At 47.5% G+C, this 144,179-nt stretch overlaps 2 protein-coding genes across 3 annotated transcripts; one reads left to right on the forward strand and one right to left on the reverse strand.

Annotated features, from left to right (window-relative positions):
- Positions 1-41,907: 41,907 nt before the first annotated feature.
- Positions 41,908-84,178, forward strand: LOC134990569 (gastrula zinc finger protein XlCGF26.1-like). Its single transcript, XM_063950698.1, has 2 exons — positions 41,908-42,255; positions 80,196-84,178. The coding sequence occupies exons 1-2, from the start codon at positions 42,018-42,020 to the stop codon at positions 81,524-81,526; spliced, it is 1,569 nt and encodes a 522-aa protein (XP_063806768.1). The 5' UTR covers positions 41,908-42,017; the 3' UTR covers positions 81,527-84,178.
- Positions 84,179-108,616: 24,438 nt separating this feature from the next.
- On the reverse strand, positions 108,617-136,268 carry LOC134990568 (oocyte zinc finger protein XlCOF6.1-like). 2 transcript variants are annotated; one of them, XM_063950697.1, is made up of 2 exons: positions 136,123-136,268; positions 108,617-111,743 (listed from the first exon to the last, which is right to left on the reverse strand). In XM_063950697.1, exon 2 carries the CDS (start codon positions 111,507-111,509, stop codon positions 110,181-110,183), a length of 1,329 nt encoding a protein of 442 aa, XP_063806767.1. In that variant the 5' UTR covers positions 111,510-111,743; positions 136,123-136,268; the 3' UTR covers positions 108,617-110,180. The 2 variants fall into 2 exon arrangements, with proteins under 2 accessions (XP_063806767.1, XP_063806766.1); XM_063950696.1 differs by having other exon boundaries at positions 108,617-111,746.
- Positions 136,269-144,179: the final 7,911 nt, after the last annotated feature.

A 144,179-nucleotide genomic window follows, 5' to 3' on the forward strand; every position in this document is an offset into this window, starting at 1 on the left:
TCTTCCTAACCAACACCGGAATGTTTCTAATAAAATACTCTGCAGATTGATACTAAACACCATCGTTCAACCTTTGTCTGACCCTTCGTATCATGCAAAGAGGAATCCCCATGTCCACGAACCATTTACACTATACATACTCGCAGACATTATTTAGGGGAATATTATCTACAAAACACATTATATTGGTTAAATATGTAGCGATCGAGTCGCTCGCTAGACGCTCACAAACTCCACCGTAAATACACATCTCAATGTGCAGGAGACGTAGGAGCGTCCCCTACGCAACCTGAGGGGATGCGTACGCACGGGGGAGTGGGTGCACGAGCAGCGGGCATGTGCATTGGGGTTAGTACAAGGCATTGTGAATCACAATATTTTTCGACTTTGACAAGAAATAGATTTACCGGTAGGTTTAAAATCTTATTTTCTCTTACATCCTAGAGGGACTCTGTAAGGACCATGGGGATTATACCAAAGCATCCAATCGGGCGTGAGTGCGTATGACTCTGCAGCACCGACTGAGCAAACGCTAGGTCCTCCTCAGCCAGGGTATCAAACTTGTAGAATTTAGCAAAAGTGTTTGACCCCGACCAAGTCGCCGCTCGGCAAAGTTGTAATGCCGAGACGCCTCGGGCAGCCGCCCAAGAAGAGCCCACCTTCCTAGTGGAATGGGCCTTAACCGAATTTGGTACCGGCAATCCAGCCGTAGAATGAGCCTGCTGAATCGTGTCACAAATCCAGCGAGCAATAGTCTGCTTCGAAGCAGGTGTGCCAATCTTATTGGCCACATACAGGACAAACAGGGCCTCTGTTTTCCTAATACTAACCGCCCTGGCTACATAAATCTTTAAGGCCCTGACTACGTCCAGGGATCTGGAATCCTCCAGGTCACTTGTAGCCACAGGCACCACAATAGGTTGATTCACATGGAATGAAAAAACCACCTTAGGCAAAAATTGCGGTCGTGTCCTCAATTCAGCTCGATCCACATGAAAAATCAAGTAGGGGCTTTAGTGTGACAAAGCCGCCAATTCTGATACTCGCCTTGCTGATGCCAAGGCCAACAACATGACCACCTTCCAAGTAAGAAATTTCAACTCAACCTTGTTTAGCGGTTCAAACCAGTGTGATTTTAGGAACTGCAACACTACGTTGAGGTCCCATGGTGGAGGCACAAAAGGGGGCTGGATGTGCAGCACTCCCTTTACAAACATCTGGACTTCTGGAAGAGAAGCCAATTCCTTCTGAAAGAAAATCGAGAGGGCCGAAATCTGAACCTTAACAGAGCCTAATTTCCGGCCCATATCCACTCCTGTTTGTAGAATGTGGAGAAAATGACCCAGATGAAAATCTTCCGTAGGTGCATTCTTGGTCTCACACCAAGACACATACTTTCGCCAGATACGGTGATAATGTTTTACCGTCACCTCCTTCCTAGCCTTTATTAAAGTATGGATGACCTCTTCCGGAATCCCCTTTTTTGCTAGGATTCGGCGTTCAACCGCCATGCCGTCAAACGTAACCGTGGTGAGTCTTGAAATAGACAGGGCCCCTGTTGCAACAGGTCTTCCCTCAGCAGAAGAGGCCAGGGATCTCCTGTGAGCATCTCTTGTAGATCTGAGTACCAGGCCATTCGTGGCCAGTCTGGGACAACGAGTATCGTCTGTACTCTTCTTTGTCTTATGATCCTCAACACTTTTGTGATGAGAGGAAGAGGAGGAAACACGTAGACCAATTTGAACACCCACGGTGTTAACAGAGCGTCTACTGCTACTGCCTGAGGGTCCCGAGACCTGGCACAATACCTCCGAAGTTTTTTGTTGAGGCGTGACGCCATCATGTCTAATTGAGGAGTTCCCCAAAGATGTATTATGTCTGCAGAGACTTCTTGATGAAGTCCCCACTCTCCTGGATGGAGATCGTGTCTGCTGAGGAAATCTGCTTCCCAGTTGTCCACTCCCGGAATGAAGACAGCCGACAGAGCGCTCACGTGATTTTCCGCCCAGCGAAGAATCCTGGTGGCTTCCGCCATCGCGACTCTGCTTCTTGTCCCGCCTTGGCAGTTCACATGAGCCACTGTGGTGGGATTGTCTGACGGAATCATAACCGGTAGGTTTTGAAGAAGACTCTCCGCTTGTCGAAGGCCGTTGTATATGGCCCTGAGTTCCAACACATTGATGTGTAGACATGACTCCTGATCTGACCAAAGTCCCTGAAAATTTCTTCCTTGTGTGACTGCTCCCCATCCTCGGAGGCTCGCGTCCGTGGTAACCAGGATCCAATCCTGAATTTCGAATCTGCGAACCTCCAGTAGATGAGCACTTTGCAACCACCACAGGAGAGACACCCTGGCCCATGGTGACAGAATCATTTTTCGATGTAAGTGTAGATGAGACCCGGACCACTTGTCCAGAAGGTCCCATTGAAAAGTCCTTGCATGGAACCTTCCGAATGGAATGGCCTTGTTGGCCGCCACCATTTTTCCCAGAACTCGAGTGCACTGGTGAACAGATACCCTTTTCGGTTTCAGCAGGTCTCTGACCATGTTCTGGATGTCCTGGGCTTTCTCCATTGGAAGCTAGACCTTCATTTGTTCCGTATCCAGTATCACACCTAGGAACGGTAGTCGAGTTGTCGGAATCAACTGTGACTTCGGTAGATTTAGAATCCAACCGTGTTGCTGGGAGAACTCTCAGAGAGAGCGCCACACTGCTCAGCAATTTGTCCCTTGATCTCGCTTTTATCAGGAGATCGTCCAAGTATGGGATAATTGTGACTCCATGCTTGCGCAGGACCACCATCATTTCCGCCATTATCTTGGTGAAAATCCTCGGGCCGTGGAAGTCCAAACGGCAACGTCTGAAACTGATAATGACAATCCTGTACAGCAAATCTCAGGAATTCTTGATGGGGGGCATATATGGGGACATGAAGGTACGCATCCTTTATGTCCAGAGACACCATAAACTCCCCCTCCTCCATGTTGGCTATTATCGCACTGAGCGATTCCATTTTGAATTTTAATCTTTTTATGTACAGGTTTAGGGATTTCAGATTGAATATAGGTCTGACCGAACCTTCTGGTTTCGAGACCACAAAGAGGGTTGAGTAGTAACCTCTTCCCTGCTGGTTCATGGGAACCCTGATTATCACTTGCTGTATACACAGCGTTTGAATTGCAGCTAACACTACATCCCGTTCCGACGTGGAAACTGGTAGAACCGACTTGAAAAATCGGCGCGGGGGCACCTCTTTGAATTCCAGTTTGTAACTCTGGGAAACTATTTCTAACACCCAGGGATTCAGGCCTGAGCTGACCCAGACCTGGCTGAAAAGTTGAAGACATGCGCCCACCGGCGCGGACTCCCTCAGGGGAGTCCCGGCGTCATGCTGTGGGTTTTGGAGTAGCCGGGGAGGACTTTTGTTCCTGGGCCCCTGCCGAAGCAGGTGCTCTTTTGCCTCTGCCCTTACCTCTGGCAAGGAAGGAGGATCCCCGACCTCTTCTGGACTTGTGCGACCGAAAGGACTGCATCTGATAGGGTGGCATTTTCTTTTGCTGTTGGGGAATATATGGTAAAAAATTTGATTTACCTGCTGTAGCTGTGGAAACCAGGTCCGTCAGCCCATCCCCAAACAATATATCACCCTTATAGGGTAGTACTTCCATATGCTTTTTGGAATCCGCATCACCCGTCCATTGGCGTAAGGATCGTCTCGCTGAGATCGACATGGCATTGGCCTTAGAAGCCAGCAATCCAATGTCTCTTTGAGCATCCCTCATAAATAAGACTGCGTCTTTAATATGGGCTAGAGTTAAGAATATAGTATCCTTATCCATATTTTCAAAATTATCTGTCAGCTCATCTGTCCAAGCTGCAATTGCGCTACACACCCATGCCGACGCAATCGTCGGTCGTAGTACAGCACCCATATGAGAATAAATACACTTTAAAGGTAGTTTCTTGCCTGCGATCTGCAGGGTCCTTAAGGGCAGCTGTGTCAGGAGACGGTAGCGCCACCTTCTTGGACAAGCACGCCAGGGACTTGTCCACAGTGGGAGGTGATTCCCAAATCTCCCTGTCCTGTTTAGGGAAGGGGTATGCCATATAAATTCTTTTGGGGATCTGCAGCCACTTCTACGGAGTCTCCCAAGCTTTTATAAAGAATTCATGTAATTCATGAGATGTGGGAAAATGAATAATCTGTTTCTTTTCCTTAAACATGTGTACCCTTGTGTCGGGGACCGAGGGTTCATCCTCAATATGCAAGACATCCCTAATAGCCACAATCATACACTGAATGGTTTTAGTCACCCTAGGGTGCAATTTTACTTAGTCATAGTCGACACTGGAATCAGAGCCCGTGTCGGTAGTAGTGTCGTGTTAAGGGACGTTTTTGAGACCCCGACAGGCCCTGTGAATCGGTCCAATCCGAGGATTGACCCCCTGATGTTCCCCTTAATTCAGCCTTATCAAGCCTTTCATGTAAAGATGTCACACTTGCATTTAACCTATGCCACATGCTCATCCAATCCTGAGTCGGCACCAGCGATGGGGACACACCACTCATTTGCTCCACCTCCTCCTTGGAGAAGCCTACCGCTTCAGACATGTCGACACACTTACCGACACCCCACACACACAGGGGGTTACCTATAAGGGGATAAATCCCCAACCAGGCCCTTAGGGGAGACAGAGAGAGAGAATGCCAGCACACACCCAGCGCCCAAACACTGGAATATATGACCAGACAGCGCTTTTATATATTTATAAGGTTAATCTCCACTCACTGCGTCGCCAATGTGCCCCCTCCTCTTTTTTCCAGTCTGTGAAGCTCAGCAGGGGAGAGAACAGGGAGCCAGCGTTTTCTCATGCAGCCTCTGCGGAGAAAATGGCGCTGATTAGTGCCGGCGGCGGGCTTTGGTCCCCTCATGATATTGTAAGAAAATGGAAGGGGTCTGTGGATTTACTGTCCCACAGCCTAATCCAACATATTTATGCCCAAATTGAGGTTTATTGCTGCCCAGGGCGCGCCCCCCCCCCCCCCCCTGCACCCTACAGTGCATCTTGTGTGTGTGTGTGTGTGACTGGGAGCAATGGCGCGCAGCTTACCGCTGCGCGCTTACCTCATGAAGATCTGATGTCTTCTGTCGCCTAAAGTATTTTCCTCAATACTCACCCGGCTTCTATCTTCGGCATCTGTGAGGAGGACGGCGGGGCGGCTCCGGGACGAACCCCAGGTGAGACCTGTGTTCCGACTCCCTCTGGAGCTAATGGTGTCCAGTAGCCTTAGAAGCAGTGCCCAAATCTTCAAAGCCCTGACCACACCTAGTAACTCGGAATCCTCCAAGTCACGAGTAGCCACAGGCACCACAATAGGTTGGTTTATATGGAAAGATGACACCACTTTTGGCAGAAATTGTGGACGGGTCCGCAATTCTGCCCTGTCCATATGGAAAACCAGATAGGGGCTTTTATGACAAGGCCGCTAATTCTGACACACGCCTAGCTGAAGCTAAGGCTAATAGCATGACCACCTTCCACGTGAGAAATTTTTACTCCACGGTTTTAAGTGGCTCAAACCAGTGTGACTTCAGGAAACTCAACACCACGTTAAGATCACAAGGTGCCAATGGAGGCACAAAAGGGGGCTGAATATGCAGCACTCCCTTTACAAACGTCTGAACTTCAGGCAGAGAAGCCAGTTCTTTTTGAAAGAAAATAGAGACAGGGCCAAAATCTGGACCTTAATGGAACCCAATTTTAGTCCCTCCTGTAGGAAGTGAAGGAAACGGCCCAGCTGGAATTCCTCCATGGGGGCATTCCTGGCCTCACACCAAGCAACATATTTTCGCCATATACGGTGATAATGTTTAGCCGTCACGTCCTTCCTAGCCTTTATCAGCGTAGGAATGACCTCATCCGGAATGCCTTTTTCTGCTAGGATCCAGCGTTCAACCGCCATGCCGTCAAACGCAGCCGCGGTAAGTCTGGGAACAGACAGGGCCCCTGTTGCAACAAGTCCTGTCTTAGAGGCAGAGGCCATGGGTCCTCTGAGAGCATTTCTTGCAGGTCTGGATACCAAGTCCATCTTGGCCAATCCGGAACAATGAGTATTGTTCTCACTCCTCTTTTTCTTATGATTCTCAGCACCTTGGGTATGAGAGGAAGAGGAGGGAATACATAAACCAACTGGAACACCCACGGTGTCACTAGTGCATCTACAGCTATTGCCTGAGGGTCTCTTGACCTGGTGCAATACCTTTGTAGCTTTTTGTTGAGGCGGAATGCCATCATGTCCACCTGTGGCAGTTCCCACCGACTTGCAATCTGCGTGAAGACTTCTTGATGAAGTCCCCACTCTCCCGGGGTGGAGGTCGTGCCTGCTGAGGAAGTCTGCTTTCCAGTTGTCCACCCCCGGAATGAACACTGCTGACAGTGCTCTTACGTGATTCTCTGCCCAGCGAAGAATTCTGGTGGCTTCCGCCATTGCCACCCTGCGCCTTGTGCCACCTTGGCGGTTTACATGAGCCACTGCGGTGATGTTGTCCGACTGAATCAGCACGATTGGTCGCGAAGCAGAGTCTCCGCTTGACGTAGGGCGTTGTATATGGCCCTTAGTTCCAGGATATTGATGTGAAGGCAAGTCTCCTGACTTGACCACAGACCTTGGAAATTTCTTCCCTGTGTGACTGGCCCCCACCCTCGGAGGCTTGCATCGGTGGTCACCAGGACCCAGTCCTGAATGCCGAATCTGCGGCCCTCGAGAATGTGAGCACTCTGCAGCCACCACAGGAGAGACACCCTGGCCCTGGGGGATAGGGTGATCAGCCGATGCATCTGTAGATGTGATCCGGACCACTTGTCCAACAGATCTCATTGAAAGGTCCTCGCATGGAACCTGCCAAAGGGAATGGCCTCATATGATGCCACCATCTTTCCCAGGACTCGCGTGCAGTGATGCACAGACACCTGTTTTGGTTTTAATAGGTCTCTGACCAGTGTCATGAGCTCCTGAGCCTTCTCCATCGGGAGATAAACCCTCTTCTGGTCTGTGTCCAGAATCATGCCCAGGAAGGGCAGACGAGTCGTAGGAATCAACTGCGACTTTGGAATATTTAGAATCCAGCCGTGCTGTTGTAACACTTCCCGAGAGCATGCTACGCTGATCAGCAACTGCTCTCTGGACCTCGCCTTTATAAGGAGATCGTCCAAGTATGGGATACTTGTGACCCCTTGCTTTCGCAGGAGCACCACCATTTCCGCCATCACCTTGGTAAATATTCTCGGTGCCGTGGAGAGACCAAACGGCAACGTCTGGAATTGGTAATGACAATCCTGTACCCAAAATCTGAGGTACGCCTGATGAGGTGGATAAATGGGGACATGAAGGTATGCATCCTTTATGTCCAGAGACACCATAAAATCCCCCCCTTCCAGGCTTGCGATGACCGCTCTGAGCGATTCCATTTTGAACTTGAACCTTTTCAGGTATATGTTCAGGGATTTTAAATTCAATATGGGTCTGACCGAACCGTCCGGTTTCGGTACCACAAACATGGTCGAATAATAACCCTTCCCTTGTTGAAGGAGGGGAAGCTTGACCACCACCTGCTGAAGATACAATTTGTGAATTGCAGCTAGCACTATTTCCCTCTTTAAGGGGGAAGCTGGCAGGGCCGATTTGAGGTATCGATGAGGGGGCCTCTCTTCGAATTCCAGCTTGTATCCCTGAGACACAATCTCTATTGCCCATGGATCCACCTGGGAGTAAACCCACTTGTGGCTGAAATTTCGGAGATGCACCCCCACCGGGCCTAGCTCCGCCTGTGGAGCCCCAGCGTCATGCGGTGGATTTAGTGGAAGCCGGGGAGGACTTCTGTTCCTGGGAACTAGCTGTGTTGTGCAGCTTCTTTCCTCTGCCCTTGCCTCTGGCAAGAAAGGATGCACCTCGGACTTTCTTGTGTTTTTGCGATCGAAAGGACTGCATTTGGTAATACGGTGCTTTCTTAGGTTGTGAGGGAACATATGGCAAAAAGTTTGACTTTCCAGCAGTAGCTGTGGAGACCAGGTCTGAGAGACCCTCCCCAAACAACTCATCACCCTTGTAAGGTAAAACCTCCATGTGCCTTTTTGAGTCAGCATCGCCTGTCCATTGCCGAGTCCACAGGACCCTTCTGGCAGAAATCGACATTGCATTTATTCTAGAGCCCAGAAGGCTAATGTCTCTTTGAGCATCTCTCGTATATAGGACAGCGTCTTTTATATGCCCCAGGGTCATTAATATAGTATCCTTGTCCAAGGTATCAAGTTCCTCAGATAAGGTATCCGTCCATGCTGCTACAGCACTCTTCTACCGTGAATCTGCAGGGGAGAGCCTGGGGAGCTTCCTCTCAGCGGAGCTGTGGAGAGAAAATGGCGCTGGTGAGTGCTGAGGAAGAAGCCCCGCCCCCTCAGCGGCGGGCTTCTGTCACGCGTTTCTGTACACAATTATGGCGGGGGCTCATGCATATACACAGTGCCCAACTGTATATATGCCCAACTTTTGCCAAGAGGTCCTAATTGCTGCCCAGGGCGCCCCCCCCCTGCACCCTACAGTGACCGGAGTATGTGGGTGTAGTGTGGGAGCAATGGCGCACAGCTGCAGTGCTGTGCGCTACCTCAGTTTGAAGACTGGAGTCTTCTGCCGCCGATTTTGAAGTCTTCTTGCTTCTTTCAGCCGGCTTCTGTCTTCCGGCTCTGCGAAGGGGACGTCGGCGCGGCTCCGGGATCGGACGACAAAGGGTGAGATCCTGTGTACGATCCCTCTGGAGCTAATGGTGTCCAGTAGCCTAAGAAGCAAGACCTATCTGCAGAGAGTAGGGCTGCTTCTCTCCTCTCAGTCCCACGATGCAGAGAGTCTGTTGCCAGCAGATCTCCCTGAAAATACAAAAAACCTAACAAAATACTTTCTTATAGCAAGCTCAGGAGAGCTCACTAAACAGCACCCAGCTCGTCTGGGCACAGATTCAAACTGAGGTCTGGAGGAGGGACATAGAGGGAGGAGCCAGAGCACACTAGTATCCAAATTCTTTCTTAAAGTGCCCTGTCTTCTTTACGGAGTCCCCTGCATCCACTAGGACGTTAGAGAAATACGGGGGACCTACGTCTTTTGTCCCCCATATTTTTGGCACCAGGACTAACCCATTCCCACAGAAAAACATGCTCAGATCTCTCCATAATATTTTAGTCAGTTTAAAAACTAAAAATATTTTAAAAAATATATTAAATAATACTTGTGGCTCCTAAATAGACAAACCAAGTAGATAATCCCTTCTAATATAAATAGATATGCTATTACCAATAAAAAAAAAACACCAAAAAAAAAAACGTTTTTAAAATTTGAATATACTTTTGTCGAAAAGCCGCAATTTAACCATTGCAGACATGTCGAATTTGACAAATGTCGAATTGCAAAAAGTCGAATCTGAAACGGACGTTTTTTTGTCGAAAAGTACTGTATTGCAATGTTGAATCAGATTTGTCGAAAATGCCCCGTTTTTCGACATTTGCGGCAATTCGACCGCAATTGCATATGGCCCTATATCTATCTCACTGGGGCTCTGCACTCACTATAATAACTAACAATAATAAACAGGGGAGATTTAGTTCACCTACTGACCAATGCATTTAAGCCTGCAGCCCCCGACAAGGGACCCCACTATACTGCAGGCTCTGCTCTATTGCTCAAAATAATTACCAGAAAAACATCTATCACATTAGTGTTACACTTTAGGTATGCTGCTACCTGGTCTAAAGCTCACAGCAACTTACCTTATATAGGTGAGACCGTTCCCTACACACCTAATGTAAAGCACCCAGGAGAACAGCAGACACAATCTATACTTACCTTATATAGGTGAGACCGTTACCTACACACCTAATGTAAAGCACCCAGGAGAACAGCGGACACAATCTATACTTAACTTAAATCAGAGTGCATGAGAGAAGGTGACCACAAAAAGATTAATGAAAAACTAATCTAATAAACAAAAAGAATATATATATATATATATATATATATATATATATATATATATATATATATATATATATATATATTCATTCTCCTATGTAACCTGTAGATCTGCACACACCAGGAGATAGACATTTATGTATGTGGTAAGACTACTGGGAGACCTTGAATTGAGCAATATTGGATCTGGCCATTACATTCTCTAAAGTCATAACCTCAGATCTGCACAGAGCAGTAACTATTATTCACAAGTAATTAGGAATGTGTTCATCAGGAACAAGTCCACAATTACCGTCTGAAGGTTACACAATCATTTCAAGTCTACACAATTGATATTTGAAGATAACAAGACTTATGGTCGACTTACCAGGGTTAACTCTTTTTCTTTGAGAAAAAAGGTACTACCACCTATACGCGCTATCCAATACAGGCCCTCATTCCGAGTTGATCGCTCTGTAAATTTCTTCGCATCGCAGCGTTTTTCTGCTTAGTACGCATGCGCAATGTTCGCACTGCGACTGCGCCAAGTAATTTTGCTATGAAGATAGGATTTTTACTCACGGCTTTTTCATCGCTCCGGCGATCGTAGTGTGATTGACAGGAAATGGGTGTTACTGGGCGGAAACACAGCGTTTTATGGGCGTGTGGATAAAAACGCTACCGTTTCCGGAAAAAACGCAGGAGTGGCCGGAGAAATGGGGGAGTGTCTGGGCGAACGCTGGGTGTGTTTGTGACGTCAAACCAGGAACGACAAGCACTGAACTGATCGCAGATGCCGAGTAAGTGTGGAGCTACTCAGAAACTGCTAAGTAGTTTGAAATCGCAATATTGCGAATACTTCGTTCGCAATTTTAAGAAGCTAAGATACACTCCCAGTAGGCGGCGGCTTAGCGTGAGCAACTCTGCTAAATTCGCCTTGCGAGCGATCAACTCGGAATGAGGGCCACAATACATAAATGATACAGTGAATGATGTACAAACAATGTAATATCAATGATGGATATCCCAAATGATGTGAAAATATATATAGAAGGACATCTTTTTCTTTGAGGTCCACAGGATCCACAGTCCTTGTATTGGGGTGTAGGTGGTAGGAGTTAACCGAGGACCACACAGTTAAGATTTTAGCTCCCATGATGCACCGGACCTCCTTCTCATATACCCCGCCTCCGGCCTAGGGAAGCTAGTTTTGTTAACAAGTCAAAAGGCAGGAGCTGGATTTCAGGAGAAAAGGAAGACTTGAACATACAAGACACACTATCCTGCAGAGTAGAAAAAATCAAAGGGGGGAAAAAATTGGAATTTAATTAACTGCCGGTAAATCCTTTTCTCGTAGTCCGTAGAGGATACTTGGGTCCACATTAGTTCCATAGGGTATAGACGGGTCCACTAGGAGCCATGGGCACTTTAAGAAATTAATAATGTGGGCTGGCTCCTCCCTCTATGCTCAGTCTACCAGACTCAGTCTAGAAACTGTGCCCGAGTGGACGGACATACTTCAAGAGAAGGATTTAACTGAACAGTAGTGAGATTCGAACCAGCACACACAACCAAGAGGAAAGCCATGCTAACCAAACTTGAAAACGAACAGGAATGGCTGAACCAACTATAAAAATACTTAACCAAGTAACAGTGCAGAAAAATGAAGCACCGGGCGGGTGCCCAGCATCCTCTACGCACTACGAGAAAAGGATTTACTGGTAGGTAATTAAAATCCTATTTTCTCTTACATCATAGAGGATACTGGGGTCCATTTAGTACCATGGGGATGCACCAAAGCTCCCAAAACGGGTGGGAGAGTGCGGAGGTTCCTGCAGAACTGATTGATCAAACTGAAGGTCCTCAGCGGCCAAAGTATCGAACTTGTAGAACTTAGCAAACGTGTTCGACCCTGACCAAGTAGCCGCTCGTCAAAGCTGTAAAGCCGAGACACCCCGGGCAGCTGCCCAGGAAGAAACCACTAACCGAGTAGAGTGGGCCTGAACCGATTTTGGAACCGGCAAGCCTGCCGTAGAATAAGCATGCTGGATAGTAAGCCAGATCCAGCGAGCAATAGACTGCTTTGAAGTCGGGCACCCAATTTTATTGGGATCATAGAAAACAAACAGCGAGTCAGATTTTCTGTGACAAGCCGTCCGCTTCACATACATTTTCAATGCCCTCACAACATCTGAGGACTTTGAAGAAGCAGAGGTGTCGGTAATCACCGGAACCACAATAGGTTGGTTGATGTGAAATGCAGACACCGCCTTAGGAAGAAACTGCTGACGAGTTCTGAGCTCAGCGTGATCCTCATGAAAAATCAAGTAGGGGCCCTTGTGAGACAATGCCCCCCCAGTTCCGACACGCGCCTGGCTGATGCCAGGGCCAACAGTGTAACTGTCTGCCACATAAGAAACTTTACGTCCACTGCCTGTAAATGCTCAAACCAATCCGATTGGAAGAACTGCAACACCACGTTGAGATCCCAAGGTGCCATAGGAGGCCCAAAGGGCAGTTGGATGTGCAGAACACCCTTCAAAAAAGTATGAACCTCAGGAAGAAACACCAATTGCTTCTGGAGGAAAATGGACAAGGCCGAAATCTGGACTTTCAAGGAGCCCAAACGGAGGCCCACATCCACTCCTGCCTGCAGAAAAAGGAGAAACTGTCCCAGCTTAAATTCCGTCGCAGAAATTTTCCTGTTCTCACACTAAGAGACTTATTGCTTCCAAATACGGCGGTAATGTTTAGACGTTACCCCCTTTCTGGCTTGGATCAAGGTTGGAATAACCTTATCCGGAATCCCTTTCTGGGCTAGAATTTGACGCTCAACCTCCATGCCGTCAAACTTAGCCGCGGTAAGTCTTGATAGACGAACGGCCCCTGTTGCAGAAGATCCTCTCGAAGAGGAAGAGGCCACAGGTCCTCCAGGAGCAACTCCAGTAGATCAGCGTATCAGGCCCTTCTTAGCCAGTCCAGAGCAATGAGAAATGCTTGAACCTTTTCCCTTTTTATTCTTCTGAGAATCCTTGGGATTAGCGGAAGTGGTGAAAACACGTAGACCATCTGGTAGACCCACGGAGTCACCAGAGAGTCCGCCTCCACTGCTTGCGGGTCTCTCGACCTGGAACAATATGGCTTGAGCTTCTTGTTGAGACGAGAGGCCCTCATGTCGATTTGGGGAAGTCCTGACGTGCCAGGGACTCAAACACCTGCGGGTGAAGGTCCCACTCTCCTGGATGGACGTCGTGTCTGCCGAGGGAGTTCGCTTCCCAGTTGTCCACTACCGGAATGAAGATTGCCAACAACGCCACCGCATGTCTTTATGCCCAGAGGAGAATCCTTTTTACCTCCAAAATTGCCGCTCTGCTTTTCGTTCCGCCTTGTCGGGTTATGTACGCTACTGCCGTCACATTGTCCGACTGAACTTGTATGGCCTGGTCTTGAAGAAGATGGGATGCCTGTAGAAGGGCGTTGTATATGGCTCTGAGTTCCAGAATGTTGATCGGAAGAATAGATTCTTGACTTGACCATTTTCCTTGGAACTGTTCCCCTTGGGTGACTGCTACCCAACTGAGGCTTGCGTCTGTGGGTAGCAGAATCCAATTTTGAATCCCGAACCTTCGGCCTTCGGTTAGGTGAGAAGTCTGAAGCCACCACAGAAGAGAAATCCTGGCTCTTGGCGACAGACGTATCCTCTGGTGCATGTGGAGATGCGATCCGGACCATTTGTCCAACAGATCCAGCTGGAAGTGCCTTGCATGAAACATTCCATATTGCAGAGATCAGTAAGAGGCCACCATTTTCCCCAAGAGGCGAATGCACAGGTGCACCAAAATTCGGGTCGGCTTTAGAACATCCCGTACCATCAACTGGATCACCAATGCCTTTTCCATTGGGAGGAATACACTCCGCACCTCCGTATCCAGTATCATTCCCAGGAACGAAAGCCTCCGTGTTGGTTCCAGGTGAGATTTAGGCAGGCTTAGAATCCACCCGTGATCCTGGAGTAACATCGTTGAGAGGGCAATGCTGTGTAACAACTTCTCCCTGGACGGTGCTTTGATTAGTAGGTCATCAAGGTACGGTATTATGTTCACTCCCCGCAAGCGGAGGAGCAACATCAACTCTGCTATTACCTTGGTTAACACCCGTGGAGAGTCCAAATGGCAGTGCCTGGAACTGGTAATGGCATTCCTGTAACGCAAACCTGAGATAAGCCTGATGAGGCGGCCAAGTCGGGACATGAAGGTACGCATCCTTGATGTCCAGAGACATCCGGAAATCCCCATCCTCCAGACCTGAGATCACCGCTCTTAGAGACTCCATCTTCAATTTAAACACCTTTAAATATGGGTTCAGAGACTTGAGGTTTAAAATAGGTCATACCAAACCGTCCGGTTTCGGCACTACAAACAGTTTGGAATCATAACCCTTATTTTGTAGGTGAGGTGGAACTGGAACAATGGCCTGAGCCTGTACCAGTTGTTGAATTGCTGCCTGTAAAGTCAAGGTTGCTTCTGCAGAAGCTGGTAAACCGGATTTGAAGAATCTGGGAGGTGGGAGTTCTTGAAATTCCAGTCTTTATCCCTGTGCGATAAGATATTTCACCTAGGTATCTAGGCATGACGTTGCCCAGATGTGAATGAAATAACGTATCCGGGCTCCCACCTGCCTCTCTTCTAGGCAGTGTGGTCCACTGTGATGCTGAAGGCTTTGAGGAAGCAGAACCAGAGGTCTGTTCCTGAGAACCTGCAGCTACGGCTATTCTGGGTTTACCTTTACCGCCTCTGAATGCTATAGAAGAATCCTTGGACTTGTTTTTAAATTTAGCTGTCCGAAAGGACTGCAAAGTCAGAGCAGAGGGTCGCTGCAGAAGGAAGGTATGTAGACTTACACGCAGTGACCTTAGATATCCAAGTATCTAGTTAATCTCCAAACAGAGCCGCGCCCGTGAATGGTAGTCTCTCCACGCCTTTTCTGGAATCTGCATCCGCAGTCCACTAGTGTAGCCACAAGCCCCTGCGTGCTGACACTACCATGGCAGTGGTGCATGCGTTGAGTAAACCAATTTCTTTTATGGCCTCCACCATAAAGTTAGCAGCATCTTGGAGGTGCTGTAGGAGTTAATGTCATCCCTGGTTAGTGAATCTAAATCTTCAATTAGATTATCAGACAATCTTGCAATTGCCCTAGTGATCCATGCACAAGCAATATTGGGTCTCTGGGCTAGCCCAGCCGACAAGTACATAGATTTGAGAGTGGTCTCACTCTTACAGTCAGCCGCGTCCTTTAAGGACACCGCCCCGGGAACCGGTAAGACTATCTTACGTGACATCCTGGACACAGATGCGTCCACTATCGGCGGGTTTTCCCATTTTTTACTATCCTCCAAAGTAAAGGGGAAGGAAGAAATTAACCTTTTTGGGATCTGACATTTTTGGTCAGGGTTCACCCAAGCTTCTTCAAAGAGGACATTTAACTCATTTGAAGCCGGAAAAGTAGCTGAGGATTTCTTTTTTGTATTAAAGTAAGATTCCTCAATTACTTCCTCTGCCCTGACAGGAATATGTAAGACAGTTCTAACCGCCTCTATGAGGGCCTGAATACCCTGTGCCAGGACAGCACACCCCCCCACTGGCATCCATATCATCCGGATACGGATCAGTGTCACCCTGCATAAGTTGGCCAGAGTACGCTTTTGTGGGCAAATGGCGAGGGATTGAGACACACGTATGGGAGCTGAATCTTTGTTGATCAGGTCATCCATAGACTGCCTTAAGAATTGTGTCTCCTTTTCATTATGAGATAGCTTAGTGCAAATATTAGAAATCATCCCTTTAATGGAAGCCAACCACGGGGGTTCAGCCCCACTAGCTGGAGAGGGAGCACAATCGTGGGTGCAGGGTAGTGAGTCCTCAGGGGATGAGAGACATTCTGCAGTACAAGAGACACAGTCCATGGACATGATTGTGAAAGGGACACACACACACACACACACACACACACACACACACACACACACACACACACACACGTGAAACACAGTATATGTAGGCAGGGTCCTCAGAAATCAGAACCAGACACATAGCGCCCCTTTAGCAAAGTTAAACTGAGCTGGGTCACAAGAACAGGCACTTTAGTAGAGCTTTATAAATTTACCCCCCCCCCCCTTTCACTAAGACCCCCTGGTACCGCTGAGGGGACCTGGAGTCCTTGTGGAGGAGCAGCGCTTCCCTGTGAATGCTTCCTGTATGAGCTGCAGAGGGAAAATGGTGCTGGAGAGCTGTAGGATCCGCTCTGAGTGAAGCCCCGCCCCCTGTAATGGCGACAGCTTCCCGCATTTTTTATACTGGCCTAAGGAACTAAATGTCTAACTAAGTGATTAAAATCCCTGTTAGCACAGTGTGACCATTATAGGAGTCTCAGTGCGGCCCTCGCCGCAGCGTGTGTCCTTCTGAGCCTGAGACACAATATTATCCAATTCTGCACCAAACAGAATGTTTCCAGCGAAAGGCAGAACTTCCAACGCCCTTTTAGACTCTGAATCCGCCATCCAGGAGTGTAGCCAGAGTACACAGCGAGCTACCACTGAAGTAGTCGAGGCCCTGGAAGCCAACAGACTCGTATCCCAGGATGCCTCTTCTATATATCGGGCTGATTTCTTGAGGTTAGCAATAAGAGACAGCTTGTCTATGGAACCATCTAACTTCAGACTGTCCTCTAGTGCCTCAGCCCAATTAATGTGGAGGAGTGCACCAGGCGTGCCACGTGAACATCCACACGAGGGGGAATTTCCCATTTAGCACACTCTCCTTGTGGTAAAGGGTAACGAGATGCTCTTAGGCACCAGGACCTTCTTACTAGGAGCATTCCAAGCTTCCTGAAGGAGTTCAGCATGACACTCAGTGAGGGAACTCAGCCTTAACCACCTTCTGACGCTTAAAGATGATCCTCCTCACCCGACAAAGAGCCAGAGAGAGAGAGGTGTCCAACTCTTCCTCTGAGGACTCCAGAGTCTAACCACTGTGTAGACTGTAAGGATAACAGAGAGAGAGAGAGAGAGAGAGAGAGAGATGTGTCCAACTCTTCCTCTGAGGACTCCAGAGTCTGACCACTGTCTAGACTGTAAGGATAACAGAGAGAGAGAGGTGTCCAACTCTTCCTCTGAGGACTCCAGAGTCTGACCACTGTCTAGACTGTAAGGATAACAGAGAGCGCTTATGTGCCATACTCATCTGAGGACGGTCTGCTGCAGCAACTGCTGAGAGGTGGCCGACGTGTGGTCTGAGTAGGTCAATAAGTTCATCCATGGAGAATACCCCGGGGAATGCAATGCATGGGGCAATTGCTGCAGAAACCCCACATTAGGCAGCAAAGCAGGAGGCACCAATCGCTCCCCCCAGGGTGGAGCCTGCACAGGGCCTGGTTGGAGCAGCCGTTGTAGGTTTGGCACATAGCATTTATCACAAATGTTCCTGCAAAAGGTCCTGTGAAGATAATGCTGCCGCACAGGCCTTACATGGAACCAGCACAGGTGCATTATCCTCTTTCTTACACTTTGGAAGACCAGAAGCTAAGCACACACAATGTCCAGCTCTAGCAACTGCAGATGTGACGGCCTTCACAAATCACACAGTCATTGTGAGGAACCACAGCCCGGAACACCTGTACTCACATGTAAGGGATAGATACAATGCAGTCACACAGCCCGGAACACCTGCACTCACATGTAAGGGATAGATACAATGCAGTCACACAGCCCGGAACCCCTGCACTCACATGTAAGGGATAGATACAATGCAGTCACACAGCCCGGAACACCCGCACTCACATGTAAGGGACAGATACAATGCAGTCACACACCCCGGAACACCTGTACTCACATGTAAGGGATAGATACAATGCAGTCACACAGCCCGGAACACCTGTACTCACATGTAAGGGATAGATACAATGCAGTACCACAACCCGGAACACCCGTACTCACATGTAAGGGATAGATACAATGCAGTCACACAGCCCGGAACACCTGTACTCACATGTAAGGGATAGATATAATGCAGTCACACAGCCCGGAACACCTGTACTCACATGTAAGGGATAGATACAATGCAGTCACACAGCCCGGAACACCTGCACTCACATGTAAGGGAAGATACAATGCAGTCACACAGCCCGGAACACCTGCACTCACATGTAAGGGATAGATACAATGCAGTCACACAGCCCGGAACACCTGCACTAACATGTAAGGGATAGATACAATGCCGTCACACAGCCCGGAACACCTGCACTCACATGTAAGGGATGATACAATGCAGTCACACAGCCCGGAACACCTGCACTCACATGTAAGGGATAGATACAATGCAGTCACACAGCCCGGAACACCTGTACTCACATGTAAGGGACAGATACAATGCAGTATACAATGCAGTCACACAGCCCGGAACACCTGCACTCACATGTAAGGGATAGATACAATGCAGTCACACAGCCCGGAACACCTGCACTCACATGTAAGGGATAGATATAATGCAGTCACACAGCCCGGAACATCTGTACTCACATGTAAGGGATAGATATAATGCAGTCACACAGCCCGGAACATCTGTACTCACATGTAAGGGATAGATACAATGCAGTCACACAGCCCGGAACACCTGTACTCACATGTAAGGGACAGATACAATGCAGTCACACAGCCCGGAACACCTGCACTCACATGTAAGGGATAGATACAATGCAGTCACACAGCCCGGAACATCTGTACTCACATGTAAGGGATAGGTACAATGCAGTCACACAGCCCGGAACACCTGTACTCACATGTAAGGGATAGATACAATGCAGTCACACAGCCCGGAACACCTGCACTCACATGTAAGGGATATATACAATGCAGTCACACAGACCGGAACACCTGCACTCACCTGTAAGGGACAGATACAATGCAGTCACACAGCCCGGAACACCTGCACTCACATGTAAGGGATAGATACAATGCAGTCACACAGCCCGGAACACCTGTACACACATGTAAGGGATAGATACAATGCAGTCACACAGCCCGGAACACCTGTACTCACATGTAAGGGATAGATACAATGCAGTCACACAGCCCGGAACACCTGTACTCACATGTAAGGGACAGATACAATGCAGTCACACAGCCCGGAACACCTGTACTCACATGTAAGGGATAGATATAATGCAGTCACACAGCCCGGAACATCTGTACTCACATGTAAGGGATAGATACAATGCAGTCACACAGCCCGGCACACCTGCACTCACATGTAAGGGATAGATACAATGCAGTCACACAGCCCGGAACGTCTGTACTCACATGTAAGGGATAGATACAATGCAGTCACACAGCCCGGAACACCTGCACTCACATGTAAGAGACAGATACAATGCAGTCACACAGCCCGGAAAACCTGCACTCACATGTAAGGGATAGATACAATGCAGTCACACAGCCCGGAACACCTGCACTCACATGTAAGGGACAGATACAATGCAGTCACACAGCCCGGAACACCTGCACTCACATGTAAGGGATAGATACAATGCAGTCACACAGCCCGGAACACCTGTACTCACATGTAAGGGATAGATACAATGCAGTCACACAGCCCGGAACACCTGCACTCACATGTAGGGGATAGATACAATGCAGTCACACAGCCCGGAACACCTGCACTCACATGTAAGGGATAGATACAATGCAGTCACACAGCCCGGAACACCTGTACTCACATGTAAGGGACAGATACAATGTAGTCACACAGCCCGGAACACCTGCACTCACATGTAAGGGATAGATACAATGCAGTCACACAGCCCGGAACACCTGTACTCACATGTAAGGGATAGATACAATGCAGTCACACAGCCCGGAACACCTGTACTCACATGTAAGGGATAGATACAATGCAGTCACACAGCCCGGAACACCTGCACTCACATGTAAGGGATAGATACAATGCAGTCACACAGCCCGGAACACCTGCACTCACATGTAAGGGACAGATACAATGCAGTCACACAGCCCGGAACACCTGTACTCACATGTAAGGGATAGATATAATGCAGTCACACAGCCCGGAACATCTGTACTCACATGTAAGGGATAGATACAATGCAGTCACACAGCCCGGCACACCTGCACTCACATGTAAGGGATAGATACAATGCAGTCACACAGCCCGGAACGTCTGTACTCACATGTAAGGGATAGATACAATGCAGTCACACAGCCCGGAACACCTGCACTCACATGTAAGAGACAGATACAATGCAGTCACACAGCCCGGAAAACCTGCACTCACATGTAAGGGATAGATACAATGCAGTCACACAGCCCGGAACACCTGCACTCACATGTAAGGGACAGATACAATGCAGTCACACAGCCCGGAACACCTGCACTCACATGTAAGGGATAGATACAATGCAGTCACACAGCCCGGAACACCTGTACTCACATGTAAGGGATAGATACAATGCAGTCACACAGCCCGGAACACCTGCACTCACATGTAAGGGACAGATACAATGTAGTCACACAGCCCGGAACACCTGCACTCACATGTAAGGGATAGATACAATGCAGTCACACAGCCCGGAACACCTGTACTCACATGTAAGGGATAGATACAATGCAGTCACACAGCCCGGAACACCTGTACTCACATGTAAGGGATAGATACAATGCAGTCACACAGCCCGGAACACCTGCACTCACATGTAAGGGATAGATACAATGCAGTCACACAGCCCGGAACACCTGCACTCACATGTAAGGGATAGATACAATGCAGTCACACAGCCCGGAACACCTGTACTCACATGTAAGGGATAGATACAATGCAGTCACACAGCCCGGAACACCTGCACTCACATGTAAGGGATAGATACAATGCAGTCACACAGCCCGGAACACCTGCACTCACATGTAAGGGATAGATACAATGCAGTCACACAGTCCGGAACACCTGTACTCACATGTAAGGGATAGATACAATGCAGTCACACAGCCCGGAACACCTGTACTCACATGTAAGGGATAGATACAATGCAGTCACACAGCCCGGAACACCTGCACTCACATGTAAGGGATAGATACAATGCAGTCACACAGCAGAGCTAGCACCAGTCACACACAATGCAAGGAAATAACAATTACAATGGGCACTGACGTCATCTCCTCACACCAAATGGTAGGTAGGACTAGTGCATGTATAACCTGGCCACTTCTGGAGACAGAACCCAGCATTCCCAGAGCCTGGCATCACACTCATTCTCATTGGAATGTCACTCAGAGACTCTTATAAGGGAAGCATGTGGGGAAGGGGCAGCCAAGAGGGAATCCCAGCTGTGGAATCTGGCTCTGGGAGAGGACCTACCTCCCCTGGCTGACATCACCCACCAGGCACCCTGGCCTCCATTATCCTATATATGTATTATATGCATGCCCTGGTGGTCTAGTGTAACCCGTAGCAGCAGCCAGGGATCACATTAGAGCCTGCAGAAGCATGGACTACATGTATTGTGGGTCCCACGTGCCAGAGAATGCCTTACCTGTCCTCCGGCTGCAGTCCTGGGTCCTGGATACTGTATTAGCGTGGCGATCAGGAAGTAACCACGCCGGAATCATCAGTCTCTTAGCCTCACTGACGTTGCGGCACCAGCGGGGGATTGTGGGAGCAGCAGCGGCACTCAGAGAGACTCCCAGCGCTGCTCATTCATTCCTCTCCGCTGTGTGACCGGTGCTCCGGCTTCTGCCAGCACCAACACTAAAACTGCCCACTGGCCAGGGGCGGGGTACATGGGGAGGAGGTCCGGAGCATCCTGGGAAATAAAAGCTTAACTGTGTGATGCCCGGTCGACTCCTACCACCTACACCCCGATGTAAGGACTGTGGATCACTATGGACCCTAAAGAAGAAAACGCCCTTAACAGAAAACACCCGATACAAATGTTGCTGCTGACGGGCGCAATATTAGCATTTCAGATCACCACCCCCGGGGGACGTGAGCTGAAATGCGCAAAACTTTTTGTGATTGCGCCCATGATGTTAGTTGGGTTAAGTAGCTTTACAAAGCTAATCCATACTGCTATGGGCGCGATATGACCAAAAATGGGGGACAATTGAATATTGCCCCGCAAACTCCTGTCACTGTAGACAGGAGATCGGGCGCGATATTACAATTGAATATCGCCCCTTGTGTTATAAACACCCAACTAAGAACAGGGCTGATGGTCCTAGACTACATCACTGGGCAGATACATTTCCATCATTAGTCTGTAATAAGAGAGGAGGGTGTAGGATAAGAGATTGCTGTAGTGACTGAGCAATGAGAATATGTGACTTCTATAATAAGTGTTTATTACTCACCTGTGCTGATATCTGTAGGGATCTCCTCCTCCTTACACTGCTGATCTCCCCTCACATACGTCTCTTCTTCTCCCTCTAGATCTTCTGCCTTTATATCAGTCACATACGTCTCTTCTTCTCCCTCTATATCTTCTGCCTTTATATCAGTCACATACGTCTCTTCTTCTCCCTCTATATCTTCTGCCTTTATATCAGTCACATACGTCTCTTCTTCTCCCTCTATATCTTCTGCCTTTATATCAGTCACATACGTCTCTTCTTCTCCCTCTGTATCTTCTGCCTTTATATCAGTCACATATGTCTCTTCTTCTCCCTCTATATCTTCTACCTTCATATCAGTCACATACGTCTCTTCTTCTCCCTCTGCATCTTCTGCCTTTATATCAGTCAGACAGTCATCCTAAATAGCCCACAAAACAATATACATTAATAATAAGAATCTACTTACCGATAATTCTATTTCTCGTAGTCCGTAGTGGATGCTGGGGACTCCGTCAGGACCATGGGGAATAGCGGCTCCGCAGGAGACAGGGCACAAAAAAGTAAGCTTTTAGGATCACATGGTGTGTACTGGCTCCTCCCCCTATGACCCTCCTCCAAGCCTCAGTTAGGTACTGTGCCCGGACGAGCATACATAATAAGGAAGGATCTTGAATCCCGGGTAAGACTCATACCAGCCACACCAATCACACCGTACAACTTGTGATTTGAACCCAGTTAACAGTATGATAACAACGAAGTAGCCTCTAAAAAGATGGCTCACAACAATAATAACCCGATTTTTGTAACAATAACTATGTACAAGTATTGCAGACCATCCGCACTTGGGATGGGCGCCCAGCATCCACTACGGACTACGAGAAATAGAATTATCGGTAAGTAAATTCTTATTTTCTCTAACGTCCTAGTGGATGCTGGGGACTCCGTCAGGACCATGGGGATTATACCAAAGCTCCCAAACGGGCGGGAGAGTGCGGATGACTCTGCAGCACCGAATGAGAAAACTCCAGGTCCTCTTTAGCCAGAGTATCAAATTTGTAAAATTTTACAAACGTGTTCTCCCCTGACCACGTAGCTGCTCGGCAAAGTTGTAATGCCGAGACCCCTCGGGCAGCCGCCCAAGATGAGCCCACCTTCCTTGTGGAGTGGGCATTTACAGATTTAGGCTGTGGCAGGCCTGCCACAGAATGTGCAAGTTGGATTGTGCTACAGATCAAACGAGCAATCGTCTGCTTAGACGCAGGAGCACCCATCTTATTGGGTGCATACAGGATAAACAACGAGTCAGATTTTCTGACTCCAGCCGTCCTGGAAACATATATTTTCAGGGCCCTGACAACATCCAGCAACTTGGAATCCTCCAAGTCGCTAGTAGCCGCAGGCACCACAATAGGTTGGTTCAAGTGAAAAGCCGAAACCACCTTAGGGAGAAAATAGGACGTGTGCGCAGTTCTGCCCTGTCCCAATGGAAAATCAGATATGGGCTTTTGTACGATAAAGCCGCCAATTCTGATACTCTCCTGGCTGAAGCCAGGGCCAGTAGCATGGTTACTTTCCATGTAAGATACTTCAAATCTACCGATTTGAGAGGCTCAAACCAATGGGATTTGAGAAAATCCAAAACTACGTTTAGATCCCACGGTGCCACTGGAGGCACAATCGGGGGCTGTATATGTAGTACACCTTTGACAAAAGTTTGTACTTCAGGCACTGAAGCCAATTCTTTCTGGAAGAAAATCGATAAGGCCGAAATTTGAACCTTAATAGACCCCAATTTGAGGCCCATAGACAATCCTGCCTGCAGGAAATGTAGGAATCGACCCAATTGAAATTCTTCCGTTGGGGCCTTCTTGGCCTCACACCACGCAACATATTTTCTCCAAATGCGGTGATAATGTTGTGCGGTCACTTCCTTCCTGGCTTTAATCAAGGTAGGAATAACTTCCTCTGGAATGCCCTTTTCTTTTAGAATCCGGCGTTCAACCGCCATGCCGTCAAACGCAGTCGCGGTAAGTCTTGGAACATACAAGGTCCCTGCTGAAGCAGATCCCTTCTTAAAGGTAGAGGCCACGGCTCTTCCGTGAGCATCTCTTGAAGTTCCGGGTACCAAGTCCTCCTTGGCCAATCCGGAGCCACGAGTTTTGTTCTTACTCCCCGTAGCCGTATAATTCTCAGTACCTTTGGTATGAGTAGCAGAGGAGGAAACACATACACGGACTGGTACACCCACGGTGTTACCAGAGCGTCCACAGCTATTGCCTGAGGGTCTCTTGACCTGGCGCAATATCTGTCCAGTTTCTTGTTGAGGCGAGATGCCATCATGTCCACCTTTGGTTTTTCCCAACGGTTCACAATCATGTGGAAGACTTCTGGATGAAGTCCCCACTCTCCCGGGTGAAGATCGTGTCTGCTGAGGAAGTCTGCTTCCCAGTTGTCCACTCCCGGAATGAACACTGCTGACAGTGCTATGACATGATTTTCCGCCCAGCGAAGAATCCTTGCAGCTTCTGTCATTGCTCTTCTGCTTCTCGTGCCGCCTTGTCTGTTTACGTGGGCGACTGCCGTGATGTTGTCCGACTGGATCAACACCGGCTGACCCTGAAGCAGCGGTTTTGCCAGGCTTAGAGCATTGTAGATCGCTCTTAGCTCCAGTATATTTATGTGAAGAGACGTCTCCAGGTTTGACCACACGCCCTGGAAGTTTCTTCCCTGTGTGACTGCTCCCCAGCCTCGTAGGCTGGCATCCGTAGTCACCAGGACCCAGTCCTGTATGCCGAATCTGCGGCCCTCTAACAGATGGGCACTCTGCAACCACCACAGAAGAGACACCCTTGTTCTTGGTGACAGTGTTATCCGCTGATGCATGTGCAGATGCGATCCGGACCATTTGTCCAGCAGATCCCACTGAAAATAGTCGTGCGTGGAATCTGCCGAATGGAATTGCTTCGTAAGAAGCCACCATCTTTCCCAGGACTCTTGTGCATTGATGTACTGACACATTTCCTGGTTTTAGAAGGTTCCTGACTAGTTCAGATAATTCCCTTGCTTTCTCCTCCGGGAGAAACACCTTTTTCTGAACAGTGTCCAGAATCATTCCCAGGAACAGCAGACGTGTCGTCGGGGTCAATTGAGATTTTGGAAGATTCAGAATCCACCCGTGTTGTTGAAGCACTACTTGAGTTAGTGCTACTCCGACTTCCAGCTGTTCTCTGGACCTTGCCCTTATCAGGAGATCGTCCAAGTAAGGGATAATTAATACGCCTTTTCTTCGTAGAAGAACCATCATTTCGGCCATTACCTTGGTAAAGACCCGAGGTGCCGTGGACAAACCAAACGGCAGCGTTTGAAACTGATAATGACAGTTTTGTATCACGAACCTGAGATACCCTTGGTGTGAAGGGTAAATTGGGACATGCAGATAAGCATCTTTTATGTCCAGGGACACCATGAAGTCCCCTTCTTCCAGATTCGCTATCACTGCTCTGAGTGACTCCATCTTGAACTTGAATTTCTGTATGTACAGGTTCAAGGATTTCAGATTTAGAATAGGTCTTACCGAACCGTCCGGCTTCGGTACCACAAATAGTGTGGAATAATACCCCTCTCCCTGTTGTAGGAGGGGTACCTTGACTATCACCTGCTGAGAATACAGCTTGTAAATGGCTTCCAATACCGTCGCCCTTTCTGAGGGAGACTTTGGTAAAGCAGACTTTAGGAACCGGCGAGGGGGAGACTTTTCGAATTCCAACTTGTAACCCTGAGATACTACTTGTAGGATCCAAGGGTCCACCTGTGAGCGAGCCCACTGTGTGCTGAAAGTCTTTAGTCGACCCCCCACCGCCCCTGAGTCCGCTTGTACAGCCCCAGCGTCATGCTGAGGGCTTTGCAGAAACTGGGGAGGGCTTCTGTTCCTGGGAAGGAGCTGCTTGCTGCCCTCTCTTACCCTTTCCTCTGCCTCGGGGCAGATATGACTGTCCTTTTGCCCGCTTGTTCTTATAGGACCGAAAGGACTGCGGCTGAAAAGACGGTGTCTTTTTCTGTTGGGAGGGGGTCTGAGGTAAAAAGGTGGATTTCCCGGCAGTTGCCGTGGCCACCAGATCTGATAGACCGACGCCAAACAATTCCTCCCCTTTATACGGCAATACTTCCATATGCCGTTTGGAATCCGCATCACCTGACCACTGTCGCGTCCATAAACTTCTTCTGGCAGATATGGACATCGCACTTACTCTCGATGCCAGAGTGCAAATATCCCTCTGAGCATCTCGCATATAAAGAAAAGCATCCTTTAATTGCTCTAAAGTCAATAAAATACTGTCCCTATCCAGGGTATCAATATTTTCAGTCAGGGAATCCGACCACACCACCCCAGCACTGCACATCCAGGCTGAGGCTATTGCTGGTCGCAGTATAACACCAGTATGTGTGTATATACTCTTCAGGGTAGTTTCCAGCCTCCTATCAGCTGGATCCTTGAGGGCGGCCGTATCAGGTGACGGCAACGCCACTTGTTTTGATAAGCGTGTGAGCGCCTTATCCACCCTAGGGGGTGTTTCCCAGCGCGCCCTAACCTCTAGTGGGAAGGGGTATAGTGCCAATAACTTCTTAGAAATTAGCAGTTTTCTATCTGGGTTAACCCACGCTTCATCACACACGTCATTCAATTCCTCTGATTCTGGAAAAACTACAGGTAGTTTTTTTCACACCCCACATAATACCCCTTTTTGAGGTACCTGCAGTATCAGAGATATGCAAGGCCTCTTTCATTGCCGTGATCATATAACGTGTGGCCCTATTGGAAAATACGTTTGTTTCTTCACCGTCGACACTAGATTCATCTGTGTCGGTACCTGTGTCGACTGACTGAGGTAAGGGACGTTTTACAGCCCCTGACGGTGTCTGAGACGCCTGAGCCGGTACTAACTGGTTTTCCGGCCGTCTCATGTCGTCAACTGACTTTTGCAGCGTGCTAACATTATCACGTAATTCCATAATTAAAGCCATCCATTCCGGTGTCGACTCCCTAGGGGGTGACATCACCATTACCGGCAATTGCTCCGCCTCCACACCAACATCGTCCTCATACATGTCGACACACACGTACCGACACACAGCAGACACACAGGGAATGCTCTTATCGAAGACAGGACCCCACTAGCCCTTTGGGGAGACATAGGGAGAGTTTGCCAGCACACACCCAAGCGCTATAATATATATGGTAACAACCTTATATAAGTGTTGTTCCTTATAGCAGCTTAAATATATCAAAATATCGCCAAAAGGTGCCCCCCCTCTCTGTTTTACCCTGTTTCTGTAGTGCAGTGCAGGGGAGAGTCCTGGGAGCCTTCCTCACAGCGGAGCTGAGCAGGAAAATGGCGCCGTGTGCTGAGGAGAATAAGCCCCGCCCCCTTTTCGGCAGGCTTTTCTCCCGGAGTTTTAGATCTCTGGCATGGGTTAAATACATACATATAGCCTCAATGGCTATATGTGATGTATTCTTTTGCCCTAAAGGTATTAAATATTGCTGCCCAGGGCGCCCCCAGCAGCGCCCTGCACCCTCCGTGACCGTTTGGTGTGAAGTGTGTGACAACAATGGCGCACAGCTGCAGTGCTGTGCGCTACCTTCATGAAGACTGAAGAGCCTTCTGCCGCCTGTTTCCGGACCTTCAATCTTCAGCATCTGTAAGGGGGGTCGGCGGCGCGGCTCCGGGACGAACCCCAGGGTGAGACCTGTGTTCCGACTCCCTCTGGAGCTATGTGTCCAGTAGCCTAAGACTCCAATCCATCCTGCACGCAGGTGAGTTGACTTCTCTCCCCTAAGTCCCTCGATGCAGTGAGCCTGTTGCCAGCAGGACTCACTGAAAATAAAAAACCTAAAAACTTTTTCTAAGCAGCTCTTTAGGAGAGCCACCTAGATTGCACCCTGCTCGGACGGGCACAAAAACCTAACTGAGGCTTGGAGGAGGGTCATAGGGGGAGGAGCCAGTACACACCATGTGATCCTAAAAGCTTACTTTTTTGTGCCCTGTCTCCTGCGGAGCCGCTATTCCCCATGGTCCTGACGGAGTCCCCAGCATCCACTAGGACGTTAGAGAAAATATCTTATTTCAGATAGTGTAATATCAGTGTATAAAACACACAGCTTCTCTACAGATCATATCGTGACAGTCACTTTGGTATATGGGTGAGACCCTAGATCCCACCTACCTGATCCTCCTGTGGGGTCCTGTGATTCTCCTCTGTACAATCCTGGGAATACAGAGGATGGGGACATCTCTCTGGGGTATCTCTGTTACTGGGCCCATCTGTAGGAAACACACAGTGACTGAGTACAGTGTATATATGTGATTATCAGGTGATGTGTGTATATAGGGGGCCTCATACCTGCTCTCCCCTGTACAATACATGACAGTCTCCTCTTACCCAGTGATGTGAGGGGCCGGTGATTCTCCATCATCACGTCCTTGTACAGACCCCTGTGTTCCTCTATATACTCCCCCTCCTGCATGGAGACATAGACAGTGACATCCTGACACCTTATAGGAACCTGACACACACAATGATACAGTCATCATCCAGACACATCCCCTGGTGTTACTGTATAATGTACCATTCCCAGCAGTCACCTCTCCAGTCATCACCCAGACACATCCCCTGGTGTTACTGTATAATGCCCCATTCCCAGCAGTCACCTCTCCAGTCATCACCCAGACACATCCCCTGGTGTTACTGTATAATGTCCCATTCCCAGCAGTCACCTCTCCAGTCATCACCCAGACACGTTCCCCGGTGTTACTGTATAATATCCCATTCCCAGCAGTCACCTCTCCAGTCATCACCCAGACACATCCCCTAGTGTTACTGTATAATGCCCCATTCCCAGCAGTCACCTCTCCAGTGATCACCCAGACACATCCCCCGGTGTTACTGTATAATGTCCCATTCCCAGCAGTCACCTCTCCAGTCATCACCCAGACACATCCCCTGGTGTTACTGTATAATGCCCCATTCCCAGCAGTTACCTCTCCAGTCATCACCCAGACACATCCCCTGGTGTTACTGTATAATGCCCCATTCCCAGCAGCCACCTCTCCAGTCATCACCCAGACACATCCCCTGGTGTTACTGTATAATGCCCCATTCCCAGCAGCCACCTCTCCAGTCATCACCCAGACACATCCCCTGGTGTTACTGTATAATGTCCCATTCCCAGCAGTCACCTCTCCAGTCATCACCCAGACACATTCCCTGGTGTTACTGTATAATGCCCCATTCCCAGCACTCACCTCTCCAGTCATCACCCAGACACATCCCCTGGTGTTACTGTATAATGCCCCATTCCCAGCAGTCACCTCTTTAGTCATCACCCAGACACGTCCCCTGGTGTTACTGTATAATGCCCCATTCCCAGCAGTCACCTCTCCAGTCAGCAGCTGAATGATCTTGTTGGTGAGTTCCAGGATCTTCTGATCATTGTGTCTCTCATGTGTCAGTGACTGAGATGGAGGCACCGTGATGGGGCTCTGGGTCCTGCTCAGTACTACACACAATGTGATGGCTGCTGGGTGTCTCACACTCACTGGAAGTCTTCTTCACTACTGTGTTAACCTGCAAAATGGAGGAGACATGAATATTAATGTGAATGCTCCGAGATCCCTTACCTCTCCAGTCATGTCCCTGTAATATTACTATAGATATAAGTGATGTCACTGTGTCGCTCCCAGATCCCCTCACCTCCCCAGTCATGTCCCTGTATTATTACTATAGAGATAAGTGATGTCATAGGGACACTCCCAGGAGTGTGATATACATTTGCTTCATACTGCCCCAATTATCATCTGTTACACAAGCCAGGGATATTATGGTCTCTGCTTTAATATAATCTAGAATTTTAGCAATATTTTCAATCCCTACAATTACATAATAAATTAATAATAATAATGACACTAATGGCTGCACCCAGTATACAAATAATAACGTGTCTTTAAAAGCAGGACACCTCAGACCATTCCTCCTGTATTGTAGGACATCACCACCACTCCCAATGTATAATAATAATACCAGGACACCACAAGCCGCTGTCCCTGTACAATAACCGTACACAAAAACCTGCTCCCCCTGTATAACACTAATAACAACACACCCCATTCTGCTCTCCTTTATAGTAATAATAAAATGACATTACAGGATGCTCCCCCTGTATAATAATAACAACAGGACACTACAGGCCGCTCCCTCTGTATAATAATAATAATAATAATAATAATAACAGGACACTACTGGCTGCTCCCCGTGTATAATAACAGGACACTACAGGCCGCTCCCTCTGTATAATAATAATAATAATAATAATAATAATAATAACAGGACACTACTGGCTGCTCCCTGTGTATAATAATATTAACAGGACACCACAGGTTGCTTCTCCTGAATAATAACAACAACAAGACACCACAGGCCGCTCCCTTTGTATAATAACACGATATTTAAGGCTGCTCTTCCTGTATAATAATTACAGGACACCACAGTCTGCTCACACTGTATAATAATAGTAACGGGACACCACAGGCTGCTCCCCCTGTATAATAATAATAATAACAATAACAGAACACTACAGGCTGCTCCCCCTGTATAATAATAATAATAATAACAGGACACCACAGGCTGCTCCCCCTGTATAATAATAATAATAACAGGACACTACAGGCTGCTCCCCCTGTATAATAATAATAATAACAGGACACCACAGGCTGCTCCCCCTGTATAATAATAATAATAATAATAATAACAGGACACTACAGGCTGCTCCTCCTGACGCCATTACCTGATGGTAGATGCTAGAACCGCGATTTAGAACCAACCATCACGTGATCTTCCTGTGTGTGGAACGGAATGCAATGACCGGAAGTAAGGTGGAACGCACAGGCCGGAAGTAGGGAATGATTGGCACAGGCTGCTTCCTAGCGTCTGGCCCCTCCCATCCCATGCCCCGCCCTCAACTCCGCCTTCTGTAATCACTATTACCGTACATGTCCTCAGTACAGGAGGCCGGCGGCCATTTTCTTGTAGACCAGTCCGGCATCAGCTGCAGCAGCAGCAATAGGTTCCCTGGCCGTGTTGTGACGTCAGGAGCGGCGGCCATTTTCCCCTGGTCTGAGCTCCGCCTTCCTTCTATCATTCCCACAAGGCAGCAGGAGCAGAGAGCAGCCATTGCTGTGTCTGGCAGCAGGTAATGATATTATTATTATTATTCTATAGGCTGAGCAGCTCTGGTGTCAGGTTCTGTACTACAGGGGGAGCAGCCTCTGGTGCCTTGTTATAGTGCAGCTGGAGCAGCCTCTGGTGCTGCATTATCCCTGTACAGGTGGCTGACACTCTAGTGTCCTATTACTGTAATACAGGTAGCGCAGACCCCGCCGTTACCGTAATACAGGTGGCGCAGACCCCGCCGTTACCGTAATACAAGTAGCGCGGACCCCACCGTTACCGTAATACAGGTGGCGCAGACCCCGCCGTTACCGTAATACAGGTGACGCAGACCCCGCCGTTACCGTAATACAGGTGACGCAGACCCCGCCGTTACCGTAATACAGGGGACGCAGACCCCGCCGTTACCGTAATACAGGTGGCGTAGACCCCTCCGTTACCGTAATACAGGTTGTGCCGACCCCACCGTTACCGTAATACAGGGGACGCAGACCCCGCCGTTACCGTAATACAGGTGGCGTAGACCCCTCCGTTACCGTAATACAGGTGGTGCCGACCCCACCGTTACCGTAATACAGGTGGCGTAGACCCCACCGTTACCGTAATACAGGTGGCGCAGGCCCCGCCGTTACCGTAATACAGGTGGCGCAGACACCAATGTTCCCGTAATACAGGTAGCGCAGACCCCAGTGTTACCGTAATACAGGTAGCGCAGACCCCGCCGTTACCATAATACAGGTGGCGCAGACCCCACCGTTACCGTAATACAGGTGGCGCAGGCCCCGCCGTTACCGTAATACAGGTGGCACAGACCCCGCCGTTACCGTAATACAGGAGGCGCAGAGCCCGCCATTACTGTAATACAGGTGGCGCAGACCCCGTCGTTACTGTAATACAGGTGGCGCGGACCCCGCCGTTACCGTAATACAGGTGGCGCAGACCCCGCCGTTACTGTAATACAGGTGGCGCAGACCCCGCCGTTACCGTTATACATGTGGCGCAGACCCCGCCGTTACCGTTATACATGTGGCGCAGACCCCGCCGTTGCCGTAATACAGGTGGCGCAGACCCCGCCGTTACCATAATACAGGGGGAGCAGACCCCGCCGTTACCGTAATACAGGTGGCGCAGACCCCGCTGTTACTGTAATACAGGTGGCGCAGACCCCTCTCTTACCGTAATACAGGCAGCGGAAACCCCGCTGTTACCGTAATAAAGGCGGCGCAGACCCACCGTTACCGTAATACAGGTGACGCAGACCCCACCGTTGCCGTAATACAGGTGGTGCAGACCCCGCTGTTACCGTAACGCAGGTGGTGCAGACCCCGCTGTTACCGTAATACAGGTGGCGCAGACCCCGCCGATACCGTAATACAGGTGAAGCAGACCCCGCCGTTACCATGATACAGGTGGCGCAGACCACGCCATTACCGTAATACAGGGGGAGCAGACCCCGCCGTTACTGTAATACAGGTGGTGCAGACCCCGCTGTTACCATAATACAGGTGGCGCAGACCCCGTCGTTACTGTAATACAGGTGGCGCAGACCCCGCCGTTACCGTAATACAGGTGAAGCAGACCCCGCCGTTACCATGATACAGGTGGCGCAGACCACGCCATTACCGTAATACAGGGGGAGCAGACCCCGCCGTTACTGTAATACAGGTGGTGCAGACCCCGCTGTTACCATAATACAGGTGGCGCAGACCCCGTCGTTACTGTAATACAGGTGGCGCAGACCCCGGTGTTACCGTAATACAAGGGTAGCATCCTGTGCTATTATAGTATACAGGAGGAACAGCCTGTGTTGTCATAATATACAGTTGTAGCATCCTGTGCTGTCATGGTATACAGGAGGAGCGGCCTGTTTTGTTATAATATACAGGGGTAGAATCTTGTGCTGTCATAGTGTACAGGTGGGGCGGCCTGTGTTGTCATAATATACAGTTGTAGCATCCTGTGCTGTCATAATATACAGAGGGAGCAGCCTGTGGTGTCCTGTTATTATTATTATTATTATTATTATTATTATTATTATACAGAGGGAGCAGCCTGTGGTATCCTGTTATTATTATTATTATTATACAGGGTGATCAGCCTGAGGTGTGCTGTTATTATTATACAGGGGGAGCAGCCTGTGGTGTCCTGTTGTTGTTATTATTATTATTATTATTATACAGGAGGAGCAGCCTGTGGAATCCTATTATTATTATTATACAGGAGGAGCAGCCTGTGGTGTCCTGTTATTATTTTTATACAAGAGGAGCAGCCTGTGGCATCCAGTTATTTTTATTATACAGGGGGAGCGACTTGTGGTGTCCAATTATTATTCTACAGGAGGAGCAGCCTGTGGTGTCCAGTTATTATTATTATTATTATTTTTATTGTACAGGAGAAGTAGCCTGTGGTGTCCTGTTGTTATTTTTATACAGGGGGAGCGGCCTGTAGTGTCATGTTGTTATTATACAGATGGAGCGGCCTGTGGTGTCCTGTTATTATTATTATACAGGAGGAGCAGCCTGTGGTGTCCTGTTATTATTATTATTATTATTATACAGGGGGAGCAGCCTGTGGTGTCCTGTTATTATTATTATACATGGGGAGCAGCCTGTGGTGTACTATTATTATTGTTTCTCTAGCATCCATAAGGGATATTGGGGTAATCTAGTATGATGGGGTATAGATGGGATCCAAAGGAGCCAGTGCAATTTAAATCTCTTCCACTGGGTGCACTGGCTCCTCCCCTCTATGCCCCTCCCACAGGCAGTGTAGAAAATGTGCCCTCAGGAGAGGATGCCACTCTGGGGATCCAGAGAGTTTTCTTTAGTTTCTTTTCAATCTTTGTTATTTTCTGTATACTGTATACCGGAGATGGGTAACAGTATACCTGAACCGTGGGCGTTAGGAGGGGGGGAGTGGTCACCGGCCTTGCGAGGTGTCAGAGCCGCTTCCCCGCTGCAGGATCACCATCCTGAGAGGTTGTTGTACAGGAGGCACTGTGCCTTAGCGGTCACAATCGCCGCATCACATCATAATAACTGCCTACAGGGGCGCTGTGTGGCTGGCTCCTTATACTCTGTGACTCTCTGAAGGTACTCTGGGGGAAACTGTGTCTGACATTTTCCTGTCTCTGTGTGTAAATATGTATATCTCACATAATCATATCTAGGGACTCTGAGTCTTGTGCTGCAGAGTGTGTATCTTCTACCAGGGAGTCTATACTATCCTCAAAACTGTACTGATCAGGCTTCTGGGGCAGAACCCCCAGGGGTGGCCTCAGCAAGGTGTACTATACCGTATTTTTATACAAATATATCCCATACTGGGAAGGAGCCACAGCTGTGCCTCTCACCCCAACTCTGTACCCTAGAAAGCGTGGTCTTGCCCAAATAATGCATATGAGGGGTGTAACATATGATTGAGGCTATTAGGGATGAGGAATCTTATTAAAAATAATTTGACTGTCGAATTGTCAAATGTTAAAACGGATCCAACGTTTTTTTGTTGAAAACGTGTTGAATTGTCGAATCCAATTCGACATTGTTTTTTCGTCGAAAGAGCCCCGGTTTCGACAATACGAAGGATTTGACACCAATTGAATACACCCGTATTTCACATCCCTAAAGAGTGTCTAAATTGTCAAAGAGGGTTGTGTTACCTATCCATAAGGTACAACCTCCATAAGGGATTGGGCTGATCGCAGATTGAGACTACTCTCTAATACTGTACATACAGGTGTAACTCAGTAACTTGGTCAGGCTCCTTACTTGATGATTTAGGTTCTAGGTATGACTGTGACATTTCCTTGTTTCTATGTCACATACAGGATTCTACAGACTTCTCGGCTGGTGGCCGTGACGGAGTTTGGCCTGCATTACGCAGGGTCTTCTGTCCTGGCGGCCTAGACATGCAGGGGACGGTGGCGACACCAATGGACTGCGGATACAGAGTAAGGTATGGCGAGTCTGTCCTTCACATGTGAGACCCTGGTGGGGATGTGCTGGATACCTAACTATCCCAGCCGACTGCGGGTAAGTCGACATGTCTTCCTTCAGTACTAACCAGAATATTGTATCCTCTGCATACACTGCACTACATTCGAACCACAAGGGTTACACATAAATCCAAGGGTTCCTCCACTTCCTTTAGAGGACATTGGGGAAAATCCAGAAAACCTGCACCGCCAGGTTCCCAGGGACAGATTCGGGTTCTGCCTTCTCAAAGCCTTCGGTTTGATGGTGGACCTCGCTGCCTGGGGATCAGGCAGGTGGGGGAAATGGTTTCACTCAAACATCACGGTGATATCATGCCTAGGCCGCTAGAATGAGTTAGGTTGCCAAGGGAGTGGACTAGAGTTTCTAGTTTTCCCGCCTCACGGATTCTTCGGGATTACTAGCTTCTCAGGCGAAGGGTACGATACTGCTGGTAGATATTCAAACATTTTACAAACAAATGTCGTTATCCGGTTCCACCTCATGTCCTGTACTGGCTCAACTAGGACTCTAAACTTCAGCAAAGCCAACTTTGACATGATGAAGGAAGCATTAAGGGACATTGAATGGGAAATTCTGTTTCAAGGAAAAAATAGGATTTTAATACCTACCGGTAAATCCTTTTCTCTTAGTCCGTAGAGGATGCTGGGGACATTCAAAGAACCATAGCACCATGGGGTATAGACGGGATCCGCAGGAGACATGGACACTTTAAGACTTTTAAGGGGCGTGAACTGGCTCCTCCCTCTATATCCCTCCTCCAGACCTCAGTTATAGGAACTGTGCCCAGGGTGGCTGCAGACCTCTCACCTACTAGAGGGCCGCAGGTTCGGGATTCAGAATTGGATCCTCCTAACCACGGATGCAAGTCTCAGAGGTTGGGTGAGCAGTCACCCAAGGGGAAAACTTCCAAGGAAAGTGGTCAAGTTCGGAATCCATCCTCCCAATAAACATTCGGGAACTAAGGGCTGTGTACAACGGTCTTCTACAAGCGGCACATCTTCTGAAAGATCAGGCCATTCAGGTTCAGTTGGACAATGTAACGACTGTGGCCTACATAAACCAACAAGGCGGAATGAAGAGCAGAGCTGCAATGTCAGAGGTAACAAGAATCATCCTCTGTGCGGAAAAGCACGAAGTGGCGCTGTCAGCGATCTTCATCCAGGAGAGTGGGGCCTCCACCCAGAGGTGTTCGCAGAGGTGACAAGTCTTTGGGGCATACCTCAAATAGACAAAATGGCCTCCCGCCTCAATAAGAAGCTTGGGAGGTACTGTTCCGGGTCGAGAGACCCACAAGCAGTGGCAGTGGACGCCCTAGTAACTCCGTGGGTGTTCCAGTCAGTGTATGTGTTCCCTCCACTTCCACTCAACCAAAGGATTCTCAAACTAATCAAAAGAACAAGAGTTCAGGCGATCCTCTTGGCTCTGGACTGGCCAAGAAGGGCTTGGTACGTGGATCTTCAGGAGTTACTGCTGGAAGATCCAAGGCCTCTTCCTCTTTGAGAGGACCTTCTGCAACAGAGGCGGTTCGCTTATCAAGACTTACCATGGCTACGTTTGACGGCATATAAATTGAACGCCAGATCTTAGCTCGGAAGGGCATTCCGAACAAGGTTATTCCTACCCTGAAACATGCTAGGAAAAGAGTAACATCTAAACATTACCATCGAATTTGCAAAAAGTACATGTCTTGGTGTGAATCCAAGTAGTTTCCTACGGTGGAGTTTCAACTAGGGCGTTTTCTCCTCTTTCTGCAAGCAGGTGTGGATGTGGGCCTGCGTTTGGGCTACATTAAAGTCCAGATTTCGGCTTTGTCCATTTTCTTCCAGAAACAATTGGCTGTCTTCCCTGAGGTTCAGACTTTCTTGAAAGGGGTTCTGCTCACCCAGCCTCCCTTTGTGCCTCCTACGGCACCTTGGGATCTTAATGTGGTGTTGCAGTTCCTCCAGTCGGATTGGTTCGAACCTTTACAGGAGGTTGGAGTCAAATTTCTCACTTGGAAGGCAGTCACACTTTTGGCATCTGCTAGACGTGTGTTGGGGGCATTGTCCTGCAAGAGCACCTACTTAATTTTTCAGGAAGATAGAGCTGAGCTCAGGATGCGTCAGCAATTTCTGCCGAAGGTTGTGTCTGCTTTTCATATCAACCAACCTATTGTGGTGCCAGTGGCTACTGACTCCTCAATTACTTCAAAATCCTTGGATGTTGTGAGGGCTTTGAAGATTTATGTGAAGAGAACTTCTCGTCACAGAAAGTCGGACGCTCTGTTTGTCCTGTATGATCCCAACAAGATTGAGTGTCCTGCTTCTAAGCAGACGATTTCTCGCTGGATCAGGTTTACTATCCAGTATGCTTATTCTATGGCAGGCTTACAGTGTCCAAAATCTGTTAAGTCCCACTCTACTCGTAAAGTGGGTTCTTCCTGGGCGGCTGCCCGGGGTGTCTCGGCTTAACAACTTTGCAGAGCAGCTACTTGTTCTGGTTCGAACACGTTTACTAAGTTCTACAGTTTCGAATCTTTGGCCTCTGGGGAACTAAAGTTTGGTCAAGCGGTTCTGGAGGAACCTCAGCCCTCTCCCTCCCGTACTGGGAGCTTTGGTACATCCCCATGGTACTAATGTGGACCCCAGCATCTTCTAGGACGTAAGAGAAAATAGGATTTTAATTACCTACCGGTAAATCCTTTTCTCGTAGTCTGTAGAGGATCCTGTGCTTCGTATTGGTTCAGTATTGTTGGTTCAGCCATTGCTGACTTGTTTTAAGATGGTTAACTTGGTTTTTCTGTTGTGATGTGTGAGCTGGTGTGAATCTCACCACTGTCACCACTATATATATTTCCTTCTCTCAAAGTATGTCCGTCTCCTCGGGCACAGTTTCTAGACTGGGTCTGGTAGGAGGGGCCTAGAGGAAGGAGCCAGCCCACACCAATAAACTCTTAAAGTGTCCATGGCTCCCAAGGGACCCGTCTATACCCCATGGTACTAATGTGGACCCCAGCATCCTCTACGGACTAAGAGAAAAGGATTTACCGGTAGGTAATTAAAATCCCATTATTACTATTATTAATTTTATTATATGTAGTTGTGGGGATTGAAAATATTGCTCAAATTCTAGGATATATTAAAGCAGAGACCAAAATATCCATGGCATGTGTAACAGATGATAATTGGAGCAGAATGAAGCAAATGTATATCACACTCCTGGGAGTGTCACTGTGACGTCACTTATATCTATAATAATAATATAGGGACATGACTGGGAAGGTGAGGGGATCTGGGTGTGTCACAGTGGCATCACGTATATCTATAGTCATAGTCCAGGGACATAACTGGGGAGGTGAGGGGATCTGGGAGTGTCACAGTGACATCACATATCTATAGTCATAGTACAGGGACATGACTGGGGAGGTGAGGGTATCTGGGAGTATTTTCAGTGATATTGATGTCTCCCCCATTTCGCAGGATTACACAGTAGTAAGGAATACATCCAGTGAGTGTGAGACACCCAGCAGCCGTCCCTGTGTGTCAGTAGGACTTAGAAGGACACAGAGCCCCATTACGGTGCCTCCATCTCACTCACTGATGAGAGACACAGTGGCAAGAAGATCCTGGAACTCACCAACAAGATCATTCAGCTGCTGACTGGAGAGGTAACTGCTGGGAATGGGGCATTATACAGTAACACCGGGGGATGTGTCTGGGTGATGACTGGAGAGGTTACTGCTGGGAATGGGGCATTATACAATAACACCGGGGGACGTGTCCAGGTGATGACTGGAGAGGTGACTTCTGGGAATTGAGAATTATTTAGTAACACCAGGGGATGTGTCCGGGTGATGACTGGAGAGGTGACTGCCGGGAATGGGACATTATACGGTAACACCAGGGGACGTGTCCGAGTGATGACTGGAGAGGTGACTGCTGGGAATGGGACAATATACAGTAAAATCGGGGTATGTGTCTGGGTGATGACTGGAGAGGTGACTGCTGTGAATGGGAAATTATACAGTAACACCAGGTGACGTGTCTGGGTGATGATTGGAGAGGTGACTGCTGGGAATGGGACATTATACAATAACACCAGGGGACGTGTCTGGGTGATGATTGGAGAGGTGACTGCTGGGAATGGGACATTATACAGTAACACCGGGGGATGTGTCTGGGTGATGACTGGAGAGGTGACTGCTGGGATTGGGACATTACACAGTAACACCGGGGGCGTGTCTGGGTGATGACTGGAGAGGTGACTGCTGGGAATGGGGCATTATACAGTAACACCAGGGGATGTGTCTGGGTGATGACTGGAGAGGTGACTGCTGGGAATGGGACATTATACAGTAACACCAGGGGACGTGTCTGGGTGATGACTGGAGAGGTGACTGCTGGGAATGGGACATTATACAGTAACACCGGGGGATGTGTCTGGGTGATGACTGGAGAGGTGACTGCTGGGAATGGGAAATTATACAGTAACACCAGGTGACGTGTCTGGGTGATGACTGGAGAGTTGACTGTTGGGAATGGGGCATTATACAGTAACACCAGGGGATGTGTCTGGGTGATGACTGGAGAGGTGATTGCTGGGAATGGGACATTATACAGTAACACCAGGGGACGTGTCTGGGTGATGACCGGAGAGGTGACTGCTGGGAATGGGGCATTATACAGTAACACCAGGGGATGTGTCTGGATGATGACTGGAGAGGTGACTGCTGGGAATGGGACATTATACAGTAACACCAGGGGATGTGTCTGGGTGATGACTGGAGAGGTGACTGCTGGGAATGGGACATTTTACAGTAACACCAAGGGACGTGTCTGGGTGATGACCGGAGAGGTGACTGCTGGGAATGGGGCATTATACAGTAACACCAGGGGATGTGTCTGGATGATGACTGGAGAGGTGACTGCTGGGAATGGGACATTATACTGTAACACCAGGGGATGTGTCTGGGTGATGAATGTATCACTGTGGGTGTCAGGTTCCTATAAGGTGTCAGGATGTCACTGTCTATGTCTCCATGCAGGAGGTGGAGTGTATAAAGGAACACAGGGGTCTGTACAAGGCCGTGATGATGGAGAATCACCGGCCCCTCACATCACTGGGTAAGAGGAGACTGTCATGTATTGTACAGGGGAGAGCAGGTATGGGGGCCCCTATATACACACATCATCTGATAATCACAAATATACACTGTACTCAGTCACTGTGTGTCTCCTACAGATGGGCCCAGTAACAGAGATATCCCAGACAGATGTGCCCTTCCTCTGTATTCCCAGGATTGTACAGAGGAGAATCACAGGATCCCACAGGAGGATCAGGTAGGTGGGATTTAGGGTCTCCCCAATATACCAAAGTGACTGTCACTATATGATCTGTAGAAGAGCTGTGTGTCTTATACACTGATATTATACTGTTTCACCTCAGTTTAATCTGACTGTATGCAAATGTCATTATAGTGTTTCTTGTTTTTTTTCAAGGTACAACGTCTGTCTGATATTAAAACAGAAGATGTAGAGGGAGAAGAAGAGACGTATGTGACTGATATAAAGGCAGAAGATATAGAGGGAGAAGAAGAGACGTATGTGACTGATATGAAGGCAGAAGATACAGAGGGAGAAGAAGAGACGTATGTGACTGATATAAAGGCAGAAGATATAGAGGGAGAAGAAGAGACGTATGTGACTGATATAAAGGCAGAAGATATAGAGGGAGAAGAAGAGACGTATGTGACTGATATGAAGGCAGAAGATACAGAGGGAGAAGAAGAGACGTATGTGACTGATATAAAGGCAGAAGATATAGAGGGAGAAGAAGAGACGTATGTGACTGATATAAAGGCAGAAGATACAGAGGGAGAAGAAGAGACGTATGTGACTGATATAAAGGCAGAAGATATAGAGGGAGAAGAAGAGACGTATGTGACTGATATAAAGGCAGAAGATACAGAGGGAGAAGAAGAGACGTATGTGACTGATATAAAGGCAGAAGATATAGAGGGAGAAGAAGAGACGTATGTGACTGATATAAAGGCAGAAGATATAGAGGGAGAAGAAGAGACGTATGTGACTGATATAAAGGCAGAAGATATAGAGGGAGAAGAAGAGACGTATGTGACTGATATAAAGGCAGAAGATATAGAGGGAGAAGAAGAGACGTATGTGACTGATATAAAGGTAGAAGATACAGAGGGAGAAGAAGAGACGTATGTGACTGATATGAAGGCAGAAGATATAGAGGGAGAAGAAGAGACGTATGTGACTGATATAAAGGCAGAAGATATAGAGGGAGAAGAAGAGACGTATGTGACTGATATAAAGGCAGAAGATATAGAGGGAGAAGAAGAGACGTATGTGACTGATATAAAGGTAGAAGATACAGAGGGAGAAGAAGAGACGTATGTGACTGATATGAAGGCAGAAGATATAGAGGGAGAAGAAGAGACGTATGTGACTGATATAAAGGCAGAAGATATAAAGGGAGAAGAAGAGACGTATGTGACTGATATGAAGGCAGAAGATACAAAGGGAGGAGAAGAGACGCATGTGACTGATATAAAGGCAGAAGATACAGAGGGAGAAGAAGAGACGTATGTGAGGGGTGATCAGCAGTGTAAGGAGGAGGAGATCCCTACAGATATCAGCACAGGTGAGTAATAAACACTTAATACAGAAGTCACATATTCTCATTGCTCAGTCACTACAGCAATCTCTTATCCTACACCCTCCCCTGTTCTCAGTTGGGTGTTTCTAACACAAGGCTATCCATGACAAATATCACATGTAGAGAGTTATTACACACAACACTATAATGTTATTAAAAGTAACAAGCAGAAGTTTATTATTAGTGATTATATATAAATGTGTATATATGTATGTATATAATATAATTAGTATTGTTTTTTGTGGAGTGCCTAATTTATATGCATTTTGTTAGATGATGCAGGTATGAAATATTTCCTGCTATACAGTAGACCTGAGGTCACCAAATACAATTTGTATAAGATTCAGAAATAAAATGAAATTTGAATCTAGAACTTCAAGTAAAACAGAGTAAAAGCTTATAACAAGTACATATCTGTATAATCAGAAGACAAGCGTTTTGCACTTGTTGTCACCCTTGCATGGGCGGGCTTGTTCTTATACACTCCAATTCACTCTAAATACAAATTGCGTGTCTTCCAACGCGTTTCGTCAATAGTGACTTCTTCAGGGGTGTTTTCTGTTAAAGGCTTTATCCGCAAATATCAATTGTGTAGACTTGAAATAATTGTGTAACCTTCAGATGGTAATTGTGGACTTTTTCATGAGGAACACATTCCTAATTACTTGTGAATAATAGTTCCTGCTCTGTGCAGTTATGAGGTTATGACTTTAGGGAATGTAATGGCCAGATCCAATATTGCTCAATCTAAGGTCTCGCAGTAGCCTTACTACATACATAAATGTGTCTTGCACTCACTATAATAACTAACAATAATAAACATGTATTGCTCAGTGCATTTAAGCCTGCAGCGCCTGACAAGTGACCCTACTATACTGCAGGTCCTACTCTATTGCTCAAAATAATTACCATAAAAACAGCTATCGCATTAGTGTTAACCTTTAGGTTTGCTCTCAGCAGCGGAACAGTGGCCAAAAGGCTTGGATAGATTTTCGGAGCACCAGTCTGACGTGCCACCAATTCACCAGATCTGGGACTGCTTGGCTGGGTCCGGCATTGTACTGTTGGTGCAGTTCCTGATGCGTTTGGAATGATTGGTTGTTGCTAAGCGCCCTAAATGCCTGTGGTCCCGATTTGTCATGATCTACTTTCACCCACTGTTCCGCCGCTGATATTCTTGGTGTCCATGCTTCTTCCACTGTAGATGGATACTACTCACTGTCTACAAGGGATCACCAACAAACAAAAGCCGGTCTCGGGCAAAACCAATGGCTCGCTTTTGCCAGTTGCATCACGTGCACGACCCATGGTTCCATCTGACAAAGAAACAATGTCTCAACAAATTTGCATTGTATCAATACCTCAGACATTTACAATGATCATCCAGTAGTTTTAGTGTCACCATCTACACGCATGTGCACGTCCCGTGTCATTAATATACCCGGTGGAACTGCCCATGTCGCCATCCGTCGCTCACTCCAGTACATCAAAGTGACGTCACCTGACACATGCTACATCCGGGGACATGGAGAGAACCTCGTCCACGTGACCTATAGTAACCAATGGGGACAAAAGTATCAAGTAACCTGCCATCAAAACAGTGTAACAACACCGATCAAATTCTATCCTCTTAGATATATATATATGTTCCTCTGGCAGAATCCACAGGTTATCCACAGGATAACATTGGGATATGCCGGAGGGACAGCGGAAATAGCACCAAACAGTCACGAGCTTTCTGGCCTCCCAGGATGCATCAGGGCTCTTGCATATAATCCCGCCCACTGACTCAGTCAAATCAGTTTTTTGTTTGGTGCGGCAGGAGCCGGACCATGGTCACAGGGGTGCTGTTAGGGCAGCCCTAAGCTTTTATTATTTTATTTTTATAGTCTGTTTTGAGTGATCTTTCTTAACAGCGTCTTAAACGCATACTAGAAAGAGTCGCTCCAACAACTCTCCACCGGGTCGCAACAATGCTTACCTTCGCGGTACAGTGCTCTCTCGACGGGCGTCTGTGACTGATGTTCTATCAGGTCCAGCAGATGTTACCAGGCTGTGGCCAGACCATGGGGAGAAGGTAGGGCATCGGTTTCCTTTTACTAGGGATTTCCGGACACAGCCGCACTGTATTGGAGGAGACTACAAATAGTGGCTGATGCTACGCTTTAGGGACCATAGGCGCCAGGACTAGGTTGAGGCCGCGACCCCTAGAGTTTATGTCAACAAGGGGAGTCAGGCGCTCTCCTGGTCGCCCCTCCCCCCAGTTCATGACCAGTTTCCGTGCGTCTCCCGCCCATGAACTGATGGCCTCACTTCCATCTCAGACGCTACAACGAGGGTACTCGGTCGCAGCTTAGGCCGCTGCGGTTGTGTACACTAGAGTTTCCGCCTAGACCTGGTCGCACACAGGAGCGTCTGCATACACTTATCGTTCACTGAGCGTCTGTGTCCGTTATTGAGCGTCTGTGTCTCTCATCAGTTACCGGAGCGGTAGTGTACACTAGTAGCGTCTGAATCTACTTAGCGTCTTTCGAGCGTATTGATAGATCATGGAAGTGGGGTGAGTCTCCCTGTATCCCACTCTACTGAGTAAGGGTTATACAGTAATAAGACACCTTCTACTTGTTAGTATGAATTGTTAATTTTGGTACATATTGCATATGAGGCCTGTACACTACTGTTGTTTTCTACAAAAATGTCTGAAAAACTTGTTAAAACATAAATACAGTAATTGTACTCCTACTTGTAAAGTAATTGTTTGTGGTTGATTATATTCTCATATGACAATGTTTAATATATAACATGTGACTGACTGCTAGTATGATTGCTGACTTTTAAATGTTGTCAGTTTTATTCTGAACCTCAATTCAGGTGCACGGTTGTGATCAGATTGATTTCACTTCTATATATATATGTGTGTGTGTGTGTGTGTGTGTGTGTGTGTGTGTGTTTCTCAGTCACAAATTGTGTAGTTGGTAAACACTGAAAAATTGACTATGTCTGTGAGCGGCAAAAGTGACGAGGATAATTTATCAGGCACTCCTACATCCTTAACATGTTTATCTTGTAAAATGGGGATTTTAGATGGAATGGAACAGTTTATTACTTATGATGGGTTATGTACAAACTGTTATGCGTATCGGCAAAGTAAAAAGCAGGCTCCGGTTCAACAACCAGTAGAACCACCATGGAGTATGTTCGCGCAAACCTTGTCTGCAATATTGTACAGATTAACTCCTGCAGTTCCACCCCAGGTAATAGGTTACACTATTAACCCATACATGCAGCTCCCTCCTTATGGTTTAGTTCCAGTAGCTTCTACAAGTAGCCAGGCTGTTAGGACCAGGGTAGATACATCCATGTTGCAGACTACACAAGATGATACAACAGATGACTATACAGTGTATTCTAATACCCCATATGATGATCAGTCGGAGGGTTTTAGCTCAGAGGATATAGCTGAGCTTATTGATGCAATGAAGGCTATTCTCTCTTTGGAGGAATCAGCCAAGACAGTGTAAAAATCTAAAGCACCTGTGTTTAAACGAACAAAGACAGTTAGGACTGAATTTCCAGTATCAGAAGATCTGACGGAAATGATGGAAGAACCTTGGGCACCGCCTGGTAAAAAATATAAGATTCCGAAAAAATGGGATTCTTATTATCCTTTTCCAGCTGCGGATTGTTCAAAAAGAGAAGTTCCTCCTAAAGTAGATGCACATGTTGTGCGACTTGTGCGTAAATCTGTTTTACCATTGCCGTCTACTTCACTGACTGATGTTACAGATAGAAGAATAGATGGTTTATTGAAAAATATTTTTTTCTCTCTCGGGGGCTGTAGGAAGGCCAGCTATGGCTTCAGCCTGGATGACGAGAGCGATGGTAGAATGGGCGGAGAAACTAGAAAAAGGCCTCTTCCCTTCCACAGGGGAGGCGGAATCTCTTTTAGGCCGTATAAAACAAGCTGCGCAATATTTGGAAGAAGCAGCACTTGATATGGGTACAATTGCTTCTAAAGCATCAGCCTTGACAGTAGCTGCTCGCAGAGCAGTTTGGCTACGTAATTGGAAAGCGGATGCAGAATCCAAGAAGGTTCTGGAAGCTCTGCCTTTCGCTGGTGATATTCTGTTTGGAAACAATTGACAGATATTCTAGAATCGGAAGCTGAATCCAAGAAGGTCAGATTTCCGGCTAGTTATAACCCTAAGACTAGGGGTTCGAAATTTCGGCCATTTCGATGGCAAGGCAGAGCAAAAGGGAAAGAGGAACCTAAGCAGCCCCAGTTCAATAAGTCAACTAGGGATAGGAAGCAATGGGCCAATAGACGGCCGGCTCCAAGCTAGAACAGAAGCCATCAGTCTGAGGGTACGGGCCTCTGCCTGGAGGTTTCCAGGGTTGGGGGCCGACTCCTTCAATATGCACATATATGACAGCAGTGGACGACAGATGCTTGGGTGCAGAAGTGGTATCTCTCGGTTATGGTTTCCCCTTCAAGAGGTAGCCTCCTCAAAGATTTTTTTGCACCGCTCCGTCTCAAATAGAGTCGAAGGCAGTGCCCTGCAGGAAGCGGTTCAGAAACTGCTTCAGTCTGGTGTAATTATCCCAGTACCCCCGACACAATGGGGACAGTGGTTTTACTCCACAATCTATTTTTGATGCAGAAGCCAAATGGGTCATTCCGACCCATTCTCAATCTCAAAATGTTAAACAAATACATTTGGTTTCCAAGGTTCCACATGGAGACATTACGCTCCATAGTTTTGGCCATGGAACCAGGAGATTACATGGTATCTCTGGATATACAGAATGCTTACCTACATGTGCCTATAGCACAGTCTCATCAGTGTTACCTCCGGTTTGCCATCCTCCAGCAACATTTTCAGTTCCAGGCTTTGCCCTTCGGGCTAGCAACAGCCCCCAGGGTGTTAACCAAAATTATGGTGGTTATGGCAGCTTATCTCCTCAAGCAGGGGATAAGAATATTTCCATACCTTGACAATCTTTTAATCCTGGCACAATCTCAGGAATTACTTTTGAGCCATCTTCAACAGACAATAGTTTGTCTACAAAGACACGGGTGGCTCATAAACTGCGAAAAGTCGTCTGAGTCCGTCACAACGGATGGTTCATTTGGGGGCCATATTGGATTCAGGTCTACAGAGAATTTTGTTACCATGGAAAAAGATATCGAAGGTGCAAGTAATGACTCTGGAGTTGCTGCAGTCAGACTATATCAGTCCATGCAGCAATGATGAGTCTGATGGTGTCTACCTTCGACATGGTGGAATATGCACAATTCCACTCCAGACCTCTACAGCATCTCATTCTGACCCGATGGAACGGAAGACATCAGACAATAAAAAGACAGATGATTAATCTTCCAGTAGACGTAAGAAGGTCTCTAGCTTGGTGGCTACAGACAGACCATCTAAGCAAGGGGAGACCTTTTTTGGGTAACGGATTGGCGAATCCTGACAACAGATGCCAGTCTTCAGGGCTGGGGAGCGGTGTTCGAAAGCCTCTGGTTCCAGGGAAAATGGACCATAAGGGAAAGTCGCCTGCCAATAAATCTGTTGGAAATAAGGGCCATATACATGGCTCTAGTTCAGGCAAAGGACAGTCTGCAAGGAAGACCAGTCCAGATCCGTTCAGACAATGCTACAGCGGTAGCGTACCTCAATCATCAGGGAGGAACTCACAGCAAAAGATTGATGGAGGAAGTAACTCCCATACTAAGGTGTGCAGAACTCCATCTCCCAGCATTGTCAGCAGTGTTTGTTCCAGGTGTACTGAACTGGGAAGCGGATTTTCTCAGTCGACAACCATTCAGGAAACCGAATGGGCATTATACCCAGAAGTATTTCAGACCATAGTAAACAGATGGGGGTTGCCAGAGATAGATCTTCATGGCATCCCATCTGAACAACAAAGTTCCGATATACGGATCAAAAACAAAGGATTCCGGAGCAATCCTTGTAGATGCACTGTCAGTGAATTGGGAGTTTTGTCTAGCATATCTGTTTCCTCCAGTCTCCCTGTTACCCAGGGTAGTGAGGAAAATAAAGCAAGCAAAGGGAGCCATAACTGTAATAGCTCCAGCTTGGCCCAGAAGGCATTGGTACACAGATCTGCTAAGGATGTCCGTGGAAGCTCCAATACTGCTCCCTCAACGTCAAGATCTACTAATGCAGGGTCCTTGTTATCACAGTCATCTGGATTGTCTGTCTTTGACGGCATGGCTGTTGAGACCTCTATCTTAGAAGCAAGAGGATTTTCAAAACAAGTAATTCAAACTATGCTTAGAGCAAGAAAACCTTTTTCAGCTCGTATTTATCATCGAATATGGCAAGCCTATACTCATTGATGTAGCGAAAGAAGTTTGGATCCAAGATCTTTTAAAGTATCCAGGATTTTGGATGGCTTCCTTGAGAGTTCAGGTATCAGCATTAACTTTATGGTTTCAGAAAAAGATTGCTGACTTACAGGATGTGCGTACTTTCTTTCAGGGAGTGATACACATTCAACCACCTTTTGTTCCTCCTGCAGTTCCCTGGGATTTGAATCTGGTTCTTAAAATCCTTCAGGGACCTCCGTTTGAACCTCTTAAGAGAGCAGATCTTAAATGGTTGACGGCTAAACTTCTCTTTCTACTGACAATGGCGTCAGCTAGAAGAGTGTCAGATTTAGGAGCACTATTGTGTAGGTCTCCTTTTCTGATCTTTTTTCCAGATAAAGCAGTTCTCAGAACTAGATCTGGTTATCTTCCGAAGGTGGTCTCAAAATTGAACCTTAGTGAAGAGATTGTAGTCCCAGCTTTTCAGGTATCGAGACTTTCTGCGGGAGAAGCGTCGCTGGACGTGGTCCGTGCGTTAAGAATCTACGTGGATCGTACTAGTGCCATCAGAAAGAAAGATTCTCTCTTCATTCTCTACGGATTTCACAGAAGAGGATGGCCTGCTAGTAAACAGACGCTGGCAAGATGGCTCCGAATGGTAATTTCAGAAGCTTATTCTCGTGCTGATCTCCCTGTTCCGGCCAATGTCTCTGCACACTACACATAAGGTAGGTCCTTCTTGGGCGGCACAACATGGTGCTTCAGCAGAACAGATTTGTAAGGCAACCACATGGTCTTCCATTAACACTTTCATTAGACATTACGCCTTGGATACTTTTGCCTCTCATGACGCTAAATTCGGACGAAAGGTTCTCCTGTCTAATCAGGAGCGTACCCACCACTAAAAATGGCTTTGGGAATCCCAATGTTATCCTGTGCATAACCTGTGGACCCAGCCGGAGAAGTAGACGTTATGGTAAGAACTTACCGTTGATAACAGTGATTTCTCCTATGTCCACAGGAATTCCACCCTGACGCACCTGATTTGAGGATCTTTACAATCACTAAACCTCTTCCCTCTTGTATGGAAGGGTGTGCATGTGTGTTCTTATCGCCTGAACAGGGTTCTACATGATGTTCCTGCCTAAATTGCTGTGGAAACAACTTATTTGACTGAGTCAGTGGGCGGGATTATATGCAAGAGCCCCAATGCATCCTGGGAGGCCATAAAGCTTGTGACTGTTTGGTGCCATTTCCGCTGTCGCTTCGGCATATCCCAATGTTATCCTGTGGATACCTGTGGACATAGGAGAAATCACTTTATCAACGGTAAGTTCTTAGCATAACGTCTATTTTGTTTGGTGCGGCAGGAGCCATAAGTTTTCTTATTTTATTTTTATAGTATTACTAATTTTTTTGAGTGATCTTTCTAAAAAAGCATCTTATACGCACCATAGAGTCGCTCCAACAACTCCCCGCCGGATGGCGACAACGCTTACCCACGTGTACAAGTGAGGCAGGCACAGGTTCTGGTAAACCTTCATGGGCTACTTTTCACAGACATTATCCAATGTGGCTATTCCCTATTAACCCATACATGCAACATTCATTCTGAGGTTTATACACCTAGGGAATTGTCAGCCTCTCAAAACAGCAGGCTGAAAGGCTGGTGGTAAGTAAATCACATAGACATGATACAACATCTTCACAGTCTACACATGTTTTAGATGAGGATTCGTTGGAGGATGAGGACTCATTGCACTTCGGAAGGTCTGGACATACCTGACATACCTGAGCTAATTAGTTCTATGTAAGCCATTCCATCTTTAGAAAAGGCAGCGGAGCCTGTGTTAAAAACTATAAAAACTAAGACAACTGTGTTTAAACATCCAAAAACAGCTGATGGAAATTTTGGGTTACGCCAAGTAGGAAGTTAGAATTCCAAGAAATGGAATTCCAATTATCCTCGTCCAGTTGGGGACTGTTTAAAAAAAAAAAAAAAGAGGTGGCTTCCAAAGTAGATTCGCAGGTCTTAGATTGGTGCGAAAATCTACATTACTTTTGTTTTCAACATCAATAAAAGTTGTCACGGGGGGTGTGGCCTGACTGAAAAGAAAGCAGGATAAAGGAGCACCTGCTTATATAGGTCCTTTCTGCCTTTTACAGCTGTCATACGGGTTCTTCCAGGCCCTTTCTTGCCCCTCTGTGTGTTTTGACACCCCGGTGTGTAGGTTGCGGCGCCGGGGAGCCATTCATTTGGCTTTTGCAGGTTGCGGCCTACACCCGGATCCGAAGCTGCGGACTGAAGTTGTGCAGTGATCCCACCACAGACTGGACCTCAGCGAGGTAGCGCTGCTACTCACCGAGGGCTGTGTGCCCTGTTCACTCTTGTGCCTAGCTGTGCTGTTGGAGCCGTGGGGAGAGGCTGACTGGGAATCAGCGGTGACTGCGGCGGGAGACACTGAGCGGAGCTGCTCTCCTGGCATCTGATGCGGTGCATACTATGGGGATTGGTGGTCTCAGCAGGGACGCGTCAGGTTAGTCAGCTCACCCGCCTGCAGCCTGCCTTCTCCTACTGTCTGGCCATTGAAGCCCTGAGTCGTGGCAGCGGGGAATACATGGAGCGATTGCCTGTCATCACTCCAGCAGTGTCCCGGCATCTCCCCTCTCCTCCTAACCCATGGTGCTACGGGGGAATCTGGCGGAGCTGTGAATTATAGAGGACATACACGTGGGGTTCCTATGCAGCCAGATACGCTACCCTGTGCCACTGCATCCTAGTACCCTCTCCTCTCCTGCCTTATTACTGACCTGGTTCACCCGCCCAGTTTTTTCTGATTTGGGCTTCCCTGCCAGAAGTGGTCATCTTGAAAACTGGCAATTTATCCACATGAAACCAGCCGCTTCTCTGGGAGCTACAGACACTGCCAGCCCATGATCAGTGCCCTTAACTACAGTCTCGGTGATTTCCGACAGGGACTTCTGCCGGTGTGGCCCTACCTGGGCAGTAAGTGGTCGCCTGAACTGCTTTTATTATTATTATTGCCTGGCCTCCACTCCTGCTCTGTCGACTCCCTCTGGTGGCAGACTGTGCTGACTACATCCTCCATACTGTTTGCTGCTGGGGTTTTTTTCCTCCTGCCCCCCTCAATCACCGTAAGATCCAATTAGAGCTTTTGGGGGGCATCAGTATAGCTACGACGTAACAGTCCAGGTGTCCAGGACAGTAGCAGTCTCCAGTTGCTGGCTCCTATAAATTACTTTACCGCTCAAGGATGGCATCTTCATTACCCATAACAACTGACCTCACAATATTCCTGTAACCGATGGCCACTGGGGGTCTATGCTCACTGATGTCTCCCTATTTCCACACTTCAATACTTCTGCTATGTCGCTACTGGCCTCCTGACCTTGTTCTCTAATCTCCATAATGTTATGCTGAAGAATGGGCAGAACTGGAATATCATCTTATAAGAAAGCTAAACCTCGTCCTCAACAGGAATCCTCTCAACCTGACTTGAAACCTTTTCTTCTTCCTAATCAGCTAACATTGAGCCCCAGTCCTGATCATTCAGCCCATCCCGTCTTCTCCTCCAAGTCCTTCCATGATGGCTTAAACCCATTGTTTAAACTCATTGTTTAAACCGATGGCAAGCCAGGTGAGCTCTCTTCTTCTCTCGGTTCTCCTTTAAACTCTTTAACTGCCCAGGAACCTTAAATCAAAGAGCAGATGCACTTTCTCATTCTTTTCAAACGGATGATTCACTCAACTCCTCTGAGAAACAGTTTATTCTGATTCCAGCTTCATTTGCTTCAACACGTACTGTTCCTCTACCTCCTCCGGGGAGAACTTTTGTAGCACCAAAATTTTGCAGGAAATAGCTTACGTGGGCTTATTCTTCATCTTTCATGGGTCATGGCGGTGGTCTTAAGACTCTCAAGTTCATTCAGCGATACTACTGGTGGCCTCATCTTAAAACGGATGTCTTTGAATTTGTAACAGCCTTTTCTAAGTGTGTTCAACATAAAAATCCACAAGCATCTCCCTCAGGTCTTCTTCATCCACTTCCAATACCTCAAAAGCCTTGGACTCACATCACTATGGATTTCATAGTCGATTTGCCGGTCTCCAGAGGGCATAACACCATTTGGGTCATTGTGGAATGGTTTTCAAAGATGGCTCGCTTCATACCCCTCACCGGTCTTCCCTCTGCTCCTCAGCTATCCAAATAGTTTTTCTCATAGATTTTTCATTTGTATGGCCTTCCACGGGAAATAGTTTCTGACCAGGGTCCTTAATTCGTCGCCAAGCTCTAGAAAGCTCTCAGCTCTGTCCTGGAAATCAAGTTGAACTTCTCTTCAGCCTACCATCCCTAGACTGACAGAAAGACTGAAAGAGTCGACCAAGGTCTGGAAACTTTCTTATGGATGTTCATGTCCCCTGCTCAGGAAGACTGGATGGATTACCTCCCATTTGCTGAGTTTGCATACTATAACCTATATCATTATTCTACCAATTCCACTCTTTTCTTCATTAACTATAGTTTTCATCCATGAGTTCCTTCCTTCTAATCTCTAACACCTCTTGAGGTTCCTGCTGCTGAATCCGCATCTTCTTTAGTTCTCTAAGATTTGGAGACAAATTCATAAGGCGCTACTTAAGGCTTCCCAGAAATAAAAGACCTATGCTGATCGGAAACATAGGGCTGTTCCTAGTCTCAAAGTGGGAGATCGTGTTTGGATTGCCACCAGAAACCTCAGACTCAAAGTTCCTACAAAAAGTTTGCTCCAAGATTCATCGGTCCGTATCCTATTAAGAGTGTTGAATCCTGTTTCTTACAGGGTGAAACTGCCTCCCTATTTGAAAATTCCCAATGCCTTTCACATTTCTCTGCTAAACTATCCTGTACTAAATAATATTCGGGCAGCTTTCCCTTAACCTCCGAAGGTTCAAGCTGCTCAAAATGAGGAATTTGAGGTTCATAAGTTTCTTGACTTCCGCAAGAGGTATGGTCATCTCCAGTGTCTCATAGATTGGAGGGGATATGGTCCGGAGGAAAGATCTTGGGTGGCTGCAGAGGATGTTCATGCTCCAAGACTGAGTTGTGCCTTTAATTCCAAGAATCCCACTAAGCAGCGTGGGTGTTCGGAGACCACCCTAAAAAGGGGGGTACTGTCAGCATCTGGTCCCTGCGGCCTTCCTCTTAGCTGGTGTCGCTGCAATGGATAGGAACTACAGCAGCAAGGTCCTCAGGTGCGACTGCCGGGTGTCTGGAGGCCAGGGTCCGGGTCCTGGGGAGCGGAGCATGGCAGCCGGAGGTGTCTGTTTGCAAGTGTCCTGTTGCTGGAGTGCTGCGTCTGAGAGGCTGAGGCCAGAGGTAGTGGCTGTGTGCTGGTTCCACATGTGTCCTCTGTGCAGGGAGCCACCATGTTGGAGATCAATCCAAGACGATAGGTATCCCAGTTCGCGTCCAGCCAATCCGGTACAGGCTTCCCTTATAAAAAGGGGTTGATGCTTAGCTATGTTGCCAGTACTTCAAGTTACTTGCTGCTGTAGGGTGCCCTGAACTCTGTGCTCCCAGGTTAACCCCTGGTATCCTAGTTTAACCACTGGGCCCTCTATCTGGTAGAGGGTCTCCATTTGCTGATGGTGCTCACAGCGATCCTCTCTTGAGCATTGTTTAAAAATCACAAGTCATCTCTTCATTCCATGTTCTTCAGCATCGTTTACAAATCACAAGTTACTTCTTCATTCAGTATTCTTCAGCATCATTTACAAGTCACTAACCTTTCGTCTTTCAGAATTCACTCAGACTTCTCTCCGAGTCGTTGTGTATGATTGAGGTCTCAAAACTGAATTCCTCTTTCTTCAGTGTATCGTTCTCGGTCAGTGTCCTCATTGCCTACCCTTCTACATCTTCGGGCCTAAGTCTTCAATCCATGAGTAAGAACTACATTCTGCCACCTTGTTTCCTTCCTTTGCCAATAGCTGCTCCCTCAGTCAATTATCAGTCGTCAGATCCCCAACTCAAGCCAAGTGTGACATGGAGGAAGGGGAATTCCTGGTTTCTCTGGATATTAAGGATTCGTATCCCAATATGGCCGCCTCTTCAGGCTTACCTCAGGATTGCACTGCAGGACAGTCACTACCAGGTCCAGGCCTTGCCTTTCGGTCTCTCAATGGCACTGACGGTGTTATCAGGGGTGATGGCAGAGATGTTGCTACAACTCCGCAAGCAGGAAGTGAACATCGTTCTATACTTGGACGATCTCCTCATAATGGCTATATTCAGAGCACCGTTGATGGAAAAGATCAGCCTTCCAACACGACTACTTACGGATCATGGGTGGATTCTAAATCTGCAGAAATCCCACCTAGAACCTACGCAGAGGCTTCAGTTCCTGGTAATGATACTGGACACAGTGTCTCAGAAGGTGTTCCTATGGACAAGGCAAAGATAATTCAGACAATGGTACGTTCCATTTTGAAGCTGAACAAAATCTCAGTACATCTTTGCATACGCTTACTGGGAAAGATTACGGCCTCCTACGATGCAATTCGGTACAGAAGATTTCATGCATAACCATTCCAGCTGGATCTGCTGAACAAATGGTCTGGGTCACATCTGCACATGCGCCAGATGATATGCCTTTCACCAAATGCCAGGATTTCCCTCTTATTGTGGTTGCTGATCTTCCTCCTGGAGGATCGACCCTTCGGAATTCAGGATTGGATTCTGTTGACGTCGGATGCAAACCTCCATGGTTGGGGTTCAGTGACCCTATGGGCTCAGTTCCAATGAAGGTGGTCTGATCAAGAGGCTTCCCTTCCGATAAATGTTTTGGAACTCAGGGCGATTTACAATGCTCTTCTGCTGACCTCTTTATATCCTTCAGTATCAGGTCATACAGGTATGGTCGGAAAATGCACCAACTTTGGCGTACATAAACCAACAAGGAGGTCCAAACAGCAGAGCTGCAATGAGGGAGGTGTCACAGATACTCCTCTGGGTGGAGTGGAATCCCAAGGCAAATTCTGCCATATTAATTCCGGGAGTAGACAATTGGTGAGCAGACTTCCTCAGTAGACACTATCTGCACCTGGGGGGAATGGGGCCTCTACCTGCAAGTGTTTCAGCAGATATTTAATCGGTGGGGCTACCCGTAAATCGACCTGTTGGTTTCTCAGCTTACCAAGAAGCTTCTTCGTTACTGTTCTGGGACGAGGGATCCACAGGCCGCAGCAGTGGACGCTCTGGCGACACCGTGGATTTACCGGTTGGTGTACTTGTTTCCTCCAGTTCCTCTAATTCCAAGAGTTCTCAAAGGACTTAAAGGGACAGGGTTCAGGCAATTCTGTTTGCCCCAGACTTGCCCCGCAGGGCCTGGTATGTATACATTCTAGCCTTATTACTCGTAGGCCCCTGGCCTCTGCCAATTCAGGATGATCGTCTTACGCAAGAGCCGTTCGTCTATCCAGACTTACCACGGCTATGTTTGATGCAATGAAAGTATATTGTGAGGATTTTTTCCAGGAAAGAGATTCCCGGCAAGGTTATCTCTACTATGCTCCAAGCCGGCCAGATGGTCGCATCGAAACAGTACCATCGCATATGGAAGAAATGTGTCTCTTGGTGTGAGGGTCATCAGTATTCTGCTGTGGATTTTCATCTGAGACATTTCTTGCACTTCCTTTAGGCTGTTGTGGATGTGGGCCTACATTTAGGCTCCATAAAAGTTCAAATCTCAGCCTTGTCTTTTTTTTCCAGGAAACAATTGGCTGTTCTCCCAGTGGTCCAGATGTTCTTGACAGTTGTCCTTCATATTCGACCACCCTTTGTGCCTCCCACAGCGCTGTGAGTTCTCAATTTGATTCTGGCCTTTCTCCAGTCGGTTTGATTGAACCTTTCCACAAGGTGGACATGGAGTATTTGACATGGCAGGCTATCTTGTTGTTGGCCTTGGCCTCAGTGAGGCTTGTTTTGGAATTAGCGGTCTTATCATGTAAGAGTCCTTATCTGGTGTTTCATGAGGATAGAGTGGTGCTTAAAACTCGCTAGACATTCTTGCCTAAGGTGGTGTCGGCATTTCATATCAATTGGCCGATGGTGGTTCTGGTTGTCACTGGGACGTCTGTTACACCAATGCCCTTAGACGTGGTTCGGGCTTTGGAGATATATGTCAGCTCTTCTCAGAAAATCAGAGTCGCTTTTTGTTCTCTATGATGCTTCAAAGATTGGTTGTCCTGCTCCGAAGCAGTCTATTGTGTGTTGGATCAGGCTTACGATCCAATAGGCTCACTCTTAGTTGGCTTTGCCGCTGCCGAGGTCTGTTCAGGCCCACTCCACACCGTCAGTGGGTTCTTCCTAGGTGACTGCCCAGGGTGTCTCGGCTTTGCAGTTATGCTGGGCAGCTACTTGGTTGGGTTCGAACACGCTGTAAAGTTTTAAAGGTTTATTACCTTTGCTATTGAGCACCTTCAGTTTGGTCAATCAATTTTGATGGGGTCTCAGCACTCTCCCACCCAGTTTGGAGTTTTGGAACTTCCCCATGGTACTAAGACCATCCCGGTATCCCCTTGGACATTAGTGAAAATAGGATTTTAATACCTACCGGTAAATCCTTTTCTCATAGTCCATAGGGGATACTTGGCACCAGCCTCTGTGCTTTGATATTTTCCAGCAAGAGTTGTTCTTGTGTGTTGTAGTTTGGGTCTGCTTTTGCTGTCCCTTATTTCAAGTTGTGGTTAGTGTTGCTATCCTCTTGTTATGTTGTGTGCTGGTTCCTTCTCACCACTTTCTTGTCTCTCTTCCTCCTTTCAAAGTATGTCCATCTCCTCGGGCACAGTTTTGCTAGACTGAGTCTACAGGAGGGGCATAGAGGGGAGGAGCCAGCACACTCTGAAGTTTTAAAGTGCCAGGCTCCAGTGGATCCCATCTATACCCCATGGTACTAAGACCATCCCAGTATTCCCTACGGACTACGAGATAAGGATTTACTGGTAGGTATTAAAATCCTATGTTTTCAGAATAGCAGGGCCATCCTCGGGTGAAGGTATCACTGCGAAGGCGCTGTCTCCAGGCAAATGCTGCAATTTAGGGTTGTGACCCTGGTCCAGCCGTCAGGACACTTATTTATATTAAACCTTATTGAAGGCAGAAGGCAAAGCATGCAATGGCCGGGCACCAGGATCCAAAATCTCACAGCCATCTCACTTCCCAATATCAACGCCGGGCTCCGGTGACTGTGGGCATCCTGTTCTGTCCTCAGCAGTAGCGGGAGCTGCGCCTCCAAGTCAGGTGTCTGGAGCGTGCAGGAAAGACTGGGCGCACATAGCCCCAGAATACAGCCCGTGGCTTCATAGGCGTCACCAAGCTGCGGCAGTGAATGGTGCCCGGAGGGAGTGGCTTTAGGGCAGGAGGAGTGGGGGACTTAATAGATTGGGACTTGGTCCCACTGGCGGCTGAGAGTTATCAGGTAAGGTAGATAAGAAGCCACTTAGTGAGGAGAGCTCCAGAAAACAGGTCTGGATGGACCACGCCCCTCTTATTTATTATTTTATATACTAACAGAGGTGACAGGTGTGGTACATCCCTGCAAAGGCAGATCCAATCTCTTTCTCATCAGACTCTGCTGTCTTCCCTGCTCTCTCACTCAGATGTTCACTGCTGCCAGTAGCACACGTATGAGAAGCAGAAGTATGGCTGCAGCTGTATAGATTCTGATATGTAAATCTCTATATCATACTTACCGTACACACATCATCCTTATTACTATTGAGAATATAGAGGTAAGACACTGATGATGGGAATGTAAAAATAGGATTTTAATGACCTACCGGTAAATCCTTTTCTCGTAGTCTGTAGAGGATGCTGGGGTCCATTTAGTACCATGGGGTATAGACGGGTGCTTTAGGAGCCACTGTCACTTTAAGAGTTTAATAGTGTGGGCTGGTTTCCGTCTATGCCCCTCCTACCAGACTCAGTCTAGAAACTGTGCCCAAGGAAACGGACATACTTTGAGAGAAGAAAATACACAGATAGTGGTGAGATTCACACCAGCTCACACATAACAAAAAGGAAAGCCAAACTAACCAACTTGGAACAATTCAGCAACGGCTGAACCAACAATACTGAACCAAGTAACAATGCAGTAATACAAAGCACAGGGCCGGCGCTCAGCATCCGCTATGGACTACAAGAAAAGGATTTACCAGTGGGTAATTAAAATCCTATTTTCTCTTAAGTCCTAGAGGATGCTGGGGTCCATTTAGTACAATGGGGATGTACAAAAGTTCCCAGTACAGGAGAGAGAGTGCTGGGCTTCCTGCAGAACTGATTGACCAAACTTGAGGTCCTCAGAGGCCAAAGTATAGGACTTGTAAAACTAAGCAAACGTGTTCAACCCTGACCAAGTAGCTGCTCGGCATAGCTGAATAGCCGAGACACCCCAGGCAGCTGCCCAGGAAGAATCCACTTTACGGGTAGAGTGGGCCTGAACAGATTTTGGAATTGCCAATCCCGCCATGGAATAAGCATGCTGGATAGTAAGCCTGATCCAGCCTGAAATTGTCTGCTTAGAAGCAGGACACCCAATCTTGTTGGTATCATAAAGTACAAATAGTGCGTCCGACTTCCTGTGACGAGTAGTTCTTTTCACATAGATTTTCAAAGCCAGCACGACATCCAAGGACTTTGAGGTAATTGAGGTGTCAGCAGCCACTGGCACCATAATAGGTTGGTTGATGTGAAAAGTTGACACAACCTTAGGGAGAAATTGCTGACGCGTTCTGAGCTCAGCTCTATCCTCATGGAAAATCAAGTAGGGGCTCTTGTGTGACAATGCCCCCAATTCTGACACACGTCTGTCAGAAGCCAAGGCCAACAACGTGACCGCCTTCCAAGTAAGAAACTTTACATCCACCTCCTGTAAAGGTTCGAAGCAATCCGATTACAGGAACTGCAGCAGCACATTAAGATCCCAAGGTGTCGTAGGAGGCACAAAGGGTGGTTGGATGTGCAGAACCCCTTTCAAGAAAGTCTGAACCTCAGGGATAGCAGCCAATTGTTTCTGGAAGAAAATAGACAAGGCTGAAATCTGGACCCAAGCTCAAGCGTAGGCCAACATCCACACCTGCTTTCAGAAAGAAGAGAAAATGTCCCAGTTGAAACTCCACCGTAGAAAACTTCTTGGATTCACACCAAGACACATACTTTTTCCAAATCCGATGGTAATGCTTAGACGTTACTCCCTTCCTAGCTTGGATCAGAGTAGGAATAACCATTTTCAGAATGCCCTTCTGAGCTAAGATTTGTCGTTCAACCTCCATGCCGTCAAACATAGCCGTGGTAAGTCTTGATAGGCAAACAGCCCCTGCAGTAGAAGGGCCTCGCGAAGAGGAAGGGGCCTCGGATCCTCCAGCAGTAATGCCAGAAGAGCCGCATATGAAGCCCGCCTTGGCCTGTCCAGAGCAATGAGGATCGCCGGAACTCTTGATCTTTTTATTAGTTTGAGAATCCTTGGGATCAGTGGAAGTGGACGGAACACATACACTGACTGGAACACCCACAGAGTCACCAAGGCGTCCACCACCACTGCCTGTGGATCTTGTGAACTGGAACAGTACCTCCGAAGCTTCTTGTTGAGAGGAGAGGCCATCATGTCTATCTGAGGTACACCCCATCGGCGTGTTACCTTTGAATACCTCTGGGTATTCTTCTGGGTGGAGATTGTGTCTGCTGAGGAAGTCCGCTTCCCAGTTGTCCACTCCCGGAATGAAGATCGCCGATAGCGCCAGCGCGTGTCTTTCTGCCCAGAGGAGGATTCTTGTTACCTATGACATTGCAGCCCTGCTCTTCGTTCCACCCTGCCTGTTTATGTAGGACACAGCTGTGACATTGTCTGACTAAACCTGAATGGCTCGATCTTGCAGAAGATGAGCGCTTGTAGAAGGCCATTGAATATGGTCCTTAGTGCCAAAATGTTTATTGGAAGGACCGATTCCTGTCTTGACCACTTTCCTTGGAAGTTTTCTCCCTGGGTGACTACTCCCCAACCTTTGAGGCTTGCATCTGTGGTTAGAAGAATCCAATTCTGAATCCCGAACCTGCGGCCCTGGAGCACGTGAGAAGTTTGCAGCCACCACAGTAGTTAAATTCTTGCTTTCAGCTGCAGGCATATCCGCTGGTGCATGTGAAGATGCGATCCCGACCACTTGTCCAGGAGATCCAGCTGGAAGAAACGTACATGGAATCTGCCATATTGTAGAGCCTCGTAGGAGGCTACCATCTTCCCCAGAAGGTGAATGCACTGATGAACAGATACAGAGCCGTCTTAACAGCAGTGTAGACCCCGGGGCACAGCAATGCACTAGGGCCCCTACCCATCCTCCAGCAGTAGGGGTGGGAGTGCTGTCAGCGGCAGCTTTGATGTCCAGCGGGCGATATGGGGTGTTCTATCTTTCGCTCAGCATGTAGGACCTGGAGAAATAATTTCTGCTAATTAATCCTTTACTGCACAGATGGGGCAGGAATGAGAACACTAAACTGTAGAAGGGGACATTGGGCTAAATGAAGGGGCCCTGGTACATGACTTTCAGGTTGGTAGGGAATGTTTAATACGTAGGGGAGGGGTCGATAGTGGAGTGGGCTTTAATATTCATAATTTTCTGGTGGGAGGGTAGCTTGCTTGATTGCAGATATCTCCATTTCCTGGAAATAGATTTCTTAACTTTTATGGGTGCAAAAAACTAGAGAGTCCCACCTTTCAAGAGGTAATGGGAACTTGGGGATCAAAGTTCAGAGCAATCCACCAACAAAAATATAAAACTGCATACCAAGCGTCTGGAGCTGGAGCAGAGACAAGCTGCTTGAAAGCTGATATCCCTCAGAAAAACTCTAAGTCAGACAGAACCCGAGATATCTAGCTGGTAAGGACAATTAACAGGCTTGGGTGGGGACCACTGTTTTGAAGTCGGATATCTCAGGGACGATTTTCAAAAATCTGGTACCCCTGGAAAGAGGGGACCCTCAGCTATCAGCCTAGGGCCCTTTTACTCCTGGGGCCCTTGGGCAAGAGCTATTGAGACCATACGAAAAGATGGCGCTGAACAGATACCCGGGGTTGTTTCAAGACAACCTTGACCATTGATTGGATCACCAACGCTTTCTCCACCGGTAGAAACACCCTCTGCACTTCCGTGTCGAGTATCATCCCCAGGAAGGGCAGTCTCCTTGTCGGTTCAAAATGTGACTTTGTAAGGTTCAGGATCCACCCATGATCCCAGATTAGTTGAGTTCAAAGCGCAATACCCTGCAACAGCTTCTCCTTAGAAGATGCCTCTATCAGCAGATAATCCAGATATGGAATTTTGTTCACTCCCTGTTTGCGAAGGAGGAGCATGATCTCTGCCATGACCTTGGTGAACACCCTCGGTGCTGTGGAGAGGCCAAATGGCAATGTCTGGAACTGATAGTGACAGTCCTGTAGTGCAAACCGTAGATAGGCCTGGTGAGGCGGCCAGAGCAAAATGTGAAGGTACGCATCCTTGATATCCAGGGATACTAGGATTTCCCCCTCCTCCAGACCTGAGATCACCGCTCTCAGAGGCTCCATCTTGAATGGGAAAACCCTCAAGTTAGGGGTTCAACGACTTCAGGTTTAATATAGGCCTTACTGAACCGTCCGGTTTTGGTACCACAAACAGGTTTGAGTAATAACCCTTGGTTTTTGGGTGAGGTGGAACTGGAACAATAACATTTGTTTGTACCAGTTTTTGAATGGCTTCCTGTAGGATAGCACTTTCTGTCAGCGAAGCTGGTAAGCCTGATTTAAAGAATCTGTGAGGTGAGAGTTCCTGAAACTCCAGTCTGTACCCCTGGGTAACAATATCCGTCACCCAGGGGTCTAGGCATGATGACGCCCAGACGTGACTGAAATCTTTTAGTCTTGTTCCCACCTGCCTGATCTCCAGGCTGAGAGGTACACAGTCATTCTGAGTATTTGAAGGAAGCAGAACCTGGTTTCTGTTCCTGGGAACCTGTTGGTGAGGTTTTTTAGATCTTCCCCAACCTCCTCTAAAGAAGGTGGGAGGGGGTTTGGATTTTTTACATTTTGTGGTCCAAAAGGACTGCAGTGTAGGTGTAGGATAAGATTTCCTAGCTGGGTCTGCTGTGGAGTGAAGAAATGTCGAATTACCCGCAGTTGCCGTGGAAATCCATGCATCCCCAAATAGTGCCTGACCTGTGAATGGCAGGTTCTCCACACTTTTCCTCTGCGTGCAGAGACAGCCATGGAAGTAGCAGGCCAGTGTCCTTCATGGCCTCCACCATGAAACCTGCAGAATCCTGTATGTGACGTAAAGATAATTAAATGTCATTCCTATCCATAGTATCGCAGTCCTCTAGTAAGGTGCCTGACCACTTTACTATGGCTTCAGAAATCCATGCACAAGCAATAGTGGGCCTTAAAGCCACGCCTGTAGCAGTGTATAGTGATTTGAGCGTAGTTTCAATCTTGCGATCAGCCAGCTTCTTTAAGGCGGTTGAACCAGGGACAGGTAAAACTACCTTTATAGACAGCCTAGGTACAGAAGCGTCTACTATAGGTGGGTTTTCCCACTTCTTTCTATCCTCTTCAGGGAAAGGGAAAGCAATGATAATTCTTTTAGGGATCTTGAATATTTTCTCTGGGTTTTCCCAGGATTTTTCAAACAAGGAGTTTAACTTTTTAGAAGCAGGGAAGGTAAGCGAGGACTTCTTATTTACTGTAAAATAAGATTCCTCTACTTGTTCCGGAACCTTCTCAGAAATATGCAAAACATCCCTAATGGCTTCAATCATTAGCTGCGCCCCTTTAGCAATGGATGCATCCCCCCCTGCATATCCCCATCACCGTCCCCTGTATCAGAGTCGGTACCAGTGTTATCTGGGCAAGTGTACGTGTTTTGGGGTATGTAGGTGGGGTTTTAGATGAAGTAGTGGGAGCTGAATACTTCAAACCCACCACAGATTGTCTCAAAACCTGCGTCTCTTTCTCAGTATGTGACATCCTTGTTGAAATCTGGGATATCATTCCCCTTAAAGAATCCACCCATGGGGGTTCGGATTCAGAAGGCTGAGACAGCACATTGCAGTCCTGAGTACATGGAATAGACTCCACAGGAGAAGATACACACTCTGCAGCACAGGACACAGAGTCCTTAGACATGGTAATGTGGATATACACACTTACACACACAGGAAAATGTCAGACACAGTTTCCCCCAGAGTACCTTCAGAGAGTCACAGAGTATAAGGAGCCAGCCACACAGCGCCCCTGTAGGCAGTTATTATGATAAAAGCCCGGCGCTGACTAACTAACCTTAATAGGGAGGGCAGCGCTCCCTGTCAGTGTCCTAGTTCCTATGATCTGCAAGGAGAAAATGGCGCTGGTGAGTGCTGAATCCGCTCTGAAAGGAAGCCCCACCCCTTGTAATGGCGCCCGGCTTCCCGCACTAATTGTTTATATTGGCCTGAGGATTTTAGTGCTAACAGGAGCACCCTCATGAGAACCATTAACTCTTCTGGAAGTTGGTTCCTATTCCCGACCCCCCCTAAGTCCCACAAAGCAGGGAGGCTGTTGCCAGCAGCCTTCCTGTAACCTAACTAACTCTAGAAAATAAAAAAGTAAGAAAACTCCTCGTAGTTTCCCTAGCTGTGACCGGCTCCCCCGGGCACATTTTCTAAACTGAGTCTGGTAGGAGGGGCATAGAGGGAGGGGCCAGCCCACACTATTAAACTCTTAAAGTGCCAGTGGCTCCCAAAGGGCCCGTCTATACCCCATGGTACTAAATGTACCCCAGCATCCTCTAGGACGTAAGAGAAAGTAGATTATAACCTAGCAGATGATGATTACAGGATATCATATGGTGTATTGCATGTAAAGTACCTTGTTCCACACCTACTCTGCTGTAGCAATATATCTTATATAAGGGTGAGTAACACATGTACAGGCTTACCAGCGTATGAGCACACACATAAAGGAATACTACCTTACCAATGCTTCCAGGAGTAACGTTAGGAGACATTTCTCTGATCCATCAGCTCATATGACTGATGTTATTGTTCATCTAGAATCTCATACGATATGTTCCCCATCCATTGTTTTACATTGGTGCTGACATAGGACTTGGCGAGTGACTACATCTCCATTTATACTTCATGGTTAGTTACCAGTACAAGAGAGAGATATATCTAAGTCTTAATTATAATTTCTCTAACGTCCTAGTGGATGCTGGGGACTCCGTAAGGACCATGGGGAATAGACGGGCTCCGCAGGAGACTGGGCACTCTAAGAAAGATTTAGTACTACTGGTGTGCACTGGCTCCTCCCTCTATGCCCCTCCTCCAGACCTCAGTTAGAATCTGTGCCCGGCCAGAGCTGGGTGCTCCTAGTGGGCTCTCCTGAGCTTGCTAATAAGAAAGTATTTATTAGGTTTTTTATTTTCAGAGAGCTTCTGCTGGCAACAGACTCTCTGCTACGAAGGACTGAGGGGAGAGAAGCAAACCTACTAACTGCGGCTAGGTTGTGCTTCTTAGGCTACTGGACACCATTATCTCCAGAGGGATCGAACACAGGAACCTAACCTTGGTCGTCCATTCCCGGAGCCGAGCCGCCGTCCCCCTCGCAGAGCCAGAAGACAGAAGCCGGTGGGTTGAAACAAGAAGACGTCAAAATTGGCGGCAGAAGACTCCTATCTTCACTGAGGTAGCGCACAGCACTGCAGCTGTGCGCCATTGCGCCCACACTAACCCACACACTCCGGTCACTGTAGGGTGCAGGGCGCAGGGGGGGGGGGGGGCGCCCTGGGCAGCAATTGATTACCTCCTGGCAAAAGCAGCATATATACAGCTGGGCACTGTAATATGCATGAGCCCCTGCCATTAATTTTACACAAAATCGCGGGACAGAAGCCCGCCGCTGAGGGGGCGGGGCCTTCTTTCTCAGCACTCACCAGCGCCATTTTCTCTCCACAGCTCCGCTGAGAGGAAGCTCCCCAGGCTCTCCCCTGCAGACTCACGGTAGAAAAGAGAGGGGGGGCACATAAATTTAGCGCTTTAATCATATATACAGCAGCTACTGGGTACACAATAAGTTACTGTGTGATTCCTGGGTCATATAGCGCTGGGGTGTGTGCTGGCATACTCTCTCTCTCTGTCTCTCCAAAGGACCTTGAGGGGGTCCTGTCCTCATATAGAGCATCCCCTGTGTGTGTGGTGTGTTGGTACGCGTGTGTCGACATGTTTGACGAGGGCTATGTGGAGGCAGAGTAAGTGCAGATGAATGACGTGTCTCCGCCGACGGCGCCGACACCCGATTGGATGGATATGTGGAAGGTGTTAAATGATAATGTAAGCTCCTTGCATAAAAGGTTGGATAAAGCTGATGCTTTGGGGCAATCAGGGTCTCATCCTATGCCTGATCCTACAGCTCAGAGGCCGTCAAGGTCTCAGAAGCGCCCACTATCCCAGATGGTTGACACAGATATCGACACGGATTCTGACTCCAGTGTCGATGACGATGATGCTAAGTTGCAGCCTAAAATGACTAAAGCCATCCGCTACATGATTATAGCAATGAAGGATGTATTGCACATATCAGAGGGAAACCCTGTCCCTGACAAGAGGGTTTATATGTATGGGGAGAAAAAGCAAGAAGTGACTTTTCCCCCTTCACATGAGTTAAATGAGTTATGTGAAAAAGCGTGGGATTCCCCCGATAGGAAAGTGCTGATTTCCAGAAGGTTACTTATGGCGTACCCTTTCTCGCCAACAGACAGGATGCGCTGGGAATCCTCCCCTAGGGTAGATAAAGCTCTGACACGCTTATCTAAGAAGGTGGCCCTGCCGTCACAGGATACGGCCGCCCTAAAGGATCCTGCGGATAGGAAGCAGGAAAGTATCCTGAAATCTGTTTATACACATTCAGGTACTCTACTGAGGCTGGCGATTGCGTCGGCCTGGATGTGTAGTGCTGTAGTAGCATGGACAGATAATCTGTCTGAGGAGCTGGATACCTTAGACAAGGATACCATTTTACTGACCCTGGGGCATATAAAAGACACTGTCCTATATATGAGGGATGCCCAGAGGGACATTTGCCTACTGAGCTCTAGAATAAATGCAATGTCAATTTCTGCCAGAAGGGTCCTGTGGACTCAGCAATGGACAGGTGATGCCGACTCCAAAAAGCACATGGAGGTTTTGCCTTACAAGGGTGAGGAATTGTTTGGGGACGGTCTCTCAAACCTGGTTTCCACAGCTACAGCTGGGAAGTCAAATTTTTTGCCATATATTCCCTCACAGCCTAAGAAAGCACCGTATTACCAAATGCAGTCCTTTCAATCACAAAGAAGCAAGAAGGTCAGAGGTGCGTCCTTTCTTGCCAGAGGCAGGGGTAGAGGAAAGAAGCTGCACCATACAGCTAGTTCCCAGGAGCAGAAGTCCTCCCCAGCTTCCACTAAATCCACCGCATGATGCTGGGGCTCCACAGGTGGAGCCAGGAGCGGTGGGGGCGCGTCTCCGACATTTTAGCCACCAGTGGGTTCACTCACAGGTGGATCCCTGGGCTATACAGATTGTGTTTCAGGGATACAAGCTGGAATTCGAAGTTGTGCCCCCTCACAGTTACCTCAAATCGCCCCTGCCAGCTTCCCCCATAGAAAGGGAAGTAGTGTTAGCGGCAATTCACAAGTTATATCTCCAGCAGGTGGTGGTAAAGGTTCCCCTCCTTCAACAGGGAAGGGCATACTATTCCACAATGTTTGTGGTACCGAAACCGGACAGTTCAGTCAGACCCATATTGAATTTAAAGTCCCTGAACATTTATCTGGAAAGATTCAAGTTCAAAATGGAATCGCTCAGAGTGGTCATTGCAAGCCTGGAAGAGGGGGATTTTATGGTGTCTCTGGACATCAAGGATGCTTACTTGCATGTCCCCATTTATCCATCTCATCAGGAGTACCTCAGATTTGTGGTAGAGGACTGTCATTACCAACTCCAGACGTTGCCGTTTGGGCTCTCCACGGCACCGAGAATATTTACCAAGGTAATGGCAGAAATGATGGTGATCCTGAGAAAACAAGGAGTCACAGTTATCCCATACTTAGACGATCTCCTCATAAAGGCGAGATCCAGGGAGCAGTTGCTGATCAGCGTAACACACTCTCAGGAAGTGTTGTGACAGCACGGCTGGATTCTGAATATCCCAAAGTCGCAGCTGATTCCTACGACGCGTCTGCCCTTTCTGGGCATGATTCTGGACACAGACCAGAAGAAGGTGTTTCTCCTGACGGAGAAGGCTCAGGAGCTTGTGACTCTAGTCAGAGACCTCTTAAAACCGAAACAGGTGAGTCCTGGGAAAGATGGTGGCGTCATACGAAGCCATCCCCTTCGGCAGGTTCCATGCAAGGATTTTTCAGTGGGATTTGTTGGACAAGTGGTCCGGATGTTAGGGTCTCCTGCCCTGTGCTGCCACGTCGTCATGGCAACCGGGAGGCAAGTGCTAGCGGAGTAACCTGAGCGCAGCTGATACTCCGGTTCGGGTCTTTTGCTGTGCAGTGGTTACAGGCCTTGTGCACGGCAGGGGATCCGGTGCTGGTTTTTGTGCTCACAGTCTGTGAGGTCTGAGTGGGGCGTGGACAGCACCTGCTATATAAATCCTCTTCTCAGGTTAAGCAGATGCTGCTGAATCTTTGTTGGTTAGTCAGTTCCTGAAAGTTAGCCAGTACTGTGTAACTTTGTATTTGTTTGTTGCTTACTGCAAATAGGCCTTGGGATTTGGTACTACACTCTGCCAATCCAGACCTAGCAGTAAGACTGGAGTCAGTCGTTTAACTTGCTGGGGTTCTTTTGGTACTCTGTGAACTTAGCAAGTTTGCGGCTGTATTCTCAGACTTGCCTGCCAAAATCCTTTCTCACTGTGCAAGGTGTTCAGGTGTCAGTTTAGTGGCAGTAAGCTGAACCAGTGCACTGCAAGTGAGGACTAGGATTGTGGAGACTCTCCTTGTGTCTATTATTCCATCTCTGACCAAGGAGTTTCTGCCACACCCGTTGGTAACCCTTTAGGGTTTTGCTGTTGCCCTTAGCAACAGCATTTCGGGTTCTCTACGTATTAAAACACAACATCTCGCTTCTTTCCATCTGAGCATTCGTAATACTAGGGAGACACCCAGTTTCTTAGCCTCTGGGCTTCTCTGTTCACTTTGTGTTTATTTTGTTACCCTATCACCTTCTGTGTACGTAATGTCATATTCCCCAGTCTGTCAGTGAGTTCATTTGTTTTGCATCCCTCTCCGTTCAGACACCAGTACATTCCTGCAGGCACTGGTGTGCATAACACCGGATCGCATCTTCAGATGCATCGGCTGATCACTCTATCCCCCAGAGCCAGGGTGTCTCTTCTGTGGTGGCTGCAGAGTGCTCACCTTCTCGAGGGCCGCAGGTTCGACATACAGGACTGGGTCCTGGTGACCACGGATGCGAGCCTCCGAGGATGGGGGGCAGTCACTCAGGGAAGAAACTTCCAAGGGTTGTGGTCAAGTCAGGAGGCTTGTCTGTACATAAATATCCTGGAACTAAGGGCCATATACAACGCCCTGAGTCAAGCGGAACCTCTGCTTCGTAACCAACCGGTGCTGATTCAGTCAGACAACATCACCGCAGTGGCTCATGTAAACCGCCAGGGCGGCACAAGAAGCCGGGTAGCGATGGCGGAAGCCACCAGGATTCTTCGTTGGACAGAGAATCACGTGCAAGCACTGTCAGCAGTGTTCATTCTGGGAGTGGACAACTGGGAAGCAGACTTCCTCAGCAGGCACGACCTCCACCCGGGAGAATTAGGACTTCATCAAGAAGTCTTCAACCAGATTACAAATCAATAGGAACTGCCACAGGTGGACATGATGGCATCCCGTCTCAACAAAAAGCTACAAAAGTATTGCGCCAGGTCAAGAGACCCTCAGGCGATAGCTGTGGACTCACTAGTAACACTGTGGGTGTTCCAGTCGGTCTATGTGTTTCCTCCTCTTCCTCTCATACCCAAGGTGCTATGAATCGTAAGAAAAAGAGGAGTGAGAACAATTGTTCTCATTGGCCCTCATTCCGAGTTGTTCGCTCGCAAGCTGCTTATAGCAGCATTGCACACACTAAGCCGCCGCCTACTGGGAGTGAATCTTAGCATCTTTACATTTCAAATGAAAGATTCGCAATATTGCGAAAAGACATCTCTGTGCAGTTACATAGAAACATAGAAACATAGAATTTGTCGGCAGATAAGAACCACTTGGCCCATCTAGTCTGCCTCTTATTTTTTATTTTTTTTTAATATTATTTTTTATCACTAACCTTTTTTTATCCTTATTTCTTTGTAAGGATATCCTTATGTCTATCCCATGCATGTTTAAATTGCTCTACTGTCTTAGCCTCTACCACCTCTGATGGGAGGCTATTCCACTTGTCCACTACCCTTTCTGTGAAATAATTTTTCCGCAAATTTCCCCTGAACCCCCCCCCCCCCCCCCCCCCTCCAGTCTCAGTGCATGTCCTCGTGTCCTATTGCTTCTCTTCATTTGGAGAATGTTTCCCTCCTGGACTTTGTTAAAACCCTTCATATATTTGAAAGTTTCTATCATGTCCCCCCTTTCCCTTCTCTGCTCCAAACTATACATATTGAGATTTCTTAGTCTTTCTGGTTCTGGGTATGTTTTGTGATGTAGGCCATGCACCATTTTAGTTGCCCTCCTTTGTACAGTTTCTAATGTATTAATATCGTTTTGAAGATATGGCCTCCAGAACTGAATACAGTATTCTAGATGAGGCCGTACCAATGACCTATACAGTGGCATTATTACTTCTTTTTTTCTGCTGCTGATTCCTCTCCCAATGCAGCCAAGCATCTGACTAGCCTTCCTCATTGCCTTGTTACATTGTTTACCTGCTTTTAAGTCATCTGAAATAGTGACTCCTAGATCCCTTTCCTCCTCAGTAGTTTCCAGTATAGTGCCATTAATACTGTGTCAGGAATCCGCAGTCTCCATTGCATCACTTCCAGTGAACAGGGCTCTCCTGGCTTCAGCCCTCTGTCCTCAGAGTATCCCCTGTGAATTGGACCTGTGGAACTACAGGTCCCAGCAGTTCCAGTTCTGTTCCAGTCTTCAGTCTCCTGCAGCCCACAGCTCACCGTGCTCCACCTAACCAGTTCAGTTCTGTTCCAGTTCTAGTTTTCAGTCCTCTGCAGCCTGGAATGCTTCAGCTAACTCACAGCTGATCTGGACACCTAATCCAGCTAGTATCTCTGCCTGCAGTTTGTGTCCAATCACTGCTGGGCAGGAGGTATAACTTCCAGTTTGTGGCTCTCTCACATCGCCTTGGACAACACGTCACATCCCGTGAACAGGTGGCTCCTGTTTGCAATCCTCTGTCTACAGAGATATCCTTGTGTAGTGGACCTGTGGAACAACAGGTCCCAGCTGTTCCAGTTTCCAGCTGTTCCTGTGTTCCTGTGGAACTACAAGTTCCAGCAACCCCTCCAGCTCTCCTGCTGCATTCAGTGTGTAAGTTCCTGTGTTCCAGTCTCCAGATCCCTGTGTTCCTGGTTACCTGCTTGTTACTCCGTGTTCCTGGTTATCCTACTACAGCTCCGTGGAACTACAAGCATCAGCAATTCCTGCATTCCTTTACAGGCTTCACACCAATCTCCAACACAGTGTGCTTCAGCCTCAGCTGTAGAGACTCCATCTCCAGGTGCAGCTCATCACCTCACCTGTGAATCAGCTTGCAAGCTGCCTGTGCTTTCCAATAGCACTGTGAACCCTGCATCAAGTCTTCTGCATCTGCTACCAGGTTTGCTACCATTATCATCACCTCTGCTGGCTCCACGTGTTTATCATCTCTGGTTCCCATACCAGCATATTGCCATAGACTCTCACTGTTTTGCCATAGACTTTCAGCTTCCACGCTGCATCATACCCATTGCATTTATTATTGTTTATTTCTCCAAGTATTCCTGCTGTCATATTGTTTTATCTTTCTGCTTAAATAAACAACATTGCGCAAATGCGCAGGAATCCAATCCAGTATCCTCACTTCTTCCATCCTTCCTCCACTGACCCACTAGCGCCCCCTCCGGGGACACAAACCAGACCGAACCTGACAGTTTGTCCAAGGCCCATGGACTCGGATGGTGGTCAGAATGTGGGGTCAGGGGCCTTACAAAATCTGGTCTCCCGTTTGGATGGTCAAGAGGCTGCGCAGCAGCAGATGTTCCAGTTTCTACAGGGAATGTCTATCCGTTTGGATACCTTGCAGCAATCCCTTCCAAGTTCTGTTGTTTCTCCAGTTCCTGTTCAAGTCACTCCTGCTCCAGTCATTTCAACTTTCCCTGCACAATCCGTTCCTGTGGATGGATCTTGCTCAAGTCAGTCCTATGGCAGTCCCTTCACAGCTAACTCTCCTGAGAGAGCGACTTCCTCCTTTGAAAGCTTCAAGACTCCTTTGTTGTCTGCTGTGAACTCTGAACCAATAAGCACTCTTTATCATCTATTGGAACAACTTCAAAGTCTCCTAACAAAAATCATTCCAATGATGCCAGAAATCCTGGGTGGTGCTTTAAACGCAGTGAAGAGTACTGCTCAAAGTATTGAGACTAGTGCGACCTCCGTGTCAACTTTTCTTCAAGCTAAAGTCTCTTCTCCTATGCAGAGAGAGGGCAGATTCCAGAGCTACCCGCGCTCCAAACTCACGGAAGCTGAACGCCGGCATCGCAAGCAGCTTCACCTCTGCTTTTACTGTGGGAGTTCTTGTCATCTTATTAAGGACTGTTCCTTCCGTAACTCAAAAGTTGGTGACAGGTCCCAGCATCACAGTGTTTTCACCTGCAAACCTTCCAACGTATCCTCTACAGTTTCAAGTTCCTTTACCCCGGACAGGAGTGTCCAAAAAGTATACGATTGGGGTCCTGTGACAAATAGACCCAATCCCAAGTTCAGAAATCAACAGAGACTATCTATGTTACCCATAACTAAAGTAGTTTCTGTGCCTACAGCCCGAGAAGGGGCATCTGTGCCTACAGCCCGAGAAGGGGCATCCGTGCCTACAGCCCGAGAAGGGGCGTCCGTGCCTACAGCCCGAGAAGGGGTGTCCGTGCCTACAGCCCGAGAAGGGGCGTCCGTGCCTACAGCCCGAGAAGGGGCGTCCGTGCCTACAGCCCGAGAAGGGGCGTCTGTGATTACAGCCCCAGGTGGGGCATCTGATGTTGTGACCCCAGTAGGGGTATCTGATGTTCAGGTTCCAGAAGTGGCATCCGGGCATGCAACTCAAAGAAGTGTGTCTGATCTATTAACCCCAGGAGGGGTCTTTAGAGTTTCAGCCTCAAGTGAGGAATCCAGGGCCAAGATCCCAGGAGGAATTCTTAAAGTCACAGATACAGACATGAACTTTTGTTTGCCAACTTCAGAGAGTGCTACCAGCTCAGTACCACTCCAAGAGGGATCATTAGAACATCCGGATTCTGTCTATACAGAATCAAGTGTCAATGGACCTAGCCCGGTTCCAGCCGTCGGTCCAAAGTCTCCACTGGTTCCAGCCAGCCTGAGTGGCGCCAATGATGGGCTACCTCCTTCGGTTCCAGCCGATTCCAGAATCCTCGGAGCAAATCCGGTCCTATCCGTCAGTCCGAGGACTCCACCGGTTCCTACCGCTTCAAGCTCTTCTGGACCCAATCCGGTCCCATCCGTCTGTCCGGATCAGCCTCCTCTGGTTCCAGCCAGCCCGAGTAGCTCTGTTTCCAATGCTGAGCTACCTCCTTCGGTTCCAGCCGATTCCAGCATCCTCGGATCAAATCCGGTCCTATCCGTCACTCCGAGGACTCCTTCGGTTCCAGCCGATTCCAGTCTCTTCATATCAAATCCGGTTCCAGCCGGTTCATGCTTATCTGGACCCAATCCGGTCCCATCCGTCTGTCCAGATCAGCCTCCTCTGGTTCCAGCCAGCCCGAGTAGCTCTGTTTCCAATGCTGAGCTACCTCCTTCGGTTCCAGCCGATTCCAGCATCCTCGGATCAAATCCGGTCCTATCCGTCAGTCCGAGGACTCCTTCGGTTCCAGCCGGTTCAAGCTTATCTGGACCCAATCCGGTCCCATCCATCTGTCCAGATCAGCCTCTTACGGTTCAAGTCAATTCAAGTAGTCCTGGACAAATCCCTGTTCCATCCGTTTGTCCAAAGTTGTCGTCGGTTCCTGCCGATTCCAGTTCCTCTGAACCCGGTGTGGTTCTCTCCAGTGTTTCAAGTAAGCAACTCCTGTCGCTATGTCCAGAGTCTACAGTTCTTGCAGATATTGCAGTTGCCTCAACCCAGATGGAGGCTCTACGCATCTCACCCCAAGATGAAGCTTCTAGCGTTCTGTCAACCTCAGCAGAGAATTCCCGTCAGTCAATCCAGGAGATGACGTCCTCTCTCCACCCTCGAGCATTTCAAGTTGATTCTACTCCTGCTTCTGAATGCTTATTCCAGTCCTCAACTCTCAAGTGTCCTACATTGTCTTCCGAGACTTCAACTGACATTCAGCATTCTAAGTGTCCACTAGATACACAAGCTCCAGTCTACTTTGATGGTGACTATGCTCAGTTTCGTGCAGTGGCGAGCCAATACCTCGCTTTTACTGAGTCGGAACCTTCAGTGACTATTTCTCCAGCCAATGCAATCAGATACTTCCTCCTGTTCTTCAAAGGTAGAGCACTGGACTGGGCGAATCCTCTCATTGAATCTAAAGATCCGCTACTGAATGATCTTCCCGCTTTCTGCGAAGCCGTAAAACAGGAGTTTGCTCCAAAGTTTATGTATTCAGAGTCATCTGGGCATTCTGGCCAATTTGTCAACAGTTTGTCTACTGCTAAATCCTCTCCAACATCTCTGTCTGTGCAAGATCAGGATACATTAGACCAAGCTATTAAAGATTTCCAAGCTGTAAAGTCAAGACAAGGTTCTCAGACTTCAGATTTGAAAGTTGCATATACTCCCGTGTCTCCATCCTACAGCAACACTTCTGAAAGTATTGACTCCCCGGATTCAACATCTGATCAGTCTTCCAGTTCTCAGTTTTTCGACTCAACTCCTTCCAAACATGAACAGGTTCTGTTGAATCAATGTATCAGAGATTTCAAGAATTACAGGAATTGGAGAGCTCCAGAACCAGTTCAAAGTCTACCATCTGTTGACGTAAGTGTTGGCTATGCTGCCGTAAACCCTAGTCCTGGTGTCTCATATAGCTTCAAATCTACTGGTCCACAGGTTGTCTCAGATACTGTTATTCCTAAACAAAAGGCGCCCATGACCACACTAGACCTGGACTCTGACTCTGAAAGTGAGTTTGTTGATGACGACTCAAGTTACATTATGGGGGGTTCTATCCTTCCGAGTTATGCCTTCTTCCAGGAAGTAAAACCTGTCTCAAATGACCATGAATGGTCTACTTGTTCTGACGAGGAAAATCTGTCTTCTGAAGATGAAAGTTGGGAAGACTTTTGAGGACCTCTGCTTTTGTGTATTCCTAAGTTCTTTTTCAAGGATCCTCCAAGTTCCTTCGTGGGTGTTCGGTGCCCACCCATAAAAGGGGGGGTACTGTCAGGAATCCGCAGTCTCCATTGCATCACTTCCAGTGAACAGGGCTCTCCTGGCTTCAGTCCTCTGTCCTCAGAGTATCCCCTGTGAATTGGACCTGTGGAACTACAGGTCCCAGCAGTTCCAGTTCTGTTCCAGTCTTCAGTCTCCTGCAGCCCACAGCTCACCGTGCTCCACCTAACCAGTTCAGTTCTGTTCCAGTTCTAGTTTTCAGTCCTCTGCAGCCTGGAATGCTTCAGCTAACTCACAGCTGATCTGGACACCTAATCCAGCTAGTATCTCTGCCTGCAGTTTGTGTCCAATCACTGCTGGGCAGGAGGTATAACTTCCAGTTTGTGGCTCTCTCACATCGCCTTGGACAACACGTCACATCCCGTGAACAGGTGGCTCCTGTTTGCAATCCTCTGTCTACAGAGATATCCTTGTGTAGTGGACCTGTGGAACAACAGGTCCCAGCTGTTCCAGTTCCCAGCTGTTCCTGTGGAACTACAAGTTCCAGCAACCCCTCCAGCTCTCCTGCTGCATTCAGTGTGTAAGTTCCCGTGTTCCAGTCTCCAGATCCCCGTGTTCCTGGTTACCTGCTTGTTACTCCATGTTCCTGATTATCCTACTACAGCTCCGTGGAACTACAAGCATCAGCAATTCCTGCATTCCTTTACAGGCTTCACACCAATCTCCAACACAGTGTGCTTCAGCCTCAGCTGTAGAGACTCCATCTCCAGGTGCAGCTCATCACCTCACCTGTGAATCAGCTTGCAAGCTGCCTGTGCTTTTCAATAGCACTGTGAACCCTGCATCAAGTCTTCTGCATCTGCTACCAGGTTTGCTACCATTATCATCACCTCTGCTGGCTCCACGTGTTTATCATCTCTGGTTCCCATACCAGCATATTGCCATAGACTCTCACTGTTTTGCCATAGACTTTCAGCTTCCACGCTGCATCATACCCATTGCATTTATTATTGTTTATTTCTCCAAGTATTCCTGCTGTCATATTGTTTTATCTTTCTGCTTAAATAAACAACATTGCGCACATGCGCAGGAATCCAATCCAGTATCCTCACTTCTTCCATCCTACCTCTGACCCACTAGCGCCCCCTCCGGGGACACAAACCAGACCGAACCTGACATACTGTATTTAGCTTTATGATTTTTGAGACCCAAGTGCATGATTTTGCATTTTTTGGCATTAAACTGTAATTGCCAGACTCTTGACCATTCCTCTAGTCTACCTAGATCCTCAATCATTTGTTTTACCCCACCTGGTGTGTCTACCCTGTTGCATACCTTTGTGTCATCTGCAAAAAGGCATACTTTCCCTTTAATGCCATTTGCAATGTCACCAATAAAGATATTAAAAAGCACTGGTCCAAGTACAGATCCCTGGGGTACTCCACTGGTAACATTTCCCTCCTGTGAATGCACTCCATTTACCACAACTCTCTGTTTTCTATCCTTCAACCAAGATCTTATCCATTCAATAATCCTAATATCTAATCCCAAACTTTCAAGTTTATTTAGCAGTCTGCGATGTGGAACTGTGTCAAAAGCCTTACTAAAGTCTAGATAAGCTATATCCATGGCTCCACCTTTATCCATCACTTTAGTCACACAATCAAAAAAGTCAATAAGATTTGTTTGACATGATCTCCCCCCAGTGAATCCATGCTGTTTGGGATCCAGTAAATTGCCGGATTTGAGATAATCTACAACTCTTTCTTTTAAGAGTGTTTCCATCAATTTCCCCACTACTGATGTAAGACTCACTGGTCTGTAGTTGTTTGCCTCTTCCTTGCTTCCACTTTTGTGCAGTGGGACTACGTTTGCTCTTTTCCAGTCCCCTGGAATTTCTCCTGTAGCTAATGACTGGTTGAATAATTCTGTCAATGGTGCTACCAGCACCTCTTTAAGTTCTTTTAGTATCCTTGGATGTATCCCATCTGGCCCCATAGATTTGTCCACTTTCAGCTTTGAGAGTTCTGTTAGGACCTTCTCCTCTGTAAATGTACTTGTTTAATTTTCCTGAATATCCCTGCAACTTAACTGTGGCCCCTTCCCCTCTCTTTCAGTAGTAAATACTAAGCAAAAATAATCATTAAGATGATCTGCTATTAAATTGTCTCCTTCAACAAGACTCCCAGTGTCCGTCTTTAGTTTTATAATTCCGCCTTTTGTTTTTCTCTTTTCGCTTATATACCTATAAAAAGTTTTGCCTCCTTTACCCACTGACTGGGCCATTTTCTCCTCAGCTTGTGCCTTTGCACATCTGATTACCTTCTTTGTCTCCTTCTGTCTAACAAGATATATCTTTTTGTCTTCATTATTTTGTGTCTGCTTATATTTCCTAAAAGCCATCTTTTTTGCTCTCACAATATTTGCTACTTCTTTTGCAAACCACACTGGCTTCCTTTTCCTTGTGTTTTTCCTAACAGTTTTGATACAAAGGTCTGTTGCCTTCAATATTGCACATTTGAATGTTTCCCACCTCTCCTGCACTGTTTCCAAGTTCCTCCACTCTGCCAAAGAATCGCTTACACATTTTCCCATCCCTACAAAATCAGCCTTCCTAAAATCCAACACCTTTGTTTTTGTATGGGACGAGTCAGTCTCTGTCTCAATGCTGAAATATACTGCAGTTTCTGAGTAGCTCGAGACTTACTCTGCCAGTGCGATCAGTTCAGTCAGTGTCGTTCCTGGTTTGACGTCACAAACACACCCAGCGTTCGCCCAGACACTCCTACGTTTCTCCAGCCACTCCCGCATTTTTCCCAGAAACGGTAGCGTTTTTTCACACACACCCATAAAACGGCCAGTTTCCGCCCAGAAACACCCACTTCCTGTCAATCACACTCCGATCACCAGAATGTAGAAAAAACCTCGTAATGCCGTGAGTAAAATTCCTAACTGCATAGCAAATTTACTTGGCGCAGTCACAGTGCGAACATTGCGCATGCGCAATAAACAGAAAATCGCTGCGATGCGAAGAAAATTACAGAGCGAACAACTCGGAATGACCACCATTGTTCCGGATTATCCAAGAAGGACTTGGTACCCGGAACTGCAAGAAATGCTCACAGAGGACCCATGGCCTCTGCCTCTCAGACAGGACCTGCTGCAACAGGGGCCCTGTCTGTTCCAAGACGTACCGCAGCTGCTTTTGACGGCATGGCGGTTGAACGCAGGATCCTAGCGGAAAAAGGCATTCCGGATGAAGTTATTCCTACGCTGATAAAGGCTAGGAAGGACGTGACGGCAAAACACTATCACCGCATATGGCGAAAATATGTTGCCTGGTGTGAGGCCAGGAAGGCCCCTATAGAGGAATTCCAGCTGGGCTGGTTCCTGCACTTCCTACAGTCTGGAGTGACTATGTGCTTGAAGTTGGGCTCTATTAAGGTCCAGATTCGGCTCTATCCATTTTCTTTCAAAAGGAACTGGCTTCTCTTCCTGAGGTTCAGATGTTTGTTAAGGGAGTGCTGCATATTCAGCCCCCTTTTGTGCCACCAGTGGCACCTTGGGATCTCAACGTGGTGTTGGGTTTCCTGAAATCCCACTGGTTTGAGCCACTTAAGACCGTGGAGCTGAAGTATCTCACGTGGAAAGTGGTCATGCTTATTGGCCTTAGCTTCGGCTAGGCGTGTGTCAGAATTGGCGGCTTTGTCATGTAAAAGCCCCTATCTGGTTTTCCATATGGACAGGGCAGACTTTCGGACTCGTCCGCAATTTCTGCTGAAGGTGGTGTCATATTTTCATTTGAACCAACCCATTGTGGTGCCTGCGGCTACTCGTGACTTGGAGGATTCCAAGTTGCTTGATGTAGTCAGGGCTTTGAAGATCTATGTAACCAGGACGGCTGGAGTCAGGAAAACTGACTCGCTGTTTATCCTGTATGCATCCAACAAGCTGGGTGCTCCGGCTTCAAAGCAAACCATTGCTCGCTGGATCTGTAACACGATTCAGCAGGCTCATTCTGCGGCTGGATTGCCACATCCAAAATCTGTGAAAGCCCACTCCACAAGAAAAGTGGGCTCTTCTTGGGCGGCTGCCCGAGGGGTCTCGGCATTACAGCTTTGCCCCCCAGCTACTTGGTCGGGTTAAAACACATTTGCTAAGTTCTACAAGTTTGATACCCTGGCTGAGGAGGACCTTGTGTTTGCCCATTCGGTGCTGCAGAGTCATCCACACTCTCCCGTCCGTTTGGGAGCTTTGGTAAAATCCCCATGGTCCTTACGGAGTCCCCAGCATCCACTAGGACGTTAGAGAAAATAAGATTTTACTCACCAGTAAATCTATTTTTTATAGTCCGTAGTAGACGCTGGGCGCCCGTCACAAGTGCGGACTTTCTGCAAAACGTGTATATAGTTATTGCTTAATAAAGGGTTATGTTATGTTGGCATCCATTGTTTGATGCTCTGTTGTTGTTCATACTGTTGACTGGGTAAGTTTATCACAAGTTATACGGTGTGATTGGTGTGGCTGGTATGAGTCTTACCCTGGATTCCAAAATCCTTTCCTCGTAATGTCAGCTCTTCCGGGCACAGTTTCCTTAACTGAGGTCTGGAGGAGGGGCATAGAGGGAGGAGCCAGTGCACACCAGGTAGTACTAAATCTTTCTTTAGAGTGCGCAGTCTCCTGCGGAGCCCGTCTATTCCCCATGGTCCTTACGGAGTCCCCAGCATCCACTACGGACTACGAGAAATAGATTTACCGGTGAGTAAAATCTTATTATTACATTTGTTATTGTGAGTGTTCTCAGGAGGGTGGACACAATGATAGTCTGAGACACAGTATTATAAAGCCTTCATTAAAAGTTATGTTTTATTATACACACACATTTATAATTAAGTGTCCCAGAGAGTCGTCTTCTCCTATTGTTTACAAGATTAATATTGTTACAGAAAATGTCACATTTCCATAATGTATTTTATTTCCAGCAGATGGACACACAAGCAGGAATATCTCAGAAGGACATCTAATGTTATCCCCGGATTGTGACATAAAAGATAATGGCAGTAGACAGGATTCTCGAGGAGATAACCCCATTACCCCAATCATACATCCAGCTCTATCAGCTGATCCCCCTGATCCTGGTGAATGTTCTCCTGATCACTCTGATATTGGTGCATCTGTTACAGCTCTGACAGTAGATACAGTGTTTCCGTGTTCTGTAGATGCCAAATGTTTTACACAGAACACAAAGCGTATTAACCCACACACAGGTAAGGTAGGTGAAAGGCCACTGATATGTCCGGAGTGTGAGAAATGTTTTACATACAAATCAGATCTTGTTATACATCAGAAAAGTCACATAGGTGAGAAGGCATTTCCATGTTCTGAGTGTGGGAAATGCTTTGCACGGAAATCATGTCTTGTTAGACATCAGAGAAGTCACACAGGTGAGAAGCCATTTCCATGTTCTGAGTGTGGGAAATGTTTTACACATAAATCAGATCTTGTTAAACATCAGAGAAGTCACACAGGTGATAAGCCATTTCCATGTTCTGAGTGTGGGAAATGTTTTACACGGAAATCAGATCTTGTTATACATCACAGAACTCACACAGGTGAGAGGCCATTTCCATGTTCTGAGTGTGGGAAATGTTTTACACGGAAATCAGATCTTGTTATACATCACAGAACTCACACAGGTGAGAAGCCATTTCCATGTTCTGAGTGTGGGATATGTTTTGCACACATATCAAATCTTGTTATACATGAGAGAAGTCACACACGTGAGAAGCCATTTTCTTGCTCTGAGTGCAGGAAAAGTTTTACCTGGAAATCCCTACTTGTTATACATCAGAGAAGTCACACAGATGAGAAGCCTTTTCCATGTTCTGAGTGTGGGAAATGTTTTGCAAACAAATCAGATCTTGTTAAGCATCAGAGAAGTCACACAGGTGAGAGGCCATTTCCATGTTCTGAGTGTGGGAAATGTTTTGCACACAAATCAGATCTTGTTAGACATAACAGAAGTCACACAGGTGAGAAGCCATTTCCATGTTCTGAGTGTGGAAAATGTTTTACACAGAAATCACAACTTGTTATACATCAGAGAATTCACACAGGTGAGAAGCCTTTTCCATGTTCTGAGTGTGGGAAATGTTTTGCACACAAAACCGTTCTTGTTAGACATAACAGAAGTCACACAGGTGAGAAGCCATTTCCATGTTCTGAGTGTGGGAAATGTTTTACACGAAAATCAGTTTGTGTTATACATCAGAGAAGTCACACAGGTGAGAGGCCATTTCTATACTCTGAGAAATAAACCAGCTCTTGTTGCACACAATGGCCCTCATTCCGAGTTGTTCGCTCAGAGTTTTTCATCGCATCGCAGTGAAATTCCGCTTAGAGCGCATGCGCAATGTTCGCACTGCGACTGCGCCAAGTAACTTTACTAAGAAGATAGTATTTTTACTCACGGCTTTTTCATCGCTCCGGCGATCGCATTGTGATTGACAGGAAATGGGTGTTACTGGGCGGAAACACGGCGTTTTAGGGGCGTGTGGCTGAAAACGCTACCGTTTCCGGAAAAAACGCAGGAGTGGCCGGGGAAACGGTGGGAGTGCCTGGGCGAACGCTGGGTGTGTTTATGACGTCAGCCAGGAACGAAAAGCACTGAACTGATCGCACAGGCAGAGTAAGTCTGAAGCTACTCTAAAACTGCTACGAGCTTGGTGATCGCAATATTGCGTATACATCGGTCGCACATTTAAGAAGCTAAGATACACTCCCAGTAGGCGTAGGCTTAGCGTGTGTAACTCTGCTACATTCGCCTTGCGAGCGATCAACTCGGAATGAGGGCCAATAGACATAACTCAGGTGAAGAACCATTTTAATCTTCTGGAGTATACTCATCATTGCCATGCGTTGTTTTTCAAGGTTCTTATCCTATCTCCTATGCTTTTTGCAATATACATGCTACCACTGGGTATAATAATCAGATGTCATGTCCTCATCTACCACTGCTATGCAGATGACCTGTCTTTTGCTCTGGTTACTGAGAACCCAGTACCAATCCTAAATGGTTGTCTAGCTGAGCTCCAGGTGTGGGTGATGCCAGTTGGTGAAACAGGTCCTTGTGATAGAAGCTCACCAACAAAGGACAGGGCTACAGCTCAGCTTTGCCTACCAAGCAGAATTACGCTTGGGGGTTCAGAATTACAAAATGCTGATCATGGGGGTGATTCCGAGTTGTTCGCTCGCTAGCTGATTGTAGCAGCATTGCACACGCTAGGCCGCCGCCCTCTGGGAGTGTATCTTCGCTTAGCAGAATTGTGAACGAAAGATTAGCAGAATAGCGAATAGAAAATTCTTAGCAGTTTCTGAGTAGCTCCAGACCTACTCCAACACTAAGATCAGCTCAGGCCGTTTAGTTCCTGTTTGACGTCATAAACATGCCCTGCGTTCAGCCAGGCACTCCCCCGTTCTCCTGACACTCCTGCGTTTTATCCTGGCATGCCTGCGTTTTTCTGCACACTTCCAGGAAACGGTCAGTTTTCGGCCAGAAACACCCACTTCCTGTCAATCACACTCCGATCACTTCAACGATGGAAATTCTTTGTTCTGCCGTGATTAAATCTACAAAGTTTGAGCTAAAATACTTAGCGCACTGTGTAGCATGCGCATTTTCGCATTAATTGCTCCGTTGCCAAAATCGGCAACGAGCGAACAACTCGGAATGACCCCCCATATGCGGAATCTTGGTGTCCTGGATGGTGGAGTGACACTTAGACATCAGGTATCAGCCACAATCAGATCCTCATCTGAGGAACAGAGCCAGACTCCAGCACTTTATTCCCTCAGAAGATCTACCTACAGTCATACATGCACTTGTATCATCACACATAGACTACTGCAATGTCCTCTACCTGGGTCTCCCAGCAAAAGAATTGCACCGCTTGTAGCTTGTACAGAATGCAGCAGCCAGGCTGTTACCTAACCAGCCCGTTCCTGCCACATAACACCCATTCTCTACCTCCTCCGGCTGCCTGTAAGATGGTGACTATTACATAATCTTACTGACTCTCCCAGCCCTATATTACCAGGGTCTATGGTACCAGAAGCAGCTTCTGCCTCATTACTGCCCTGCTTGTTTACTTCCATCTGCAGATAAAGGACTGTTACCAGCAGTACCAAGAATCCCCAAGCAGTGCTGAGATGTCAGAGGGGGAGACAGGGTGGTGGCACTAGTGCTGTAGCGGGGGCTGACGGAGGCACTGTCTGTGGGTAATATTGTCCCCAAGCAGTGCTAAGGTGTCAGAAGGGGAGACAGGGCAGTGGCAGTAGTAGGGGGAGATAGGGCAGGTGACAGCAGGCGGGGGACAGGGTGGATGGTCACAGTGCAGTACCAGGGGCTGCTGGAGGTAGTAACGAGGTGTATGGGTCCTGCACAGAACCAGTTGATAATTAGACTTAATGATTATTCTTCCTTATTTCTAATGAATCCCTTATATGTGTTCCTGTTATTTGCTGTGTCAGCCTTTATGTGTGTTCTGTGTAATAATCCTGAAAGTAGTGCTGCCACCGATCTCATATCATTTGTAGTAACTTGGAAAAGATGAGATATGAGGTGCACTCTGGAAGCTTATAGGGGGTTAATCAGAGATGAACGCATCCCCTGGAAAATGGTCCTGGCCCGCCCTCATTCACCCCTCAGGGATGCGGCCACAATGCGTGTGTCTGCAGCCTCTGCACGTGCATTTTGTCACCACCAGTAAACTGCTGCGGGCCACTATTGCGGCTGGGTCTGAATGACCCCCATAGGGTTTTGGCTCTCCTGATATGAATCTGTTTTACTTACGTGCAATACTATAATGTAACTTGAATTGTTTCTGTGCTTTAAAGGATATTTTATCCATGTTGTGCAGAGTAAAGTATTTTTTAAGTTTAAAATATAGAGAAAAATCTGTTTATTAAAGATATGAAATAAAGTTTTTTTAAAACAAAAGATTTCCGTTGAGTCTTTTTATGTGTCTGTGTATTATCTTATTTCCAGATAATTGTCGCTATGGTGACAGAAACAATTTCCTGTTAATGTGTCACTTGTATTGTTACTTTTGTATCCAGCGGGTGGGCTCGGAAATGTTATCCTTTTCCTCGCAGCCCCAGTTGCTGGAGAAAATGAAGGAGTAGCTGGTGACGGGTCACGTTCCGCGTGAGTTGACAATTTTCTCACCAGCAGGTCTTTCCACCTCTACAGACTTGTGTCCGGAAAGAGAGATATAATGTAGGCTTTACACCTAGGATCGAGCACGGTGGCCAAAATGTAGTGCTCTGATTTCAACAGATTGACCACCCTTGAATCCTGGCAAAGCGAATGAAGGGCTCCATCCACCAGTATTTCCAGGGAAGACGTTACGTCTGAGGGACTATGCACAGGCCCAAATGATAATTGTTTTATGATCCTTCTATGTATGAACCAACGGATAGAGGGAATAATCCGAAAGTGTTAATACCAAAGATTAGCTAATCTGGTTGGAGGTGCGACATTAAGCAAATTGCAATGACTGGTTAGGGGGTTTAGAAAAAACACTAGTGGGCTTATATCTAAAGAAGCCTTAATGTGTGGCGCACTCTTTTTTCTTTACGTTTCATGAATAAATGAAAGCATAACTTTTATTATTTTTATTTAAGAATGATTTTTCAATAGACATGACATAAGGCAATTGATTGTCAGCCTGGAAAGACAAGAAATAAATGAAAGATATAAAATAATGTATATACCAGCACTACCTATGTATGGGTATATGGGTAGAGCAATAATTGATATAAGCAAGTGAAATATAAAAGGAATTTAAACACAGGTTTTATTTATCAAATGTATGAGATCCTTTCACGACGGGATTGTGATCTAAAAAAAACAACTGTTTTACAGCTGCGCCCTGCAGAGCGTTACTACTGCATACAATATTAGTGCTCCCTGCAGAGCGTTACTACTGCATACAATATAAGTGCTCCCTGCAGAGCGTTACTACTGCATACAGCCTAAGTGCTCCCTGCAGAGCGTTACTACTGCATACAACCTAAGTTCTCCCTGCAGAGCATTATTACTGTATACAAGCTAAGTGCTCCCTGCAGAGCATTACTACTGCATACAACCTAAGTGCTCCCTGCAGAGCGTACTACTGCATACAACCTAAGTGCTCCCTGCAGAGGGTTACTACTGCATACAATATTAGTGCTCCCTGCAGAGCGTTACTACTGCATACAATATTAGTGCTCCCTGCAGAGCGTTACTACTGCATACAATATTAGTGCTCCCTGCAGAGCGTTACTACTGCATACAATATAAGTGCTCCCTGCAGAGCGTTACTACTGCATACAGCCTAAGTGCTCCCTGCAGAGCGTTACTACTGCATACAACCTAAGTTCTCCCTGCAGAGCATTATTACTGCATACAAGCTAAGTGCTCCCTGCAGAGCATTACTACTGCATACAACCTAAGTGCTCCCTGCAGAGCGTTACTACTGCATACAACCTAAGTGCTCCCTGCAGAGCGTACTACTGCATACAACCTAAGTGCTCCATGCAGAGCATTACTACTGCATACAACCTAAGTTCTCCCTGCAGAGCATTACTACTGTATACAAGCTAAGTGCTCCCTGCAGAGCGTTACTACTGCATACAACCTAAGTGCTCCCTGCAGAGCGTTACATACTGCAAAAATATATCTTGTTAGACAGAAGGAGGCAAAGAAGGTAATCAGATGTGCAAAGGCACAAGCTGAGGAGAAAATGGCCCAGTCAGTGGGTAAAGGAGGCAAAACTTTTTTTAGGTATATAAGCGAAAAGAGAAAAACAAAAGGCGGAATTATAAAACTAAAGACGGACACTGGGAGTCTTGTTGAAGGAGACAATTTAATAGCAGATCATCTTAATGATTATTTTTGCTCAGTGTTTACTACTGAAAGAGAGGGGAAGGGGCCACAGTTAAGTTGCAGGGATATTCAGGAAAATGAAACAAGTACATTTACAGAGGAGAAGGTCCTAACAGAACTCTCAAAGCTGAAAGTGGACAAATCTATGGGGCCAGATGGGATACATCCAAGGATACTAAAAGAACTTAAAGAGGTGCTTGTAGCACCATTGACAGAATTATTCAACCAGTCATTAGCTACAGGAGAAATTCCAGGGGACTGGAAAAGAGCAAACGTAGTCCCACTGCACAAAAGTGGAAGCAAGGAAGAGGCAAACAACTACAGACCAGTGAGTCTTACATCAGTAGTAGGAAAATTGATGGAAACACTCTTAAAAGAAAGTTGTAGATCATCTCAAATCTGGCAATTTACTGGATCCCAAACAGCATGGATTCACTGGGGGGAGATCATGTCAAACAAATCTTATTGACTTTTTTGATTGTGTGACTAAAGTGATGGATAATGGTGGAGCCATGGATATAGCTTATCTAGACTTTAGTAAGGCTTTTGATACAGTTCCACATCGCAGACTGCTAAATAAACTTGAAAGTTTGGGATTGGATATTAGGATTATTGAATGGATAAGATCTTGGTTGAAGGATAGAAAACAGAGAGTTGTGGTAAATGGAGTGCATTCACAGGAGGGAAATGTTACCAGTGGAGTACCCCAGGGATCTGTACTTGGACCAGTGCTTTTTAATATCTTTATTGGTGACATTGCAAATGGCATTAAAGGGAAAGTATGCCTTTTTGCAGATGACACAAAGGTATGCAACAGGGTAGACACACCAGGTGGGGTAAAACAAATGATTGAGGATCTAAGTAGACTAGAGGAATGGTCAAGAGTCTGGCAATTACAGTTTAATGCCCAAAAATGCAAAATCATGCACTTGGGTCTCAAAAATCCTAAAGCTAAATACAGTATTAATGGCACTATACTGAAAACTACTGAGGAGGAAAGGGATCTAGGAGTCACTATTTCAGATGACTTAAAAGCAGGTAAGCAATGTAACAAGGCAATGAGGAAGGCTAGTCAGATGCTTGGCTGCATTGGGAGAGGAATCAGCAGCAGAAAGAAAGAAGTAATAATGCCACTGTATAGGTCATTGGTACGGCCTCATCTAGAATACTGTATTCAGTTCTGGAGGCCATATCTTCAAAAGGATATTAATACATTAGAAACTGTACAAAGGAGGGCAACTAAAATGGTGCATGGCCTACATCACAAAACATACCCAGAAAGACTAAGAAATCTCAATATGTATAGTTTGGAGCAGAGAAGGGAAAGAGGGGACATGATAGAAACTTTCAAATATATGAAGGGTTTTAACAAAGTCCAGGAGGGAAACATTCTCCAAATGAAGAGAAGCAATAGGACACGAGGACATGCACTGAGACTGGAGAGGTTCAGGGGAAATTTGCGGAAAAATTATTTCACAGAAAGGGTAGTGGACAAGTGGAATAGCCTCCCATCAGAGGTGGTAGAGGCTAAGACAGTAGAGCAATTTAAACATGCATGGGATAGACATAAGGATATCCTTACAAAGAAATAAGGATCAAATAAGGTTAGTGATAAAAAAAAATAATATAAAAAAAAAAAAAGGGGGCAGACTAGATGGGCCAAGTGGTTCTTATCTGCCGACAAATTCTATGTTTCTATGTTTCTATACAACCTAAGTGCTCCCTGCAGAGCGTTACTACTGCATACAACCTAAGTGCTCCCTGCAGAGGGTTACTACTGCATACAACCTAAGTGCTCCCTGCAGAGGGTTACTACTGCATACAACCTAAGTGCTCCATGCAGAGCATTACTACTGCATACAACCTAAGTTCTCCCTGCAGAGCATTATTACTGCATACAAGCTAAGTGCTCCCTGCAGAGCGTTACTACTGCATACAACCTAAGTGCTCCCTGCAGAGCGTTACTACTGCATACAACCTAAGTGCTCCCTGCAGAGCATTACCACTGCATACAACCTAAGTGCTCCCTGCAGAGCATTACTTCTGCATACAACCTAAGTGCTCAATGCAGAGCATTACTACTGCATACAATCTAAGTGCTCGCTGCAGAGCGTTACTACTGCATACAACCTAAGTGCTCCCTGCAGAGCATTACTATTGCATACAACCTAAGTGCTCCCTGCAGAGCGTCACTACTGCATACAACCTAAGTGCTCCCTGCAGAGCGTTATTACTGCATGCAAGCTAAGTGCTCCCTGCAGAGCGTTACTACTGCATACAACCTAAGTGCTCCCTGCAGAGCGTTATTACTGCATACAACCTAAGTGCTCCCTGCAGAGTGTTACTACTGCATACAACCTAAGTGGCCTTTTCTGGTAACCACTATGTCTTACAATGACCACTTTGTTACTACCCGTAGCGTATCACACAATAAGACAGTGTTACTACCTATAATGTATAACAGTGGCATCGTTCTCACAGGCACAAAGAAACATATATGTACAATTCAGCACATATGTAATAATATTGGTATTGAGAGGGAAATGTTTTCCTATAACCAAGTATATCATTGTAAAACCCTGTACCAGAGCAGAATCCTCAATCACATGTGTTACCCATTCAGTACATATATAAATTGATAACTGACCACGTCACAAAGATCTGCACATGGAATAAAACAATATTGTTGGTAATAAAAGATGTTCTCCTGTGACTGAGCATATCATGTGTAACCCTGTAACACAGCACAGTTCTCTAAGGCATGCATATCCAATTCTACACATTTGTATCACTTCTGTGACAATATTGTTATTGAGAAGGGATATTCCCTGTAACAAGGGGGGTAATTCCAAGTTGATCGCAGCAGGACATTTTTTAGCAGTTGGACAAAACCATGTGCACTGCAGGGGAGGCAGATAAAACATTTGCAGAGAGATAATTAGATCTGGGTGGGTTATTTTATTTCTGTGCAGGGTAAATACTGTCTGCTTTATTTTTATACTGCAAATTAGATTGCAGATTGAACACACCACACCCAAATCTAACTCTCTCTGCACATGTTATATCTGCCTCCCCTGCAGTGCACATGGTTTTGCCCAATTGCTAACAGAATTCCTGCTGCGATCAACTTGGAATTACCCCCATGGTATACAATATGAAACCCTGTCACAGAGCGAGGTATACATTATATTATCCCAAGGTTAGTACATAGGCCCTCATTCCGAGTTGATCGCTCGCAAGGCGATTTTAGCAGAGTTACACACGCTAAGCCGCCGCCTACTGGGAGTGAATCTAAACTTCTTAAATGTGCGACCGATGTATTCGCAATATTGCGATCACAAACGAGTTAGCAGTTTTTGAGTAGCTTCAGACTTACTCTGCCTGTGCGATCAGTTCAGTGCTTTTCGGTCCCGCCTGACGTCATAAACACACCCAGCGTTCGCCCAGGCACTCCCACCGTTTCTCCGGACACGCCTGCGTTTTTTCCGGAAACGGTAGCGTTTTCAGCCACACGCCCCTAAAACGCCGTGTTTCCGCCCAGTAACACCCATTTCCTGTCAATCACATTACGATCGCCGGAGCGATGAAAACGCCGTGAGTAAAAATACTTTCTTCTTAGCAAAGTTACTTTGGCGCAGTCGCAGTGCGAACTTTGCGCATGCGCTCTAAGCGGAATTTCACTGCGATGCGATGTAAAACTCCGAGCGAACAACTCGGAATGAGGGCCATAGATAATATCCAGCTTTCTGCCTGTTTCATTCCAAAGGCCCAGGGGCGGAACTCTGGGAGGCAGTGGAGTCGGCTGCCGCCGGGCTCCTGGCCTCAAGGGGGCGCATCTCCTCCACTGTCCCCAGTGCCGCTCACCGCGCTGCTGCTGCTGTCTGTGAGGGGAGGGGAGCGCAGCGTGCGCCCCCCCTGCCCCTCACTCTCCGGCGGCGGCGCGCTTCAATTCAGCGCCGGACCGCGAGCTTTAATTGGCTCATGGTCCGGTGCATAATTGAAGAGGGACACAGCCGCCGGAGAGTGAGGGGCAGGGGAGGCGCACGCTGCGCTCCCCCCCCTCCCACAGGCAGCAGCAGCGCGGTGAGCAGCACAAGGGATGGGTTGGAGGGTCATCTATATGTGGCACTGGGGGCATTGCTGGCACTGTGGGGACCTGTATACCTGGCACTGGGGGTCATATCTGGCACTGTGGGGACACTGGCATTGGGGGCATAGCTGGCACTGTGGGGACCTGTATACCTGGCACTGGGGGTCATATCTGGCACTGTGGGGACACTGGCATTGGGGGCATAGCTGGCACTGTGGGGACATATATATCTGGCACTGGGGGCATATCTGGCACTGGGGGCATGGCTGGCACTTTGGGGACATATATATCTGGCACAGGGGCATAGCTGGCACTGGGGGGACACTGCACTGGGGGCATAGCTGGCACTTTGGGCACATATATATCTGGCACTAGGGGCATAGCTGGCACTGTGGGGACACTGGCATTGGGGGCATATCTGGCACTGGGGGGACAAGTATATCTGGCACTGGGGGTCATGTGTATCTGGCACTGTGAGGCATATATGTATCTGGCACTGTGGGGACATATGTTTCTGGCAGTGGGGAAGCACCCATTTTTGACATTTTTATATGTATGTGGCACTGTACAGGGGCATTATGGGTGGTCTTCAGGTTGCCAACTGTCGGGATCCCGGCGCACAGTATACCGTCGCCGGAATCCCGACAGCCGGCATACCGACAGTTTTTCTCCCTCATGGGGGTCCACGACCTCCCCCTGGAGGGAGAATAAATAGCGTGGCGTGCGTAGCGAGCCCGCAAGGGGCTCATTTGCGCTCGCCACGCTGTCGGTATGCCGGCGATATGTAGGGGGGGCACCAACATTTATCATGCCTCCGGGCGACTGGGGCGAACTTACGCCACTGCAAAGGCCTGCTAAGTTGTCCCAACATGCATCTACACAATACTATTGCCAATCACTGAGTGACGCCTGATATAAATAAGATTTTACTCACCGGTAATTCTATTTCTCGTAGTCCGTAGTGGATGCTGGGGACTCCGTAAGGACCATGGGGAATAGACGGCTCCGCAGGAGACTGGGCACAATTAAAGAAAGATTCAGGACTATCTGGTGTGCACTGGCTCCTCCCCCTATGACCCTCCTCCAGACCCCAGTTAGATTTTTGTGCCTGGCCGAGCTGGATGCACACTAGGAAGCTCTCCTGAGCTCCTAGAAAGAAAGTATATTTTAGGTTTTTTATTTTACAGTGAGACCTGCTGGCAACAGGCTCACTGCACCGAGGGACTAAGGGGAGAAGAAGCGAACCTACCTAACTGGTGGTAGCTTGGGCTTCTTAGGCTACTGGACACCATTAGCTCCAGAGGGATCCCACACAGGACCTGACCTCGTCGTCCGGTCCCGGAGCCGCGCCGCCGTCCCCTTTAGAGCCAGAAGCAAGAAGTGTCCTGAAAATTGGCGGCTGAAGACTTCTTCCTCATGCACACTTCACACTGCGGTCACTGATGGGTGCAGGGCGCTGGATGGGGGGGGGGCTCCCTGAGCAGCAGTATTAACACCTTGGCTGGCAAAACTGACACCATATATAGCCCTAGAGGTTATATAGGTGTAAATTACCCCTGCCAGATTTACACAAACAGCGGGAGAAAGCCTGCCGAAAAAGGGGCGGAGCCATCTTCCTCAGCACACTGGCGCCATTTTCCCTCACAGCTCCGCTGGAAGGATCGCTCCCTGGCTCTCCCCTGCAGTCCTGCACTACAGAAAGGGTAAAAAAGAGAGGGGGGCAATACATTTAGGCGCAGTATATATAGTATAAGCAGCTATAGGGGAAAACACTCTGTATAGTGATATCCCTGTCTTATATAGCGCTCTGGTGTGTGCTGGCATACTCTCCCTCTGTCTCCCCAAAGGGCTTTGTGGGGTCCTGTCCTCTGTCAGAGCATTCCCTGTGTGTGTGCTGTGTGTCGGTACTGCTGTGTCGACATGTATGATGAGGAATATGACGTGGAGGCGGAGCAAATGCCTTATGAATGTGATGTCACCCCCTGCGGGGTCGACACCTGTGTGGATGGACTTATGGAAGGAATTACGTGACAGTGTCAGCTCCTTACATAAAAGGTTTGACGACATAGGACAGCCGGCTACTCAGCTTGTGCCTGTCCAAGCGTCTCAAATGTCATCAGGGGATCTAAAGCGCCCGCTACCTCAGATGGCAGACACAGATGTTGACACGGATACCGACTCCAGTGTCGACGACGATGAGACTAGTGTACCTTCCAATAGGTCCACCCGTTACATGATTGAGGCAATGAAAAATGTATTACACATTTCAGTAGTTTTTCCTGCATCTGAGGAATTAAATGAGGTGTGTGAGGAAGCGTGGACTTCCCCCGATAAGAAATTGATAATTCTAAACGGTTATTGGCAGCGTACCCTTTCCCGCAAGAGGATAGGTCACGTTAGGAAACACCCCCTAGGGTAGATAAAGCGCTTACACGTTTATCAAAAAAGGTGGCACTACCGTCTCCGGGGACGGACGCCCTAAAGGAACCTGCTGATAGAAAGCAGGAGACTACCCTTAAAGCTATATATACACACACGGGCATTATATTGCGACCAGCGATTGCATCGGCATGGATGTGCAGTGCTGCTGCTGCGTGGTCAGATTCCCTGTCGGATAATATTGATACTCTGGATAGAGACAATATTTTGCTGACAATAGAGCATATAAAAGACGCTGTCTTATACATGCGTGGTGCACAGAGGGATATTTGCCGGCTGGCATCAAAAATAAGCACAATGTCCATTGCCGCCAGAAGGGGTTTATGGACTCGGCAGTGGTCAGGTGATGCCGATTCAAAAAGGCACATGGAAGTTTTGCCTTATAAGGGGGTGGAACTGTTTGGGGATGGTCTTTCAGATCTCGTTTCCACAGCTACAGCTGGGAAATCGACATTTTTGCCACAGGCTACCCCACAGCAAAAGAAAGCACCGTATTATCAAGTACAGTCCTTTCGGCCCCATAAAAACAAGAGGGCTAGAGGCGCATCCTTTCTGCCGAGAGGAAAAGGTAGAGGGAAAAAGCTGCAGCATACAGCCAGTTCCCAAGAGCAGAAGTCCTCCCCCACGTCCGGTAAGTCCACAGCATGACGCTGGGGCTTCACAGGCGGACCCGGGTACGGTGGGGGCCCGTCTCAGAAATGTCAGCGCACAGTGGGCTCTCTCACAGGTGGATCCCTGGATCCTTCAAGTAGTATCTCAGGGGTACAGGCTGGAATTCGTGACGTCTCCCCCCCGCCGTTTCCTAAAATCTGCCTTACCAGCAACTCCCTCTGCCAGGGAGGCAGTGTTGGTGGCTATCCAAAAACTGTATTCACAGCAAGTGATTGTCAAGGTACCCCTCCTTCAACAAGGAAAGGGTTACTATTCCACAATGTTTGTGGTACCGAAACCGGACGGTTCGGTGAGACCCATCTTAAATTTAAATTCCTTGAACACATATATCAAAAGATTCAAGTTCAAGATGGAATCGCTCAGGGCGGTTATTGCAAGCCTGGACGAGGGGGATTACATGGTCTCCCTGGACATCAAGGATGCCTACCTGCATGTCCCCATTTACCCTCCTCACCAGGAGTACCTCAGGTTTGTGGCACAGGACTGTCACTATCAGTTCCAGACGCTGCCGTTTGGGTTATCCACGCCACCGAGGGTCTTTACCAAGGTAATGGCCGAAATGATGATACTCCTTCGGAAGAAGGGGGTTTTAATTATCCCGTACTTGGACAATCTCCTGATAAAGGCGAGGTCCAAGGAACAGTTGTTAGTGGGGGTAGCACTTTCTCGGGAAGTGCTGCAGCAGCACGGCTGGATTCTCAATATCCCAAAGTCACAGCTGGTCTCGACGACACGTCTTCTGTTCCTGGGAATGATTCTGGACACAGACCAGAAAAAAGTGTTTCTTCCAGTGGAAAAAGCAGAGGAGTTGTCATCTCTAGTCAGAAACCTCCTAAAACCAGGACAGGTGTCGGTACATCAATGCACGCGAGTCCTGGGAAAAATGGTAGCTTCGTACGAAGCAATTCCATTCGGAAGGTTCCATGCAAGGATTTTCCAGTGGGACCTGTTGGACCAATGGTCCGGGTCGCATCTCCAGATGCAGCAGCGGATAACCCTGTCAGCAAGGACCAGGGTGTCACTACTGTGGTGGCTGCAGAGGGCTCATCTCCTAGAGGGCCGCAGATTCGGAATACAGGACTGGGTCCTGGTGATCACGGATGCCAGCCTTCGGGGCTGGGGAGCATTCACACAGAGAAGAAATTTCCAAGGGCTGTGGTCAAATCAGGAGATTTCACTACACATAAATATCCTGGAGCTAAGAGCCATTTACAATGCCCTATGCCAAGCAGGTCCCCTGCTTCAAAACAAACCGGTTCTGAGCCAATCAGACAACATCACGGTGGTCGCCCATGTAAACAGACAGGGCGGCACAAGAAGCAGGAGGGCAATGGCAGAAGCCACAAGGATTCTCCGGTGGGTGGAAAATCACGTGCTAGCACTGTCAGCAGTGTTCATTCCGGGTGTGGACAACTGGGAAGCAGACTTCCTCAGCAGACACGACCTTCACCCGGGAGAGTGGGGGCTTCATCCAGAAGTCTTCCAATTGATTGTAAACCGTTGGGAAAGACCACAGGTGGATATGATGGCGTCCCGCCTCAACAAAAAGCTAAAAAGATATTGCGCCAGGTCAAGGGACCCTCAGGCAATAGCTGTGGACGCTCTAGTGACACCGTGGGTGTACCAGTCGGTTTACGTGTTTCCCCCTCTGCCTCCTATTCCCAAGGTGCTGAGAATAATACGAAGGGGAAGAGTGAGAACTATACTCGTGGTTCCGGATTGGCCAAGAAGAACTTGGTACCCGGAACTTCAAGAGATGCTCTCAGAGGACCCATGGCCTCTACCACTAAGGCAGGACCTGCTGCACCAGGGGCCCTGCCTGTTCCAAGACTTACCGCGGCTGCGTTTGACGGCATGGCGGTTGAACGCCGGATCCTGAAGGAAAAAGGTATTCCGGAGGAAGTCATTCCTACCCTGATCAAGGCCAGGAAGGATGTGACTGCAACCCACTATCACCGCATTTGGCGAAAATATGTGGCTTGGTGTGAGGCCATGAAGGCCCCAACGGAGGAATTTCTACTGGGTCGTTTCCTGCATTTCCTGCAAGGAGGGGTGACAATGGGCCTCAAATTGGGGTCCATTAAGGTCCAGATTTCGGCTCTGTCGATTTTCTTTCAAAAGGAACTGGCTTCGTTGCCTGAAGTTCAGACTTTTGTTAAGGGAGTTCTGCATATTCAACCTCCTTACGTGCCTCCAGTGGCAACTTGGGATCTCAATGTGGTTTTGGGATTCCTGAAGTCACATTGGTTCAAGCCACTTAAAAACGTGGATTTGAAATATCTTACGTGGAAAGTGGTCATGTTGTTGGCCCTGGCTTCGGCCAGGCGTGTATCAGAATTGGCAGCTTTGTCGTGCAAAAGCCCTTATCTGATTTTCCATTTGGATAGGGCAGAGTTGAGGACTCGTCCTCAGTTTCTCCCGAAGGTGGTATCAGCGTTTCACTTGAACCAACCTATTGTGGTGCCTGCGGCTACTAGGGACTTGGAGGATTCCAAGTTGCTGGACGTAGTCAGGGCCCTGAAAATTTATGTTTCCAGGACGGCTGGAGTCAGGAAAACTGATTCGCTGTTTATCCTGTATGCACCCAATAAGCTGGGTGCTCCTGCTTCTAAGCAGACCATTGCTCGCTGGATTTGTAACACTATTCAGCTTGCGCATTCTACGGTAGGACTACCGCAGCCAAAATCAGTAAAAGCCCACTCCACAAGGAAGGTGGGTTCATCTTGGGCGGCTGCCCGAGGGGTCTCGGCACTGCAACTTTGCTGAGCGGCTACTTGGTCAGAGTCTAACACTTTTGCTAAATTTTACAAATTTGATACCCTGGCTGAGGAGGACATTGAGTTTGCTCATTCGGTGCTACAGAGTCATCCGCACTCTCCCGCCCGTTTGGGAGCTTTGGTATAATCCCCATGGTCCTTACGGAGTCCCCAGCATCCACTAGGACGTCAGAGAAAATAAGAATTTACTCACCGGTAATTCTATTTCTCGTAGTCCGTAGTGGATGCTGGGCGCCCATCCCAAGTGCGGATTGTCTGCAATACTTGTAAATAGTTATTGTTCCACAAATCGGGTTGTTATTGTGAGCCATCTATGCAGAGGCTCCATTGTTATCATACTGTTAACCGAGGTTCATATCACGAGTTGTACGGTGTGATTGGTGTGGCTGGTATGAGTCTTACCCAGGATTCAAAATCCTTCCTTATTGTGTCAGCTCTTCCGGGCACAGTATCCTAACTGAGGTCTGGAGGAGGGTCATAGGGGGAGGAGCCAGTGCACACCAGATAGTCCTGAATCTTTCTTTAATTGTGCCCAGTCTCCTGCAGAGCCGTCTATTCCCTGTGGTCCTTACGGAGTCCCCAGCATCCACTAGGACGTCAGAGAAAATATAAATCAGTCAGATAACGAGTAGTAACCAGTGACTAGTAATGACGTCTGTATGCAATGAGTCCACAAATCAGGAGAACCACCTTTCTGTATCTCCAGCACCCGCTACAGAAATATAACATCTGAAGAATGAATGAGGCTGGGGAGAGAGTAGCAGCCTGTAATAATGATAATATATGCTGTTATATAAACAGTGCTATAACCATTCTTCTGGTAGAGATCCTTCCTCTGATAGATATAAAGAAGCTCTGGTGTATATAGGCTGAATACCTCTTCTACTTTTATCCCATGTGACGCGGGGCAGTGACTGGGAACAATGAGAGCAGGGAAAGCACCAGCACCAGAGCAGAAGGAAAGATAAAGTGCAGCAGCTTCTGTCCCCGGGATCAGTCGCTCCCTCCCCTGTTGCGGGTACACATTGCAGAGGAGGTGAGCGGTGTCCCGGGAATGAGAGAGCCGCTCTGAGTACCTGCCCGAAATGGTGGCTGCAGTGTCAATGCCGCTGGGAATCTGTAGCGCTGTGCAGAGAGCGGTGTCAGTACCACTAGGAGACCTGTAACGCTGCACTGGGAGCCGCTCGAGAGCACAGATGCCGGGTCGGGTTTGAAATCCACGCACCCGGAGACAGTGTACGTCTGAGCTTCCGATGACGTACGTTTCATGTTTGCTTGATCACATTGGTGCCTGGGTTTTACAATGATATACTTGTTATAGGAAAACATTTCCTCTCAATACCAATATTATTACATATGTGCTGAATTGTACATATATGTTTCTTTGTGCCTGTGAGAGCGATCCCACTGTTATACATTATAGGTAGTAACACAGTCTTAACGTGTGATACGCTAAGGGTAGTAACAAAGTGGTCATTGTAAGACATAGTGGTTACCAGAAAAGGCCACTTAGGTTGTATGCAGTAGTAACGCTCTGCAGGGAGCACTTAGGTTGTATACAGTAGTAACGCTCTGCAGGGAGCACTCTTAGGTTGTATGCAGTAGTAACGCTCTGCAGGGAGCACTTAGGTTGTATGCAGTAGTAATGCTCTGCAGAGAGCACTTAGGTTGTATGCAGTAGAAAAAATCTGCAGGGAGCACTTAGGTTGTATGCAGTAGTAACGCTCTGCAGGGAGCACTTAGGTTGTATGCAGTAGTAACGCTCTGCAGGGAGTACTTAGGTTGTATGCAGTAGTAACGCTCTGCAGGAAGCAGCTTTAAATGAGTTTTTTTCTGAGATCACAATCCTGTTGTGAAAGGATCTCATAAATTTGATAAATAAAACCTGTGTTTAAATCCCTTTTATATTTCACTTGCTTATATCAATTCTTGCTCTACCTAGTGGTGGTATATAAATTATTTTATATCTTTCATTAATTCTTTGTCTTTCCCGGCTGACAATCAATTACCTTATGTCATGCCTATTGAAAAATCTATCTTAAATAAGAATAAAAGTTATGTTTTCATTTATTCATGAAACAAAAAAGAGTGTGCCACACATTAAGGCTTCTTTAGATATAAACCCTCCAACTACAATTCCCACATACTTAATGGAATCGCTCCGTATTAGCTCCTCCTTCAATTTCTCCAGCTGCTTCTGCAAAAGCCTGATATGGGGAATGACCTGACTTAAGCTGGCAGTGTCTGAACTGACTTCACGTGTGGCAAGTGTGAAGGTTTGGAGAACCGTGCAAAACACGGAAATCATTCTCCATTGCACTTGAGTCAGGTGTATTCCCTCTCCTTTGCCTGTATCGTAGGTGGACATATAGGCTTGAATGGCCTTTTGTTGCTCCTCCATCTTCTGAAGCATATAGAGTGTTGAATTCCCCTCGTTACCACCTCTTGCTTCAGCTGATGGCAGGGCATGTTCACGAGTGTTTGCTGGCGCTCCAGTCTTTGGCACACAGTGTCTGAATGTCGAAAGTGCCCCACAATTTTTTGGGCCACCAACAGCATCTCCTACATGCCCCTGTCGTTTTTCAAAAAATTCTGCACCACCAAATTAATTGTATGTGCAAAACATGGGACGTGCTGGAATTTGCCCAGATGTAATGCACGCACAATATTGGCGGCGTTGTCCGATATCACAAATCCCCAGGAGAGTCTAAGTGGTGTAAGCCATTGTGCGATGATGTCCCTCAGTTTCTGAAAAAGCTGTGTGCCTCTTATGGGTAGCCTGCCTAGGAACGAGTTGGCATTTGTGAGATGCTGCTGCTGGTGCCGCCGCTGCTGTTGCTGTGGGAGGCCATACATCTACCCAGTGGGCTGTCACAGTCATGCAGTCCTTAGTCTGCCCTGTTCCACTTGTCCACATGTCCGTGGTTAAGTGGACACTGGGTACAACCACATTTTTAAGGACACTGAGTACACTTTCTTAATGTCCCTGTACAGTCCGGGAATCGCTTGTCTAGTGAAGTGGAATCTAGACGGAATTTGGTATCGGGGACACAGAATGTCCATCAGCTATCTAAATCCCACTGCACTAATGGAGGATACCGGACGCACGTCTAACACCAGCATAGTTGTTATGGCCTCAGTTATCCGCTTTACAGCAGGATGACTGCTGTCATATTTCATCTTCCTCGCAAAGGACTGTGGACAGTCAATTGCTTAGTTGAAGCAGTACAAGTGGTCTTCTGACTTCCCCTCTGGGATGATGATCGACTCCAGCAGCAACAACAGCAGTGGCAGCAGCAGTAGTAGGCATAACACTCAAGGATCCTCCAGAGGAATCACGATTAGGGGAGGACTTGTCAGTCATGGCAGTGACATGGCCTGCAGGACTACTGACGTTCCTGACTGAGGAGGAAATTTGACAATGACTTCTGATGAATGTGCTGCAGGTGACGTATAAGGGAGGATGTTCCTAGGTGGTTAACAGCCTTACTCCTACTTATTACAGATTGACAAAGGCAACATATGGCTTGACAGCTGTTGTCCACATTTGTGGAGAAATAATTCCCCACCGAAGAGGTGACTTTCTTGTATTGTGTCCAGGCATGTCAATGTGCTTTCTCCTCTAATGGACAACAGCTGTCTCCACTGGTGCCTTATTCAAACCAACCACATCTCCATCAGAATCCTGATCATAAACTTCCTCCTCAGTGCCAGCTACACCAATATCCTGCTCATCCTGGTGTACGTCTACAGTGACATCCTCAATCTCAATATCAGCAACTGGACTGGTGGTGCTCCTTCCAGCACTTGCAGGGGGCGTGCAAATGGTGGTAGGAGCCTCCTTTTTCCATACAGTCTTGGGAAGGTCAGGCCTGGACATCGCAACCGCGGACACACTACGACTCTCCTTGGGGATTTGCGATATCTCTGTATGCACAGATGTTTAACAAGCTTCATTTTATTCGAGAGGCTGGAGGGCTTCCATCCTCATGAGAAGCTGAGCCACCAATTATGAACATAGGCCAAGACCTTAGCCTTACCTTGCCACTTCGTGTCGTGAATGGCCTATTGCCAATTTTGCCAATTTTATGTTTCTCGTCAGATAGTTTATTTTTTTCTGATTATTAATTTTTGCTTCTTGGATTTTACACGCCCTCTATGACATTGGGCATCGGCCTTAGCAGAGAAAGTTGATGGAATGAAATCGTTAATGTCATGACTGGTGGCAGCAGCAGCTTCAGCACTAGGAACTGGAAGTGGTTCCAGATCTTGCACAATTTTTTCCTCCAAATTGTTGTTCTCCATTTCACAGGACAGCACCCTTTATTATTACAGGACACAAACAGTGCCCCTTTATTTTCACAGCACCCCTGTATACTTACACCATAGAGGGCCAATGTAATGTTATTTGAACAGCAACACTCCTATATTTTACAGTATACAGAAGTGTGCTTTTAATTTTTAACAACTGCACCCCTGAATTTTTATGACACACAGGACCGGTGTAATGTTATTTGAACAGCAGCACCCCTATATTTTCCAGCATACAGGAGGACAGTGCCCCTGCACCCTGTACAACACAGTGACAGCCAGGACAGCAACACCCATGTACAGCTGCAGCACATGAAACACCAGTGACAGGACAGCACCCCTAACACCGCACAGGTACACCACAGTGACTGCAGCAGCACCCCTACAGAGCACACACTGACCCCACCCAATGCCACCACCCACAGAGAGAGACAGAGGTCTGTCTCCCTCACTCTCCAAGTCTGGGGTGAAAATGGCGGAGATGCGTGGCTGTTTATATGGAAATCCAGCTAGAATCCGACAGTGGGATGATGACGTTTTGCCTCGTTCTGGTTTCCAAGTCTGGCAAGTAGTCCAGAGCTGGACTCGGATCTGGGCTCAGAGCGTGAAGTTCGGGGGGTCCAGTTCTCAGGGAACTGAACCCGCTCATATCTAATAATAATGTGTAATGGGCATTACGGTGTGTAATAATGTGTAATGGGCATTATAATGTGTAATAATGTGTAAGGGGCATTACAGTGTGTAATAATGTGTAATGGGCATTACGGTGTGTAATAATGTGTAATGGGCATTACGGTGTGTAATAATGTGTAATGGGCATTATGGTGTGTAATAATGTGTAATGGGCATTAGTGTGTATTGTGTAATGGGCATTACGGTGTGTAATAATGTGTAATGGGGATTACGGTGTGTTATAATGTGTAACGGTGCTGGAGATGGGTTTCTATTTTCCGCTGGGTGCTCATAATTCAAGTTGCTGTTTGTGCGTTACTATACAGGTTGTATGACACAGGTGTGTACATTACACTAGTGCTTTGTAGTTAAATTGTGTTTAATATTTTTCCCACAGATGTTTCAGCAGAGGAAAATCACAAATTCTGGTCTGGATTCATTGAATTGTATCACGAGAACGAGTGCCTGTGGTGTGTAATAAGTGCGGACTATGCCAACAGGACACAGAGGAATCAGGCATATGACCTGCTGATCAGATACAGTAGAGCCCGGAACAGTGAACAGTGTTTTTATAGGAGCACAAGAAGTACATGGAATCGCAACGTTCAGGAGCAGGGATGGGAGAGGTTTAGAAGCCAACACTTTGATATTATGACCTCACGAAAATCACTTTGGAGCAAGAGCCAAGGATAAGGCCACAGTGTAATCTGGATCCGGATTCTCCCACTCTTGTGGAAGAGGAGGCATCGGAGAGTCTGGATCTGGTAAGTACACACACATTTGTATTGTATTGTACACACACATTTTTACATAGAGTTCATTTTTGTTTTATATTGCAGGATATTACACCGAAGCTGGAAGTGAAGCCTTGCATGAGTGAGACAACCGAAGTGGACCACCGAACCCAACAGCCACGACCCCTGAAACAGTGGAGGTCATCCGGAAGCCCACTTCTGCCTAGCCAAGCTCACAACAGTTTTTTACTCTCACCGAGGAGGTTCTTAATAGGTTCCCAGACTTGGAGCAATCGTTTGGCAATTACATCATGGCGGAAATGCGACTGATGAAGGAGGATCAAAAGAAGATCTACAAGAGTCTGGTTCTTGATGCTACCTCATTCACAAATGACGACTCTCTTGTTGAGGCGTGTGAGATAATACTTGGGATAAGGTTGGTTGGTATCCGTTCAGATGGTCGACCATGTTATGGTCGACAGTCATTAGGTCGACACTATTGGTCGACATTGACATGGTCGACATGGACACATGGTCGACACATGAAAGGTCGACACATGAAAAGGTCGACATGAGTTTTTTTCCTTTTTTTCCTTTTTGGGGAACTTTTCCATACTTTATGATCCACGTGGACTACGATTGGAATGGTAATCTGTGCCGAGCGAAGCGAAGGCACCATGCCCGAAGCATGACGAGCAAAGCGAGCCATGCGAGGGGACGCGGTGCACTAATTGGGGTTCCCCGTCACTTTACGCAAAAAACACCAAAAAGTTTAAAAACTCATGTCGACCTTTTCATGTTTCAACCTTTCATGTGCCGACCATTCTCATGTGTCGACCATGTGTCCATGTCAATATAGACCAATAGTGGTCGACCTAATGACTGTCGACCATAACATGGTCGACCATTCATACCGGAACCAGGTTGGTTTATTAATCTAACTGTGCTATCGCCCCTCGGTGTCTGATGCCGGTAGTCTGGCTTGTTAAAGCCTTTGTTGTGTAATGATTGACATCTGCCAATGAAATGCAATATCCTGAACCGGTTCTGGAACCTTTACTTATGATTATATGATATGGAGTATGCATACATATACAGTGCATTAATGCAGAAATCAAGATTGTATGAATAAAATATATAAAGTACCGTGGTGCAAAAATCATTCAGTTCATGTGAAAGTTCCGTGCACTCAGCATCTAATGCGGAGATGAATGAGATATCCAATGATCACTATCGGTGGTAAAGACCGGAGACCCGTGTCTCTACAGTGGCTACAAGTCTTTGTAGTCTTGAGTGCTACCATTGCGGCCGTTCATCTTAAACGGTGGGACTCGGGCATTGTTCAGGATGAACACAGGGGTTACGGGCTGACTCCGCTCTGGCTGACATGCCTGCATCCTCGGTTGGTCTTGTTCCAGACTTCCCCGGGAGCTAGCGTCCTGCACCTGACTCCTCGTTGCCTGGGGAGGGAATGTACCGGCTCGGTCTCTGCAGAACCTCTTGCAGACACCCCCCCTCACTTGCAGAGACTCACCTTTTGTTCTCCTTTGGACACCACCCATCTGTCCTTTCCGCTTGCGATGTTCCTTGCTGTCATGGTTCCATTTTTATACACCAGGCACCGGGGCTTCTTTGGAGTATCAGTGTCCTTAATATCCGTTCTTCTGGGTGACTTTGTGTCTGTATCGCCAACGCGTTTCAGCTTGCTGGCCTTCCTCTGGGAGTCTGTGTGATTCACTGTTCTCTGGCATAAGTGAGGTTAAGTAGCCATCTTGTGGGTGGGAGCATTTACTGTTGGTAGTTCCTACTTAGATTGTGATTGGCTTTTCTAGATATCAATCAATAATTCTTCTGTGGATTTGTTATTCATACTTGGATTGTGATTGGTTATTCTAGATGTCAATCAATGGTTCTACTGTGGATTGGTTATTACTACTTGGATTGTTATTGGTTTTTCTAGATGGCAATCAATGGTTCTTCTGTGGATTGGTTGTTCAGTTACTGTTTAGTGTTGCACATTTCTTGATACAAGTAAATGACTTAAACTGTTTGCTACTAGATGTCACATGTTACACATAAATCCCTGGTGCTCTTGCAGTCTGGGTTGAACATTGCATGTGACTACGTAACAGAAGACTATATTATGTTTCTCCAATAAGTGTGAATTGAATAAAATAGTCTCATCTTGTGCCTGTATTCTGTATAAATGTATTATTCCTATCAGAAAGGTGTTACCTGGTTGTTATAAATATATAGTTACTTGGATACTAGTGGGCTTATAGAAAGTGTTTGATCCCAGGATGTAAATATATTATCTTCATATACAAATTATGGATCGTACTTCATTGTCCTGGTTAAGGCCTTTGGGTGTTTGGGTCCCCAAGTGAATTATCATACGCAGTTCCTCCCTGTTGATGGTGTGTATGTAGTCACCCCCTCTCCAGTTTTTCTTAACCTTCTTCAGCCCTGTGACCTTGAGTAGTGTGGGATCTGATTCATGATGTTCTTTGTAATGTAAGGAAAGTGGATGAATCTTCCGAAACTTTTTTTAATATTCCGTATGTGTTCATTTATTCTCATGTTGAGTGGTCGTATAGTCCTTCCTATGTATTGTTGCGGACAAGGACATTCTAACATATATATGATACGCTTGCTGTGGCATGGTAAGTTGTCCTGTGTGTTACATTTTGTGGAATGTGAAACAGACGTTACTGTTTGGGTAGGTGTGGTGCTTCTAGCTTTTGTTGTCTTGCAGCCCATGCAGGTCCCATAGTGCTAGAAGCCCCTTTTTATGTGTTCTGTCTATAGTAGTTTGTGGGTTTTTTTTTTGATGGGATGTGGGATGTGTGCCAGCTTCTTCTTAATGTCTGGTGCTTTCAGGAACACTACTTTTAGTTTTGGAGGTATGATATCTGCTAGTGTGTCATCTTGAAGTATCGGCCAATGTTTGTTTATGATCTTTTTAATCTGATTTGCTTGTTTTGTGTATTGTGTTATGAAAAGGATCTCTTTGTCTGTTTTCTGTTCTGGTCTCTTTTTGTATTGTAGGGGGGAGGCCTATCATTTCCCTTACCCATGGTATATGCTGTCTGTACCTTTTCTGTATCGTACTGTTTCTCTCTAAATTTTAAACTTAGTTCTTGTCCTTGTGTCTCATAATCGCTGACTCTGGAGCAGTTCTTCCTGAGTCTTTTGAATTGGCCTACTGGGATACTGTTCAGCCAGTTTGGGTGGTGGCAGCTGGAGGTTAATATGAAGCTACGGACGTCCACTGGTTTGTTGAACGTGTTGGTATGCATTTCGTTATCTGTGATGAATATGTAAATATGTAATTAGTACCAGTGTTGGATTCTTGACCTCATTGTCCTGGACTTTCGATCATTGTGATCTATGCACTTATGTTCCTTCTAAAAGCACTGTTCAGAAATCTGCACTTTATCTTCTCTCCCCAATGTATGGTGGCAGCGCTGATATTCTGTGGGATACGCCTGATTCCTCTACTGGTTACTGTTGGCATAGTCCTTGCTAAAAAGACACTTGTTCTCATGATAGAGTCACTGAATCCAGACCAGAATTGGCGATTTTCTTCTATTTTTGTTATATATATAAAGTTTTTTTTTTAAAAGTGTTTTTCTTGTTTAATTAATGTTTGTTAATGCAAATGTCATTTTGTGTAACATATGTTTGTAAGAATCACAGGTCAGCGAGACGTTATGGAGCAAATGTATCATTTAATATTTGCTACTAATTCCCCCAAAACAACTGGACCTCCCAAATGTAAGTAGAAGGGACTGCAGCAGGTATCTCCCATACCTTCATACATGGACATTTCCAGGTAAGGGTCAGGTAAGTTTATTTTTCCAAATACAACAACCCTGATTCCCCTACAAGTAAAAAAACAACATTTGAACAGACATAATTTATTTAAAACTAACAAATAAAACCATTTCTTTACACAGAAAGTGACCCCCCCTTCCCTCCCGTAATATCATCCCACTATTCAAATGATTTGTCAAGATGGGACACAGCCAAAATCACACCAGAAATCTTTTGCTTTTAAACTACTTTATTTCATATCTTTAATTCACATATTTTTGTCTATGTATATTTGAAACTTAAAAAATACTTCACTCAGCAGTTTGCTGGTGGTGGCAAAATGCACATGCGCAGCGGCCGCGTGGACACACACATTGTGGCGGCATCCCTGAGGGGCGAAAGCGGGTGGGCTGGGACCATTTTCCAGGGGCTGCGTGATGTCACATCTGCGTTCATCTCTGATTAACCCCCTATAAGCTTCCAGAGTGCACCTCATATCTCATCTTTTCCAAGTTACTACAAATGATATGAGATCGGCAGCAGCACTACTTTCAGGATTATTACACAGAACACACATAAAGGCTGACACAGCAAATAACAGTAACACATACAAGGGATTAATTAGAAATAAGGAAGCATAATCATAATTAGGTCTAATTATCAACTGGTTCTGTGCGGGACCCATACACCTCTTTACTGCCACCAGCAGCCCCTGGTACTGCACTGTGGCCATCCGCCCTGTCTCCCCCCACTACTGCCACCCACAATGTCTCCCCCCACTACTGCTATCTGCCCTGTCTTCCCCCACTACGGCCAACGCCCTGTCTCCCCCCACTACTGCCATCTGCCCTGTCTCCCCCCACTACTGCCATCTGCCCTGTCTCCCCCCACTACTGCCACCCACCCTGTCTCCCCCCACTACTGCCATTTGCCCTGTCTTCCCCCACTACGGCCACTGCCCTGTCTCCCCACACAACTGCCACCCGCCCCATCTCCAACCACTACTGCCACCACCATCTCCCCCCCCTACTGTCATCCACCATCTCTTTGCTACTACTGCCACCCACCCTGTCTCCCTCCACTACTGCCACCAGCCCAGTCTTCCTCCACTACTGCCACCTGCCCCATCTCCCTCCATTGTTGCCACCCACCCTGTCTCCCCCCACTACTGTCACCTGCCTTGTCTCCCCCCCACTGCTGCCACCCACCCTGTCTCCCACTACTGCCACTCGGCCTGTCTCCCCCCGCTACTGTCACACACTCTGTCTCCTCCCACTACTGCCACCGCGCTGTCACCCCCCCACTACTGCCACCCATCCCGTCTCCTTCCACAACCTGTCCCCCCCTGCTTCCACCCACCATCTCCTTCCACTACTGCCATCCACCCTGTCTCCCCACACTACTGCCACCACCCAGTCGCATTCCACTACTGCCACCCACCATCTCTCCCCCACTATTGCCATCGCCCTGACTCTCCCCACTACCACCCACCTGTCTCCCTGACATCCAAACACTAGTTGGGGATTTATGGTACTAACAGTCGTTCATCAACAGATGGAAGTAACCAGGACAGTAAGGAAGCAGAAGCTGCTTCTGGTACATTGACCCTGGTCATGTAGGACTGGGAGAGTCAGTAAGATTATGTAATAGGGGCCTACAGTTAGTCAGTAAGGAGGCAGAAGCTGCTTTTGGTACATGGACCCTGGTCATGTAGGGCTGGGAGAGTCAGTAAGATTATGTAATAGGGGCCTACAGTAAGTCAGTAAGGAGGCAGAAGCTGCTTCTGGTACATGGACCCTGGTCATGTAGGGCTGGGAGAGTCAGTAAGATTATGTAAGAGGTGCCTACAGTAAGTCAGTAAGGAGGCAGAAGCTGCTTCTGGTACATGGACCCTGGTCATGTAGGGCTGGGAGAGTCAGTAAGATTGTGTAATAGGGGCCTACAGTAAGTTAGTAAGGAGGCAGAAGCTGCTTCTGGTACATGGACCCTGGTCATGTAGGACTGGGAGAGTCAGTAAAATTATTTAATAGGTGACTACAGTAAGTCAGTAAGGAGGCAGAAGCTGCTTCTGATACATGGACCCTGGTCATGTAGGGCTGGGAGAGTCAGTAAGATTGTGTAATAGGGAACTACAGTAAGTCAGTAAGGAGGTAGATGTTGCTTCTGGTACATGGACCCTGGTCATGTAGGGCTGGGAGAGTCAGTAAGATTATGTAATAGGGGCCTACAGTAAGTCAGTAAGGAGGCAGAAGCTGCTTCTGGTACATGGACCCTGGTCATGTAGGGCTGGGAGAGTCAGTAAGATTCTGTAATAGGGGCCTACAGTAAGTCAGTAAGGAGGCAGAAGCTGCTTCTGGTACATGGACCCTGGACATGTAGGGCTAGGAGAGTCAGTAAGATTGTGTAATAGGGGCCTACAGTAAGTCAGTAAGGAGGCAGAAGCTGCTTCTGGTACATGGACCCTGGTCATGTAGGGCTGGGAGAGTCAGTAAGATTATGTAATAGGGGCCTACAGTAAGTCAGTAAGGAGGCAGAAGCTGCTTCTGGTACATGGACCCTGATAATGTAGGGCTGGGAGAGTCAGTAAGATTGTGTAATAGGGGACTACAGTAAGTCAGTAAGGAGGCAGAAGCTGCTTCTGGTACATGGACCCTGGTCATGTAGGGCTGGGAGAGTCAGTAAGATTCTGTAATAAGACCCTACAGTAAGTCAGTAAGGAGGCAGAAGCTGCTTCTGGTACATGGACCCTGGTCATGTAGGGCTGGGAGAGTCAGTAAGATTATGTAATAGGGGCCTACAGTAAGTCAGTAAAGAGGTAGAAGCTGCTTCTGGTACATGGACCCTGGTCATGTAGGGCTGGGAGAGTCAGTAAGATTGTGTAATAGGGGCCTACAGTAAGTCAGTAAGGAGGCAGAAGCTGCTTCTGGTACATGGACCCTGGTCATGTAGGGCTGGGAGAGTCAGTAAGATTATGTAATAGGGGCCTACAGTAAGTCAGTAAGGAGGCAGAAGCTGCTTCTGGTACATGGACCCTGGTCATGTAGGGCTGGGAGAGTCAGTAAGATTATGTAATAGGGTGCCTACAGTAAGTCAGTAAGGAGGCAGATGCTGCTTCTGGTACATGGACCCTGGTCATGTAGGGCTGGGAGAGTCAGTAAGATTATGTAATAGGGGCCTACAGTAAGTCAGTAAGGAGACAAAAGCTGCTTCTGGTACATGGACCCTGGTCATGTAGGGCTGGGAGAGTCAGTAAGATTATGTAATAGGGGCCTACAGTAAGTCAGTAAGGAGGCAGAAGCTGCTTCTGGTACATGGACCCTGGTCATGTAGGGCGGGGAGAGTCAGTAACATTATGTAATATGGGCCTACAGTAAGGATAGCAGATGCTGCTAATTAGCAATCCTTTTTCTATCGTGCTGGGGGCTGTCCATCGCAGGGCGAGGCAGCCTAGTATGCAGACCGGCGCCTCCCCCCTTGATGAAGCAGAAATTGCGATCTCTCCACAATTTCTGCTTCATCTTAGAAACTAGTGAAGCATCCTGCCAGCTTAGCTGCACCCGCAGGATCCCCACAGCGTTCTTCTAGATTGCGATGGCTGCGTGTGATGTCATGCAGCCACAGTGAACATGCCCGTTTGTCCGCCTCCCTTTCTCGCAACACAGCACTTGCAACGCTCCATCTTCTTACTGGAAACGGAGCTTTACCCCCCACCCCGTGACTGCCTCTGCCTGATTAACAAGAAGCAATCACATTTCCTACAGCCACCTGTAGAGAATGCAGGTGCATACGCAGGACAAGCGCTGCGCATGCGTCCGCAACTTTTTCTCAATAATTCCGTTTGGATCACACACTGTAGTCTAACCTGAATTAGGTCCAGAGTCACCATCTTACAGGCAGCCGGTGGAGGGAGCAGAGAATGGGTGTTATGTGGCAGGAACGGGCTGGTTAGATAACAGCCTGTTTGCTGCATTCTGTACAAGCTACAAGCCGTGTAATTCTTTTGCTGGGAGACCCAGGTAGAGGACATTGCAGTAGTCTATGTGTGATGATACAAATGCATGTATGACTGTAGGTAGATCTTCTGAGGGAATAAAGTGCTGGAGTCTGGCTATGTTCCTCAGATGAGGATCTGATTGTGGCTGATACCTCCACCATCCAGGACACTAAGATTCTGCACATGACCAGCATTTTGTAAACCTGAACCCCCAAGTGTAAGTCTGGTTGGTAACAAAGCAGAGCTGTAGTCCTGTCCTTTGTTGGCGAACTAGCATAAGGACCTGTTTCACCAGGATTGAGTCACAGCCAACTGGCATCACCCACACCTGGAGCTCAGCGAGACATTTAGAATTGGTACTGGGTTCTCAGTACCCAGAGCAAAAGACAGATCATCTGCATAGCAGTGGTAGATGAGGGCATGACATCTGATTATTTCACCCAGTGATAGCATGTATATTGCAAAAAGCACAGGACATAAGATAAGAATAAGAACCTTGAAGAACAACGCATGGCAATGATAAGTATACTCCAGAAGATTAAAATGGCTTCTCACCTGTGTGACTTCTCTGGTGTGTAACAAGATATGATTTCTGTGTAAAACATTTCCCACACTCAGAACATGGAAATGGCTTCTCACCTGTGTGACTTCTGTGATGTATAACAAGACATGATTTCTGTGTAAAACATTTCCCACACTCAGAGCAAGAAAATGGCTTCTCACCTGTGTGACTTCTCTGATGTTTAACAAGATCTGATATCTGTGTAAAACATTTCCCACACTCAGAACAGGAATATGGCTTCTCACCTGTGTGACTTCTCTGATGTTTAACAAGATCTGATTTCCGGGCAAAACATTTCCCACACTCAGAACATGGAAATGGCTTCTCACCTGTGTGACTTAGCTGATGTCTAACAAGTTGTGATTTCCGTGAAAAACATTTCTCACACTCAGAGCAAGAAAATGGCTTCTCACCTGTGTGACTTCTCTGATGTCTAACAAGCTCTATTTTGTCTGCAAAACATTTCCCACACTCAGAACATGGAAATGGCTTCTCACCTGTGTGACTTAGCTGATGTCTAACAAGTTGTGATTTCCGGGCAAAACATTTCCCACACTCAGAACATGGAAATGGCTTCTCATCTGTGTGACTTCTGTGATGTATAACAAGATATGATTTCTGTGTAAAACATTTCCCACACTCAGAGCAAGAAAATGGCTTCTCACCTGTGTGACTTCTCTGATGTTTAACAAGATCTGATTTCCGGGCAAAACATTTCCCACACTCAGAACATGGAAATGGCTTCTCACCTGTGTGACTTAGCTGATGTGTAACAAGTTGTGATTTCCAGATAAAACATTTCCCACACTCAGAACATGGAAATGGCCTCTCACCTGTGTGACTTCTCTGATGTCTAGCAAGTTGTGATTTATGTGCAAAATGTTTCCCACACTCAGAACATGGAAATGGTGATGTACCTGTGTGACTACTCTTATGTGCATCAAGAGTTGATTTGTATGTAAAACATTTCCCACACTCAGAACAGGAATATGGTTTTTCACTTGTATGCAATCTCTTATGTATTAGAAGTGATTTGTATGTAAAACAGTTCCCGCACTCAGAACATGGAAATGGATTCTCACCTGTGTGACTTCGCTGATGTGTAACAAGTTGTGAGTTCCGGGTAAAACATTTCCCGCACGCAGAGCATGAAAATGGCCGCTCACCTGTGTCTTCCCTGATGTGTAACAAGAGCTGACTTGTATGTAAAACATTTTCCACACTCAGAACATGGAAATGGCCTCTCACCTGCCTTAGCTGGCTGATGAGTAATAAGGTTTGTGTTCTGTGTAAAACATATGGCATCTATAGAACAGGGAAACACTGTATCTACTCTCAGAGCTGTAACAGATGCACCAATATCAGAGTGATCAGGAGAACATTTCCCAGGATCAGAGGGATCAGCTGATAGAGCTGGATGTATAATTGGGGTAATGGGGTTATCTCCTGGGGAATCCTGTCTACTGTCATTATCTTTTATGTCACAATCCGGGGATAACATTAGATGTCCTTCTGAGATATTCCTGCTTGTGTGTCCACCTGCTGGAAATAAAATACATTATAGAAATACAAAAATGAGAACACACAATAACAAATGTAATATTATAATAAGACTTAGATATATCTCTCTCTTGTACTGGTAACTAACCATGAAGTATAAATGGAGATGTAGTCACTCGCTAAGTCCTATGTCAGCACCAATGTAAAACAATGGATGGGGAACATATCGTATGAATTGGAGATTCTAGATGAACAATAACATCAGTCATATGAGCTGATGGATCAGAGAAATGTCTCCTAACGTTACTCCTGGAAGCATTGGTAAGGTAGCATTCCTTTATGTGTGTGCTCATACGCTGGTAAGCCTGTACATGTGTTACTCACACTTATATAAGATATATTGCTACAGCAGAGTAGGTGTGGAACAAGGTACTTTACATGCAATACACCATATGATATCCTGTAATCATCATCATCTGCTAGGTTATAATCCACTGTTACACCCCCATCATCAGTGTCTTACCTCTATATTCTCAATAGTAATAAGGATGATGTGTGTACGGTAAGTATGATATAGAGAATTACATATCAGGATCTATACAGCTGCCGCCATACTTCTGCTTCTCATACGTGTGCTACTGGCAGCAGTGAACATCTGAGTGAGAGTGCAGGGAAGACAGCAGAGTCTGATGAGAAAGAGATTAGATCTGCCTTTGCAGGGATGTACCACACCTGTCACCCCTGCTAGCATATAAAATAATAAATAAGAGGGGCCTGAGTCCATCCAGAGGTGCTTTCTGGAGCTCTCCTCACTAAGTGGCTTCTTATCTACCCTACCTGATAGCTCTCAGCTGCCGCTGGGACTAAGACCCAATCTATTATCACTCCAGCAGATAAATAACACTTAACTGGGCCATTTGCAAACCGCACTTTTTTTTACCTCACTTCCGGGGGGGGGGGGATTCCCCCGTTTTTTAACAATTGTTCAATAAAGTTTTTTATAAATAACAAGATAGGCTAAACCAGTGATATCCTCGATAAAGGGCGTGCAGCCCGAAACGTGTTGGAAGCATTCACACGGTCCGTGCACTCTCAGCCACACAGAGCGCACATAAGAAGATATCCTCCGTCCGTCCCTACAAGCCGGGATCCCGAGCGTCTGCAGCCGCACAGCTCGGCACACAGGAGACGCGGCTAAAACAAACAGCTGTTTGCGGAGAAATAACAGCCAGGAGTGAAGATCCCGTTCCACCTCCGCCAAGTACAAGGTGGGTAGTATAGGGACAGATAGGTTTTTCTTGCCATCCTGCACAGAGACATTAACGGAGCTACGAGCCGGTAATACAGATATCCAGCAGGACCAATAAAAAATACAAAAGGGGCTGTAAACATTTACTAATCCTTTTTATTATTACAGGTATTGCACTGCAGTATTGCAACAATTATTTGTTGCAATACACTTTATACACTGTTACAAGCGCCTTGTTCTTAAACACATTACCATTTTCACTCTGCTGTAAACATCTTGCTGTATTGGTGTTGCCACTAGCAATAGGGAACAGTCTTTTTTTAAGACTGGGTGAATAAACATCTGCCTCAAGATGACCGCTGCAATACACTTTATACACTGTTACAAGCGCCTTGTTCTTAAACACATTGTCAGTATCCTTTTTTTTGCTCAGGGCTGCTCAGACACAAAAAATCCCAGTAACAGCGCGGTTTCTCTTATTTTTAAGAGTGAAAATGGTATAATACCTCTGGAGGCTCACAGCCCTCCTCTTTTTATCTTACTCCAATACACATACCACAGGGGGTAAGTCCACCGTGCTGTTCTCAACCAATCAATGTTTATCCATGTGATGTGCATGCCTTGGCGACATGCACAGCTAACATTGTTCTCTATGGACGGTAGGGAGTAGTCACTCTCCTTTGACCGTCCCATCCTGGAGGATTGGTATCCGCCCTGGTGACGCTCAGTCTAGGCTGGGGGAAGTTTTCCCATCTAAACTACTTCCAGGAATCTGCCCGGGTACCCAGCTCACCATCTGCAGCCTAAAATTGGGCTCCAGAAATGGTCAGCCTAAATCCCCGGTCATGCTTTCCTGCCCACCGAGGGTGATCCCTACGGAGCTCCAGAAAACCACTCAGCTTGTTTTAAAGCTGAGCTGCTCCTCTCTCTCCCTATGATACCTCCATGTGGGAGGCTAGAGAGGAAGGCATTCCATTTTGGGGGTAAAGTACTGGGGGAATCCACCAGCCTACACCAGGCATGTCCAAATTGCGGCCCTCCAGCTGTTGTGAAACTACATATCCCAGCAAGCCCTGACAGTTTTGCTGTCATAGAATGCTAAAGCTGTGTCAGGGCATGCTGGGATGTATAGTTTCTCAACAGCTGGAGGGCAGCAGTTTGGACATGCCTGGCCTACACAGTAATGGATTCCCCCCTCCTGGGACACACAACCAAGTGCATTCCACCTTAAATACAATTCAAATACACTATACACATTGGCCCTCATTTCGAGTTGTTCATTCGCTAGCTGTTTTTAGCAGCCGTGCAAACGCTAAGCCGCCACTCTCTGGGAGTTTATGTTAGCTTAGCAGAAGTGCGATCGAAAGGATCGCAGCGCGGCTACAATATTTTTTTGTGCAGCTTCAGGGTAGCTTCAGACACTACTCCTAGCTTGCGATCACTTCAGACTGTTCAGTTTTTGTTTTGATGTCACAAACACGCCCTGCGTTCGGCCAGCTACACCTGCATTTTTCCTGGCACGCCTGCGTTTTTTTGAACACTCCCTGAAAATGGTCAGTTGACACCCAGTAATGCCCTCTTTCTGTCAATCACTCTGCGGCCAGCAGTGCGACTGAAAAGCGTCGCTATACCTTGTGTGAAACTACATCGATCGTTGTAAAAGAACGCCGTGCGTGCGCATTGCGCATGCGCAGAAGTGCCGTTTTTTTTGCCTGATCGCTGCGCAACGAACGAAAGCTGCTTGCGAACTCGGAATGACCCACATTGTTGCTTAATATATATATATATATATATATATATATATACACACACACACATATACATACACACACACACACAGTGTACGCAAATACGTGTTATAGCGTGTATTTTACCCAGATCTGAGGACGGGGACTCACTTTTCAAAAACGTGTGGGTCCCCGAGGACGCGCTCCGCTGCAGCCAATTCCTGGCTCTCAATTGACTGCGCTTCCTGCCTGTAAAAGAGGAGGTGGAGCCTTACCACTACCAGTCCTCTGGCGGTGCCTCCCCCTCCTAGTCACATGCAGCCGCGGATTCACACAGGGGCCGGGCAGAAAGTGAAGACGGCTCCACGGCTGCTCTACGCTGTGCTGAAGGTGTGAGGTGAACGCCGGAGACAGCGTAAGTGCTGTGGTGTAGGGTAAGTAGCCTAGGAGCGGGTGGCTGAATTTGGGTGGTGGCTTTCCTTGCATGCCTTGTGTGTCTTCTGGGAGTGTCATGGGCTTGTAGCCCGACCTCAGTGGTTGTTTCAGGCATCCACTACAGTAAGTTTCCCTGATATTCCCAGCGCCATTCACAAATAGACCAAGCTAAGGATCTATGAGAATATAACATGAATCAATTGTGCAGGCACTGCTGCTACCTGTGGTGCACCCGTTACTTCTGGGATCATCCAGTCAAGCTGCCTAAAACGTCTGCTTCCGTCAAAAGTATTTATACAAGTGATCTGAGCCCGGGCTACATCATATAAGGCTAGAAATGAGAAACCACACCGGCATCCTAAATCGCAGCACTGCCTACGTCTAACCCTCCCACACACAGCCTAACCCTAACCTCCCCCCAGCAGTGCCTAAACCTAACCCCCTTACCCACAGCCTAAGCCTAACCCTAACCTCCCCCCAGCAGTGCCTAAACCTAACCCCCCTTACCCACAGCCTAACCCTAACCTCCCCCCAGCAGTGCCTAAACCTAACCCCCTTACCCACAGCCTAACCCTAACCTCCCCCCAGCAGTGCCTAAACCTAACCCCCCTTACCCACAGCCTAACCCTAACCTCCCCCCAGCAGTGCCTAAACCTAACCCCCCTTACCCACAGCCTAACCCTAACCTCCCCCCAGCAGTGCCTAAACCTAACCCCCTTACCCACAGCCTAACCCTAACCCCCCCCCCAGCAGTGCCTAAACCTAACCCCCCTTACCCACAGCCTAAACCTAACCTCCCCCCAGCAGTGCCTAAACCTACCCCCTTACCCACAGCCTAAACCTAACCTCCCCCCAGCAGTGCATAAACATAACCCTCCTTACCCACAGCCTAAACCTAACCTACCCCAGCAGTGCCTAAACCTAACCCTCCTTATCCACAGCCTAAACCTAACCTCCCCCCAGCAGTGACTAAATCTACCCCCCCTTACTCACAGCCTAAACATATCCTCCCCCAGCATTGCCTAAACCTAACCCCCCCTTACCCACAGCCTAACCCTAACCCCCCTTACTCACAGCCTAAACCTAACCTCCCCCCAGCAGTGCCTAAACCTAACCCTCCTTATCCACAGCCTAAACCTAACCTCCCCCCAGCAGTGACTAAACCTACCCCCCCCTTACCCACAGCCTAAACCTAACCCCCCTTACTCACAGCCTAAACCTAACCTCCCCCCAGCAGTGCCTAAACCTAACCCTCCTTATCCACAGCCTAAACCTAACCTCCCCCCAGCAGTGACTAAACCTACCCCCCTTACTCACAGCCTAAACATATCCTCCCCCAGCATTGCCTAAACCTAACCCCCCCTTACCCACAGCCTAACCCTAACTTCCCCCCAGCAATGCTTAAACCTAGCCCCCCCTTACCCACAGACTAACCCTAACCTCCCCCCAGCAGTGCCTAAACCTAACCCCCCTTACCCACAGCCTAAACCTAACCTCCCCCCAGCAGTGCCTAAACCTAAGCCCCCCTTACCCACAGCCTAACCCTAACCTCCACCCAACAGTGCCTAAACCTAACCACCCTTACCCACAGCCTAACCCTAACCTCCACCCAACAGTGCCTAAACCTAACCACCCTTACCCACAGCCTAACCGAACCTCTCCCCAGCAGTGCCTAAACCTAACCCCCCTTACCCACAGCCTAACCCTAACCTCCCCCCAGCAGTGCCTAAACTTAACCCCCCTTACCCACAACCTAACCCTAACCTCCATTAGAACACTGGAGTGATGGTTGCTGGAAATGGGCCTCTATACAACTCTGTAGATATTCCATTAAAAACCATACGTTTGCAGCTAGTACAGTGATTTACCACATCAACAATGTATAGAGTGTATTTCTGATTAATTTAATGTTATCTTCATTGAAAAAAACAGTGCTTTTCCTTAAAAAAAAAAAAAAAAAAAAAAAAAAGGACATTTCTAAGTGACCCCAAACTTTTGAACGGTAATGTATGATCCGGGGTATCTGAAGATGTGAACCGGACCATTAGCTCAGGAGATCCAATTAAAATGTTCTGGCATGGAACCTTCCATACTGGATCGCCTCGTATGAGGCTTAGATCTTTACCAACAATCTTATGCAAAGATGGATGGAGATCCGATTCAGTCGTAGAACCGCTCGGACCACATCCTGGAGCGTCCTTGCCTTGTCCTCTAGGAGGAATACTTTCTGAGCCACTGCATTGAGAAACATTCCCAGTAATAGGAGCTGCTGAGTAGGCTCCAGGTGGGATCCACCTATGATGTGACAGAAGCTGAATAGTGCGGCCTATATTGAGCAACAGAAGCTCCCTGGATCTAGCCTTTATCAAGAGCTCGTCTAGGTAAGGGACAATACTGATCCCCTAGACTCAGAGCTGGAACATTATCTCTGCCATCACCTTTGTGAAGACCCTCAGAGCTGTGGACAGGCCGAAGGGTAGCGCCTGGAACTGGTAGTGATCGTTCAGCAGGGCAAACCGTAGGTAAGCCTGGTGAGGCGGCCAAATCGGGATATGGAGATAAGCGTCCTCTATATCCATGAACTCCTGTTCTTCCAGATCCGCAATCACTGCTCACAAGGATTCCATCTTGAACTTGAAAACCTTTAGATAAGGGTTCAAGGATTTTAGATTCAAAATGGGCTTTACTGAACCATCCGGTTTTGGTACCACAAACAGGTTGGAGTAGTAACCCTTTCCCTGTTGTTGTAGTGGCACTGGAACAATGACTTGGGACTGGGCCTACTTTAGCATGGCCTGTTGCAGCGTAACTCATGTATCTTCCTAAACTGGTAAGCTTGATTTGAAAAATCGTTGGGGAGGAGAACTGTTTAACTCCAGCTTGTAGTCCTGAGAAATGGGATCACTTTATCCAGGCATCCTGGCAGGAGCTTTCCCAGATGCGGTTGAAGTAATGCATTCGAACTCCCACCTCGAGATCCCATCAGGATGGGGGGTCACCATCATGCTGAGGCCCTAGTGGAAACTGAACTGGTGCTTTGTTCCCAAGAACCTGCGGAAGCTGTTTTTTTTTTTGTCTTACCTCTAGTGCCTCTCGCCGCGTTTCAGGTGCATCTGGCTCTTGATCTGAACCTGGCAGTCCGAAAGGACTGGGTAGAAAGCCCTGGGTAGGAACGCTTAGCCGGCAGAGCCCCAGAGGGGAGAAACGTGGATTTCTCCGCAGTAACCTTTGAAATTCACGTATCCAAATCAACCCCGAATGGCCACTCCCCTGAAAAAGGAAGAGACTCCACACTGCACTTGGTATCTACGTCTGCTATCCACTGACACAGCCACAAAGCTCTGCGCGTCGACACTGCCATGGCAGTAGTCCTAGTGTTAATAGCACCTATCTCCTTGAGAGAGTCACACAGGACGCGTGCACTGTCCTGATTGTGCTTTATGAGAGTCACTGTAGTTACCAGGGAAATATCTCCTGCAAGGACCTCTTGAATTTGACCCGCCCATGTGTGAATGGCATGTGTCATCCAGCAACCCGCTTTCACAGGTCTTTGTGATACACCAGCTGCTGTGTAAAATAGGATTTTAATTACCTACCGGTAAATCCTTTTCTCGTAGTCCGTAGAGGATGCTGGGGTCCATTTCATTCCATGGGGTAAAGACGGGTCCACTAGGAGCCAAGGGCACTTAAAGAATTTAATAGTGTGGGCTGGCTCCTCCTTCTATGCCCCTCCTACCAGACTCAGTCTAGAAACTGTGCCGGGGGAGACAGACATACTTCGAAAGAAGGATATATAAGGACAGTGGTGAGATTGGAACCAGCACACACATAACAAGAGGAAAGCCATGCTAAGCAAACTTGAACAGGAACAGCAACAGCTGAACCAACAATACTTAACCTAGTAAATATGCAGGAAAACACAAAGCACTGGGCGGGCGCCCAGCATCCTCTACGGATTACGAGAAAAGGATTTACCGGTAGGTAATTAAAATCCTATTTTCTCTTACATCCTAGAGGATACTGGGGTTCCATTTAGTACCATGGGGATGTACCAAAGCTCCCAAACCGGGTGAGAGAGTGCTGAGGTTCCTGTAGAACACACTGACCAAACTAAAGGTCCTCAGAGGCCAAAGTATCGAACTTGTAGAACTTCGCAAACGTGTTCGAACCTGACCAGGTAGCCGCTCGGCAAAGTTGTAAAGTCAAGACACCCCAGGCAGCCGCCCAGGAAGAACCCACTGAATGAGTAGAGTGGGCCTGTACAGATCTTAAAACCGGCAATCCTGCCATGGAATAAGCATGCTGGATAGTAAGCCTGATCCAGCGAGCAATTGTCTGCTTAGACACACAATCTTATTGGGATCATAAAGCACAAATAGCGCATCCGATTTCCTGTGATGAGCTGTCCGCTTTACATACACCTTCAAGGCCCTCACAACATCCAAGGCCCATGAAGTAGCCGAGGTGTCAGTAGCCACTGACAATAAGTTGGTTGATATGAAAAGCCGACACAACCTTAGGAATAAATTGCTGACGCGTTCTGAGTTTAGCTCTATCCTCATGGAATATTAAGTAGGGGCTCTTATGAGACAACGCCCCCAATTTCGACACACCACTTGCTGACACGAAGGCCAACACCACCTGTAAAGGCTCAAACCAATCTGATTGCAGGAACTGCAACACCACATTAAGATCCCAAGGTGCTGTAGGAGGCACAAAGAGCGGTTGGATGTGCAGAACCCCTTTTTAAGAACGTCTGAACGTCAGGGAGGGCAGCCAATTGTTTCTGGAAGAAAATGGACGAGGCCGAAATCTGGACTTTTATAGAGCCCAGGTGAAGGCCCACATCCACACCTGCTTCCAGAAGAGAAGTAAACATCTCAGTTGAAACTCCACCGCAGGAAACTGCTTGGATTCACACCAAGACACATTATTTCCAAATATGATGGTAATGCTTAGACATTACTCCCTTCCTGGGTTGGAATTACCTTGTCCAGGATCCTTTTTCCGGGCTAGAATCTCACGCTCAACTTCCATGCCGTCAAAAGTAGCTGTGGTAAGTCTTGGTAGATGAACGGCCCCTGTTGCAGAAGGTCCTCGCAAAGAGGCCACGGATCCTCTAGGAGCAACTCCTGAATCCTTGTCTTTTTGATTATTTTGAGAATTTTTGGGAAGAGCAGAAGTGGAGGGAACACATACACTGTCTGGTAAACCCACTGAGTCACCAGCGCGTCCACCGACACTGCTTGTGGGTCTCTCGACCTGGAACAATACCACCTGAGCTTCTTGCTGAGATGAGAGGCCATCATGTCGATCTGAGGAATTCCCCACCGACTTGTCACATCACCGAACACCTCTGGGTGGAGGCCCCACCGTCTTTGGTGGAGGTCACTTCTGCTGAGGAAGTCTGCTTTCCAGTTATCTACTCCCAGAATGAAGATTGCCGACAATGACACAGCGTGTTTTTCTGCCCAGAGGAGAATTCTTGTTACCTCTAACATTGCAGCTCTGCTCTTTGTTCCACCCTGCTGGTTTATGTACGACACCGCCGTCAAATTCGAGGCCAGTCCGGGACAACGAGTATCGTCTGTACTTTTCTTTGCCTTATGATCCTCAACACTTTTGTGATGAGAGGAAGAGGAAACACGTAGACCGATTTGAACACCCACGGTGTTATTAGAGCGTCTACAGCCAATGCCTGACGGTCCCGAGACCTTGCACAATACCTCCGAAGTTTTTTGTTGAGGCATGACGCCATCATGTCTATTTGAGGAGTTCCCCAAAGACGTGTTATATCTGCAAAGACTTCTTGATGAAGTCCCCACTCTCCTGGATGGAGATCGTGTCTGCTGAGGAAGTCTGCTTCCCAGTTGTCCACTCCCGGAATGAAGACAGCCGACAGAGCGCTTACATGATTTTCCGCCCAGCGAAGAATCCTGGTGGTTTCCGCCATCGCGACTCTGCTTCTTGTCCCGCCTTGGCAGTTCACATGAGCCACTGCTGTGACATTGTCTGATTGAATCAGAACCGGTAGGTTTTGAAGAAGACTCTCCGCTTGTCGATGGCCGTTGTGAAGGGCCCTGAGTTCCAACACATTGATGTGTAGACAGGACTCCTGGTCTCACCAAAGTCCCTGAAAATTTTTTCCTTGTGTGACCGCTCCCCATCCCCGGAGGCTCGCGTCCGTGGTAACCAGGATCCAATCCTGAATTCCGAACCTGCGACCCTCCAGCAGGTGAGCACTTTGCAACCACCACAGGAGAGACACTCTGGCTCCTGGGGACAGAGTTATTTTCCGATGTAAGTGCAGATGGGACCCGGACCACTTGTCCAGAAGGTCCCATTGAAAAGTCCTCGCATGGAACCTTCCGAAGGGAATGGCCTCGTAGGCCGCCACCATTTTTCCCAGAACTCGAGTGCATTGGTGAACTGACACCCTTTTTGGTTTTAGCAGCTCTCTGACCATGTTCTGGATGTCCTGGGCTTTCTCTATTGGAAGGAAGACTTTCATTTGTTCCGTATCCAGTATCATACTTAGGAACGGTAGTCGAGTTGTCGGAATCAACTGCGACTTCGGTAGATTTAGAATCCAATCGTGTTGCTGGAGCACTCTCAGAGAGAGCGCCACACTGCTCAGCAATTTCTCTCTTGATCTCGCTTTTATCAGGAGATCGTCCAAGTATGGGATAATTGTGAATCCATGCTTGCGCAGGACCACCATCATTTCCGCCATTATCTTGGTGAAAATCCTCGGGGCCGTGGAAAGTCCAAACGACAACGTCTGAAATTGGTAATGACAATCCTGTACAGCGAATCTCAGGTATTCCTGATGGGAGGCATATATGGGGACATGAAGGTACGCATCCTTTATGTCCAGAGACACCATAAACTCCCCCTCCTCTATGTTGGCTATTATCACTCTGAGAGATTCTATTTTGAATTTGAATCTTTTTATGAACAGGTTTAGGGATTTCAGATTCAAAATAGGTCTGACTGAACCGTCCGGTTTCGGGACCACAAATAGGGTTGAGTAGTAACCTCTTCCCTGCTGGTGCAGGGGAACCTTGATTATCACTTGCTGTATACACAGCGTTTGAATTGCAGCTAACACTACATCCCTTTCCGATGTGGAAGCTGGTAGGGCCGATTTGAAAAATCAGCGCGGGGGCACCTCCTCGAATTCCAGTTTGTAACCCTGGGAAACTATTTCCAACACCCAGGGATTCAGGTCTGATCTGACCCAGGCCTGACTGAAAAGTCGAAGACGTGCCCCCACCGGTGAGGACTCCCTCAGGAGAGCCCCAGCGTCATGCTGTGGCTTTTGGAGCAGCCGGGAAGGACTTTTGTTCCTGGGCACCTGCCGAAACAGGTGCTCTTTTGCCTCTGCCCTTACCTCTGGCAAGGAAAGAGGATCCCCGACCTCTTCTGGACTTGTGCGACCGAAAGGACTGCATCTGATAGGGTTGTACTTTCTTTTACTGTTGGGGAATATATGGTAAAAAATTTGATTTACCTGCTGTAGCTGTGGAAACCAGGTCCGTCAGCCCATCCCCAAACAATACATTTCCCTTATAGGGTAGTACTTCCATATGTTTTTTGGAATCTGCATCACCCGTCCATTGGCGAGTCCATAAGGATCTTCTCGCAGAGATAGACATGGTATTGGCCCTAGAAGCTAGCAATCCAATGTCCCTTTGAGCATCCCTCATAAATAAGACTGTTTCTTTTATATGGGCTAGAGTTAAGAATATAGTATCCTTATCCATATTATCAAAGTGATCTGTCAGCTCATCTGTCCAAGCTGCAATTGCGCTACACACCCATGCCGACGCAATTGTCGGTCTTGGCACAGCACCTGTATGAGAATAAATACACTTTAAGGTAGTTTCTTGCCTGCGATCTGCAGGGTCCTTAAGGGCCGCTGTGTCAGGAGACGATAGCGCCACTTTCTTGGACAAGCGCGTCAGGGCCTTGTCCACAGTGGGGGGTGATTCCCAAATCTCCCTGTCCTGTTTAGGGAAGGGGTATGCCATATAAATAATTTTGGGGATCTGCGGTCTCTTTTCCGGAGTCTCCCAAGCTTTCCCAAAGAAATCATTTCATTCATGAGATGTGGGAAAGTTAATAATCTGTTTCTTTCCCTTAAACATGTGTACCCTTGTGTCGGGGACCGAAGGTTCATCCTCAATATGCAACACATCCCTTATGGCCACAATCATACACTGAATGGTTTTAGTCACCCTAGGGTGCAATTTAACTTCGTCATAATCGACACTGGAATCAGAATCTGTGTCGGTAGTAGTGTCTTGTGTTAAGGGACGCTTTTGAGACCCCGACGGGTCCTGTGAGTCGGTCCAATCCGAGGATTGACCCCGATGTCCCCCCTAATTCAGCCTTATCAAGCCTTTTATGTAAAGATGCCACACTTGCATTCAACATATGCCACATGTCCATCCAATCCTGAGTCAGCACAACCAACGGGGGGACACCACTCATTTGCTCCACCTCCTCCTTGGAGAAGCCTTCCGCCTCAGACATGTCGACACACACGTACCGACACCCCACACACACAGGGATTATCCTATAACGGGACAAAACCCTAACCAGGCCCTTAGGAGAGACAGAGAGAGAGAATGCCAGCACACACCCAGCTCCCAAACACTGGAATATATATACCAGATAGCGCTTTTTATATATACAGGTTGAGTATCCCATATCCAAATATTCAGAAATATGGAATATTCAGAAATACGGACTTTTTGGAGTGAGAGTGAGATAGTGAAACCTTTGTTTTTTGATGGCTCAATGTACAATAACTTTGTTTAATACACAAAGTTATTAAAAATATTGTATTAAATGACCTTCAGGCTGTGTGTACAAGGTGTATATGAAACATAAATGTATTCTGTGCTTAGATTTAGGTCCCAACACCATGATATCTCACTATGGTATGCAATTATTCCAAAATACGGAAAAATCCCTTATCCAAAATACCTCTGGTCCCAAGCATTTTGGATAAGGGATACTCAACCTGTATAACCTTAATTCCCACTCACTGCGTCGCCAATGTGCCCCCTCCTCTTTTTTCCAGCCTGTGAAGTTCAGCAGGGGAGAGATCAGGGAGCCAGCGTATCTCATGCAGTTTCTGTGGAGAAAATGGCGCTGGTTAGTGCTGAGGATCAAGCCCCACCCACCCGACGGCGGGCTTCGGTCCCAGTAATTCTATATAAAAAATGGCGGGGGATTTTAGAATTTACTGTCCCACAGCCTAATCCTGCTTTATATTGCCAAAAAATGAGGAAACTTGCTGCCCAAGACGCCCACCCCTGCGCCCTGCACCCTTCAGTGCCTGCTTGTGTGTGTGTACTGGGAGCAATGTCTTACCTCATGAAGATCTGATGTCTTCTGCCGCCTGATGTCTTCTTTGCCTTCTCATACTCACCTGGCTTCTATATTCGGCATCTGTGAGGAGGACGGTGACGCGGCTCCGGGACGAACCCCAGGTGAGACCTGTGTTCCGACTCCCTCTGGAGCTAATGGTGCCCAGTAGCCTTAGAAACAGTGCCCAACTTGAGAAGCCAGCTCTGCTTCTCTCTCCTGAGTCCCACGATGCAGGGAGCCTGTTGCCAACAGGACTCCCTGAAAATAAAAAACCTAACAAAATTCTTCAAAACAGAAAACTCAGGAGAGCTCTCTGCATTGTACATTTTCTCCTCTGGGCACAGAATCTAACTGAGGTCTGAAGGAGGGGCATAGAGGGAGGAGCCAGTGCACACCCATAGTCAAAGTTCTTTTAGGTGCCCTATCTCCTGCGGAGCCCGTCTATACCCCATGGTCCTTACAGAGTCCCCAGCATCCTCTAGGACGTAAGAGAAATAACCCTTGTTCTGTAGCCGAGGTGGAACTGGGACAATGACCTGTGTCTGAACCAACTTTTGAATTGCCTGTTGCAGGATTGTACTTGCTTCCTGAGTAGCTGGTAAGCCTGATTTGAAGAATCTGTGAGGTGGGAGTTCTTGAAACTCCAGTCTGTATCCATGGGCAATAAGATCTTTGACCCAGGGATTTAAGCATGATGTTCCCCAGATATGACTGAAATCCTTTAAACGTTCTCCCACCTGCCTGTTCTTCAGGCAGTGTGGTCCACCGTCATGCTGAAGACTTTCAGGAAGCAGAACCTGAGCTCTGTTCTTGAGAACCTGTAGTTGCAGGTTTTCTGGATTTTCCTCGACCACCTCTAAAGGCAGTGGAGGAACCTTTGGATCTGTTTTTAAAATGTTGCTGCCCGAAAGGACTGCAACGTAGGGGCAGAATATGATTTTCTAGCTGGGGTTGCTGCGGAAGGAAGATATGTCGACTTACCCGCAGTCGCCTTGAATATCCAGGTATCCAGTTCATCTCCGAACAAGGCCTCACCTGTGAAGGGCAGGCTCTCCACGCTTCTCCTGGAATCCGCATCCGTAGTCTATTGGCGTAGCCATAAGCCTCTGCATGCGGACACTGACACGTGCGTTGAGCAGGCCAATTTCCTCCATGGCCTTCACCATAACGTTTGCAGAGTCCTGAATGTGATGCAAGAGTAATTCAATATCACTCCTATGTAGAGAATCTAAATCATCAATTAGTTTACCTGACCATTTTGCAATGGCCCTAGATATCCACGCACAAGCAATAGTGGGTCTTTGAGCCACCCCAGCAGCTGTGTACAGAGATTTGAGTGTGGTCTCAATTCCGCGTATCCTTTAAGGAGGCTGCGCCTGGGACAGGTAAATAATTTTACGTGACAATCTAGATACAGAGGCGTCCACTATCGGTGGATTTTCCCATTTCTTCCTATCATCCTGAGGGAAAGGAAATGAGGTGAGCAATCTTTTAGGGATTTTAAACTTTTTCTCTGGATTTACCCAAGTTTCTGCAAAAAGAGAACTTAACTCTTTTGACGCAGGGAAAGTAACTGAGGAATTCTTTTTTACATTAAAATAAGATTCTTCCTCTTCTACTGTTACTTTTTCTGAGATCTGCAATACATCCCTAATGGCCTCTGTCAGAGCCTGCACCCCTTGAGCAAGAGCTGCACATCCCCCCCCCCAGATACACCTCACCGTCCCCTGTATCTGAGCATCGACATCAGTGTCAGCCTGCAATATCTGGGCCAGTGTACGCTTCTGTGGATAAATGGGAGAGGTTTGAGGCGCAGGTGTGGGAGCTGACTCTTTATTCATCAGGTTCTCCACAGACTCTCTCAAATACTGCGTCTCCTTCTCAGTATGGGAGAGTTTATTAGAAATATTAGTAATCATCCCCTTTATGGAGTCCAACCAAGGAGGTTCAGACCCAGTAGCCTGAGAATGTGTACTGTCCTGAGTACACTGTAGTGATCCCCCTGGGGAGGAAAAACATTCTGCTGTACAGAAAACACACTCCTTGGGCATTGTAATGTGAGGTACACACACACACACACACACACACACACACACACACACAGAATATGCAGTAAGCACAATTCCACACAGAGCCCTTTAGAGATACACAGAGGAATGAGGACACCAGCCACAAAGAGCCCCTTCAGCTAACAAATAACTTAGCCAGGTGCAGACTAAATGCCCTTAGTAGGGTATTAGTAAGGATATAACTGCTGCCCCCCCCCCTCCCCTCTATAACCCCCTGGTACCGCCGAGGTAGTCTGGAGTTGTGATGGAGGGGCAGCGCTTCCCTGCCAGCGTTTTCTGTGTGAGCTGCAGAGAGAAAATTGCGCTGGTGAGCTGCTGAATACGCGCACGGTCTTCCCGCATTTTATACTGGCCTGAGGTACTTTTTATGCTTACACGATGGGTAAGACCCCTGTAAGGCTGTATCTGCCAGTGTCCTGGGTATTGTGACTATTAGCTCGCCCCGCAGCGCGATCACACCTCAGTGTGTACTGAAAGCCTCAGATTCTGAGAGTAAATCAGGCAGCCCACGCTTATGTGGCCCTGAACTAGGGAGAGGGGGCTGTTTATCATCTGCCCTTGCAGCTAGGTCTGCTACAGCCTGCTGCAGTAGTTGTGTCTTTTGCTTATTAGCAGTGAGCTGGGATGACATGTCTGTCATCATGATTTTTATGGCACTGAGCCAGGATGGCTCCTGACCCTCCCCCTCCAGTCTAACTAACTTGGGAAGACTGGCTGCATTGTTCACATGGGAGGGAACCCAACGCAGAGGGAGAGAATCTGGTGTGACATACACTGCATAATTGGTGTTTTACCATGTTTACAGTAGACAACAATCAATCACACAAACAGACAAGTATATTGAATAGCAAGCCTGCCCAGACTGGTATGTGAGGAGACGCAGAGAGAGGAACAGCACATCCAAGCCCAGCAGTCTCAGTAAGACTGCAGGATGTCTGTATCACGGTGTAACACCGGAGCCTTGTCCTTTTCAGGACAGTAAAGCGTGTATAATAGCGGCTCTCCCCTTATTTACACCCCTGTACCAGTTTCCTGTGTATCCTGAGTGTCTGCAGGAGCTGTGTGTCCTTGCTGCTGCAGCTGTAAGCAGAGGAAGACGCCAAAACGCCAATGGTCCCCCTCTGAGGAAGCTCCGCCCCCTGTAATGGCGTCGGAGGTCTACAGATATTTATACTGGCAAATGTCTCCAAACAGGTGTAAAAAGTAACATAAATGCCTGTTTCCAACAACGCTGCCAGTGTACACAGGGGGCTATAGCGGATCCCCCTGTAGAGCGTCCGTATGCCGCCCCTGCGATAGCGCCCTTGTGGGTCCCCTGGTTTGTACTCACCACTCTTCTCACCTCCCGGCATTGTTAGGGGTGTGCGGCGTGCTGCGATTGCATTTGCTAATGCGCAATCCCCTGTGGTACCAACAACCTTTCAGGACTGTGGTCCTGCAGCGGGGAAGCGGCTCTGACGCCTGAAGAGACCGGTGACCATCCCCCCCAACTCCCTTTGTGCAGGTATACTGTTATACTGTCGCCCAAACAGCATACCGACAACAACAACGTTTAAAATAAACTGAAGAAAAATCCTCTGGAGCTCCAGAGCGGCATCCTCTCCTGAGGGCACATTTTACTAAACTGGATGTAGGAGGGGGCATAGAGGGGAGGAGCCAGCACACCCAGGGGAAGAACTTTAAAGTGCACCGGCTCCTTTGGACACCATCTATACCCCACCGTACAAAGTCCCCAGTATCCCTTATGGATGTTAGAGAAAAAGGAGTGGTTTATATATAGACCGGCATGTGCTAATAGAGACACTCTCATTGAAAACCTGGCATGTAATACTATAGGCAGAGGTACTGCTAGCACACAGTATGGCTGCTGGTAACACAGAGTGACATGATGTGAGGGGAGAGCAGGAGTATAATAGGGGCTGGTGGCTCCTGATGTATGAGATACACCAGAGAGTGTGGGGAGGAGACTGGTCAGATCTCTGGGCTGGTAACACACAGTGACATGATGTGAGGGGGAGAGCAGGAGTATAATAGGGGCTGATGGCTCCTGATGTATGAGATACACCAGAGAGTGTGGGGAGGAGACTGGTCAGATCTCTGGGCTGGTAACACACAGTGACATGATGTGAGGGGGAGAGCAGGAGTATAATAGGGGCTGATGGCTCCTGATGTATGAGATACACCAGAGAGTGTGAGGAGGAGACTGGTCAGATCTCTGGGCTGGTAACACACAGTGACATGATGTGAGGGGGAGAGCAGGAGTATAATAGGGGCTGATGGCTCCTGATGTATGAGATACACCAGAGAGTGTGGGGAGGAGACTGGTCAGATCTCTGGGCTGGTAACACACAGTGACATGATGTGAGGGGAGAGCAGGAGTATAATAGGGGCTGATGTCTCCTGATGTATGAGATACACCAGAGTGTGGGGAGGAGACTGGTCAGGTCTCTGGGCTGGTAACACACAGTGACATGATGTGAGGGGGAGAGCAGGAGTATAATAGGTGCTGATGTCTCCTGATGTATGAGATATACCAGAGAGTGTGGGGAGGAGACTGGTCAGATCTCTGGGCTGGTAACACAGTGACATAATGTGAGGGGGAGAGCAAGAGTATAATAGGGGCTGATGGCTCCTGATGTATGAGATACACCAGAGAGTGTGGGGAGGAGACTGGTCAGATCTCTGGGCTGGTAACACACAGTGACATGATGTGAGGAGAGAGAGCAGGAGTATAATAGGGGCTGATGGCTCCTGATGTATGAGATACACCAGAGAGTGTGGGGAGGAGACTGGTCAGATCTCTGGGCTGGTAACACATAGTGACATGATGTGAGGGGGAGAGCAGGAGTATAATAGGGGCTGATGGCTCCTGATGTATGAGATACACCAGAGAGTGTGAGGAGGAGACTGGTCAGATCTCTGGGCTGGTAACACACAGTGACATGATGTGAGGGGGAGGCAGGAGTATAATAGGGGCTGATGGCTCCTGATGTATGAGATACACCAGAGAGTGTGGGGAGGAGACTGGTCAGATCTCTGGGCTGGTAACACACAGTGACATGATGTGAGGAGAGCAGGAGTATAATAGGGGCTGATGGCTCCTAATGTATGAGATACACCAGAGAGTGTGGGGAGGAGACTGGTCAGATCTCTGGGCTGGTAACACACAGTGACATGATGTGAGGGGAGAGCAGGAGTATAATAGGGGCTGATGGCTCCTGATGTATGAGATACACCAGAGAGTGTGGGGAGGAGACTGGTCAGATCTCTGGGCTGGTAACACACAGTGACATGATGTGAGGGGGAGAGCAGGAGTATAATAGGGGCTGATGGCTCCTGATGTATGAGATACACCAGAGAGTGTGGGGAGGAGACTGGTCAGATCTCTGGGCTGGTAACACACAGTGACATGATGTGAGGGGGAGAGCAGGAGTATAATAGGGGCTGATGGCTCCTGATGTATGAGATACACCAGAGAGTGTGGGGAGGAGACTGGTCAGATCTCTGGGCTGGTAACACACAGTGACATGATGTGAGGGGAGAGCAGGAGTATAATAGGGGCTGATGTCTCCTGATGTATGAGATACACCAGAGTGTGGGGAGGAGACTGGTCAGGTCTCTGGGCTGGTAACACACAGTGACATGATGTGAGGGGGAGAGCAGGAGTATAATAGGTGCTGATGTCTCCTGATGTATGAGATATACCAGAGAGTGTGGGGAGGAGACTGGTCAGATCTCTGGGCTGGTAACACAGTGACATAATGTGAGGGGGAGAGCAAGAGTATAATAGGGGCTGATGGCTCCTGATGTATGAGATACACCAGAGAGTGTGGGGAGGAGACTGGTCAGATCTCTGGGCTGGTAACACACAGTGACATGATGTGAGGAGAGAGAGCAGGAGTATAATAGGGGCTGATGGCTCCTGATGTATGAGATACACCAGAGAGTGTGGGGAGGAGACTGGTCAGATCTCTGGGCTGGTAACACATAGTGACATGATGTGAGGGGGAGAGCAGGAGTATAATAGGGGCTGATGGCTCCTGATGTATGAGATACACCAGAGAGTGTGAGGAGGAGACTGGTCAGATCTCTGGGCTGGTAACACACAGTGACATGATGTGAGGGGGAGGCAGGAGTATAATAGGGGCTGATGGCTCCTGATGTATGAGATACACCAGAGAGAGTGGGGAGGAGACTGGTCAGATCTCTGGGCTGGTAACACACAGTGACATGATGTGAGGAGAGCAGGAGTATAATAGGGGCTGATGGCTCCTAATGTATGAGATACACCAGAGAGTGTGGGGAGGAGACTGGTCAGATCTCTGGGCTGGTAACACACAGTGACATGATGTGAGGGGAGAGCAGGAGTATAATAGGGGCTGATGTCTCCTGATGTATGAGATACACCAGAGTGTGGGGAGGAGACTGGTCAGGTCTCTGGGCTGGTAACACACAGTGACATGATGTGAGGGGGAGAGCAGGAGTATAATAGGTGCTGATGTCTCCTGATGTATGAGATATACCAGAGAGTGTGGGGAGGAGACTGGTCAGATCTCTGGGCTGGTAACACAGTGACATAATGTGAGGGGGAGAGCAAGAGTATAATAGGGGCTGATGGCTCCTGATGTATGAGATACACCAGAGAGTGTGGGGAGGAGACTGGTCAGATCTCTGGGCTGGTAACACACAGTGACATGATGTGAGGAGAGAGAGCAGGAGTATAATAGGGGCTGATGGCTCCTGATGTATGAGATACACCAGAGAGTGTGGGGAGGAGACTGGTCAGATCTCTGGGCTGGTAACACACAGTGACATGATGTGAGGGGGAGAGCAGGAGTATAATAGGGGCTGATGGCTCCTGATGTATGAGATACACCAGAGAGTGTGGGGAGGAGACTGGTCAGATCTCTGGGCTGGTAACACATAGTGACATGATGTGAGGAGGAGAGCGGGAGTATAATAGGGGCTGATGGCTCCTGATGTATGAGATACACCAGAGAGTGTGGGGAGGAGACTGGTCAGATCTCTGGACTGGTAACACACAGTGACATGATGTAAGGGGGAGAGCAGGAGTATAATAGGGGCTGATGGCTCCTGATGTATGAGATACACCAGAGAGAGTGGGGAGGAGACTGGTCAGATCTCTGGGCTGGAAACACACAGTGACATGATGTGAGGGGGAGAGCAGGAGTATAATAGGGGCTGATGGCTCCTGATGTATGAGATACACCAGAGAGAGTGGGGAGAAGACTGGTCAGATATCTGGGCTGGTGACACAGAGTGACATGATGTGAGAGGAGAGCAGGAGAATAATAGGGGCTGATGGCTCCTGATGTACGAGATACACCAGAGAGTGTGGGGAGGACACTGGTCAGATCTCTGGGCTGGTGACACACAGTGACATAATGTGAGGGGGAGAGCAGAAGTATAATAGGGGCTGATGGCTCCTGATGTATGAGATACACCAGAGAGTGTGGGGAGGAGACTGGTCAGATCTCTGGGCTGGTGACACACAGTGACATGATGTGAGGAGGAGAGCAGGAGTATAATAGGGGCTGATGTCTCCTGATGTATGAGATACACCAGAGAGTGTGGGGAGGAGACTGGTCAGATATCTGGGCTGGTAACACAGTGACATGATGTGAGGGGGAGAGCAGGAGTATAATAGGGGCTGATGGCTCCTGATGTATGAGATACACCAGAGAGTGTGGGGAGGAGACTGGTCAGATCTCTGGGATGGTAACACACAGTGACATGATATGAGGAGGAGAGCAGGAGTATAATAGGGGCTGATGGCTCCTGATGTATGAGATACACCAGAGAGCGTGGGGAGGAGACTGGTCAGATCTCTGGGCTGGTAACACATAGTGACATGATGTGAGGAGGAGAGCGGGAGTATAATAGGGGCTGATGGCTCCTGATGTATGAGATACACCAGAGAGTGTGGGGAGGAGACTGGTCAGATCTCTGGACTGGTAACACACAGTGACATGATGTAAGGGGGAGAGCAGGAGTATAATAGGGGCTGATGGCTCCTGATGTATGAGATACACCAGAGAGAGTGGGGAGGAGACTGGTCAGATCTCTGGGCTGGAAACACACAGTGACATGATGTGAGGGGGAGAGCAGGAGTATAATAGGGGCTGATGGCTCCTGATGTATGAGATACACCAGAGAGAGTGGGGAGAAGACTGGTCAGATATCTGGGCTGGTGACACAGAGTGACATGATGTGAGAGGAGAGCAGGAGAATAATAGGGGCTGATGGCTCCTGATGTACGAGATACACCAGAGAGTGTGGGGAGGAGACTGGTCAGATCTCTGGGCTGGTAACACACAGTGACATGATGTGAGGAGAGAGAGCAGGAGTATAATAGGGGCTGATGGCTCCTGATGTATGAGATACACCAGAGAGTGTGGGGAGGAGACTGGTCAGATCTCTGGGCTGGTAACACACAGTGACATGATGTGAGGGGGAGAGCAGGAGTATAATAGGGGCTGATGGCTCCTGATGTATGAGATACACCAGAGAGTGTGGGGAGGAGACTGGTCAGATCTCTGGACTGGTAACACACAGTGACATGATGTAAGGGGGAGAGCAGGAGTATAATAGGGGCTGATGGCTCCTGATGTATGAGATACACCAGAGAGAGTGGGGAGGAGACTGGTCAGATCTCTGGGCTGGAAACACACAGTGACATGATGTGAGGGGGAGAGCAGGAGTATAATAGGGGCTGATGGCTCCTGATGTATGAGATACACCAGAGAGAGTGGGGAGAAGACTGGTCAGATATCTGGGCTGGTGACACAGAGTGACATGATGTGAGAGGAGAGCAGGAGAATAATAGGGGCTGATGGCTCCTGATGTACGAGATACACCAGAGAGTGTGGGGAGGAGACTGGTCAGTTCTCTGGGCTGGTGACACACAGTGACATAATGTGAGGGGGAGAGCAGAAGTATAATAGGGGCTGATGGCTCCTGATGTATGAGATACACCAGAGAGTGTGGGGAGGAGACTGGTCAGATCTCTGGGCTGGTGACACACAGTGACATGATGTGAGGAGGAGAGCAGGAGTATAATAGGGGCTGATGTCTCCTGATGTATGAGATACACCAGAGAGTGTGGGGAGGAGACTGGTCAGATATCTGGGCTGGTAACACAGTGACATGATGTGAGGGGGAGAGCAGGAGTATAATAGGGGCTGATGGCTCCTGATGTATGAGATACACCAGAGAGTGTGGGGAGGAGACTGGTCAGATCTCTGGGATGGTAACACACAGTGACATGATATGAGGAGGAGAGCAGGAGTATAATAGGGGCTGATGGCTCCTGATGTATGAGATACACCAGAGAGTGTGGGGAGGAGACTGGTCAGATCTCTGGGCTGGTAACACATAGTGACATGATGTGAGGAGGAGATCGGGAGTATAATAGGGGCTGATGGCTCCTGATGTATGAGATACACCAGAGAGTGTGGGGAGGAGACTGGTCAGATCTCTGGACTGGTAACACACAGTGACATGATGTAAGGGGGAGAGCAGGAGTATAATAGGGGCTGATGGCTCCTGATGTATGAGATACACCAGAGAGAGTGGGGAGGAGACTGGTCAGATCTCTGGGCTGGAAACACACAGTGACATGATGTGAGGGGGAGAGCAGGAGTATAATAGGGGCTGATGGCTCCTAATGTATGAGATACACCAGAGAGAGTGGGGAGAAGACTGGTCAGATATCTGGGCTGGTGACACAGAGTGACATGATGTGAGAGGAGAGCAGGAGAATAATAGGGGCTGATGGCTCCTGATGTACGAGATACACCAGAGAGTGTGGGGAGGAGACTGGTCAGTTCTCTGGGCTGGTGACACACAGTGACATAATGTGAGGGGGAGAGCAGAAGTATAATAGGGGCTGATGGCTCCTGATGTATGAGATACACCAGAGAGTGTGGGGAGGAGACTGGTCAGATCTCTGGGCTGGTGACACACAGTGACATGATGTGAGGAGGAGAGCAGGAGTATAATAGGGGCTGATGTCTCCTGATGTATGAGATACACCAGAGAGTGTGGGGAGGAGACTGGTCAGATATCTGGGCTGGTAACACAGTGACATGATGTGAGGGGGAGAGCAGGAGTATAATAGGGGCTGATGGCTCCTGATGTATGAGATACACCAGAGAGTGTGGGGAGGAGACTGGTCAGATCTCTGGGATGGTAACACACAGTGACATGATATGAGGAGGAGAGCAGGAGTATAATAGGGGCTGATGGCTCCTGATGTATGAGATACACCAGAGAGTGTGGGGAGGAGACTGGTCAGATCTCTGGGCTGGTAACACATAGTGACATGATGTGAGGAGGAGAGCGGGAGTATAATAGGGGCTGATGGCTCCTGATGTATGAGATACACCAGAGAGTGTGGGGAGGAGACTGGTCAGATCTCTGGACTGGTAACACACAGTGACATGATGTAAGGGGGAGAGCAGGAGTATAATAGGGGCTGATGGCTCCTGATGTATGAGATACACCAGAGAGAGTGGGGAGGAGACTGGTCAGATCTCTGGGCTGGAAACACACAGTGACATGATGTGAGGGGGAGAGCAGGAGTATAATAGGGGCTGATGGCTCCTAATGTATGAGATACACCAGAGAGAGTGGGGAGAAGACTGGTCAGATATCTGGGCTGGTGACACAGAGTGACATGATGTGAGAGGAGAGCAGGAGAATAATAGGGGCTGATGGCTCCTGATGTACGAGATACACCAGAGAGTGTGGGGAGGAGACTGGTCAGATCTCTGGGCTGGTGACACACAGTGACATAATGTGAGGGGGAGAGCAGAAGTATAATAGGGGCTGATGGCTCCTGATGTATGAGATACACCAGAGAGTGTGGGGAGGAGACTGGTCAGATCTCTGGGCTGGTGACACACAGTGACATGATGTGAGGAGGAGAGCAGGAGTATAATAGGGGCTGATGTCTCCTGATGTATGAGATACACCAGAGAGTGTGGGGAGGAGACTGGTCAGATATCTGGGCTGGTAACACAGTGACATGATGTGAGGGGGAGAGCAGGAGTATAATAGGGGCTGATGGCTCCTGATGTATGAGATACACCAGAGAGTGTGGGGAGGAGACTGGTCAGATCTCTGGGCTGGTAACACACAGTGACATGATGTGAGGGGGAGAGCAGGAGTATAATAGGAGCTGATGGCTCCTGATGTATGAGATATACCAGAGAGTGTGGGGAGGAGACTGGTCGGATCTCTAGGCTGGTAACACACAGTGACATGATGCGAGAGGAGAGCAGGAGTACAATAGGGGCTGATGTCTCCTGATGTATGAGATACACCAGAGAGTGTGGGGAGGAGACTGGTCAGATCTCTGGGCTGGTAACACACAGTGACATGATGTGAGAGGAGAGCAGGAGTATAATAGGGGCTGATGGCTCCTGACTCCACCACTGGGAAAATACAGAGGAGGCTGTAGGATAAGAGATTGCTGTAGTGACTGAGCAAGGAGAATATGTGACTCTTTTCTGTAATAAGTGTTTATTACTCACCTGTGCTGATATATGTAGGGATCTCCTCCTCCTTACACTGCTGATCACCCCTCACATACGTCTCTTCTTCTCCCTCTATATCTTCTGCCTTTATATCAGTCACATACGTCTCTTCTTCTCCCTCTGTATCTTCTGCCTTTATATCAGTCACATACGTCTCTTCTTCTCCCTCTGTATCTTCTGCCTTCATATCAGTCACATACGTCTCTTCTTCTCCCTCTATATCTTCTGCCTTTATATCAGTCACATACGTCTCTTCTTCTCCCTCTGTATCTTCTGCCTTCATATCAGTCACATACGTCTCTTCTTCTCCCTTTATATCTTCTGCCTTTATATCAGTCACATACGTCTCTTCTTCTCCCTCTATATCTTCTGCCTTCATATCAGTCACATACGTCTCTTCTTCTCCCTCTATATCTTCTGCCTTCATATCAGTCATGTACTATAATGACATTTGCAAACAGATTAAACTGAGGTGAAACAGTATAATATCAGTGTATAATACACACAGCTCCTCTACAGATCATATAGTGACAGTCACTTTGGTATATTGGCGAGACCCTAAATCCCACCTACCTGATCCTCCTGTGGGGTCCTGTGATTCTCCTCTGTACAATCCTGGGAATACAGAGGACGGGGACATCTCTCTGGGGTATCTCTGTTACTGGGCCCATCTGTAGGAGACACACAGTGACTGAGTACAGTGTATATATGTGATTATCAGGTGATGTGAGTATATAGGGGCCCCCATACCTGCTCTCCCCTGTACAATACATGACAGTCTCCTCTTACCCAGTGATGTGAGGGGCTGGTGATTCTCCATCATCACGTCCTTGTACAGACCCCTGTGTTCCTCTATATACTCCCCCTCCTGCATGGAGACATAGACAGTGACATCCTGACACCTTATAGGAACCTGACACACACAGTGATACAGTCATCACCCAGACACATCCCCTGGTGTTACTGTATAATGTCCCATTCCCAGCAGTCACCTCTCCAGTCATCACCCAGACACGTACCCTGGTGTTACTGTATAATGTCCCATTCACGGCAGTCACCTCTCCAGTCATCAACTAGACACATCCCCTGGTGTTACTGTATAATGTCCCATTCCCAGCAGTCACCTCTCCAGTCATCACTCGGACACGTCCCCTGGTGTTACCGTATAATGTCCCATTCCCGGCAGTCTCCTCTCCAGTCATCACCCGGACACATCCCCTGGTGTTACTAAATAATTCCCCATTCCCAGCAGTCACCTCTCCAGTCATTACCTGGACACATCCCCCGGTGTTACTGTATAATGCCCCATTCCCAGCAGTAACCTCTCCAGTCATCACCCAGACACGTCCCCCTGGTGTTACTGTATAATGCCCCATTCCCAGCAGTCACCTCTCCAGTCAGCAGCTGAATGATCTTGTTGGTGAGTTTCAGGATCTTCTGGTCATTGTGTCTCTTATGTATCAGTGAGTCAGTAAGTGAGGTGGAGGCACTGTGATGGGGCTCTAAGTCCTGCTTAGTCCACCTGCAACACGAGGATGGTTGCTGGGGGTCTCAAGCTCACTAATGTCTTCTTCACTATGGTGTAATCCTGCTAAATGGGGGAGACATCAATATCACTGTAAATACTCCCAGATCTCCTCACCTCCCCAGTCATGTCCCTGTATTATTATTATAGATATAAGTAATGTCATAGTGACATTCCCAGATCCCCTCACCTCCGCAGTCATGTCCCTGTATTATTACTATAGATATAAGTGGCGTCACTGTGAAGCTCCCAGATCCCCTCACCTCCCCAGTCACATCCCTGTATTATCACTATAGTTAAAAGTGATGTAAATGTGATGCTCCCAGATCACCCTCACCCCCAGTCATGTCCCTGTATTATTACTATAGATGTAATTGATGTCACTGTGACATTCTCAGATCCCCTCACCTCCCAGTCATGTCCCTGTATTATTACTATAGATATAAGTGATGTCACTGAGATGCTCCCAGATCCCCCTCACCTCCCCAGTCATGTCCCTGTATTATTACTATAGATATAAGTGAAATCACTGTGACATCACCACCACTCCAAATGTATAATAATAATAATAATAATAATAATAATAATAATAATAATAAGACACCACAAGCTGCTGTCCCTGTATAATAATAACCATACACAAAAACCTGCTCCCCCGTATTATAATAATAACAACAGGACACCCCATTCAGCTCTCCATTTATAGTTATAATAAAATGACACCACAGGCTGCTCCCTCTGCAAAAAAATAATAATAATAGAACACAACAGGCTACTACCTTCTGTATAATAATAACAACAGGACACCACAGCCTGCTTCCCCTGTATAATAATAATGACAGGACACCACAGGCTGCTGCTCCTGCATAATAATAATAATAATAATAATAATAATAATAATAAGTGGACACCACTAGCTACTCCTTCTTTATAATATTAATAATAGGACAACATAGGCTGCTCCTCCTGTATAATAATAATAATAATAATAACAACAGGATGCCACAGGCTGATCCCCTGTATAAAAATAATAACAACAACAACAACAACAACAACAACAACTGCACACCACAGGCTACTCCCCCTGTATAATAGGATTTTAATACCTACAGGTAAATCCTTTTCTCTTAGTTCGTAGAGGATGCTGGGGTCATCATTAGAACCATGGGGTATAGACGGGATCCGCAGGAGATTTGGGCACTTTAAGACTTTGAAAGGGTGTGAACTGGCTCCTCCCTCTATGCCCCTCCTCCAGACTCCCATTATAGGAACTGTGCCCAGGGAGACGGACATTTCGAAGAAAGGATTTATTGTTAAACTAAGGTGAGATCCATACCAGCTCACACCGCAACCATACCGCAGAACATGGCATTCAACAGAAAACAGGCCAACGGCATGAACAATTGCAGCAACAGGCTGACGAAACGTAACACTATGCTGAGGGAAGAGAGATGCAGATGCACACTTTATTAATAGGATGTGCAATCTAGGTTCCCCCCTTTTTTTCCACTATATTTGTGTATATATTGTACACTGGTAGACCGGCTTCCTTCCTCTGGATTTGCACTCCTCCCATTCACCCTCAGGTGTTTTAATTGGCTGGGTTCCTGCATCTCAGATCACACATTGATAAGGCCCTATTTAGAGGTAAGTCCTGTATAAATTTATAGAATGTGATAATATTAGGGATGTTAGGGACCAATGTGATGAAGTCACCTGGCCGCGGTACATGGGCCCGCATATTTGCGCAAATGTGTGCTAAGAACTTCAATTATACTACATAGTGGTCATTCCGAGTTGTTCGCTCGGTAAATTTCTTCGCATCGCAGCGATTTTCCGCTTAGTGCGCATGCGCAATGTCCACACTGCGACTGCGAAAAGTAAATGTGCTAAGAAGTTTGGTATTTTACTCACGGTATTACGAGGTATTTTCTTCGTTCTGGTGATTGGAGTGTGATTGACAGGAAGTGGGTGTTTCTGGGCGGAAACAGGCCGTTTTATGGGTGTGTGTGGAAAAACGCTACAGTTTCTGGGAAAAACGCTGGAGTGGCTGGAGAAACGGAAAAGTGTCTGGGCGAACGCTGGGTGTGTTTGTGACATCAAACCAGGAACGACAAGCACTGAACTGATCGCAGATGCCGAGTAAGTCTGGAGCAACTCAGAAACTGCTGAGAAGTGTCTATTCGCAATTTTGAGAATCTTTCGTTCACAATTCTACTATGCTAAGATTCACTCCCAGTAGGCGGCGGCTTAGCGTGTGCAATGCTGCTAAAAGCAGCTTGCGAGCGAACAACTCAGAATGAGGGCCCATGTTAATTGTAAGGGTTTATTTAACTTATTTTTATTATCAGTGTTCTTAGTGCTAAGAGTGTGCATCTGCATCTCTCTTCCCCCAGCATAGTAGTAGAAGCCTCAGCATGATAGCACCTCTTGATATCTTTAGTAATAGGATGTGCAATCCAGGTTCCCCCCTTAAGAAACGTAACACAGCATATGTGTAACCATAACTATTAACTGCAGATACAGTACGCACTGGGACGGGCGCCAAGCATCCTCCACGGACTAAGAGAAAAGGATTTACCGGTAAGTATTAAAATCCTATTTTCTCATACGTCCTAGAGGATGCTGGGGTCACCATTAGAACCATGGGATTATACCAAAGCTCTAGAACGGATGGGAGAGTGCGGACGACTCTGCAGCCCCCATTGACCAAACTTAAGGTCTCCATCGGCCAAGGTGTCAAACTTATAGAACTGTGCAAAAGTGTTTGGCCCCGACCAAGTAGCTGCTCGGCAAAGTTGCAATGCCGAGACCCCCCGGGCAGCCACCCAGGATGAGCCCACCTTCCTAGTGGAATGGGCCTTCACTGATTCCGGTTATGGCAATCCAGCAGTGGAATAGGCCTGCTGAATCGTGTTACAGATACAGCGCGCAATGGTCTGCTTGAAAGCAGGACACCCAACCTTGTTGGGAGCATACAGGACAAATAGAGCTTCTGTTTTTCTGAAGTGAGCCGTTCTGGTGACATAAATCTTTAAAGCTCTGACCACATCCAGAGATTTTGAATCAACGAAGGCATCAGTAGCCACAGGTACCACGATAGGTTGGTTATGTGGAAAGAGGAAACCACCTTTGGGAAAAATTGCTGACGTGTCCTCAATTCAGCTCTATCTTCATGGAAGATCATATAAGGGCTCTTGTGAGACAAGGCCGCCAACTCAGACACCCACCTTGCAGATGCCAAGGCCAACAGGATGACCACTTTCCAAGTGAGGAATTTCAACACCACCTTCCATAAAGGTTCAAACCAATGTGATTGAAGGAACTGCAACACCACATTAAGATCCCATGGTGCCAATGGAGGTTGGATGTGCAATACGCCCTTCAGGAAAGTCTGAACTTCTGGAAGGGAGGCCAATTGTTTCTGAAAGAAAATCGATAAGGCTGAAATCTGAACCTTGATTGAGCCCAATTTTGGCGCGCATCCACACCTGCTTGTAGAAAATGGGGAAACCTTCCTAGCTGAAACTCTTCCGTAGGAGCCTTCTTGGATTCACACCAAGACACATATTTTCTCCAAATATGGTGGTAATGTATAGACGTTACCCCTTTTCTGGCCTGAATAAGTGTGGGAATGACTTCACTGAGAATAACCTTACGTGCTAGGATTTTGCGTTCAACTGCCACGCCGTCAAACGTAGCCGCGGTAAGTCCTAATACACGCACAGAGGCCAGGGATCTCCGATGAGTAAGTCCTGAAGATCTGGATACCAAGCCCTCCTTGGCCAGTCTGGAACTATGAGGATCGCTCGGATCTTTGTTCTTCTTATGATCTTTAGAACTTTTGGAATGAGAGGAAGTGAAGGCAATACATACACCGACTGAAACACCCACGGTGTCACGAGAGCATCCACTGCAATCGCTTGAGGGTCCCTTGACATGGAACAATATCTCTGAAGCTTCTTTTTGAGACGAGAAGCCATCATGTCTACTTGAGGAGTTCCCCAATGACCTGTCACCTCTGCGAAGACTTCTTGGTGGAGGCCCCACTCTCTTGGATGGAGATCGTGTCTGCTGAGGAAGTCTGCTTCCCAGATGTCCACTCCTGGAATGAAGATTGCTGACAGAGCGCTTGTATGCTTTTCCGCCCAGCGAAAAAGCCTTGTGGCTTCTGCCATCGCCGCTCTGTTTTTCGTTCCGCCCTGACGGTTTATGTACGCTACTGCTGTTACATTGTCTCACTGGATCAGTACAGGTAGATCTCGAAGAAGATGTTCCACTTGTAGGAGGCCATTGTAAATTTCCCTTAGCTCCAGAACATTTATGTGGAGACAAGTCTCCTGACTTGACCATCTTCCTTGGAAGTTTTCTCCCATGGTGACTGCCCCCCAGCCTCGGAGGCTTGCATCCGTGGTCACTAGGATCCAGTCCTGTATCCCGAACCTGTGCCTTTCTAGGAGGTGAGAGCTGTGCAGCCACCACAGGAGTGATACCCTCGTCTTGGAAGACAGGATTATCTTCTGGTGCATGTGTAGATGGGACCCGGACCACTTGTTCAAGAGGTCGCGCTGGAACACTCTAGCATGTAACCTGCCAAACTGAATGGCCTCGTAGGCCACAACCCTCTTCCCCAGCAACCGAATGCATTGATGGATTGACACTCTTGGTGGTTTCAGAATTTGTTTGACCAGACTCTGAAGTTCCAGAGCCTTTTCCACAGGAAGAAAGACTCTCTGTAGTTCTGTGTCCAATATCATTCCCAAAAATGACAACCGCATCGTCTGAATCAACTGTGATTTTGGCAAGTTTAGGAGCCAACCATGTTGTTGAAGAACTGTCATGGAGAGTGCAACGTTCCGGACCAACTGGTCCCTGGATCTCGCCTTTATCAGGAGATCGTTCAAGTATGGGATAATTGTGACTCCTTGCTTGCGAAGGAGAACAATCATCTCCGCCATTAATTTGGTGAAAATCCTCGGAGCCGTGGATGGACCAAACGGCAACTTTTGAATTGGTAATGACACTCCTGAATTGCAAATCTCAGGTAAGCCTGGTGTGGAGAATAAATGGGAACATGTAAGTAGGCATCTTTTATATCCACCGACACCATAAAATCCCCTTCCTCCAGGCTGGAGATCACTGCTTGGTGATCACTGCTCGGTGAGACATCTTGAATTTGAATCTCATTAGGTAGAAATTCAGAGATTTCATGTTATAGGATTGGTCTGACCGAGACGTCCGGCTTCGGGACCACAAACAGGCTAGAAAAAAACCTTCTCCCTGTTGTGACTGGGGAACCTTAATGATAACTTGATTTTTGTATTGCGTCACAAATTACCTCCCTGTCCGGAAGAAAAGCTGGTAAGGCCGATTTGAAAAAACGGCGAGGGGGGACGTCTTGAAACTCCAGCTAGTACCCTTGGGATACTATTTGTAAAATCCACGGGTCTAGGTTCGAACGAACCCAAAACTGACTTAAAAATTTGAGACGGGCCCCCACCAGTGCGGACTCCCGCATAGGAGCCCCGACGTCATGCGGTGGAATTGGCAGAAGCCTGGGAGAACTTCTGCTCCTGGGAGCCTGACAAGGCTGGAGATCGTTTACCTCTTCCCCTTCCTCTAGTAGCAAGGAAGGAAGAACCTCGGCCATTTCTGAATTTATTGGGCCGAAAGGATTGCATCTGATAATGGTACGTTTTCTTTTGTTGTGGAGGAACATAAGGTAAAAAGAATGAATTACCCGCGGTAGCCTAGACTCCAAATCATCAAGGCCGTCTCCAAATAAGGTCTTACTTTTATATGGTAGAGATTCTGTACTTTTCTTGGAGTCAGCATCAGCATTCCATTGGTGAATCCACAATGCACGCCTAGCTGAGACAGCCATGGCATTGGCCTTTGATCCCAAAAGACCAATATCTCTCGCAGCTTCATTAAGGTATGCTGCAGCGTCCTTGATATAACCCAGTGTCAAGAGGATACTATCCCTATCTAGGGTATCTATATCAGATGACAAATTATCTGCCCACTTTTCGATAGCACTACTTACCCACGCAGACTCAATGACAGGTCGGAGTAGTGTACCCGTGGTCACATAAATGGACTTCAATGTAGTTTCTTGTTTACGATCCGCAGGATCCTTATGGGCCGCCGTGTCAGGTGACGGGAGAGCCACCTTTTCAGACAAATGAGACAAGGCCTTGTCCACAGTGGGGGGTGACTCTCACTTTTCCCTATCCGTCGAGGGAAACGGATAAGCTGCCATAATTCTTTGGGGAATCTGAAACTTTTTGTCAGGACCGTCCCAAACTTTTTCAAATAGCGTGTTCAGTTCATGAGAGGGATGAAACGATATCTCAGGTTTCCTTTGTTTATACATACAGACCCTTTTTTCAGGGACAGCCAGGTCCTCCATGATATGTAATACATCTTTAACCACCACAATCATGTACTGAATGCTTTTTGCCAATTTTGGGTCTAACCTGGAATCGCTATAGTCAACACTGGAATCAGTGTCCGTGTCGGTATCAGT

The sequence above is a fragment of the Pseudophryne corroboree genome, unplaced genomic scaffold (assembly GCF_028390025.1).
Source record: "Pseudophryne corroboree isolate aPseCor3 unplaced genomic scaffold, aPseCor3.hap2 scaffold_1179, whole genome shotgun sequence".
Taxonomy (NCBI): Eukaryota; Metazoa; Chordata; class Amphibia; order Anura; family Myobatrachidae; genus Pseudophryne; species Pseudophryne corroboree.

Bases quoted from the DNA above. Each gene is read 5' to 3' on its own strand.
- LOC134990569 (XM_063950698.1), top strand. From the start codon at position 42,018: ATGAAGGCAGAAGATATAGAGGGAGAAGAAGAGACGTATGTGACTGAT. The intron at 42,256-80,195 runs GTGAGTAATAAA...TATTTCCAGCAG, and splicing joins CCCTACAGATATCAGCACAG to ATGGACACACAAGCAGGAAT.
- LOC134990568 (XM_063950697.1), bottom strand. From the start codon at position 111,509: ATGCCATATGTTTTACACAGAACACAAACCTTATTACTCATCAGCCAG.